Source organism: Ochotona princeps, chromosome 22 (genome assembly GCF_030435755.1).
Source record: "Ochotona princeps isolate mOchPri1 chromosome 22, mOchPri1.hap1, whole genome shotgun sequence".
Lineage (NCBI taxonomy): Eukaryota > Metazoa > Chordata > Mammalia > Lagomorpha > Ochotonidae > Ochotona > Ochotona princeps.
In genome coordinates, this window is record NC_080853.1 from 10,415,539 (window position 1) to 10,555,825 (window position 140,287).

Below are 140,287 nucleotides of genomic sequence, written 5' to 3' on the forward strand. Positions count from 1 at the left end.
GTCAATGGCATGGCCAAGTGGTGGAGTGGGAGTCTTTCATAGTCTTGATATTAAATCTTCATTTTTTTGTTTGTTTTCTAAGCAAGCCGGAGTCCTTGCATTCTAACCTTCAAAAGAATTTCTTAGCCTATTTTTTCCTCCCCAATTTGAGACAGAAAAGTTGACAGTGGCTATAGTTATCCAGTTGCCTCTCTCTTCTAGGTCAGATAAGGTTCTGGTAGTGTAGCTTCCTTTGAGAGCAGAGAACAGAGTGCTCTGGACTTATTCCCAAAGGCCTCCTCTCCCCCTCCTCTTGCCAAGAGTGTACAAGGATTTTCTTTAGGTCCTTACTGTGAGAACTGAAGTGAGATTCCGGGGGTCCTCCCCTCTCCCCAAGAATGGGCCCCGAAATTTTTAAACTCTGAGGATGGTCCACACTCATCCTCCAGTACTTCCCACTTAGGCTGGCCCCTTGCGGGTAGGCTCTGCGTGCCTGAGATGACTGCACCCCTGGTGCTTCTGCCCCTGGTAAACTGTGCTTCCGTGTATCCTCTCTCCCTTTTCCGTGTGCATGTGCATTTTCAGGGCAATGGTTTTCTCCTATGAGGTCGGCTCTAAAAGAATCCAAGAAGGGTTTTTGATTTTTCATTGTCCAGATTTTTTACTTGTCGTGAGGATGGAGGGGTAGCTTCCAAGCAGTTCAGATGTGGGAGCAGAAGCTGGAAGTCACTCTGCAGTGAAATTCCCGCCAACATATTCCAGAATACAAACCCAAGGACCATGCTGTATAGCAAGCTGAACTCTGGGCTTTCAGTCGGTCTCTGACTCGCCGCTGGGCTGCAAGTCCCTTGAGAGCAGAAATGGTTTTGGTGCTTGGTTACCAAATGAATGCAGTTCAGGCAAGAAACCTCTGCCCTTCTAAAACACTGCTAGCTGTGACTGTCAGTCACTAAATTGCTCCCTGTGAGGACGATAGTCTGGTGATACCACAGGAATTTCGGGGGAGGCTTCGAAGTGGCCCACTGCAAGGCAGGCTTCAGTTGATGTACTGCTTTCACTGATGACAAGCCCCAAGGCTGGGAGGCCAGGCTGGCTTTGTCTTTAACTGTGAAAGGCGTGTAATTACTTTGAATCAATCAATCAGTCATCATGATCAATCTATTTTAAAAATTAAATTCCTGGGGCAAATGGTTAGCATAGCAGTTGAAATGCCTTTGTCCCATCTCGGCGAACCTGGGTTAGATTCCTGGTTCTGGCTCCTCAGGGCTCAGGAAGCAGCAGGTGATGTATCAACACACTGGGGTCCTGCCACTCACTAGGGAGACCTGGATGCAGTTCCTGGCTCCGGGCTTCAGCCTAGCCCAGTTCTGCCATTTGCAGGCATTTTAGAAGTAAACCAGTAGAGGGAAGTCTCTCTCTGTGTGTCTGTCCCTCTCCTCAGTCTGTCTCTTGAATACAAAATGACTGAGTTTCATAGATTCTATGTGCCTATTCTCACATTTTAACATCTCTGAAATCATGATGTGTTTTTTACCATCAATGGCATGCATGGTTTGAGTGGTAGCATCCTGTCTCCCACCTACATCCTTAGGAACACATCTTCGAAAATAACATCTTTTAAAATCAAGGAAATATAGTAAATTACCTTTTTTATGAAAGTAACACACAGAGTTTTGGAAGCTGAGCAGTGTTGTTTTCATTATGGAAAAGGACATCTTCTACCCCGTCATCCATTTGATAACCGCTCTCCAGGGGCCATTATTTTCAGCCCATTTAGCTGTTACTTCTGCCGTTTGCATCCATATTTCTAAATAACATGACTAACCAGCTACTTCTTTCTTTTATTCCTTTTCTTTCCTTTTCTTTTCTTTCTTTCTTTTTTTTTTTTTTTAAAGAAAAAAGCTCCTTCTCAGTCTTGAAGTTTTTGCTGACTTCCTACTAGGAGTGGTGGATTTTTCTTTCCCAAAGTTCTTCTTTTGTACACACATATTACATTATTTTTAAAGTGATTACTCTGATTCTAGTGGGGGTTGGTATTTAAAGTGTGTATATGTTATTGCAAGTACTATACTTGTCTCATTGTATTCCTTGGCGACTTTTCCTTTACTGTACCACTTTTTCTGTTCCCTAAGATTGGTGACATTTTTCTTTCTTTTTTACCTCTGAATTACTCCATACTATATTAGTTTCCTATTGCTACTGTCAAAAGTTACTGAAATTGAGTTACTTATAACCCATGTATTATCTTGCAGTTCTATGAAAACTAAGTACTTGGGGCAGACAACTGGTCTGGAATTAAGACACTGCTTGGAATATATGCATTCCATATCAGGGTGCCAGAGTTTGAGTTCCGTTTCTGCTTCCAGTTCCAGCATCATGCTAACACACCCTGGGAGGCAGCAGCAGGTAATGGGTCCAATACTTGGGTCCTTGTGACTTACATGGGAGACCTGAATTGAGTTCTATGCTCTCCTGCCTGTGGCCTGGCCTACCCCTGGCTATTGCAGGCATTTGGAAAATGAAACAAAGAATGGAAGATCTCTCTCTCTCTCTGCCTTTCAAATAAGTAAAAAGTAAATTAAAAATTGGGGAAAAAAATAGAATGAGAACAGAATGAGTCAGCTAGGATCCTTTGCTTAGAGTCTCACAAGGCTCAAAAGAGGGTATCAGCTGAGCTGCATTCCTTTCTGGAACTCCTGGAGCTGAAACTACCTCCAAGCTCATAGAGATTGTTGTGTGAACTCTGTTTCTTTAATTCATTTTAAAAAATTTTTGTCATTATTTATTTGGAAGCTGGAGAGAGTTATACAGAGATAGATGGAGAGATCTCCTACCTGCTGGTTCAGTCCTCCAAATGACCGTAACAACTGAAGCCAAGGGACCAGGAATTAGTCCAGGTCCCCCAGGCGGACGGCGGGACCCAAGTACTCTAGCTGTCACTTGCTACTTCCCGGGGCACACATTAACAGAAAGTTGGAATGGGAAGCAGAGGCAGGATTTGAATCCTGCCACTCCAATATCGGATACAGATGTCCCAAGTAGTGTCTTCACTGCTAAGCCAAACGCCTAATCCAAGCTAATCTCATGGTTTTATTTATTTATTTATTTTTAAAGATTTTATTTTATTTTTTATTGGAAAGTCAGATATACAGAGAGGAGGTATTTGGGTCCCTGCTACTCACATGGGAGATCTAGACTGAGTTCTGGACTCCTGGCTTTGATGTGGCCTGGCCCAGCCCTGGCTTTGCAGGTATTTGGGGAAGTGAACTAGCAGATTTACAAATAAATAAAGAGCAAAGGCAAGAGGGCTGGTGTTTGGATTTAATGACGAGTTAAAATTGCAGGGTAGGAATCTATGACAAGAAAACTCACATGAGATCTTTGATGTCCACCCATCCCATCCAGTATTGGTTTTTCATTTTAATGGGAGAAACTGAGACCCTGACTCACAGAGGTCTGTGGGTGTAATTGGAAACAGAGCCTCTACAGCTGGTGCTAACCTTACCTGAGAAGGGCAGGTTGTGTCAAGGAGCTCAGAATTGTCAAGGACTTGTTGAATTCTGGACATATGGTCACTTTGAGTCTTGTGTAAGTAAAGTCATCAGAATGGTAGGCATTATTAGCATGGTGGGGCTGACGAAAGAAGACATTCTGAATCTGCATTTCAATTTCATGATAGCTGAACCAGAAATAAGTTTCACAGTGTGGTTAGCTCTACCGATTTCTACCTGCAGAGAAAGTGGCAAGACACTGTCACGCTCTGGTACCTCCTCATGTGCTGGAAAGTTCACAGAGCTTTCCGCCTCCAGTCTCCTTCTTCAGAGTGTCAGCTGGGCATGGAGAACCATTAATCTATGGGGTGTTTGTGTGTGTATTTTGAGAATGATATTTTTTGGCATTTAATTTTAAGAAAGCACCTGCTGTATTCATTTAAAATCATGTATTTTTACTATATCGTGATACATAAGTATATTTTCAGTGCAAGAAAATAAAAATATTAAAGGTAAAAGCTGAAGTCCCCTATGATCACCAACCCCCCCCCCCCCGGCCCCCATGCCACTTCTCCTCTACAGAAGTAACTACAGTTTCCTAACAGTGTGTGCTGATTAGTCATGGCAGGTCAAGTTCTGCCACAGTAACAAACATATTCAAAATTGCAGGGTTTTACCATCACAGAAGTGTCTTTCTCAGTCACCCCACAGGATTGTCCTAAGATGGTTTTGGTGGTATTGGGACACAGGTTGAAGGAGCAGCTGGGACATGCTGATCTCAGGACAGAGGGAAAAGAATGATAGAGCCTCTTAAAGCTTTGGCCTGGTAGTCTCCCCTGTCTCTTTCACTCCCATTCCCTTGGGCAAAGCAAGTCACACCGCCACACCTGACTTCAGAGGGGTGGGAATGAAGGGCATAATGAGTGGCATACCTTAATGGAATACATATGCTATAGAAAGAGAGCTGTCTTTCGCAGAATGTATTATGGCTCTCAACCTTACGCTTTTCATGCAAAAAAGTATGCCTTAGACATCTTCCCGTGTTCTAGGAAGAGAAGGAGCCATCTGTACTTTAAGCCATGGCATAGCATGCCATACTACGGGAAGTACTATCGTTTGTTTAGCTGTTTCTCTGTTTGAAGATATATAAATAATTTCCAATTTCTTATTATTGCAGACAAGGATGTAGCAAATATTCTTGTACTTGTCCCCTGTGCGTACGTGTGACTGATTATTATGGGTATATAGGAGTGGGGTAGTTGGTGAGTAACTCCCCACAGGAAGTATGCCAATCCTCTGTAAGGGGAGAGCACTGTTAGTAGAATGTGGAGGCAAGAGTCCTGGGTCCTGGCAGGAGATGAATGCAGCCAAGCAGCCCTCCAGGGGAGGAATAGAGGGAGTAAATGCTGTGAGTCAGTCACTCCTCTCCGTCTCCTATTTGCGTGGCTCTGTGGGTTAGTGGAGCTAGACATCGTCACATGCGTTTGTAGGTACTTCATGTCTCCTCTTCTGTCTGTACATAGGCTTTGCCTCTCTCTCTTCTTTTTTTTTGTTTAGTTGAGAGGCAGATTAACAGAGAGGAGAGACACACAGAGAGGGACCTTCCATCCACTGGTTCATTCCTCAAATGGGTACAACAGCCAGAGCTGAGCCAGTCTGAAGCCAGAAGCCAGGAATCTCCTCCCTAGCTCCCAACTGGGTGCAGGGCCCAAGGACCTGAGCTCTTAGCCATAGGCAGGGAGCTGGATCAAAAGTAGCGCAGCTGGGACCAAACCAGCACCCATATGTGATGCTAGTGCCACAGGCTGTGGAATAGATTACCAAGCCACTACACCAGCCCCATTGCCTCCCTGTTTTCTAAGTGAGTTGTCTTTTTCTTGATGAACTGGTTAGAAATCTTAGGTACATTTTACCTCACAGTGTGTCACTTGTCAGTCTTTGCTTTGCCATAAAAAAAAGCCCTTTAAAATGTTGATGTGATAATTTAATCAATCTTTCATACAATGGCTTTTGTCTTGGGTCTTGTTTAAGGAAAGCCTTGGGCCCAACATGGTGGCCTAGTGGCTAAAGTCCTTGCCTTGAATGTGCCGGTATTCCATATGGGCGCCGGTTCTAATCCCGGCAGCCCCGCTTCCCATCCAGCTCTCTGCTTGTGACTTGGGAAAGCAGTCGAGGATGGCCCAAAGCTTTGGGACCCTGCACCCGTGTGGGAGACCCGGAAGAGGTTCCAGGTTCCTGGCTTCTGATCGATGCAGCACCGGCCATTGCGGTCACTTGGGGAGTGAATCATCAGACGGAAGATTTTCCTCTCTGTATATCTGACTTTGTAATAAAAATGAATCTTAAAAAAAAAAAGGAAAGCCTTCCTACTACCAGATGATCAGCATATTCTCTATTTTTCTGATAGTTTTATGAATTTTAATTTTTGATTTAATCTTATATTTAGTTGTTTCATCCATCTAGGATTTATATTTGGAAATGGCATGCGGTATAACCAGAGTAATTTGTTTTCCCACAGGTATATCCAGTTGACACAGTAGCATTTCTGGAATAATTCATTATTCCCTCATTATTTGAAATAACATTTCAATATATAATAAATCTCCATTAAGTTCAATGCTAGATTCTTACTTGAATGATTTGTTTGTAAAATCAAACTACTGTGTTTCAGCTACTGGCAATATGTTGCATCCTTTGGTATCTGTTAAGGCACGTTGTTCTATTTTTTTTCAATAGTAATCTTTGCTTTACTTGCATAATTATACTCTCCTGTGAATTTTAATCCCAAGCACTTGGACGATCTTTGTTGCCTTCCCAGACACATTAGCAGGATGCTGCACTGGGAGCAGAGCAGCCAGACCTTGAAATGGACTCACATGAGATGCCAGTATCATAGGTGCCATCTTCACTTACCATGCTGTAGCACTGGCTCTAGGTGCAGACATGCTAACCAATGTCTTAATCGCTAGGCTGAACACTCCACCACCACCACATGTGAATTTTAAAATCAGTTTATCAACTCCTATGAAAAATTCTCATGGCATTTTATTAGAATTGCATTGAATTTATGTATCTACATAGGGAGGACTGATTTCTTTGGGGTATTATGTCTTTCCCATCTAAGAAGGTGATATACACTTTCATTTGTCTCAGAGTAGAGGTTTGCCACTTTCCTTATAAAGTTCTGGCACATTTTTCATAGATTAGTCTCTAGGCATATTAGCATTTTTGTTGCTGTTTTAAGCGGTAGATTTTTTTTAAGATTTATTTTTTATTACGAAGGCAGATATACACAGAGGAGGAGAGACAGAGAGGAAGATCTTCCATCCGATGATTCACTCCCCAAGTGAGCCGCAACGGGCCGGTGCACGCCGATCCAATGCCGGGAACCAGGAACCTCTTCCAGGTCTCCCACGCGGGTGCAGGGTCCCAATGCATTGGGCCATCCTCGACTGCTTTCCCAGGCCACAAGCAGGGAGCTGGATGGGAAGTGGAGCTGCCGGGATTGGAACCAGCGCCTGTATGGGATCCCGGGGCTTTCAAGGCGAGGACTTTAGCCGCTAGGCCACGTGCCGGGCCCTTAAGCGGTAGATTTTATCCCATGATTTCTGCAACTTGATTGTTGTATGTATGTCCAAATAGCTAAATTCTCTCATTAGGTCAATTAATGCATGGGCCTTGCTCGTGTTCTCCCTTCCCTCCATGTGCAGACACAGCAAGAAGGTGACCTTGCCTGAGCCAGGCAGAGAGCTCTTGTCAGGACGGGACCATCCTGGCAACCTGCTCTTGGTCTCCATCCTTAAGAGCTATAAGGGAATAAATTCCTGCTGCTTAAGCCCCTTGGATTTTAAAAATACTTTAATAATGCAGATTTAACCCTTTCTTTCCAATTTTGTCTTTTTTTTTTTTGCCTCACCAAGACAGTTTTTAAAAGATTTATTTATTTTTATTGGAAAGGCTGATATACAGAGAGGAGAGACAGAGTGGAAGATCTTCCGTCTGACGGTTCACTCCCCAAGCGGCTGCAACGACTGGAGCTGAGCCGATCCGGAGCCAGGAGCCAGGAGCTCTTCTGGGTTTCCCATGCGGATGCAGGGTCCCAAGGCTTTGGGCTGTCCTTGACTGCTTTCCCAGGCCACAAGCAGGGAGCTGGATGGGAAGTGGGGCCGCCAGGATTAGAACCTGCACCCGTATGGGATCCTGGGCATGCAAGGCGAGGACTTTAACCACTACGCTATTGCGCCGGGCCCTCACTAAGATAATTTTTAAAAAATAGAACAAGGCCTGGGGTGGTAGTCTAATGGCTAAAGTGCTTTTCTTGCATGTGCTGGGATCCCATATGGGTGCCTGTTCATATCCTGGCTGCTCCACCTTGCATCCAGCTTCCTGCTTGTGGCCTGGGAAAGCAGTCGAGGATGGTCCAAAGCCTTGGGATCCTACACCTGTGTGGGAAACCCAGAAGAAGCTACTGGTTCCTGGCTTCAGATCAGCTCAGTTCTGGCCATTGTGGCCACTGGGGGAGTGAACCAGCAAATGGAAGATCTTTCTGTCTCTCCTTCTCTGTAAATTTCACTTTCTAATACAAATGAATAAATCTTTAAAAATAAATAAATAAAAAGCAGAACGAGGGGCCAGCATTTGGCACAGTGCTCAGGATGTTGTTGCTTCCTGCCAGTGCACATCCTGGGAGGCAGGAGGAGTGACCCGTATGACTGGGTTCCTGCCCCCACACGGGAGACCCAGATTTAGTTTTAAACTCTCTGCTTAACCCTAGCCCAATCTCAGTTGGCCACAGGAATTTTGGGAGTGAACCAGTGGATAGAAGATCTCTCTTTGCCTCCCTCTGACCCTCTTTCTCCTCGCCTTCATCTCTCTCCTTCTACTCTTTGTAATCAACATGAATTAAATAAGTAAAAAAGAAAATTAAAAACCAAACAACATTCTCTGGGCTTCCTTGCCGCTAAGGCGGAGGGCCTGTCGCTTTTCACATGGGCTCATTCACGATGAGGGGAGCGATGGCAGGAAGCAGAAGTCTGTTGAACTGTTCACTGCTGGGTGCTGTCTCCATTAGGGTTGAGTTGGTCTGGGAAGAACCAAGGTGGTAGTGGCACTAGCAAGTTAAAAGTTGTTTTACTTGCCCTTTCCTGTAAAAGTTGAACATGGGAAATTTGAAGTTGACTTGATGGTTTGTGCTGTGAAATATTCTGGGACTTAGGTTCCTTTAATCTTGTTTGTACATGCTACACAAACTGCCATTCCGAAGCTCACTGTGTGGCCAGAATAACTGCTACAGTCCCTTCCATTACATCTGCATCCGAGTCCGAAAAGGTGAAAGTATTAAGTGATCTCTTCCATCTCTCAAGGAAGTTTCTAGACTCTGTGATTATCTGTTTTATATCCTATTGGACAGAAGTTGGTTACATGGTCATAACTGGCTATGAGGTTAGGAAGTCTGGCATTTATTCAGGGAGTACCATGTGCTTAGATGCAAGATAGATGACCTGTCCACATGATTCATGTTAGCTAAAGGCCAGGATCGAACAGATATCTTTCTCTGGCAGTTGAGGTAGTCTGACTTTCTGGGAGGAGGGATCCTGCCCTCTGACCTGCATGACCTCTGACTCTCCCTCAAGGATGCTCATGCCTGACCAGTATCCTTGTGGCCACACACTATGTATATTTTAATGTCACCTCTTTGGGGGCTGCATTGGCATTGTAGCTCTGTTTCCTGATGGTTTAGGGACTCTGAACTTTCATGCTTTGTGGAAGAAAATGAAATATGTATTAGAGGATATTTAATCTGCCAGAGATACTGAGAAAAATGCTTGGTCTAATTAGACCATCTTCCACTACTTTTCCAGGCACATGATAGCAGGCTGGATAGGAAGCCGAGCAGCCAGGATTTGAACCAGTGGTCTGGTGTGGGATGCCAGCATCCTGAAGAGAGGCAACTTAACCCACGGCATCCATGTTTCTTCCCTTTCTAGTAGCTCTTTGCCTGCATTTTCACCTGCAAATAGCTTCCTGTTCCACTAAAGCAGAAACGGGCCATGTGGGTAACTTGCTTCCAGAAGGTGGCACCAGCAGATAAGGTCGCAGTCCTATACGGCTCCGTGTTAGTTCACCATCCACAGATGCCATGTCATGCATCATTTTGTTTGATTCTCCCTTGTCAACTGTTTGCCCAATGCTGACTGTCCCCTCATTTATCTTTGCATCCCTTCCTCAGCAATTGCCTTCCGAGCTCTTCCTACAACCAAAGACACCTTAAATTCCTTCTGAAGTGTCATGCTGGCTGAGAGACATGAAAGCGCTGAAGAAATGCTAGACTCTGCCAGAAAGCTGGGCTTGAGAGAGCTGAATTGGCAGTCCCAGCCCCTGCTGGCTTTTGGTTCTGGGTTGGGGTTGGCTCATGCTCTCTAGGAGGCTGCTTTAATTTGAGTGGAAATTGTGAAGTTTGAAAGCCTGGCAGGAACTGGCAGGACCACCTGCAGTCTTTCCCAAGGGGCCACTGATTCCGGAGCAGAGCACCTGGGCCCTGGGCTGCTCAGCATTGCAGAGAAAGGGGAAAAAAGACAGGAGCCGCAAGGGGAACAGAGGAAAGTGTTGAACGTCTCCGGGGCCAAGGGCAGCTCACTTGGATTCAGAGTTCTGGCAGACCCAAGCACAGCAAGCAAACCTGGAAGCCAGGAGTCCAGGCCCGGCTGACAGCCATGTCCATGGTGGAGACAGAGTGCCCCACCCTTCTCACACTCCCTCCCAAACTGCAAGGCAGTGAGCACAGTTTGCAGGGTCTCCAGCAGGGCTCTCTCCATGGTAAGGTCTCTCAGACACCATGCTTAGGTACTCAGAGAGCCACCATCCATGCCTTTTAAAGTGAATATTGTGGGAGTTAATAGCAGGGTTCATGCATAGGTGTTTGTGTCTGTCCGTGTGTTCATGACTTGGAGAGAAGTCTCTACGCAAACATCTCCGTTGTTGTGTTGGGTCATCTTGAACCGCAGGTATGGAGTGAGTTCTGGGATAATGGAGGAGGGACAGAAAGGAGGAAAAGGGGGTAAGGGGAAAAAGACACCCTGTCAGGTGTGCATTTGGCTGGCAGTTCAAACCCTCCACTTGGGACTCCTGTATCCCATTTATCAGAGTGGCTAGATAGCATCCTGGCTCTGCTCCTGATTCCAGCTTCCTGCTGACACACACCCTTGGAAGGCTGCAGGTGACAATGACGCAGGTGGTTGAGTCCCTGCCACCCAGATTGGAGTTCCTGGCACCTGACTTTGACCTGGCCCAACCCTGGCTGTTACCCTGGCTGTTATAGGCATTCAGGGAGTTAAGCTGCAGATAGGAGATTTTTTTTTTAAGATTTATTCATTTTTTTATTGGAAAGTCTGAAACCAGGAGCCAGGAACTTCTTCCTGGTCTCCCACGTGGGTATAGGGTCCCAAGGCTTTGGCCGTCCTCTGCTGCTTCCCCAGGCACAGGCAGGAAGCTGGAAGGGAAGTAGAGCAGCCAGGATACGAACGAGCGCCTATATGAGATCCCAGTGCATGCAAGGCAAGCACTTCAGCCATTTAGGCTACTGCGCCAGGCTCAGATAGGAGATGTTTATCCATTTATTGCTACCTTTCAAATAAAATAAAATAAAATAAAGAATTTAAGAACCATACAAACAGACATTTTTATGATCAAAACCATGTCTATTGTCTCGCCAACTCAGGACTCCACAATGGCGGAGCTGCTTCCTTCAGAGGACAGTACAGATCAGGTGTGCACCTTCCTCTTCAGAAAGCCTGGGCAGAGAGGGGCTGCAGGCCCCCAACAGCGCCGGGTCTGCCACCCCGAGTCCGGAGACAGTGATGAAAGTAGCAGCGATGAAGGCAGCAGAGTGGTCCGACCACAGAAGAAGCGAGTGGTCCACAATCCAATGATACAGAAGACATGCAGCAGTGCTAAGCAGAAGGTGTCCCATGGCCACTTGAGCAGCGACGAGGAGGAGCCAGGAAACGAGCCGGAGACTGTGGGAGTGGTCTACAAGTCCACCCGCTCGGCGAAACCCGTGGGGCCGGAGGACATGGGGGCGACAGCCATGTTCGAGCTCGACACAGAGAAGGAGCGCGACGCACAAGCCATCTTTGAGCGTAGTCAGAGGATCCAGGAGGAGCTGAGGGGCAAGGAAGATGACAAGATCTACCGGGGAATCAATAATTATCAGAAATACATGAAGCCCAAAGATACGTCCCTGGGCAATGCCTCCTCCGGGCTGGTGAGGAAGGGCCCCATCCGGGCCCCCGAGCATCTGCGGGCCACTGTGCGCTGGGATTACCAGCCCGACATCTGCAAGGACTACAAGGAGACTGGCTTCTGCGGCTTCGGGGACAGTTGCAAGTTCCTCCATGACCGTTCAGATTACAAGCACGGGTGGCAGATCGAGCGTGAGCTTGCTGAGGGTCGCTATGGGATCCTTGAGGACGAAAATTACGAAGTGGGAAGCAACGATGAAGAAATTCCATTCAGATGTTTCATCTGTCGACAGACTTTCCAGAACCCAGTCGTCACCAAATGCAGGCATTACTTCTGCGAGAAGTGTGCACTGCAGCATTTCCGCACCACCCGGCGCTGCTACGTCTGCGACAGGCAGACCAATGGCGTCTTCAATCCAGCCAAAGACTTGATTGCCAGGCTGGAAATGCATCGAGGGTCGGCAGCCAGTGCTGCAGCCCACTTTCCAGCAGACCCCGAGGAGGGTTCAACCCCCATTGCTTAGGTTTCCCTCAAACTCAAAAATAAATGGTTGTTCTTTTAGGGGAAAAATATTTATTGCATGTCTGGAGTTACGTGAAAGCCCACATATGATCCACATGGTAGATGTCTACCACATGTTAGTCACTGAGCAGTGACGCGCTTCCAAAGGATTTTACTTCTTTCCTAATAACTTTATATATGTTTGAAGTATTTTTGTAGCGAGCACTCGAACAAGAAAAGTAGAGGAAAATGAAGCCACAGAAACTACTGCAAACCAATGGGAAAAGCAGTAAGAAAAATCTAAGGTATTCGTGTTTAGTTGCATTCAAAGTCTAATGTCTTCATTTCCTGGCTGTGTGACTCAAAAAACCACCTAACCTCTCTGAGCTTCCATGTTCCCTTTAAAAACAGGGATGTTGTGAACAGCTTTTCTTGTTGGCCACCTAGGATTCTTGCCCCCAGCTTCCCTTTGGGAAAGTCACTGTATCTCAACTCACTGCAATTGAATGGGATGACATTAACCCTAGGTACAGGGGTAGACTCACAGCCTAGGGTTAGCCAATCAGGTTATTTCACTGCTATGCCTCACCACATTGATTAACTTAGAAATATGTCCATAACTTCATCTGGGCCAGTAGGAATCAGGTCTAAGATGTTTTCTGGAACTACTAGGAAAGAGAAGCTGCTAGGATTCTGAGGTGGCAGGACTAGAAGCCTGAAGCCACCTCACCTACCAGAGGGCAGTCTGCAGAGCAGCTTGAAAATGCCAGCCCAGGGCAGATGCAGCTGAGTGGCAGAGCCTGCTACATGCTCCTGTCCTGGACTAGTATGGCGTTTTCTGCCTCTTGGATGGGAATTGGACTCCAGGTTGAAGGAATCCAGTGAAGCAGGCAATTCCCTTAAATGGAGGGAGGTGGAGGGGGACCCAGGGGCTACCAAGCACAAGGGAATGCCTTAGTAAAGTGGATGACCATAGTCAAACCACTGAAATCTCAGTAGCCAACTTTCCCCATCTGTAAAATGGACACCTGGGAAAGCAGCAGAGGCTGGCCCAGCTGCTTGGGCCCCCTGTGGGTTACATGGGAGACCTGGAAAGAGTGCAGGCTGCTGGTGTCCACCAGGCCCAGCTTGAGCCAGTGCAGCCAGTTGAGGGAGTGGACTAGTGGACAGAAGAGTCCTCTTCTGTCACTCTGCTTTTCAAATAAATACATTTTGAAATTTCTTGATTTCTAGTTTTTGGCAATGAATACCAAAAAATGTTACAAACACCATGTGGGCTCAAATGGTACAGACCCAAAAAAAGGAAAGCCAGACTGGAGCCTGAGGGTCCAGTGTGTAGTCCCAAGTTGCCTGGGGGAGACAGATGGTTTCTTCGACAGCTTGATACATTTGGAGACAGAAAGATGTGGGGTGATGGACAGAAGAAAGCATGAGGATCTTTGGTGGGGAGCTTTCTAGTCCCTTGGGTGGGCCAAGGAACTGGGATCAGGCATCCCAGGCACAGGAGAAAGGCACAGGGGTCAGGGATTGGGCACTGGGCAGGAGGCACAGCCTGGAATGTGATTTTGCTTTCCCACATCAGTCGGCTCAACAGCTTGGCAATTAAACTTTTCGATTAAACTTTCTGCTGTTAGGGGCCTGGCACGGTAGCCTAGTGGCTAAACTCCTTGCCTTGAATGCTCCGGGACCCATATTGGCATTGGTTCTAACCTTGACTGCCCCGCTTCCCATCCAGCTCCCTGCTTGTGGCCTGGGAAAGCAGTCGAGGACAGTCCAAAGCCTTGGAACCCTGCATCCATGTGGGAGACCCAGAGGAGGCTCCTGGCTTCAGATCAGCTCAGCTCAAGCCCTTGCAGCCACTTGGTGAGTGAATCAGTGGATGGGAGATCTTCCTCTCTGTCTCTCCTCTTCTCCTCTTTTTTTTTTTTTCTTCATGAAAATTTTCTTTGTTGACCTACATTACATTTTACCCTTCTTCCAGGGTTTTAAGAATCTAAAAATGGGGCTTTTAGTTTGATGGACATGATAAAATACTGTAGTATGTTCCTATGAGTCTTCATATTACAGGAGGGAAGCAAGTGATTTTTTTTAAGATTTATTTTTATTGAGCAGTCAGATATACAGAGAGGAGAGACAGAGAGGAAGATCTTCCGTCCATTGATTCACTCCCCAACTGACTGCAATGGTTGAGCTGAGCTGATCCGAAGCCAGGAGCCAGGAGCTTCTTTCAGGTCTCCCATGCGGGTGCTGGGTCCCAAGGCTTTGGGCTGTCCTTGACTGCTTTCCCAGGCCACAAGCAGAGAGCTGGATGGGAAGTGGGGCTGCTGGGATTAGAACTGGCACCCATATGGGATCCTGACACGTATAAGGTGGAGACTTTAGTCTCTAGGCTACCGTGCTGGGCCCTGCAAGAGGGAAGCAAGTGACTTCTAACTCAGAGGAGAAATTCCTTCAAATACCTTCATGTATGTCATCCTCCAGGTCAGCCAGAGTTGATGCATTAGAAAGTGAGTATGAGGAAGATTGGCTGTCTGAGTCAGTTTTGAGATGCCATTAACTGTCATGCCACTCTGGGCGTTGATGTTATCATCCAGTTTCAACACTCCAGGTCAGGTGGAAGCCATTGGTCATCATAAAAGTTCTTCACATCCTCAAGCATCGCACAGTCATTTTTCTGTTCCCAGGAAGAAATCCTGCAATGTTCAGCAGGTGTTTTTCAGTGATGCTCACCTCTGTCACACCTGGAGAAGATTCTAGCATGTGGGTGATGTCCAGGGTCAGTTTCTCTAGATATACAATCTGACTTTCCAATAAAAAAATTAATTAAATATTTTTTTAAAAAGTTCTGCTATTTTTGATAGAAAACCAGTGCCTGCCTCTGTGCTCCTGCCAAACAACTGTGTCCTGTAACAACAACAAAAAGCCCAGCCAAAGATCACATCTCCTTCCCTGCCCACATCCGGGTCCTCTTGCTCCCCCAGGGGAGGAGAGGAAGTCTAGGACCATTGGCCTTTGTCTGAATAGCTTGGACTGGCTAGTACAAAGAGCCATACAGGAGAAAAATGTTTCCTTGCTATCCAAATCACACTTTGCCCTGTGTCCACAGCCAAAAGCAGTCGATGATCGAGAGATCCCATGGGTGACCAGTAGGCCCGGGACTAGAAGCCAGGAGTCTGCATCAGCCTTGGGCTGGCAGATAGCATCCTTGTGTTGCCATGGAGATAAGTGGGCCACATGGCTGGAAGGTTGATGGTTCCTAAGTGGACCTGACGGCTTGGGTGTCATGCTGCCAGGCAGAATGTGCCACACTGGAAGTGCTCAGCCACCATACCTGATTTTACTCCGTCCTCAGGTCCTGAAGCCCAGGGAAATGTAGCAGTGGCAACTTTGAGCAAGTTTGTATGTCTGACCTACATTGTCAGAAAGAAAACGTTAAAACGTCGCACTGAAGTAGTTCATATACATAGTGACCTATTAAACAGGAGAGCTCACCATGAAAAGCAGATCCTTTTTCTCATTTCCTGACTTCAGTCCCACTCCCTTGAGGTCACTGCTTTGAATAATTTTGATTTCTTGGCCAGTACCTTCTTAAATAAGAATGGCAGTGTTGTGGTCTGAATGCTGGTAACCTTCCCCTCCCCAGTTCAGATGTTGAGATCTCAGCCTCCAGGGTGGTAGTATTAGGGGGTGTGATGCCTGGGGACTGATTGTGTCATGAATATGAGCCCTCATCAATGCCCCCAGGTGCCTCTCCCCGCTCCCCACTCCGCCTCCAAAAAAAAAAAAAAAAGAGGCCCAAGGGACAACTACTGTGGCTCAGTAGGTGAAGACATTGCTGCAGTGCCGGCCTGCCTTATGACTATCGGCATCCCATATGGGTACTGGTTTGACTCTCAGCTGTTCCACTTGCAATCCAACTCCCTGCTCTATGACCTGGACAAGCAGAGAAGGATGGCCCGAGTTGTTGGGCTGCTGCAACCATGTGGGAGACCTGGAAGAAACTCCTGTTTACTGGCTTCAGAGTGACCCAGTTACAGCTGTTGCAGCCATTTGGGAAGTAAGGCAGCAAAGGCCTTTGTTTCTTTCCCCCTCTCTATGTAATCTTGCCTTTTAAATAAATAACTAAATATTTTTCAAGGCCCCAAGAAGGACAAGTGTTGTGGCACATGGGGTTAAGGCTCTGCTTGTGACACCAGCACCTTGTACTGTTGAGTGCCAGTTTGAGACCTGGATACTCTGTTTCTAATCCAATTTCCTGCTAATGCATCCTGGGAGGCAGTAGATGGTGGCCCAAGTACTTGGCTCCTTGTCACCCACGAGGGAGATCTGTATGGATTTCCTGGCTCTTGGCCCTGGCCTTGGACAGTACACTGGCAGATCCACAATTCTGCTATATATATATATATACTAAAACCATTGGATGGCATGCAGCAACTGCTTTGTAAGTGCTTTGGAAATAGGATTTTTTTTTCCTCATCAAAAAAGCAATATCTCCTGTAAAGAGAGACATTCGCGGGGCTGGAGTGGCCTGATGACATCTGCCTGCCCTGCAAGACCCCTTCTGGGCTGAATTTCCTTAGACGGCGTTAGACTCAAGCCCAGCCTTTACTCTTGCAGGTGTGGGAGGAGCAAAGTTTGCAGTTGCGTGGGGATCAGACCTCTCACAGACTGCCTTCAGCTCCAGCAGCACCCCGAGGCCCCAGCGTGGCTGTGCAGTCAGCAATGCTTCCCCCATTTTTCATGGGGCAAAATCAATCCCACCAAACAACTCAGTCTTTTTATGACTTAAGTGATCAAATCAAATATCCTTTAACATGTTTTATAACCCAACTGGTTAAGCTGTTATGAGTCTTGTATATTAAAGATTATATTTTCAGTCTGTGCAGTCTCACAGTTACAGCTTTCAGAAAGCCAAATGCCTTCTCATGAAATGTTCTTCAACATGGGGAAAGGACCGGTAACTGTAATAATAAGAAAAAAATATACTTTTCTTTCCTGCTTTTAAGAAATCATGGTAAAACACACATAAACATAAGGTCTGCCATCTTAACCATTTTTTATGTGCAGCTGGTGTAATAAGTACATTAATAGTGTCTTGCTAGCAACATAACCTTCCTGTCAAAGATCTCTCTTCCTCTTATAAAACCTAAACTCTGAATCTATTAAATATGATCTCTCCATTCCTCTCTCCTCCCAGCCTCTGGCAACCATCATCCTGCCTATGATCTGATTACTCTGAGTACCTCATGGCAGTGGAATCCCAAGACATTTCCCTTTTAGTAACTGGCTTCTTCTATTTAGGGTCATTCATCTGTCAGAATTTCCTTCCTTTTTAAGATTGCTTAATATCGGGCCTGGTGTAGTAGCCTAGAGATCAAAGTCTTTGCTTTGAACGCGCTGGAATCCTACATGGGTGCCAGTTCTAATCCTGGTGGCCCCACTTCCCATCCAGCTCCCAGATTGTGACCTGGGAAAGCAGTTGAGGACAGCCCAAAGTCTTGGGACCCTGTACCCATGTGGGAGAACTGAAAGAAGTTCCCCGCTCCTGGCTTTGGATCGGTTCGGCTCAGCTGTTGTGGTCACTTGGGGAGTGAATCAATGGACGGAAGATCTTCCTCTCTGTCTCTCCTCCTCTCTGTGTATCTGACTTTCCAATTTAAAAAATTAAATAAATCTTAAAAAAGATTGCTCCATATCCCTTTGTGTGCATGTGTGTCATATATTTCATACTTTTTATACAGTTTGTACTTTATACTTAAACCTTTGATGGCCACTTGGGTTGCTTTTGCCTTTGGCTATTGTGAATAAACGATGCGGTTAACATGGGTATGCAAATATCTCTTTGAAACTCTGTCTTCAGTTCCTCTGAGTAAATAGGCAGAAGTGGGATTGCTGTATTACAGGGCAATTCTCTTCTTAATTATTTGAGGAAGCCCTGTTCTGTTTCCTCTGGTGGCTACATCAAGTTACACACTCACGAACCAGGCCCAAGGCTGCCAATGTCTTCGCATCATGTACCACCCCTGTTATTTCCAGTTTTGTTTTTTTAATACATTTTATTATTATTGTTATTATTTTATAATACAGTTTCATATTCCCTTATCCCCTCCCCAGTTCACTCCCCCCCCCAGTTCCTCTATATCATTACTAACATATAGTTCTTCATACTCAGTCATATGTCCATCATTGCGGGCCTAGACAATGGCAGAGAGTCCAGAATCCTATTGTCAAGATATAGTAAACAGTTTCATTGTAAGTCCATCTTTGTCTGGAAGCAGAAATGCATACCATACTACATCCTCACATCTGAATGTTAGTCTCCATTTCACAGCTACTGTACATCCCCTTAAATGAAAAGTCATGATTCAAAATCAACAATAGAAAGAAAAGAAGAAATTTACAATGCCATGAAGTTAAATGACATGTTACTAGATATGACAGTCTCCATTATGCAACTACTGTACATCCCCTTAAATGAAACTCGTGATACAAAATCAACAATGAAAAGAAAAATAGAAATTTACAATGCCTGAAGTTAAATGACATGTTACTAGATATGACAGTCTCCATTACACAGCTACTATACATCCCCTTAAATGAAGAGCCACAAAACATAATCAACATCCGGGAGCAAAATAAATTAACAACACCAAAAAGTTAAATAACATGCTATTAAATGACTAATGCGTAGCTGAAGAAATGAAAATCAAGAACCTTCTTGAAGAAAATGATGCCACTGCATGATCTATGAGTCATTGAATGATTTAATCAGAAGGAAGTGTTTTGAAGAGATGAAACTGACAGAAAACAACAAAACCAATGTGATATTGTTTCTGCTGATCTTTGTTGAAGTGAGTCTCCTCCAGACAATAAACAGATGGGTGTGGATTTTTAATCCAGTCTACTACTCTATGACATTTGATTGAGCTTAAGCCGTTTACATTCAGGGTTTAATATGCATGGGTGGTACTTTGGTCCTGTCCTTCTAGGAATGGGTTGTTCATTGGTTTAGTCTTCTGTTGTCATTTTAGTGGGATGTTCTTCCTGTTTGCCTTTGGTTTTGATAGGTGCTATTCTTCTCTGTCAAGAGAACATCTTTGGGCCCGGCGGCGTGTCCTAGCGGCTAAAGTCCTCGCCTTGAAAGCCCCGGGATCCCATATGGGCGCCGGTTCTAATCCCGGCAGCTCCACTTCCCATCCAGCTCCCTGCTTGTGGCCTGGGAAAGCAGTTGAGGACGGCCCAATGCATTGGGACACTGCACCCGCGTGGGAGACCCGGAAGAGGTTCCAGGTTCCCGGCTTCGGATCGGCGCGCATCGGCCCGTTGCGGCTCACTTGGGGAGTGAATCATCGGACGGAAGATCTTCTTCTCTGTCTCTCCTCTGTATATATCTGGCTGTAATAAAATGAATAAATCTTTAAAAAAAAAAAAAAAAAAGAGAACATCTTTAAGTATCATTTGTAGGGCAGGTTTGGAAGAGGCAAATTCCTTTAGCTTTTCTTTACTGTGGAAGAATTTTATTTCATTTTCAAAGACGAAAGAAAGCTTTGCTGGATATGTTATCCTGGACCGAAAATTTTTTTCTTTTAGAATCTGGAATATGTCACTCCATTCTCTTCTTGCCTGTAGAGTTTCCTGTGAGAGATCTCCTGTGAGCTTAATTGGCTTTCCTTTATATGTCAATTGATTTTTTTCACGTGCACAATTAAGGATCTTTTCCTTATATTCAACTGAAGAGAGCTTGAAGATCATGTGTCTTGGTGAAGATCGCTTTTGGTCAAGCCTGTTGGGAGTTCTGTGCCCCTCCTGGATATTGTTTCCCAATTCTTCCTCTAGATTAGGGAAATTTTCCTTTATTATTTCATTAAATACATTTGCAAACTCAGCTTCTCTTTCTGCACCTTCTGGGACTCCCATAACTCTTATATTTGGCCTCTTAATAGTGTCTTTCAATTCTTGAATACTTTTTTTGGCCTGATCCAGCTCTGCTTCCAGCTTTTTGTTTGCTTCCCCCTGATGACAGGAAATACCTTCCAATTCTGAGATTCTTTCTTCTGCTTGCTTCATTCTGTTTTGGAGACTCTCCACTGTACGCTTAATTTGCTCCACTGTGTTCTTGATTTCTGATATACCAGCCTTGATTTGCTTTATTGCTTCCTTAAATTCTTTGAACTCTTGCATGAGCTTCTCATTGTTGATCAGAATCTTTAAAATGAGTCTTATGGATTCTGTGTGCCCCATTTTCTCGATGTCTTCCTCAGTTAACTCTGAGATTGACATAGGGTTTTGCTCCCTTGCAGGGGAGGTTTCGGCAATATTCATTGTGCCTTTATCTCTTCTTTTGCTCTTGATCATTGTACTTCTGGTTAGCAGAGTCTTCTCCTTGGGGTAGGTTTCTGATTTGTGTCACCCACAGGTCTACAATGTGATTTTACTTATTGCAGTTGGTATACACCTTTTTGCTTGCAGCCACTTGTGCTACAACCTCCAGTGAGTTCCAAGTTTGGGTTCTTACATCAGATTTCCACCGTGGTCTCCACAGCCCCAGCTCTTGGCTCACCACTCTCCACCTCCTGTGATACCGTGCTGAGGCTTCACCATTGTCTCTGCAACCTTTCTTCCACTTCCGGTTGGAGCAGGTCCCAGGATTAGAGAGACACCAGGTGTCCTATATAATTAGGTTGTTGGTGGTGCTGATCTTGTCGAAACCTGTTGGACGTTAGGTCTAGGTGCCTTAGGTCTTGGATAGTCATCTAATGAGTGTGAGGTGGTATCGTCTTATGATCTGATTTGTATGTTTAAATGATTAGTGTCTTTTAAAAACGAAGGAATAGATGATGTCTTTGTGAGGCACTGTATCATATGAACACAGCTGAATGTCTCTGCCTGTGAATATTGCTGTAGGTCACCATCGCATCAAGACAGAGAACAGTCCCAGTGCCCCTGGGGCCTTGAGAGACACGTGCAGTTCTAATCCAGCTCTAGCTGTTGACCCACTGGACAAGGTTCCGGCAGCGAGTGCCCTTGTCCTGTGGTCTCCTCGCAGTCACAGAAATAATGATATTCTGCCTAACCTTCTCTCCCTTCTCCTGGCGAGACAGCATGCTCAGAAAAGCATTTAAAATTCCCCCAGACCCACACCTTTCAGATTGCGTCCCCTCTCTTTACAAGTCTTCTAATCGAATTCAGTGGGGACTCACACTTCTAGAACCAGGATTTGATTCTGCACAGGCTTGGGTTCTGATGTCTTCTCTCAGAGGTAGAATTACATTTACTAAGCTCACAGGGGCAGTGATGGAAAATTGGAATGTCAGCGTATTCCTGCACAACAGGAAATATAATTGTCAAGCATTATGGAAAATTCTTACTGACGCAACTTGCATATTTTTCTTAAAGTCAGAGCTAAGGGAAAAGTCAAATTATACAGAGATGCGGTTTGTTGAGCATTTTATCATTTAACCCTACTGACAAAGAGTCTACTATATGTCAGGAATAATGTTGGACACTCCATGAAGAAAAGGGAATAAGAGATAGGCTCAGTGTCACATGTCCTAAAGATCAGGGGTAAGGTGGGCTTGACCACATAATTGGACTTTGAGGTTAAAAAAAAAAAAAAGGCTGCACCAGGCCAGCACTGTGGCATAGCAGATAAAGTCTCTGCCTGCAATGATTAACATCTCAAATGGGCAGTGGTTTGAGTCCTGACTGCTCCACTTCAGATCCAGTTCCCTGCTAATGTGTTTGGAAAAGCTGTGGAAGATGACCCATGTCCCGAGCCCCTGAACCCAGTTGAGAGACCAGGATGAAACTGTGGCACCTAGCTTCTGCCTGGCTCAGCCTTGGCCATTGTAGCCATATGGGATATCAACCAGTAGATAGAAAATTTCTGTCTTTCTTTGTCTCTTTTTCTGTAACTCTGGATTTCAGGTAAAAATAAAATACATTTTTTTAGAACTATACACCTTAGTCTTCACATCGTCTCTGAGCTCACTGGATTAATAGCATGGAAAACCCTTCTAGAAGGAAATAGTAGGGAGGTTGATGCCATGGCGTAGTAGGCTAAGCTTCTGCCTTTGGCGCCAGCATCCCATATGGGCACTAGCTTGAGTCCTGGTTACTCCACTTCCGATCTAGCTTCCTGCTTGTAGCCTGGGAAAGCAGTAGAGGATGACCCCAAAGCCTTGGGCTCCTGTACCCATGTAGGAAACCTGGAGGAGGCTCCTGGCTCCTTGTGGCCATTTAGGGGAAGTGGGGGATGAAACATTGGATAGAATAGTTCTCTGTATCTCCTTCTCTCTGTAGCTTTATATTTCAAATAAAAATAAATTTTTTTAAAGGCAATTTAGTAGGACAAGGGTCAGAAAGTTATGGGTAACGAGCCTAATCCAGCCTGCTACCTGTTTCTATGTAGCTTGCAAGCCACAAAGAGTCTAACCTTCTGAGATCAGCACAATAGTTCTACTGACTAATTCTTGATCTCCAAGCACTGGTATTCCATATGGGCTCCAGTTCATGTCCTGGCTGCTCCACTTCCCGTTCAGTTCCCTGCCTATGGACTGGGAAATTGGCAGAGGATAACCCATTGCCTGCATGAGAGACCTAGAAGAAGCTCCTGCCTGCTGACTTTGAATTGGCTCAGCTCTGGCCATCGCGGTCATTTGGGGAGTGAGCCAGCGGATGGAAGACCTTTCTCTCTGTAAATCTGCCTTTCCAACAAAAATAGATAAGTCCTTAAAAAAATAATCTAACCTTCTGAGATGGTTGCAAAAGCAATCAAAAGAAGGTGAATTGTGACACAGGCTCATGATGCGAATTTCAGTTTCAACATTCATGAAGTTGGGTTGGAACACAGCCACGTGTTCTGACACATGTTCCACATATTGTCTGGAGCAGTTCTCATGCTGCAGTGACACGGTGGAGTAGATGCAATGGAGCGCAGATGGAGTAAAAGCCAAAAATATTTACTATCTGGTCTTTTACCAATTTTTTTTTTTGTCAATCTCTGCTCTAGTACAGCACTATTTGCTAGAGTGCCTGCGAAGATGGAAGTGTTATCTACAGTCTAGCACAGTGGCCAGCCACTACCTGTGTCAGCCTTGAAATACGACTAGTGCAAAGAACTCATTTTTTAGAAGAATAACCAACATGGCCAGAGGTTACCATATCGAATGCTGCTGCTCAGAGGAAGAAAAGGGGTATAGAGGTTAGGAGATGCCAAGCTTGGTGGAGGACAGGGATGTTGGGCTGAAGGCGGAGGGATGACGTTAACATAAGGAAGAGTGAGTTGCTTTCCCTAATCCTGTCTCTCTCCCAGGCTTCCTTCCTAATCCAGAATCCAGAATGCTGTGCCTGAGACAGGCCCCGGGCAGACAGCAACGGCAAGACTTCTAGGTCAAGTAAGACTGGGTAGAATTATGCTCCTAGAAAAATGTGAGCGGACATTGTGTGCTGGAGAATTTTCAAAAATCATACCTAACCTTTAAGTATCCTCAGCTAGCAGTACTGCAAGCTGTAGGATTTCTCTTGTTAAAAAAATATTCATATATTTGAAACAGTAGAGTGGCTGCAAAAGAAGAAGGGAGAAGGGAGATAGGGGGAGATAGCTTCCATTTATTGGTTTACTTCCCAAAGGGCCACACTAGCCAGAGCTGGTGCGAGCTGAAGCCAGGAGCCTGGAACTTCGTCTGGGTCTCCCATGTGGGTGTCCCAAGTACTTAGGCCTTCCTCACTGTACAGCGCCACCAGCATGCTGTCACCAGCTATGCCATAATGTCACCCCCAGAGGATCAGTTCCTAGTGGTGCACCTGTAGTCTGACTTGAAGCTGTTGTCCTGCCAGGCCTGCCTGGTGCTATCCCTACCACAGATCAAAATTCAAATGTTAAAGTACAGTTTCTTTCAAATGTTTATCATTTTCACACCATTATAAGCCCTCCCCCAAAAATCCCAAGTTGGGGGGCATCTGTAAATGGTTTCTTTCATAACCGTTCGCCTGGGTTTTCTCCATTTGTAGCTGTTGTACTGGAAAGATCTCCTTCGGTGCCAGCAGACTGCAAAGTGCTGTCCACAGCACAGAAAGGGCTCGGACGTTTGGAATAAAGCTCCCATTAGAGTACATGTGGATGGAGAATGCTGACCATCACCGTCAACATGGTGTGCCAAACATCCCAGTCCTAAAAGGTAGGTGTTTGCATTTCACAGCTCTCATTAGAATTTTGCAGTAGCTCCTTTGTTATTTCAGTGAGGCATGTAAATGGAGGAAAGAGAATTAGGGGTGCTCAGTCAGTCTTCGACCAACAGTTGGATCAACAGCTTCAGTTTCTTTTCGTAAAAACATTAAGCGCCAAAACGGCAGCAAAAATCACCCCCAAGTCCAGTCCCTATTGGATAAACATCACCTAGACAGCACTGGATGCCCCAGTCCATAAACAGTCACAGACACATATCAAGAGAGGAATAATTATCAATAAAGCAGGATCAAGTGACACATTTTAAAATTTCTCCTGTTACTGATCAATACATCATATATTTATCTTCCTTATCTGTCACAAGATGGAAGCAGGTAGCTATTTTCAGTATCTAGGTAAGCAGAGTGAACCTTGGGACATTAAAACTTTGTCCATGATCATGTGTGACAGTCAGGAAATCCCTTGGCCATCTCCTCCAGGGGTCAAGCCTGGAGTTCAGCAGGAATGAGCAGCCTTCACGCTCTCAGTTGAACTTACTGGGAAGCAAGTAGTTCTATACAGCGGAAGGTCGTGGTGGTTGGGGGGATTCTGGTTCAGGGGTAAGCAACCCATGTGCTAATTCCCAACCGGGACCATCTGGGCGTGTCCCATGTGGAGGCTGGAATCCTTTAGCTTCACCAGCACTTTGCCTTCTTTCCATGCTCATTTCCGCTTTGCGCAACAGACCAGAGCCAGTGCCTCTCCGTAGCTGCAGGTGCAGTGTCTTACCAGCAGGTGCCGCCCTGGACCCCTGTGTGCAACCCCCGCGGAGGTCGGGGCGGCTCCCCAGGGTGATCTCTTCATTTCATCCAGCGCCCAGCAACTGGAGAAAGAGGAGCTCCTTTCAAAGCAAGCTGAGGAAAGGTGGGCTCCCTGAGGTCAGGCACAAGAGCTAATCCGCAGGTTCCCAAGACGGGGTTGGCCCATCAGAAACCACCCATGTGCTTATTGACAGTGTCAACTTCAGCCACACCTTAGAATTTCAGGGAACTTTTGAACCCCCCCCCCCCCCCCAGAAACAAGAAGGCTCCTCACCTAGTCCTTGCAGACACAGGCAGAAATGGCCAGAGCTGACTTGGTCAGAATGCTGGAAAACCATCAGGGGCCTCAGGAAAGAGTACCCTAAAAACACCCTGGTGTGACTGGGAGAAGTCAGTTTAGAGCTGCAGGGAATGCAGACTTTGGAAAATAGTCTGGAGGAGTCACTAACCCAGCAATGCCCGGATCAGCACAGTCTGGCCAAAGGGAGGGTCTGATTTCCACAGGGACCACCTCACACAAAGTCCACTTCAGCGGTGCATATGCAACATGTTGGAAAATGGTCAAACATACAAACAAACAGGATCAGAATAAACAGACAAAACCTGTCCCCAAAGAAGTTTAGATATTGGACTTGAAATGTCTTTCATCGCTGCTACAAAATACCCACAGCTAGATGATGTGCAGAGAAAAGAAAGTTAACTTAGCTCATAGATTTGGAAGCTGAGATCCAAGACTGGGCCACTTGATCTGTTCAGCCTCTGGTGAGGCTCCCCCCGTCCCACCCCCAGGTTAGGCTGTGAGGGGAACAGCACTGCAGCAGGAACTTCTGCAAAAGGCCAAGACACACGTCACAGGAAGCTAGAGCTTCATGTCTGTGTTAGCAACTACAGACATCCTGCAAAGCAGCAAAGGAAGGCAGAGGAGGAGATTCAGAGGGAGGCGTGACTGCAGAAGAGTGATCAGAGTGATCTGACGGGAAAGGGATTTGGTGCCCATTGCAGGCGATCACTGGAAAGAACGGTGTCCTGCAGATCCCTTGGTGTCAAAACCATGCAGGACTTCCTACCCAAAAAACTTGGGGACCAGGCCCAGTGTGGTAGCCTAGCGGCTAAAGTCCTCATTTTGCATGCACCGAGATCCCATATGGGTGCCAGTTCATGTCTGGCAGTCCTGCTTCCCATTCAGCTCCCTCCTTGAGACCTGGGATAGCAATCGAGGATGGCTCAAAGCCTTAGGACCCTGCACCCACATGGGAGACCTGGAAGAAGCTTCTGGCTCCTGGCTTTGGATTGGCTCAGCTCTGGCCATTGTGGCTATTTGGGGAGCGAATCAACGGATGGAAGATCCTCCTCTCTATCTTTCCTCCTCTCTGTGTATCTGACTTTCCAACAAAAATAAAATAAATATTAAACAAAACAAAATAAAACAAAACAAACAATCAAAAAAACTAGGGGACCAAGCATGTTTCCTTGGAGCGGCTGAGCGTGGTGATTTGCTATTGTGGCAACTTAAACAGACACAGCCTGGGGCCTGAAAAAATGGGCAAAATGTTCCTCTCGACCTCCTGGGTTTACCAGGAGAATGACATGGATTCATAGCAGTGCTGCTGCACTGGCGGGAGATAAAATACCTTCCCCTCCCAAAGAGATACACAGCCCAATCCCTAGAGCTTGTGTATGTTGCCTTACGTGGCAACAGGGACTTGACAGAGAGATAGATGAGGAAATAATCCTGGTGGCTCAATATCATTACAAGGTCATTATCAGAGAAAGAAAGAGGTGGAGGCTGGGAAGGGATTCAACAACAAATACAGGCCCAGCGTGATAGCGTAGCGGTTAAAGTCCTCACCTTGAACGTGTCAGGATCCCATATGGGTGCCGGTTCTAATCCCAGTGGCCCCCGCTTCCCGTCCAGCTCCCTGCCTGTGGCCTGGGAATGCAGTCGAGGATGGCCCAAAGCTTTGGGACCCTGCACCCGCGTGGGAGACCCAGAAGAAGCTCCTGGCTGCCGGCTTCAGATTGGCTCAGCTCTGGCCGTTGCAGGAATGAACCAGCAGACAGAAGATCTATCTCTCTGTATATCTGACTTTTCAATAAAAATAAATGAATAAATCTTATAAAAATGTTTTTTTGAAAAAGAATCTTACATCCATTCTTTTTGATGAGTGTGCCCAGCTAGAAAGTAGCCCTACTGCATTTTCTCTTGCAGCTAGAGGTGGTTCCCTGACCCAGCTCTGAGTAAGGGAATGGAAACAGAAATCTGGACAAGATAGTGGGCATCTCTTGTCTTCCTCATGCAAGAGGAGGCAGGAGCTCAGGAAGAACAGGCCATTTTCTCTTTGTGTTTGCTGTCATTCCTTCCTGGAATGTAGGTGAGGTTTCTGGAAGCAGGGCAGCTATCTTGTGACTGAAGACAAAAGCTAAGGAAGCTGCTAAGGGTGGCAAAATCTCAGGCCTTAAGAATTTCTTTGAGACTTGCTACCAGCCTGGGCTGCTTCGCTCTAGACTTCCTGTTTATGTTGTCTGATTTCCATTACACACAACTCAGTATAATCCTGACTGATAAGTTCTCTAAGCACATTTTTTTTTTTTTTTTTTGGGGTCTGGTAGTGCTGGCATGTGGTCCTAACAAGCACCTGTGGCAACCTAAAAATAGACCTTGGAGTGGGGATCAGCTGTGGCTTTGATGCTGAACTTGCTGAGCCATCACTTGTTCCACGCATGCTCTGAACAAGAACACCTCACTTACAGCCCTCCTTGGCCAGCAGGAGCTCCAACGTCTCCGTGTGCTCTCGGAGATACTTGAAGGTAGTTCCGGCTCCTTTCCGCTTCTGCTGACGGTGCAGCTCTGCTAGCAATGCCAGAGCAGGAGGGGGAGCTTCTACCAGGAAGCCAGGGTTTCAAAGAAGGGACCAGAAACAGGGGGTTTTGGCAAAGTCTGGCTCAAGGCAGGGGGCTGCCCTTGCCCTGGCTTCCCAGAGGGAGAGTGTTTTGCCCTCTACTTGTTGCTAGCAGGTTGCCCAGGGCTATGCGTGGGCCTGCTATTGGGTTGTCTGCAACAGAAGCCAACTCTGTACACCTAGGGGAAAAACCCTTATTGACTGGAATAATATAAAATGACTGTTATAGAACCACAGACAAAACCAGCCAAAAAGAAGCCATAGCCCCAGGTGGACTGGGAGCAGAACAAGCCTTGGAATGACACGGAGAGGGTCCTGAGGCAGGATGCCTCGACTGGCTTGCTTTTCCTTCCTTCCTTCCTTCCTTCTTTCCTTCTTTCCTTCTTTCCTTCTTTCCTTCCCTCCCTCCCTCCCTCCCTCCCTCCCTCCTTCCAGATTTATTCATTTTTATTGGAAATACAGAGGGAAGGAGAGACAGAGAGAAAGATCTTCCATCCTCTGGTTCACTTCCTAAGTGGCTGCAACAGCTGGAGCTGAGCTGATTTGCAGTCAGGAGCCAGGAACCTCCCCCGGGTCTTCCATGTGGGTGCAGGGCCCCAAGGCCTCGGGCCATTCTCCACTGCCTTGGAAGGAAGAAACAGGTGCACACTGGGCAGGTGTACACTCTTCCCCGGACACAGTCCACTGACTGGCTTATGCATCCACAGTCCTGCGTCTGTACACTCTTGAGCAAGGCCCTTAGCTGTAAACAGCATTCCCCTGGGTGCACAGTGGACTTATTCCGTTGCTGTCAGGACTTCTGGCACATGCCAGCGCATTGAACTCTACTCACAGGTTTGACGGTTTGGAGGCGGAGAATCAGCAAGCCCTTAGCCTCACAGTGCACCATGACATTGTTTTCAAATACACACAGAGCAGGACTCTCCCGGCAGAATGGATGTATTTTGATTCTCTCCATCATATTCTCATCACCTTGGCAAGGTGAAATTTTAAGTCCTTCTGCTCTGAAGACATACAAGGCATTGCTGAGACAAACCTTGAAGAAATAGGGATTTGGGCCTCATGGCCTTTAGTCACTTCAAGAATTGTCGGCACATCTGGCATCCTCTTTGTCCTCCCCCCTCCTCCCATCACCACCACCGCCACAGTGCAACCAAGCCCCATGCTGGTCATGCGGCACTGCATCTCACACTCCAAGCATCTTCATCTGTGTCAGCTGCACTGTAATGGGAATTGGCAGCACCATTGCCATTACATGCTAAGTGATGCCAGGGGCCCTGCCCACGTACCCCTTGCTAGGCTGGCACACCCACCCCTGGCTACTGTGAGGGTCAGCCACTCAAGGCACAACTGGCCGCCTCTCCTGAGAATTCCCCTGTGCTGGTGGAATTCCCTCACCAGGAAGTGCCAGTCCTCTCCAAAGGGAGCCTGTGTCCCCCTCACTCCTGCTCCTTTGCTCAGTCCAGGACAACCGCATGCTCCAGAACTCTCTGGGCTCAAGGCTGAGGCTACACTCCAGCTGAACCCACCTCTTTCCCCGACTTTCTTTTCTGCCTGTGTCTCTTTTCCCCTGCTGGGTTTTTGTTTTGGTTTGTTTTGTTTTTACTGAGAAAACCCTCAAAAGAGTCATATGGACAAAAATCCCACTTCAGATCTTATTCCCAGTGACTGTGTCCTCCATCATCCCTGCTCTCATAGGCACAGCCTTAAGTGTTTGCCCCGCCCACATTCCCTTGTATGTGCCCAGGCTAGACAGCTGCCGCTCATAGGGGCCAACTCTGCCACTTTCCTGATTGCAGCCAGTGCTGCCTGACGGTGGCTTGAAATCAGTCATGGATGGAATATTTACACCACAGAAATTGGCAAAAAAAATTTTTTTTGTTTTTTTCAGCAATCTACTTTTTAAATATTCACCAGCTCATCATAGGGCATATTCTAATCAATTGATTTCAGCTCTAGAGGCTTAGTCACAGGCTCCAGTGGTGAGATCTGGTGAGATCTGGTGGCTTAGACTAGCAGGTGTCCACAAGGAGTTGGGAAGGAAAGTTAAATACTGATAATAATTGTTGCTACCATCTATTGGCTGCTAAGTTAATTTTGTGCTATGCTAAGTACCTTGCATAATAATCTCTTCCATAATTTCTTTCGAAAAACATTTCTGGGCAGTGGTTTATGTCCCAGCTGTTCCACTTCCCAATAACTCCCTGCTAAAGGTTGTGGAGTAGCAGCAAAAGATGGCCCAAGTGCTTGAGTCTGTGCTGCCCACATGGGAGACCCAGATGAAGCTCCTGTATCCTCTGGTCCAGCCCTGGCCATATGTCATCTGGGGAGTAAACCAGTGGATGGAAGATCCCTCCCACCCCTCCTCTCTCTGTAACTCTGACTTTGAAAATAGATCACTAAATGATATATATATACACACACATAAATATACATATACATATATATTTGCATATTTAACTGGAAAGGTAGATATACAGAGAGAAGGAGAGACAGAAAGATCTGCCCACTGGTTCACTCCCCAAGTGGCCGCAATGGCTGGAGATGAGCTGACTCAAAGCCAGGAGCCAGGACCTTCTTCCAGATCTTTCATGCAGGTGAAAGGGCTTCAAGGACCATCCTCAACTGCTTTCCCAGGCCACAAGCCAGGGAGATGCATGAGAACTGGAGCAGCTGAACATGAATCAGCACCCAGACGGGATCCTGGTGGATGCAAGGTGCGGATTTAGCCACTATGTTCATCACTAGAAAGGTAAAGAGAGAGTAGGAGAGAGAGAATCTTCCACCTTTTAGTTTACTCCCCAAATGCCCGCAACAACCAGTGCTGGGCTAGGCTTAAGCCAGGAGACAGGAACTTCATCCAGGTACCCACAGGGGCTGCAAGGGCCCAAGTATTTGGGCCATCATTTGCTGCCTCCCTTCTCTAGCAGGAAGCTGGATAGAATGAAAAGCAGCCTGGATGGGGACCAGCATTATGGGTTGTGGACCTCCCCAGGGGGCAGCCTGACCTGCTGCACCACAATGCCCTCCCTTTCTCAGTGATCTGATTGTCTACACTGATCCAGATGGGAGGAGCTTAGGGAGGTCAAGATCCTGCCCAAGGTCACGTAGGAAGCCTTCATGAGGAGAGGCTCATGCTAGTGTATTAGTCAGCTTCTCGTTGCTTTAACTCAGATACCCGAGAGGAGCTGTTTTGAAAAGAGAAGGTATGTATTTCAGCTACGGTTTGAGGGTACAGGATTGGAGGTCCCACAACCCGGTGTCTGGGTGAGGATGCTCAGTGGCAGGTGCTGCGGCAGATCACGTCACGAGACAGGAAGCAGAAGAAGCACAACCAGGCAGAACATGAACTCACACAATGAGAAGCTCCCTCCCAGTACACACCACCCCCGTGACCTGAAGACCTCCCAGGACTCCCAACTCCCAGGTGCCCTCTTTAGGGCAAATTTCCACCCCTAACCAATCAACCCTTAACATGGAGACCAAAGTTGAACTAGCTGGATCAATTTGGGGGCTACAAATCCTACTCAACCTATGCTACTTGGGCTTTCAACCCCAGAGGCCATGTTTGTAATCAAAAACAGACCACAGCCACAGTGAACCTAGCCAAGTGAAGAAGAAACCAAACTTTTTTTTTTTAAAGATTTATTTTTATTACAAAGTCAGATATACAGAGAGGAGGAGAGACAGAGAGGAAGATCTTCCGTCCATTGATTCACTCCCCAAGTGAGCCGCAAAGGCCGGTGCGCGCCGATCCGAAGCCGGGAACCAGGAACCTCTTCCAGGTCTCCCATGCGGGTGCAGTGTCCCAATGCATTGGGCGGTCCTCGACTGCTTTCCCAGGCCACAAGCAGGGAGCTGGATGGGAAGTGGAGCTGCTGGGATCAGAACCGGCGCCCATATGGGATCCTGGGGCGTTCAAGGCGAAGACTTTAGCCGCTAGGCCACACCGCTGGGCCCAGAAACCAAACTTAACTTGAACTAACCTCAAGGAAAAGTTTTCTTTAGCTGAATCCCTCCCTTAGGAGAAGTAAAACAGGAGCTGGCCTTCAGGATAAGTGGAAGAAGGAATCCCAAACCAAGCAGCTCTGTCTCTCATCCTGCACCCCAGCCTCCTGCCAGGAAAGGGTTTCAGGGAATCTGTCCCACCACTCAGAGCCTCACCTCACCTGAATGCAAAGGACAGCTGTCCAAAGCAGCTAGGGGGGAGGGTGGTGGTGGTGGTGGTGGTGAATGGGTCTCTGGCCTGGGACTCACAGCAGGTGGCGCCCTAATCCAGGAGGAGGAAACAGGGAGATTAGAAAGAATATGAAAATCCCTTATCCAGCGAGGTAGCTGAAGCACCTCCTCTTTCTCTGTAATTAGAATCTTTGCACCTGGATGCAGTCTTGCCCCAGGAGCAGGTGGTGTGATGTAGGGAAGGGAAGCTGTATAGGTTGATGTCACAGAGATCTAGATTCAAACGGCAGCCTTCCTGTGTCTATCAGGCACACTCCCCGAGAAGGGGATAACTGGTAGCTGACCCTGGGTAGTCTCTTCTCTTCCCTGGGTCTCAGTTTCCCCGGAAAGCAGAGGTAATCATTATAACCCGACTGTCAGAGTTAAGCCCATGACATGATGGAGGTGGATTACCTCATGCATGGAGGGCACGTGGTCAACATTAGCATCCATACACTCTTCTGTTCCAGCAAACCCATCTCCTCTGTGATGCTATTTCTGACCAGGCTAGTGAGGCAGCCTTCACTCTTACTGAGGTCTGTAGGCTAAAGGGAAATAGATTATATTAAAAATATCTGCTAACAGTTGCATAAATCTTGAAGTCTCCTCCGTCTTTTTCTGCACTGTGACCAGCCGCAGAGCAATTAAACATTGATGCTGTAGCTATACTTATCAGCTCGTCCTTCTTCTAGCCAAGCCCTGAACATCATCAATTCTCGGGTTCAAATAAAAAATTTAATCCTCACATTTGAGGACTTCTTCAGCTTGTGAAGTAGTTCCAGATTCACCTTTTCCACACGTTCATTATAAATAATGAAAGCAGCATGGAAAAGTACAAAGCATAGAGTTAAAAAGCCAAATGACCAAGGTTAACATTGCCAGTGATAGTCGTGTGGTCATTGCATACCCTCCAGCATAGCGTGACTAGACAAGAACGTCCCTTCCTGGGGAGGATTCTTCCCCCAAACCTATAACCTCAGCCACCTCCAGATAGGCCAACACCAAGGGTGTTCTCTAAAACTACAACCCTGAAAGTGTTAAGGCTATGGAAGACAAGGTAGTGGGAAACCGTTGGGCCAGAGGACACGAAGATGCCGTGGTGTCTATAGGATGGGTGACATATCCTAGTCTGGAAACATATAGAAAGTGGATAGCAGTGTAAAAGCCAGAAAACTGGAACGAAGTGTGTAGCGAAGAGTGTCAGACCAAGTTTATTTCTTTGTTTTTGTAAATGTCCTATGATTAGGTAAGATGGTGACATTTCAGGGAGTTGGGCAAAGGGAAAACAGAATTTTCTATCCTGTCTGTGCAACTCTTCTGTAAACTCTTCTGTAAAATTAAGAGTTCAAAAACAGAAAAAAGCAAGAAATCCTGAAATAAGCATAATTCAAATAATAGGAACATCATTTCAGACATCTTTCAATATCTGTATACAGAGTTAGGAATAATCATAATTCTTCTTAAGTTTTGAAGGCCATTTCAATTATGTAACTTTGGTTTAATGAGAAACAATTTTTAAATTCTTCCACTAAAGTATTTATTAGCTCTGGAAGGACAAGTGCTTGGTACAGTGGTCACAAGGCCGCATCCCGTGTCAGAGTTCCCTGTTCAAGTCCCAGCTCCACTCCTCACTCCAGCTTCCCGCTGAATGCACCCTGGGGGCAGCAGGGGATGCCTTCCATGCTTGGAGCCCTGGCTGCCCACGAAGGAGAGGTGTTCCCAGCTCCCCACTTCATTATTGATCCTGTTTGGTTTCTCTCTCTTTCTTTCGCCATCCCTTAAAATTAAAACAAAAAAAAAATCTCTCTGGAAAATACTAGGAGTCAGTAGCCCTCACCTTCTGACCTCCTATTTCAGTTTTAGGTGTGGCCCACCTGCAGTGAGACATCAGCCTCGCTACTCTTTCTCTCCATCCTTTCTCCCTAAACTTCCTATTTGGGGATTGGTGCAATGGTTCAATTGGCTAATCCTTCCCCTTCAAGCACCAGAATCCTAGATGCGTGATCAGTTTGTGTCCTGGCTGTTCCACTTTCCATCCAGCTCCCTGCTTGTGCTCTGGGAAAGTAGTGGAGGACGGCCCAAAGCCTTGGGACCCTGCACCCAAGTGGGAGATCTGGAAGAAACTCCTGGCTCCTGGCTTCGGATTGGCTCAGCTCCGGCTATTGTGGCCATTTGGAGAGTGAACCAGTGGATGAAGGATCTTCCTCTCTGTCTCTCCTTCTGTCTGTAGATCTGCCTTTTCTATAAAAAATAAATTAATCTAAAACAAAAAAGGCTCAAAGCTTCCTGTTTGGTGGTAGTCACATTGTAACTTTTACGTTATTGGGTGAATCAGTTAAAAATTGCATTTACCTATGAGTAACAGAAAGCCTGTGCAGCCAGTGAGTTTAATAAGTAACAAAGCAGGAGGCAGCTGCTGTCACTGCTTCAATACCTCAAGAATGGCAGGATTAGGGGTCTCTGTAATCCTTCTTGGATTTTCCTAGTAATTGCAAAACAGCTGCTGAAGCTCCTATCATCATATTCTTAGTCCATTCAGGAGGGAGAAAATTGCTGTATCAGGAAAGGAAGTTTTTTCACAAATTTTTATGTCTCATTGGCCACACTGTTACATATTACCCCATGCTACAGCTGACTAGCAAAGGTGATTTCTTTTTTTACACTAATTGGCCTCAATGAAATTGGTATTTCTTAATAGGGAAGATAAAAGAACTAGTTACATTTCCTCATTTTATATTTAAACACAGTATTTGCTAGTAGTCTCATATACCAAACATCTTTATTCCTGAATTTTTGTTCTTTATATATATATATTTATATATATAAAATAGATAAAACTACTGTGTTGAGCCCAAATTTTTACTCTTTTATTTTATTATTTATTATTTTTATTATATATATATGATTTATTTATTTTTGTTGGAACATCAGATATACAGAGAAAAGGAGAGGCAGAGAGGAAGATCTTCCATTTACTGATTCACTCCCCCAGTGGCCGCAACGGCTGGAGCTGAGCCAATCTGAAGCCAGGAGCCAGGAACCTCTTCCAGGTCTCCCACGCGGGTGCAGGGTCCCAAGGCTCTGGGTCGTCCTTAACTGCTTTTCCAGGCCACAAGCAGGGAGCTGGATGGGAAGTGGAGCAGCCAGGACATGAACCAGCATGCCCATATGGGATCCTGGCAGACGTGGGTCAAGGACTTTAGCTACTAAGCTACTGTGTTGAGCCCACATTTTTACTCTTTTTAAAATTTTATTATTTATTTTATATTATTATTTTCATTGCAAAGTCAGATATACAGAGAGCAGGAGAGACAGAGAGAAATATCTTCTGTCCGATGATTCACTCCCCAAGTGACCACAATGGCCGGTGCTGCTCCGATCTGAAACAAGGAACCTCTTCCAGGTCCCCCACATGGGTGCAGGGCCCTAAAGATTTGGGTCGTCCTTGACTGCTTTCCCAGGCCACAAGCAGGGAGCTGGATGGGAAGTAGAGCCGCCGGGATTAGAACTGGTGCCCATATGGGATCCTGGCGCATTCAAGGCGAGGACTTTAGCTGCCAGGCTATTGCACCGGGCCCAGGAAAAATTTAATTAGCCATCATCAGTGCTAACAGTTTTTTGCATTCTTCTTCCAAGACTTTTTCTATGCATTTATGCACCTCGTAGTTAACTGTAACTTCCAAAAAGCCACAGAAGGCATACAAACGTTAGCCTTGCGGCTGGAGTAAATTTACAGCCATATACACTGGACAGCCACAGCCCTGCCAGGATAGGGGACATCCCCAACTCCCCCCAAGTAGCTTCCTCATCAGCAGCCCCCTTCCCCTCCAACCTTGAGTACCATAGGCTGAATTTTGAGTTTCATAAAAATAGCCCTGATGGGTTTTTAATTTTAAGTGGATATGGCCGTCTTCCATGCTTTTCCACCTCATGCTCTCCCCATGCCACTAGTTCTTTCACAGCTTATTTCATGTGAATGTGTTGTATTGTGACTTATTTAATTAACTCAGTTCTTGCACACCAAACTTAGTTTTGAGTGTTCGTTATTTTAAAGAAGTAGTAGGGTGGGCATCTTTTTTCACACAGAGCTTTCCAGAAGGATAGGATAACAGGGTGGTTCAGGGCCTGGGTTTTGGTGTTGAAGTGTTCGAGGTGTGAACTGGAGCCTGCTGCTCCCCAGCTGCCTGAACTTAAGCAACTCACCGCCCTTTTGGGAGTCTGTCTCTCCCCCTAGAAATGGGCCCTCTCCCACCTTGTACGCTGCTCTGCAGGCCATGTGGAACGTGTCAGGTGCTCAGCACAGTGCGGGGTGCAGTTGCAGCACATGTGGACCTGTTGGTTTCCATCCTCATCTTCATTTCTAATTATTTCCTCAGGAAAAATTCCTCGAAGTAGGAAAGGGCGCTCGTCTTTAAGTCCTTTCAATACAATCTGCTCGATTGCCCTCCAGCAGAGCCTTGCCAACTTGCAGTTCTACCAGCTGCATCTGAGAGCATCTGTGAGTGTCGTGAAAGAAGGGAAGGCAGGCAGTGGGAGGGAAGGAGGGAGGGAGGGAGGGAGAGAGGGAGGAGAGGAGGAAGGGAGGTGAGTTGTTTTGGTTTCTGGTGAGGTCGAACATTTTCTTTTCTTCACCCTGGCCATTTGCTTTTCTGCATTTGGAAATTTGCCTGGTCAGGTCTTCTGCCATTTTTTTTCTTTTTCTGTTGGGATGAGGGATGATATTTCTATAACTGGGCCACTGCTCACTACAAGAAGTCCTGCTCCTCCTGCTCGGCCCACAGGGCCTGTGGCAGGGCTTTGGCCTGCCCCACGTTCCCAAGTTACCACCTTGGCAGTCTACCCAATTTCCTTGTCCCTTTAGCTTAGGGCTCCCACTTCTTTCTTGCCAGCTTTGTTTTCTGTCTATCCCTCCTCTACCCACCCCCCAGATCTCGCCAGCCTGAGATACACAGGTGCTCAAGGCAACCAATAGATCAGCATCTCTCTCTCTCTCTCTCTCTCTCTCTCTCTCTTTCTCTCTCTTTATTTTCAAATAATCTTTGCCTGGGGGCTGGTTTGGCTCAATGGGTTAAGCCACTACTTGCAATGCTAGCAAGTCCTGGCTACTCTGCTCTCAACCCAGCTCCCTGCAAAAGCACAGGATGGGAAAGTAGCAGAGGATGGCCCAAGCACTTAGGTCCCCGCCGAGACAAAGGAGGACCCAGATGGAGTTCCTGGCTCCCAGTTCAGCTTGGCCTAGCCCTGCTGTAGCCACTGGAGAGTTAGGCAGCGGATGGAAGATTTCTCCCCCTCTCTGTCTCAGTATTTGTTAAGAAAAGAAGATGATGATGCAAAAAGGAATAGTTGAGGAGGGAGACGCCATGTGGTTGTGCTCAGCATCACCTGTTGCAGGTGGTTTGCTGCTGCGCCCAAGCTTGCACCGCTGACTGAATGAGATGAGGGGCGCAGAGCTGAAGCACTCACCTTCCCTAGCAGGCAGTTCATCCTCATTCTCACCTTCTCTTCACCACCCCCACCCCAGGGTGGCATTGATACCAGAAAACAGCATCCAGTGGGGACGGAAGAGATACCACAGATCCAGGTATGTGAATATTTTGGGGTGTGACACAGGTGGCAGCAGAAATCAGTAGAGAATTGAATTTTGTCATAGTGTTGGGGAAAATATGGGGAAAAACAAAATTAGATCTATGTCACACTAAAAGAACACAAACTCAGTGACTTAAAAATTGGAAAAAGTTGGGGGCCTGGTGCAGTGGCCTAGTGGCTAAAGTCCTTGTCTTGCATGCCTGGGATCCCATATGGGTACCGGTTTTAATCCCAGTGGCCCCACTTCCCATCCAGCTCCCTGCTTGTGGCCTGGGAAAGCAGTTGAGGATGGCCCAAAATCTTGGGACCCTGCACCTGTATAGGAGACCTGGAAGAAGCTCCAGGCTCCTGGCTTCGGATTGACTCAGCTTCAGCCATTGCGGCCACTGGAGGAGTGAGTGAATCATTGGATGGAAGATCTTCCTCTCTGTCTCTCCTCCTCTCTGTATAGCTGACTTTGCACTAAAAATAAATAAATCTTAAAAAAAAAAGCACCCTCTCAACTCAGCCCTTCCACTCCAGGGGAAGTGATCATGGGTCTACAAGAACATTTCTCTACACTTGAACCTGAACAAGAAGCTGCCCAACAAAGGGGACATGGACTTGGGGCGATATATATATATTGCTATGAGAAAGTGTGGATGTGGAAGCTTATGTGAGAAAGTATGAAAAAGGCCCCAAGATCACTGACTGTTGATGGTCCAATGGCCTGTATGATACATGGTGGAAGGGAAAAAAGGGAAGAAAACATCAGGCTTAAAGAAGGCTGTGATTTAAAGGTGGCGTGACAAAGGACGTTTTCCATTTTTTCCCTTTGAATTTGCTTTTCTTTTTTTTTCTTCCCTAAATGTTCTAGAACATGCAAAAATTATTTTTGTAATGAAATTAATTTATTTTGATGTGCAGACTGGGCAGACTGTCGAAGCGATTTGTCAAATGGAAGGAACTAGGTTGGGGAGAGAGTACCAGGAACAAGATCACCAGGGTGGGACTCTGGAAGGGCAGAAGCAGGGAGGGTGAAAAGCCAGGTCCAGGGGGCACAGGGTACTGTTACGGAGAGTCTGCCGCTTGGGCCATGGCCAGGAGGGAGCCCTTTCAAGTGTAGAGTCTTGTACCCTTACTAGTCCAGGACAGGAGTCCTGCCTCCTGCAGGCAGCTTGCCAGGCATCACACCCTTCCCTGGCCAGGACCCCAGTATCTCTAGGCCTTTGCATCTTATTGTGTACCTGCTCCGTGGGCCCAGCAGTGAAGATCCTTTAGCAGGGGGAATATTCTCCTCTGGGTCTTTCATGTGGGCGCATGTGAGTCCCCTCCGAAGCTGCCAATGCAAGTGGAAAATTTCCTCCTCAGTCCAGGATGGATTCATATGCAGCGGTATGCAAAGAGAAGCAGACACACACACACACACACACACACACACACACACACACACACACACACAGAGGAAGAAATCTTGCACTGATCCTCAACAAAGCCAGCACCACCCAGTTACGCACAGACTCTGACACCCTAACAGACAAGGCAGACGCAGGAATATAGCACCACAGGGGACACACGCGCTCTCTTCAGCAGAGCCAGGCTAGGATCAGGACATAGGAGCCATGTGTCAGACATGGGACAGGCACTTTTCACGCTTTCTATGTCTCTCTCTCTCGTCCTCGTTCTCTCTCTCTCTCTCACACACACACACGGCACTATAACTAAAGATTAGAATGCATATACTTGAAACCATACTGTGCATACTTAACACAAGGGTGCACACTTGGCAAGGACATGCTCAGAGACAAGGTCATTGCCACAGACAAGGACACAGATATGCAGAAATGCCTATGTGGTCAGAGATATCACACACACACACACACACACACACACAGCAGGGCAGGTAGAACACTGGCATCACTGACAAGATCAACCTGTGTCTCCCTGGCAAAGCGGCACTGGGTCCTTGTATGGCTTCCCTCCAAGCTTCTGCTTAACTGAGAGACGCATGCCAAGGGCGTTCTGGCCACACGGGGCCATGTTCTCTTCATGCTCAGAAGCTCCGCAGTGTTGTTGTCCCTCCTTTCCTTCCCCATCTGCAGTCTGTCAAGCCTGTCCCCCAACCCTGCTCAAGTGAGCTGTGAAAACTTTCCCAGGGTCAGCCCCTCCTCAGCCTGGGCCTGCTTTGGCTCCCCAGAGGGTCTGGACCGCAGCCTTCCATCTGGCCTCCGGGCCCAGGATCTGCAGTCCCCAGCCTGGTCCTCTTCACCTTCCTTCCCATAGGATGTCCCATGGACATCTTCCTCGGCTGCAGGAACAGAAGAACAGCCAAGGGCTTTTTGTCCTTTGTGTTCTGTGCAGAGAAAGGGCAGCCTGAATTCACTCCCCTCCCCACCATGGCAGCCCCAGGATTATTTCAGAATGCAAACAAGACCTCTCTGTTTACTGATCTAGCCTTAGGGCCACGGACAGGGGGGCAGGCCCACAATGTGTGCTATTTTTCACTTCAATATTCCTTCCCCAGGGAAACCTTCCTCCATCTCTCAGAGCTAGTTGGGGTTGCCACCCACCTACCTATTTGGAAGTGAGTACACATACACAACATGTATTATGAAGAACATAGACATGTATTTCTTACGATAGTTGTCAGAATTGTAATTGAACTTATTATAGTGACACTATTAGATAACAACTAAATAATGATCGGCATAATTATTTGCTTAATGTTGTCAAGTTATTAATTCCATGTAGACCTGTAGAGAGCAAGTGAAGTAGAGTTTCATTTATCTGTGGATTATTAGAGCTGAGAACAATGACGAACCCACAGTAGGCTCTCAGAACTTTGATTTAGTGAAGGTTGCTGTTAAATGCCTACTATGTGCAAGTAATTTTCACTGTGACTTTCAAAATGAGTGTTATTTATTCTTGTTTTGGGCCTAGCCTTGTAGTATAGTGGGTAAAGTTCCTGATTTTGATGCCAGCATCCCACATGGACTGTGGCTTGAGTCCTGGGTACGCCACTTCCAATCTGGCTCTTTGCTAATGCACCTGGGAAAACAGCAGAGAATGATCCAAGTGCTTGGGCCCTTGTACCCACATGGGAGACCCAGATGAAGCTCCTGGCTCCTGGCTTTAGGCCTGGTCCAACCCTTACCTCTGGAACCATTTGGGAAAAGAACCAGCAGACAGAAAACATCTCTCTGTTCCCCTCTTTCTTTATCTAACTCTGCCTTTCAAATAAATAAAATAAATATATTTTTAAAATTACCCTCCTTTTTGGTAGGGTCATTACCCAAGGTTAGACAGCTAAAGGACTTGCATTTAAACCCAAGGCAGGTGATACTTGTTCAGCTCCAGCCCACTAAGCTGCCTGGCCCTTGGTATTTGCTATCTCACCAAACTGGAAGTTGGTCTCTAGTTTCCCATGCCCTCTTTTTTTCTCAGTTCACACTCAGCACCATCTCTCTCCTCAACAGTAAGCTACGTCCTGCTGAATTTGTTCCTGGAGGCATTATTCACACTCAAGTGGGCTGACTATGGGCATCTCCCATGGGGAAGCCACAGAGGGAATGAAAACTTCCAGATCCCAGGCCCAAAACCAACTGCTGGAATTCTAGGCCTGAGCTAGCCTAGGAAACAGAAATCACATGGGAAGCCCCCCTGCCTAGCTTACTGGCCAGAAGCCCACTGTTTCCTCAACTGATTTCTCACCTCCGTACCACCTGCCACAGCTGGACAATGCCAGCCCCCACTCACCCACTCATGCCACTGTGCACCTGCCAGGCGAGCGGGACTCTGTCCAGGCAGCAGATGTGTCACTTGGGGCACTCCATTACCCTTCCTGGTCTGTTTCTTTCTCTCCAGATGGGGCGGGGGCTGTGGAGGGCTGACTGGTCTTCCAGAGTTCTGCTAACTTTAAGAGCTCCAGCTCTGAGAGATGATGCCGGCCCACCCTTCAGTGGCACGCTGTACACTTAGCATGTCTGGTGGCTGTTCTCAGAACTCCACATCTGTGGGTTCACTGGATGGTGATTCCCGCACAGTGATGCCTTGCCCCTGTTTCATCATGTAAGAAACAGCCAAAGAGGTTACTTCACTTGCCCAAAGTCATGAGTCTGTGGTGGCAATAAGACAGTATCTCAAAACTTGGTGGTATGACCCAACAGTCATTTATTCTGGTTGTCAGCAAGTTGCGAGGTGGCACAGCTAAGCTGCTCTTATTCTTGTCTCTCATGCAGCTGCCAGCAGGTGTCAGCGGGAGCTGCCTCAGGGCCAGACCGAGCTAGGCACCCAGGAGGGCTCAGTTAGATGTCTACCAGACTGACGCTGGCCGGCTCAGCTGGGAGGTCAGAAGGGCCTCCTTGCTGCCTCTCCAGCGTCATCACCTCCGGGTGGCGAGGCTGCGTAAGTGAAGGCGTTTTCTCCTGGACAGTGTATATGAACTGGGCCAGGGAAAGCTGCAGGATGTGTTTGACCTGGCTGCAGACATTACATGCATGCCTCTGCTTATAAGTCAGTCACCCTTCCAGGGGAGGGGGATGTGGGTCCCACCTCTCAAGGAGATGACAAAGAATGGGCACATGTGTTGAAAGTCACCATAGCTGCCCAGCAGAGAAGTGCCAAAGCTGGACTTGGAGCCTCCAAAGGATGTCCACCCTACCACTCCATCCAAGCCTGCTGGGGTGCATCCCTGCACCTGGGTGAGGGTCTGCCAGGAAGGGTGTCAGAATGTGTTCTTCCCAGGGGGCAGGGGGAAGGGAGGGTAAGCTGGGTCCAGGCGGCTCTGTCCTGGGGTCATACTCAGTGTGTCCCATTTCACAGGCAGTGCTCAGTGGTCAAAGGGACAAAGCTGGTGAGTGTCACTGCATGCCAGTCTGAGATGGCATGTGCCCCAGATGTCTGGCGCTCAGAGGGATCTGTGGGCCAGGGTGAATGTAGTTGAGTGTGCATGTCAGGGTGTGCTTCCTGGGCTTTAGGGGACCTGAGGGTCTCCTTGTGGTGAGGCCAAGTGCTTGCCACTCTGATATCCGCAGGTCTCTGGGTGCGAGAGAGCCTGAAGGTGTCTGTCCACCGGTCTGTGCGAGTCTGTGGGGGTTATGCGTCTGACGTCTGTGCCTGAGGCTGAAGGTGTCTGCAGCGCATCCTGCAAAGTGAACGCACCCGTGTGGGCACACGTGCTTATCTGTGGGTCCCTGCGCCTCCGCTCCCCGGCAGCCCGCTCTTAGTGTGTCCCCTCCTTGCGGCTGTCTCCGGGTGAGGCCTGTCTGCACCGGTGACTAACTCCGACATCGGGGGTGAGTGGGGCGAGTCCAAGGGCTGAGTGTGGGGGACCCAGGACCTCGGTGCAAACAGCCTCCCAGGCGCCCAGCGCAGCGGCCCGGGCCGGCCGAGGACGCCAAGAAAGGGACACAGCGCGCAACCCCACCCCGCGGCCCCGGGCTCCCACGCCCCGCCGCGGAGCCCCCTCCCCCGGGCGGCGCCGATTGGCTGTAGCGCGCGGCTCCGAGCCCGCCCCGCGCGGCCGGCGGGGGGGTAGGGGGAGCCGAGGGCCAGAGCGCGCTGCGCCGCCGCCACTGCCGCCGCCGCCGCCACCGGGAGCACCGCACACCTCGGCTCCGCGCGCCGCCAGCTCCCGGCCTGTGTGCGGACCGCCCGCTGGCCCCGCCGCGCTCGCCAGCCCCGCCGCGGAGCCCCGGCCCGCTCTCGGGCCGCCGCCACCACGCCGCGCGCCGTACTCCGCGTCAAGAATGGGGCGGCCAAGCTGCCCAAGCCGCCCGCCGCCGCGGCTGCGGCCGAGGCGCCCGGCGCCAGCGCCGGCATGGAGCGCTCACAGAGCCGCCTCAGCCTGTCCGCCTCCTTCGAGGCGCTCGCCATCTACTTCCCGTGCATGAACTCCTTCGATGACGAGGACGCGGGTAAGCGCGCGGCGTGGCCCCCGACACCGGGGCCGTGTCGGGACCGGCTATCAGGGCACCCTCCGAGGTGGCCGATTTCTTCTCCCCACCCCCCAAGCCCGCTCAGGGAGGGGTCCCCAGGGGCTGCTTTCCCACCCTGGCATCCAGAGTCTCCAGGATGCGCCGTCTTCCACCTTTTCCCTGGGGGCCCCTGGATCATTTGCATTCACCCCTTTCCCGCAGGTGGGCCCTTCGGGTCACCTGGCTCCGGCTCTCCCCACTCACCTGCACCTATTGAGTGTCCCCTGCCTCCAGGTCCCGGCCTGTGTGCGGACCGTGCGTCCTGGATCCGATCCGCCACCATCCCTGGGTGTCCTGTGTGTGCCGGCTCTTCCAACCCTGGGCTCTGGCCGCCTCACCCCTGGGGTTCCGATGCGCCCCCTGCCATCGGAGGTGGCGCGCAGTCTCTACCTCTACAGCTTTGTCTCGGCTGCATCCGAGGCTCCCTGCCTAAGACCCTTGCCGTGGGTGAAGTGGGGGCCCCACGGCCTTGAGCGCCTCCAGGTGTTTCTCTTCTCCTTCCCAGTACGGACCCTAGATTGTCAGCGGACTAGGGCGGGCAGCGAGGAGCTGGCCAGGTGGCAGCCCTTTCCTGTCTTCCTGGAGGGAGGTTTTAGGGCGGCGCCAACAACACACTCTCGCACGCTGCTGCTGCTGCTGCTGCCCGCCCACCAGTGTATGCCCCTGACCTCAGGTGCTCCTGTCCCTGTAGTAACCCTCTGGGTGGGCTGAGCCCTGCCTCCATCCGGCGACACCAGCCTTCAGCTCCCAGGCCTGTGACACAACCTCAGCCAGAACTGGGAGATACCCCCAAAGATGGCTGTTTGGGACTGTGGGGTCCTACAGAAGGAACACGAGTGTTCAAGATTGGGTTCTGGGGGTGGGGATTGGGCAGCGAATCTGCCAACAGGTGGGGTGGCCAGAGGGGTTGGGGAGAGCGCCACCAAGACTGCTGAGTCCGGATGCAGATTTGTGTCAGTCTACAGTGTGTACTGGGGATCTGCGACTTTGGGTAAGTGGCACCAGCCCTGAGCCTTGATACCCTCATCTGTGAAATGGGGACAGCAATGACTTGAACACAGCTCTGTGTGGTACTGTGAACTGTAAATGGAAGGGGACCCAAGTGGAGAGGAGTAGGGGTGCTGGGGAACGGGCAATGCCCTCAAGGCTCTGGTAAAAATGGGGACTGTCTCTGCTTAAAAAAACAAAAGCATCCATGCACCATGCAATGTTAGAGGACTCATCCCTGTGTGCAAGGGCCCGGTCTGGCTGGCCTGGCCTCGTGGGGTCTATTGTAGGGTGAAGCCACGGGTGACGGAGGCTCCTGTCTTAAGCTGAGGCTGGAGGCAGGTGAGGAAAGGAGGGAGGGTTCCCCAGAAGTTTGCTGGCCTGTGAATAAAATGGTAAAAGGTAGATGTGCCACCTGCGGAGTTGGCACCACCCTGCAGCTCCCTCCAGGAAGGCAGTCACTGGCGTGTTCCCCGCTGTCTGTGCTTCCCTCCCCCTCCCAAAAGGCTGCCAACAACTAGGGGTCAGGAGCCCCCAGCCTGTGGAGGAAGGGAAGGAAAAACAAATGAGGGATGCCCAAGGCCTTGGCCACTCTGGTGGGCCTGGGCTGCCCTTGGCTGGGAGTTGGGTGGAGATGGTTAGTGTGGAACCATTTTACAGAATCACCATCTTGCAGACAGAAAGCAGGTGGGGTACAGTGGCTTCACGTTCCCGAAGAGAGAGGCTATAAGGTTGTTTTGGGCAAGGCAAGGTGGGAAGGACTGCACCCTCTGGAGCCAAGCTTGGAGGTAGCAGGGGGTGGGGTAGAGTGAGGTGTAAGATCTTGGCTGCCCTGGGAGCTGGCTCCCACCTGTCCCCTGTCCGTCCCCTGATGGCCCTCCCAAAGCTTGGCAGCCAGGCTGGGCAGGAGCATGGATGATAAGCACAGTTTGGTTTTCCTCTGAATTCATGCTGCATGTCGTGGGTCCCAAGCCATGACCATTATTTCAGGTTGCAGGGAACTCAGGCCAGAGCGGAGAACTTCCTACAGTATTCGAGAGGCTGTCAAGGGTTGGTTGATAGTTTTCCCCAATGGATTTTTTCATTTCCCCACATTTCACCTGGAGGAGGCCTACAGGTCGGCTCATCCAAGCTCATTTTGCCCCCAGCTGGCTGAGGATGTGTGTGGGACTATGAGTGTGAGTGACTGCCACCTCAGCATGAGGTGTGCGTGCATGTACGTAACCCAAGGTCATTCGGTGAGGCAGGCATAGAGCCGAGACGGAAATCAGGTTTCTGGTTCTCTTTCCAGTAACCAGCATCCCTCCTTCTGGGAAAGGGCTGAAAAGCAACAGGCAGCAGCCAGACCTCTCTGTGAAGATGGCGGTGCCCCGGCAAGGAGGCCACCCACAGCTCCTGGCAGCCACCCGTTTGTGTTGGGCTTCTCATGCTTGAGGGATCCTTAGAGTTTGGGAAGGGAAGGGACAAAGTCAAGTTCATTTCAAGAAGACTCATGAGTACCTGGTGAAAGTTGGAAGCCAGGAAGGTTGTCTGGGAGCTGTATTTCTCTTGTGCTTTTCAAAGTCATCGGTTGTCTCAGAGACAAGATTTTTTGGGCTTGCTTCTTTCAGGGCAGCAGCATATTGGACTCATTTCTGAAAGCGGCTGTGGTAGTCTCCGATGCTGGACAGGAGCGCTGCCGGCATAGGCCTTGCCCGGCCCCGTCTCTGGCCCTACAGTACCTGTCTGTTACCCATGGTGCTTCACAGCAGTGCCTCCCGCTGACAGGCCTCTGGCCCCCCTGGGAATTTTCTCCTTGCTGCTGCTTGCAGCCCATGTTGGATGCACCATGCCACACTCCAGCTTCTCTTGAGAAGGAATGTGGGGGGACAGTTTTTCATCAACCCTGATGAGGGCAGACCCGGTCCTGCTGATGACCTGGGAGCTTTGGTCTCTGGGCTGGGTGAATGATGCTGCACCCTCGCAGCCCCGTCTTGCCAGCCTCTGGCCCAGGATGCTGTTTACTGGGGCTTCTTAAAGCTTCTCTCAGGGCACATCATCCCTCTCACACTCACACACTGCTTACAAGGTCGCTTTGCACAGGCACACTGTGCCCTTCCAGAGGCTTGCACTGGGTCAGCGGGGGTCGCTGCCGGAGGGCTTTGTGTCTTCGTGGTTTACAGTTGGGGAGGTTGAAAGTGGGGAGATGTTCAACAGGAGACCCCCGTTTTCCCATCTGGAAAAGGGAACAAAGAAGCACCCAGGACATGTGAGGTCAGCATTTGGAAAAGGGTTGGCTTGTGGCAGACAGAGTTCTGGGCGCTTGAAGTGTGGTATCTTAGTTGGCTCCTCAGAGCAGCCCTAGAGGAGGAGCAGCTCCTGTTCACATGTCCATTTTCAGGTGTGGACATCAAGGCTGGCCAGAGGAATTTGTTCAAGGTCACTCAACTCTAGCTGCCAAATTAGATAATCATGCTGTCTGTGCTGTGCAAGGGGCTTAGCATAGGACCTGGCTTGAGGTTGGCCCTCAATACACCTTGTTCTCTACCTTATTACGGAGAAGTAAGAGATGTAACTGAGCACGATTGTGGATTTGCGGAGGGGAGAAATCAGATTCCCAAGGCGTTTGCTGTTGTGATTCTAGTAGCCCACTTTCATTGCGTTGTGGTTATCAAGGGGCAGCTAGGTTGAGGAGGAGGCTTTAAAGACCTTGTGGGACAGATGAGGGTGGGGGTGGGTGCAGGCTGCCCATTGCTCTGCTCTTCCTGACCTGCTCCTTCGTGCCACATCTACAGTCCCAGCTAAGCACTGTGCCCTGGGACAGAGCCGAGAGAGGGTTAGCTGGGGGGCATCTCTGGTGTCCAGCAGTTCCAAAGATGGGTGTTGCACTGAGGTCTGGGATTGAGGATGGCGTCTCTATGCCTAACCAAGTGGTTTTCAGCGTCCAGTTCTCCCCCACCCGCCCAGGAGAAGGGCGGAGAAGCTGGAGCAGCCAGCTCCGATTTGCCCATAGGATGGATGCTCCATCCAGTGCAGGGAGGAAGTTGCCATGGCAACACCAGCCAGCTACCGGTCCCTCTCCTAGCGGTTTGGGCCACATCTCTGGGCTGGAAAGCCCTCCATGGCACCGCCTTCTTCCGCCTAGACTAAATCCGCTGGTGGGGGGGCAAGGTGGGTTGGACCGACAAGCTAGTACCATGGTCATCGCACCCTGCCCGCCCCCACCTTGGATACAGGGGAGATGGAGGGGGCTGTCTGAGTTACTTCTGTTCAGAGATCTTCCGCATCCTGCCAGACATATCCCTGGGGCGGGAGGGGGGGAGGGAGGAAGGGAATTAGAGTTGCAGTTCCTGTCCAAACCCCCACGCACCTGGAGTGACCGCCATGGAATTCTCTCCCGCAGCCCCTTCCCAGTTGACTCCATTTGCCAGAGTTTTCTTTCCCCAGACCAAGTGCTAACTTTTGTCCTTGAAATATGACCTGAGCTTTTCCTGGGAAATGAGCTGCTCTGCCCTGCCCCCCACCTCCTCCTCTGGATGATGAGGAGTTCTAGGATGGGGCTGGACTGGCTGGGGGAGGGGGAGGATGCCATGGGGGCAGGTGCCAGGTCCACCCGTCCAAGGCCTCTTCCTGTCCTTGTTCTCACCCCTCCCTGCCCCTACCCTTTAGTGTTGCACTCCTTTACTGTCTGTGGCAGTGAGGCAGAACTTTCTAGACATGTAGAGAATCAAATCAGTTATTCCCATCAGTTAAGGGATGGAGAGGGACAGTGTAGACCCAAGCCATTCACTTTAAATTATTCTGAGAGAAATAGCTCAGGAAAGTCAGGTGGCTAAGAATTCGCCCCTTGCTCCATTAGACATGTCCTGGGCCTTGGTAGGGGGCTGTTTGGTGCTATGCGGACAGTACGCTGGTCCTTCTGTGTCCTCTCCTGGCCCCAAGCTTGCCAGCTCTTGGCTCTCGCTGCCCTGGTTTGCAGCTGCCAGAGGCCCACCTGGGTCTGTCTGGCAAGAAGCAGGGAGAAAGGACCCATCCACTTCATTTGCCTTGGAGGAGCAGGCTCTGCCTCCCACCCACCCACCCCCTAGCCCCACACACCTGCAGGCTGAATGGGGGAGGGCCGGGAGTACACGGCGCCTTTGGTCTCAGCCAACCTCCCTGCCTGTCCCCAGGCCTTTCTTCCATCTCGACAACGGTCACTTGGAGAATGTGCCCAGATGTGCAGCAGCATCTCCTCTGTTTCAGTTCACCTCTGTCTGCCATGCTCACATCTGGCTGTACGTCAGTTCCACGGTCTAAACAGGCTTACATTGGACTCCATGCTGGCCTTGTTGCCTCCAACAAATCCTTTCAGCTTCTGAGCCTCACCTGGAAAGTAGGGGCTCATCTGAGGTTTGGTGAGGTTACAAAAATAAAGTAAAATGACTGGGAGGCTTGCTGGGCCATGCTCTTGCTTGATCTCAGTGCATCCTGTAACATCTTGAAGGAGTAGCTGTTAGTGTAGATGTACCTATTGCACAGATATGGAAAGTCAGGTGACTCAGAGTAGCTTTTTCTTTTAACATTTATTTATTTTTATTTGAAAGGGAGAGTGAGAGAAAATTTCCATATACTGGTTCATTCCTCAAATACCTGCAGGAGCTTCTTCTGGGTCTCCGATATGGGTGCAGGGGCTCAAACAGTTGGACCATCTTCTGTTGCTTTCTCAGGCCATTTTTAGGAAGCTGGATCAAAAGTGGAGCAGCTGAGACTTGAACCAGTGGAATGACAGTGTCTCAAGCGGAGGCTTAATCTACCCTACCATGGCTCTGGCCCCTGGAGTAGTTTAATGACTTTCCCAGGTTGCATGGTAGAGTCTAACCTGGGAGTGTGACAAGAGGCCGCGTTCTGCCCCTGGGCATGAAATGAAATCCTGGGTGGGAAAGGGCTTTGCCTCTTCTAAGAGCTGTGTTTGTGCTGTCACAACAGCAGGTGACAAAGGCTGGGGTGCAGGAGCCTGTTCTGATTCCTGTGTGCCCCACCAGAGTTCACACCCCCATTGCCATCCGCCTCAACCCTTGAGTTCCAGGACGGTCCATCTCTTACCCAGCCGGCAGCTGCTGTGGCTGCCTGGCCTCCTTGAAGAATCCAGTTGTCTTTCCTGGCCCTGGGGACCCAGCTATCACCTGCTTCTCCAGGCCGATGTAGGCCAGTGCTGGATTATATTTAACGCTGTGCTATTTCCACTTGACAGCTCCAGGGCGCCATCCCCCTTCCCGTCTTCTTCCTCCCCCCTCCCCTTCTGATTCACTCGGAAACTGAAGAGGCTGATGTCAGCGCCTTATTCTTAGCCCCCGTAATTGTAACTGCATTTAGCAGTGCGCACTTCATTAACAGTTGCTGTGACGGGGGAGTGCGAGGACTGCGCGGCGGGGCAGGGACGCAGGTGGAGGTGGCAAGAGTGCAGCTGCTGCTGGGCCCCCTGGCCAGCTGCCTTCCCTGCATGGACCAACTGGGCAGCTTCCAGGTGCCGGATTTTCAGAGCTGGCCATCGTGGAAGTACCTTGGACAGCTCTCAGTCACTTCCACCCCAGCAAAAGCGGAGATTTAGAGAGGCTAAGTGGCTTGCCAGGCTCAGTGACAAAGGTTCAGCACTCTGGCCTTTGAGTCTAGGTTTCCTTCTCTGGCATGTTCTTATCCAGCTATTATCTCATGTGCTGCTCGAGGCTACCCAGTGTCCTAGGCACTAGGGTTCTACTGGGGGACAACTCAGATGAAGCTTCTGCTTTTGTGGAGTTAGGATCTGAGCTGGGGGAGCCAGACAAGTCACTGAGGGTGAGAAACGGCTTCAGCCTGTGTTCAGCTGTGGAGGCAGACAGCGCCAAGGACGGCAGTCTGGGAAGGCTCACTGAGGAGGTGACATCAGAGTTAGACCCTGAGGTCAGTGTAAGTTCAGGCTTTAGGGAAGAGAAAGCAGACAACTTTGGTGAGAGATGTGGACGAGGGGAGGTGAGGTCAGAGAAATAAGCAGGGTCAGATCAGCTCAGTCTCGAGGAGCATCTGCTGGGGAAACTGAGGCCCAGAGAAGGAGAAGACAAAGCCTCCAGCTGGCAGAGCCAGAGTGAGGCCGACACTGAAGTCCCCAGAGGAGTCCCCAGCATTCTGGTTGCTCAGGCACAGGTGGCCTTAGCTTTAGATATGTAAAGTGGTTTCCTTTTACTAACAGAGTTCTTTTATTTCATTTTAATTTTTTAGATTAATATATTTTTATTGGAAAGGCAGATATATAGAGAGAAGTAGAAATAGAAAGATCTTCAGTCTGCTGGTTCACTCCCCAAGCGACTACAATGGCTGGAGCTGAGCTGATCTGAAGCTAGAAGCCAGGAGCTTCTTCTGGGTCTCCCACACTGGTGCAGGTTTCCAAAGCTTTATATCATTCTCCATTGCTTTCCCAGGCCACAAGCAGGGAGCTGGATGGGAAGTGGGACTGCCAGATTAAAATCAGCATTCATATGGATCCTGGTGTGTGCAAGGTGAGGACTTTAGGCACTAGGCTATTGCACCAGCCCCTTTCTTTCTTTTTTTTTTTTTAAGATACGTTTATTTATTTGAAAGGCAGTTACACACACACACACACACACACACACACACACACACACTACACACACACACACACACACGCAGAGCTTTTATCCACTGGTTCACTCCCCAAATGGCCACAATGGCCAGGGCTAGACCAGGCCAAAGCCAAGAGCCAGGAGCCAGGAGCCAGGAGCCAGGAGCCAGGAAATCCATCTGGGTGTCTCATTCACTTGAGCCATTACCCATGGCCTTCCCAGGTACATTTGTGGGGAGATGGATTGGAAGTGGAACAGCCGGGACTTGAACTTGGATCTGAATGGAACAGGTGGTAGCGTCATGTTCTGCACCATGATGCCAGCCCAAAAGATTGAGAGCTTCGTGCTTGGTGGGTAGTGAATTCTTGGTTGGCAGAAACACTCCTCACGTCTTCGCTGCTGGGACTTGGGGTGCCAAATTCAATGCCAGGTGAGTCTGCAGACACTCCTGTTTCCCTTGTGTGGTTCCTCAGTGCAGTGAATCGCAAACGCTGGCTGCTTTGTACTTGTCTAACCTGGAGGGCCCCAAATCACTTTGGAAATCAACCATGTAGATGACAAGTGAATCAATGTGAGTCACTCATCAGGACAGGGTGTCCGTTCATGAGGTGCTGGAGTTGGGCATCTCTGGGAATTCTGAGAGTGCAGGCCTAGCACCTCTCAGCAGAGGGAACAAGCCGCAGCCCTTTCCCCGCCTTGGGTAGAGACAGGGTCACGTGCTAAAATCAGGACAAGCCTCTTCTGGGAAGAAGGAAGTGAAAGGATCAAGTGTGGAACAGGTGAGTGCTGGGGGTGCCCCACAGGGCAGTTCACTTGGGTGTTTCTGAGAGGGGGACCACTGTCCTGCGGAAGGCACCTCACCAGAGATGTTTCATGCTGTAGCATCTGCGCATTATATATATACTTCTGATCCAGCTCCCCGCTAATGTGCCTGGGAAAGCAGTGGAAGATGGCCAAGTCTTTGGGCCCCTGCAACCCACAGGAGAAACGCAGATGGAGTTCCAGGTTCTTGGTTTTGGCCATTTGGGAGAACCAGCACATGGAAAGTGTCTCTCTGTCTCTAACAATCTGTAAGTAAGTCGCTGGAGGTTCTAATCGAGGTCTGCTTGTTGTTTTGGAGGCTGGATGTCTAAACAGTGCAGGATAGGTTGTGTCCAGGGTCCTGACCCCTGCTGCATCCCATCGTGTGGGAGCTGGTGTGTACCTCCTGAACTCTGTGGTCTTTCCTTCTCCCTATGAAGCCACCAGGATTTGACCACGGGGTCCTTGTGTGATAGACTTAATCTAATTGACTCTCCCAAGGCCCCATCTTTCAAAACCAAAGTCGGAGCGAGTTTTCTCCCTCTTATTGTCACTGTGACTCTGGGGGTTAAACTCCTCTGCAAGTCTGAGGGGACAAGTGGTGTTCAGCACATCATCCACGTGTGCTTGGTCTAAGCCAACCAGGCACTGTAGGCCATCCACAGTAGCACCAGCCTCCCTCCCACCTCAACAAGCCAGTTCCACCCCACAAACCAAAAGAAATTTTTGAGTCACCAGTATTTTCTGGTTTTCTTGTTAGCCAGATTCTTGACTAACACGTGTGCCTAGCATGAGTGCCAGGCCCCACAGGGGCTCCAGAGAAATCAGGTTGCACTCCTATGGTGTGTAGAATTGTGGGGCAAGTGATAAAATTCCACAACCAGATGGCCTTGGTATGTTTCTGCTCCTCTCCTTTGGGACCATGAACAAGTTGCCTCTCTGAGCTTGTTTACTCATCTGTAAAATGGGCCTATCCTAGCCCCTCCTTTCCCCCAAAGGCAGGGGAAGAGGGAGTGCATACCCATGTGTGCAATGGGTTGCTACCGAACCTGGTATGCAGTCTAAGGGTGTTCATCAGAGTATTAGCTGCCAGGGTGTTAGCACCTTGAAGCTGGCAGGCTCTCTGAGTCATTCGGTCTGGCTGTATTGAGGCCCAGAGAGGGATTTTGATTTGCTGAGAACCCCCTAGCAGGTCTGTGTGGCAAAGGTAGGAATAACCCTGGTGATACTGCCAGGTTCCCAGCTCAGGGCCTTTCCTCTTCCTTGGGGCCTTGTTGGCACTGGGGGCGCCCTCAGGTCTTCACCCTGAATCTCCAGCACTTGGTGTCCTTGGTAAGTGTCACCTGGGGTCACCCTGGGCGTGGATGTGAGGATGTGTCACTTGTCAAGGGCTCTGATGGAAATAATCCCCTAGTCAATGTCCCTAGAGATCAGGTGCTCCTGGGGGCCTCCCAGGCCTGGACAGGCCGCCTGCCACTGCTGCCCAGCTGCTGATGGGCACACTGCATCCCAGCTTCAGGACCCGACCCTGGCAACCTGGCATCAAGAGAAACGAATGTGGTGGGTGTCTCCAGCCAGGGAGAATTTCACCTGCATTTGTGTCAGCTGGAGAAGACCATGGTACAGCTGGCTTGTCCTTCTTGGAGGATCCTTCACAACAATTACAGAGGGCTGGAACTAAAAGAGAAGCTGATTCAAAAACCACCATTCAAAAACTGTTAATGTTCTTTTGTAGTGTTTCCAAAACACTGCTTTCCTTAACTTGTTGAAGCTGCTTCCTAGTCATGAGGTCTTGGCCTGGGACATGGATTTCTGGGCGAGCACAGAAATTTCTGCAACACTGTTAGGTAAGACCTGCCAGGGTGACCGGGACACAGTACAGATGCAATTTGGCCTCCACCTCTCTCTGAGGGGTCTTGAGAACAGGTGAGGTCACCTGTGCTCGCTCCTTTGTCAGGGTGTCTGCTGGTTTGTGGGAGGACATAATTTTAGGAGCAGGGAAGTTCCCATAAGCTAATGACAGTTCTATTATAACAAGGTTGCTGGAAGCTGGCACCAAAGGACACCCATAGTGACTATGGATGGATGGCCTGCTTAATTAAAGGGATCTGGTGGAACCTGTCCTGTGGGAAAGTGGGTAAAAACTTCCACGTATGATGCCAACATCCCAAATGAACACTGGTTCCTGTCCTGGCTGCTCCACTTCTGATCCAGCTGACCACTGTTAATTGTTCTGGGAAAAGCAGAGGAAGATGGTCCAAGTACTCTGGCCCCTGCCATCCATGTGGAAGACCTGGAAGGAGTTCCAGGCTCTTGGCTTTGGCCTTGTCTAGCCCTGATCCTTGTGGCCATTTGGGGAGTGGACCAGGAGTAAGATAGCAGATGGAAGATTCTTTCTCCCTCTTTCTGTCTCTTTCTCTCTCCATCCCTGTCTTCTCCTCCTTCCACTCTATAACTCTGATTTTCAAATAAATAAGTGAATCTTTTTAAGAAGTGTAGGGGGTGTCTGGCTAGGGCACCTATCCACCTATTGTCTGGAATCCTCTGGCTGCACGGTGCCCAGCTCTGCAATGAATAGTGTCTAGCCCTTGTTGTAGGTCATTTTCTCCATTTACCCACATGTGGGCATGCCCACCAGGCAGGGTGCAGGCACTGGGTCTTAGGATGGATTCTGAGGTCCTGCAGCTGGTGAGGCTGGTGCCAGGCCTCAACCCCAGAGCTTCCCAGCATGCTGCAGTGCAGTCACTGGTCGCATGAATATATATGTGTACCTGGCGCGGCTCTGTGGGCTTCCTTCCAGTCCCTTTGAAGGGTGTCTGCTTTGTGCCTTGTAGCCAGAAGCTCCTCTGTGTCTAACAAAGCACTTTCATCTGTTTGATCTCACCTGATCCTCATGGAGCCTCGGAGTCCTGTGACTGGAGTGGTGACCAGGGACCTTGACAGGCCGCTCAAGGGGAAGCCATGTGTCATGGGATGAACCCTAGATTTGTCCTAAGAAAACCAGATTCCAGCTCTTGTGCCTGCCACCTATGACCTTGGAAAACCCTTCTCTTTGGACCTCAGTGTCTTCACCAGATGAAGAAGTCCATGGCCATAACCAACAGGCAACCAGCAGATGTCTTCTGGATGCTGCACCTGCTGAGGCTTTGGTCAGGCTCTTATCCAAGGGTGGGTAAGGGCTCCAGGATTTAATCTCCCCCACCCCACCCCTGGCTTTTGATGATCCCAGATCAGGGCTCATCTGACAAGTAGGCACAGTGGTGTGCTCCTGCCTGTCCTAGTTGGGATTTCCCCAGAAGTAGACTCCGCAAGGACTCAAGGACAAATATCAGAACCGCACAATGTTGCTGGTTTCATTAAGTTAGAGCAGTTGAACAGCCATTGTCCGTGGTTCGTATAGTTCACAGAGATGGTGGAATAAGCTCCAGGAGGGGAAGGAGGATGGAAGGCAGAGCGGGAAGCTAGAAAGTAGGGTATCTGACAGGCAGCTGACCCTACAGAAGAGCCCTGGAGCATTGTCTCATTGGGGACTTCCGGGTGGGGGTGTGTGTGCGGAGAACAAGCTGGGCAGGCTTCTGCGCTGGGCCAGACAGTAGATATTTTAGTCTTTGCAGACCATACGGTTCCTGTTGCAGCATCTTCATCATGCAGTTGTAGTGAGAAAGCAGTTACAGGCAGGGTGTAAATGAATGGGTGAGGCCGTGTTCTAATAAAACTTTATTTACAAGAACTGGCAGCAGGAGGAGGACTACAGGTTGTAGAACCCTGGGGTAAAAGACACACCTGTGTTATCTCACCTCCCCTAGAGGGAGGGGACTGGGGTATGCATGCACCATCTCCTGGCAGTCATTGGTGGGGGTGCTGCTGGTGTAGGAGGGGAGAGTCGTTTGGTGTCTGCCATTTCCAATCTGCCACAGGTGGTGACCATCAGGTGAAGGAACACAGATGCTGGCAAGGAGAGGTTCACCCAGCGCAGGAGCCACCAGAGGGGAACAACAGAAGGGTATTCATGCAAGCTCTTGGGGCGTGGCTGGTTGGGCTGCATGGAGCGTGTGCTGGAGAAGAGGTGGCGAGACCTGACTGAACATTACAACCCAGCCTTCTCAGGCACCTGTTTCTCCCAGGCAACAGCTGTTTTTTCCGCACTTGTCTTCTTGTGTTCTCTGCTTCCTGCCTCTCCTTGTGCCACTCTCTAGTTTGGGATATCTTACCTTTCCTTCTCTTCCAATGCCGCTTCCTCCGAGAAGCACAGTGTTTCCTCCCAAGTGGCACTGACCATTGCTCCTGGGTGTTCCCATGATGCTTTGCTTTTCTTCTTGCACAGGGTGGCTTCTGTCAACTTCGCTGTCCCACTGATCAGGGGCTGTGTGCCCTGTTGTGCGTCCCACCCAGGGGTGCTGTGTGGAAGACAGAGTTGAATCTGCAGTTCCCCTTCCTTTCCTCCACCCTTCCTGCAGTGGCTGCTGACCTCCAGGCCCTGTGCTGTCTGCCCAGTCAAGCCCAGTCTTTGCCCTGGTGGAGTTTACAGTCCAGAAGGGCGAAGGTTGGACACTAGACACCCCGAAGGAACAATTGATAATTTGATCAAGTTTGATCACGAGTCTGTGTGCTATGCCGGACAAGGGCAGAGTGCCAGGAAGAGCCTCAGGCAGCAGAATGGCCATGGGGTCGGGGCGGACGCTAAGCTGAGACAGGGGCACGTGGGGTTGGCCAGAGGCTGGGCAGGGGCATAGGGTGAGGCAGAGCTCAGGGCTGTATGCTGGCTTCCATCTGTGTGATTAGACCTCACTTGCTCGTTTACTCTGTCTTTCCTTCTCCCTCTCACACACACATGTGGAAACATTAACTACAGTTGTTTCTGCATGACAGAATGATGGATCACTCTTATTTTCTATTGTTTTCTTTGCATTTTCCACATTTCCTTCTGTCCACACGGGGTCAGAAGTGAGGATTTCAGGTCCTGGAGCCCACTGGTCATTGTGTAGCTGCCACCACCATGTTCTCTGCCCAGTGGTGTTTCCGTGTCTCTGGGGAAGGGACTACCATGGGACCCTTCACCTCCATGAACTCAACTGAGTCTTACAGCCTCTCGGGGAGGTCGATGCTGTCACTCTCCCCAGTTTATAGCTGATGCGAATAGGACACAGAGGGGGTAAGGAAATTTCCCACAAGCACACAGTAAGAATTCCTGTCCAGTTCTGTAGTCCAAGCTTAACTGCTTGTCTGCGCTGCCTACCTCACCTGGCAGTTCAAACAAGTGGGCCAAGTCCTTAGCACAGGACCTGGGGTGTGTTCGGACTCAGTAAACATTAGCTCTTGTGCAAAGGCCCTGAGGCAAGAAAGGGACCTGGGCACGTGGAAGCCCCAGGAAAGGAGTGTGGGGCTAGTGAGATCACAGGGCTGGGTCATCCTTGATTTTTTTTTTAATTAGAAAATTAGATCAAATTAATAGAGAAGAAGAGACAAAGATCTTCTATCTGCTGTTCACTCCTCAAAGTGGCCACAATGGCTGGAGCTGAGCTGATTCAAAGCTAGGAGCCAGGAGTCTCTTCTTGGTCTCTCACACTGGCACCCAGGCCCAAGGCTTCCAGGCCATGAGCAGGGAGCTGGATGGGAATTAGAGCAGCCCGGACATTAAACAGTACCCATATGGGATCTTGGCATGTGCAAGGTAAGTATTTAGCCATTGAGCCATCACGCTGTGCCCTCTCTCTGGTTTTTTTTTTAAGTTTATGTTATTTTTATTTTAATGAATTACAGAGAGAAAGAGAAAGAGAGAGAAAAGAGATTTTTTTTTTAATCCACTGGTTTATTCCACAAAAGGCTGCTATGGCTGCAGCTGAGCCCATCAGAAGCCAGAAGTCTTTTCTGGGTTTCCCACGTGGGTGCAGGGTCCCAAGGATGTGAGCCATCCTCCATTGCTTTCCCAGGTCATAAGCAGAGAGCAGGACTGGAAGTAAAGCAGCCAGGACACAAATTAGCACCTGTATGGGATGTAGGCATTGCAGATGGAAGCTTAGGCTACTATGCCATGGTGCCGTCCCACGCTCTTTAAATTTATTTATTATTATTTATTTATTTATTTATTTATTTATTTGAAAGGTAGAGTTACAGAGAGGGAGAGAGAGAAAGCGGGAGGTCTTCTGTCTGCTGCTTTGCTCTTCAGATGACAACCACAGCTGGGGATGGGCCATGCTCACGCCAGAGCCAGGAGCTTTGTCCAAAACTCCCGAATGGCTGTAGGGCCCCAAGCACTTGAACCATCCTATGCTGATTATCCAGGCACATTCACAGGGAGCTGGATTGGTAGTAAAGCAGCCGAGACTTGAGTTGGTGCCCATATGGGATGCCAGCATCAGAGGCAGCATCTTTACCAGCTATGCCACAACACTGGCTCCTCCTCCTTGATCTGCTAAGCCAGGGAGCTGGGACTTAACCTTAAGGACAGTTTAAGGGCCTACAGGGTTTTCAACAGGGATATTGCAGTCTCAGATACGGTATCTGCAAATCCTGGTCCCCTCGGGCTGTTGGCAAGAGGGATGGAGCCAGGGGGTCCAGGGGTGGCTTCCCTAGGTACAGTGGCTCTTGCCAGAGTCTGCCATCCTGATGGAAAGTCCTCAGCCATGGTGGTGCCATGCTTGGCATCCAAGTTGGCTTTGGGGCCAGCAGGCAAGGGACGGAAGTTAAGAGTGTGTCACCAGGCTGGCCTGGTAGCGCCAGGAGGCTGGGAAGGGCTGGTTTGCAGGCAGGAACAAATTACTCTCCTGGAGACGAGGCCGGCCCGGTCCTGCCGTGTTGCATTATTAAATTTGTAATCTTCATTCTAATACTTTCCAGCAGTGAATAAGAACCAAATCTAAAATGCCGGCTTTACATTTCTGGAATGAAGCTCTTTGTCAAGAACTCTTGAAACCCATAATTTCTCTCCAGAGGTGAATGTCTAAATCTTAAGAAAAAAAATTAAAATTAAAAAAATCAAGAAAAAAAATCACTCAGTAGTTAAAGTTTGGGCTTAAAAGGTTGTAGACCCCTTACACCATGGTTGGGAGTCAGGAGCAAGGAGAGAGATTTCCTGTCCTGGGGAGGGTGTGGAGTTGGCCCTCGATCTCCAGGTGCCCTAGGCTGGCTGCTCAGAGCGTCTGCGCCCCTAACTCTGGACCTTGCAAGGGAGAGAAATGAGAGACGCTTCCTATCACCTCATCCCAGCACATGGTAGATCTGTTGATTTGTGAAGAGGTTTGATAGAAACTGGGTTGTGATGTCCCCCAATAACTCACTACATTGGAATCTTGTGGGTTTTCTTGTGACCTGCTTAGTGTGTGGTTGACATGGCCTGGTTTCTGCCTCCCCTCTTTGGACAGGAAGTTCCTGCTGCTATTGGCCCTGTGCAGCCAGGTCATGCCCTTCAACCCAGCTCCAGACTCTTCCTACTGGGCCCAGCTCCTGGGAATGGGGCCTCATGGATTTCCTGTCCCAGTGTTCCCAAGTTAGCTTCCTGGGCTGTCTGGGCCCCTTTGATGGGTTCGCCCTCCTGGGGATGACTTTCTGCCACTAGTGCCTGGATAGATGATTTCAGATCTGCTGCTTGTGGGGTGGCCCAGCACACAATGTACCATGATATGGTGAGTGAGGAGAAGGGGTGGGCGGTGGCTGAGGGCCAGGTCCCACCACACTCCCCAGTCGGCCATGGAATGTGGAGAGCTCTAGGTTTGCCTTGGCCTGACCTTTGGTCATGACCAAAGTCCATTTGTCAGACTAGGAGCATAAGGGCATATTTTATTTAATAATCTGACTTGTGACTCTTATAGAGTTAGCATAAGTGTGACAGCAGTCCCAGGCCCCATGATGGCAGTGGAGGGGGGGTGGGAGCAGGGAGGAAGGGGAATGGCAACTAATGCCAGTTCAAGGACTGAGGCAAGAGAGCCATATTGTACTGGGAGATGACCCTTCTGATGGTCCATGTCCTTGGCTCTGGACAGGCACGTGGCATGGGTGGTACCTTTTGCTTTGATGGTAAAATCAGCACCGTCCCCCTTCTTTGGTGTCTGCAGGTGCATGGCCTGGCCCTGTATACCTCTATGCAGGCAGCTGCATGTATAATTTCACAGAGAACCATGCGTGAGGCCTGGAGGGAGAATGCGGCCACTCTGGGACCCCAAGCTAATCATGAAGCAATTTTACATGTTAAATGGTCAGTCTCATCATGTTTCATTAGTGTCAGGTACTCTGCGCACCTAACCTGGATTGCACTGTTGACGTGACAGACTATGAGGTGGATATCACATGGGTCAGAGCCATTGCATGGAGGAAGAAACTGAGGCTCAGTTAGGATTGTCTTTGTCCAGAAGCCTTCAGACCTGCCAGGCATTGAGTCTTAGCCTCCCCAGCCAGGCTCGGCACTGCCTTTGTGAGTTTTAAGAGCACTGTGTATGAGATCGGAGGGTTTTTAGAATATTAGGTGCAGGAGGTGTGGAACTTCGTGGTTCTGATGCTACGTTTATCCCAGAGGAAGGGCAGGCAAAGCAAGGGAGCAGGTGGACTCCCCTGAGCCTTGAGTGTGTGTGTTGGAGGGAGTAGGGGGTGGAGAGTGGGAGCTGTTTATCAGATGGGGTGGGGAAGTGCCCTAGGCTGCTGAGGGTCTGTGTTCAGCATGGAGTACCCCTGTGTGTTTATGTCAATAGTGGAAAAATAGATGCAAAAGTTTGGAAGTGAGCATGGTCCAGGAAAGGGGGTGAGTGGGCTGGGAAAGGCCTGAGCAAATGGGGCCTCTGTGGGAAAGGGAGGCCTGAGAACCTCTTCCCAGCCCCCCTTGCTTCTCAGGTTAGATGACTAAGACCAGCAGAGCAGGAGCGAGTTTTGCCTCTGTGCTCTGGTGGGTGGACTTGAAAGTCAGGCCTGACCCAGGCCCTTCCCAGGGCTCCCTCAACATCCTGAGTGGGAGAGTCACTGTGTGTCATTTTAGTTTTCTGAGGCACTCGTGTGGAGAAGGAGTTTAGCCTAGTGGCTAGGGCACTGATGATGATGTGCCTGTGTTCATGTGTCTGGGTTCAGAGCCCTGCTATGGCTCCTGACTCCAGCTTTCTGCAAATAGGGACCCTGGGAGGCTGCGATGGTGGCTTAAAAAATGGGCTTCCTGTCACTCAAGTGGGAAACCTGGATTAAGTTTCTGGTTCACTCTGGCCTTGCTCAACTCCCAGCCTTTGTAAGCAACTGGGCAATAGACCAGTAAATGGGTTCTCTCTGTCTCTGTGTATCTCAAACAAGTAAACATAGTTTCTAAGTGACTTACTCCTAGCTGCTATTTCCCAAGCACATGGGTGTACTGGCTGCCAGGCTAAAGTGCTGGTACAACCTTCAGAGCAAACCTGTGACACAGATCCAGCCACTCGCACTGTTACGAGGAGGCAGGTCACTCCTCCAAGACCCCACGACCAGCAAATGGCGGAGCTGGTGCTCTGCGTGGCTGCCTTCCCCCTGCTCCGTCTGTGCTGTGTGTAGCCAGAGTGGAATTTGGGGGAAGATACAGAGAAAGTACACTCAACTGAAACAGAGATACTATAGCTCTGACATTCAGGAGTCAGCCGTTTAACCCCTAGGGCTCTTTCTCCCTAGGGAGTAGATATGCGTGCCCGTGTGTGTGCACACGTGTGTATGTGCAGGGACACATGTTTTAGCTGCAGCAGGATCATTGCTTACCTTGTAAACTGAAACCATCATTTAGAAATGACCTTAAAAAGACCTTCCTGGTCTAGCCTTCGCAGGGACTCTGGGAATTGTGGGCTTAGGTCTGCAGCTATGTGTGACCTGCCTCTGCCAGACTTGGCCAAGCCAGCCCAGGCACCGGCACTGGGGAGACGTCCCACCCAGGCCCCTCCCAGCGGTGCTTCATCTTTGTCCCTCTTTTCTGCTTCATTACTATAAAAACAGAAGTTAATAAATTTTTAAACTGATAGACCTCCCCAGGATTTTTTTTTTGCCCCCATACCTGGCCCCACATTGAAATGCAAGAAGCAGAAGGCTTGTGAGCTATAAATAGCCCAGGCCTCTTCCAAGCAGTGGTGGGGAGGAGTTGTAGGTTTTGTCTCCTCCCAACCTGCTGACCTGGATTACTTCTTTCCTGCTGTGCCTAAATTCCTATGGTCCCCAGGGCCATGTCTGTCCATCCTTGCTGGAGCCAAGCAATTGTTCAGTGAGCACCTGCCCTGGGCTGGGCCCTGGGTGCTGACATTGCAGGCTTGGGGGAAGAAGCTGGAGTGGGGGTGGGAGCCAAGTATGGACTCATTTTGCGAATGAGGCTCCCACCTGTTGAGAAAGCCCAAAGAAGGCTCTTGAACTCGGGGAAGGCTTCTTGGAGGAGGAGATCCTAGAGTTGAAGAAGGGAGAGAAGAGAAAGGAACCCAGGTTAGAAATGGCCTGAGAGAGGGAGGCTGCAGGACCCTGATGTCACACCTGGCACCATGCCTGGCCCGAGCAAGCCTTGGTTATAATTAAACCGCCTACAGGTTTGATGAGAGTGCTTTGGGTGCTTTGGTGGTTCCCAGGCCTCCTCTCGGGTGAGGAGGGTGCTCAGCTTGTCACTGGTCTGCAGGTCAGTGTCTGATGTGCTCAGACTTCTACCTTGAGCCAGGATCCTGAGCCTCAGCCCAGGAGGTCTGTGACTGCCCACGTGCCTCAGGTGATTCCGCTGTGCCTCCATACTTGGGTCTTGTGGTGCTGATTCCAGGTCCCTCCTGGGTGTGTGTGGGGGGATTTGTCTGGATCCCCAGCCCAGTTCCCAGGGCAATGGGAACTCAGTTTCTGCAGGTACCTCTCTAGTGACCAGGAAGAGCGGCTCACGGCCACCTGCAGCCCTGCTTTCCGGTGCCCGGCACAGGGAGGGCCCCACTGACCCCCATCGGTCCAGGCCACTGAGGTCCACAGAACACTGCACTTCATTTGATTAGCAAGCAGGTGCATGTGTCATGAAGTCAGGCAGATCAGGGTTGAGCCCCTCCTCCCATTTTTGTATTGCCCTATTAGCCACTCTTAAATAAATGGCCGAGCCTCTCTGTGGCTCAGTGTCCTTACCTGTTAACAGAGGTGGTAACTGTGTGTACCCCTGAGGTCCCTAGAAGGATTCCTTGAGTTAGGCTGGTGCCGTGGGAAGGTCCTCACTCACTTCGTGGTAACTTGCTATAGTTGTTATCACTGCCATAGAAGTTTTCAATCGGCGTTTAATGTGTGCCCAGGCGTGCTGCAGATGATGGGGTACATCAGGAGGTAATGTCATTATCAGTGTTATTAGAGGAAGATCCCAGCCTCCCCCATGTTCCCTGCCAGTTGGTTAGACCAAAAAGGAGTGGAATGCCTGTCTTCCCCCACCTCCCGTTTTTTTCCTCTCTCACCTTCAGCTGACTTTTGCAGCACCTGCTAGGTGAAGGGAGTAAGGGAGAGAGGCAGAGGATTTTAGAGTCAAGGGACTTCTTCAGCCGTCTGCACCAAGTGATTGAGGGATGAGTTTGTGACTCTTGTATCCTTATTGCACAGAAACCTCTCCGTAATGTTACTGAGCACCCTGCAGGCCTGAGGGTGTCCCCAGGGAGCCGGCTCTCCAGGGCCTGGCTTTTAGCCTGAGCTTAGTCTGAGTGGCCAGAGCTGCCCTGGCTACTGCAGATGAAGCCCTCTGTCCAGTCCAAGCCTCTGCCTGGGCCCCCAGCTTGGCTTCTGCAAGGCCAGACGCTGCTGGAATCACTGGGTCCATTGGCCGGGTATGGAATGTCTCCTTTTGCTGCCTTCCCGTCCAGGGAGAGTAGGGAGGAGTTGGAGCATCATGTGTGTCTCCCAGAGGAGTTGGTCATCAGGCTGTTAGTTCGCTCTCTATTAGATGGTCAAGGAATTGCATACTTTAACAAGGAAGCAAGAGAGGCCCTGTGACCGGCATAAGCTCATTTTCATTACTGGTAAAGTGTGTTCCAAGCCACTGGCTTGTGCTTCCTTCTGCAGCACAAATACCAAGCCACTGGCTCTTGTGTCCCATCACCCCCACCTCACCTGGTACAAGATATCAACTTAAACTTCCCCACTACACACCTTTTTCTTGCACAGCCTTGGCTGTCTGATTCTCATTTTTTCTTGATGCTTCACTCCATTTGTTGGGCCCTGAAGTGGAAAAGCCCTAGACTGAAAGACAAGAGATCAAGTTCTGGGCCAGTGTTGTCTGCTAGGAGCATCTACAGGGATGGAGACGTTTGTGGCTGCACGGTTCAAAACCATGGCCACCAGCACCTGTGGCACTCAGCTTGAACTGTGGCTCTCGGGGTCAGGGACCCAATTGTTACCTTTTAAAAAGTGATCACATAGAGCAAGTGATGCTCCTGCTGAGCAGCATGGCTCAAAATTCAGCTGTGAAGGCCCTGAGCAGGTTTCTCCTTCTCCCAGGGAAGATGAAAAGACAGTGAGAGAAGCAGAGGAGAAGCTGTTGGCAACGAAGGATGAGGTCTAGGATCATCTGGATCAGCTGTGAAGATCCAGCTCTGCCACGTGCCTGCTGTGTGTCCTTGAACCGGTTGCTTAACCCCTCTGTGCCTGCGAAGGGAGCGTGATGACAGGGACTGCCGAGGGTTTAACAGAAGCTTAGTGAGATAGAACTCTGCAAAGGCCTCATCTCCAGGAGTCTCTGAACAAATTGCAGGCTTTGTAGCTGCAACCACAGGCATCCATGCTTCCTTCCTCTCTCTCTGGAAAACCCTGGCGATTCTTGTTTTGACTATCCATGTTCATAAGATGCTTCTTTTCAGGGCTGAAGTTTATAACCTTGAACCCCAGGAGATTATGTACAAGTTGTGTTCTTATGCTTCTGCTTGTTTTGTTTTGTCTTGGAAAAGCCACAGTTCAACCCCTGCCACTCCCAAGGGAAAAATGGCTCTCAACAGATTCTCAAAGGAGTCCAAGAGGCTTAAAAAGTCTGGGAGAGAAGAAGCTGGCACCCAGTCCACATAGAGCAGCATTGTGAGGGACAGAATCAGAAGTGGGCCTGTCCCAGCCCTTCCAGTGGCCTTATCTGGAATAACTTGGGACCGGTTTCACAGTTTGCTGTGACAAGTCGCTAACCAAGTCTGTATTCGCTGTGCAGCATAGCACCTGGTGAGCGGGGCTAGTGAGAGCTGGCTGTTTTTATCATCCTTGTCAGCATCATTGTTACCATGGTTTCCATCCACTGTATGCCAGGCTTGGGTGCAGGGTGTGTCTGGCTTCCAGACCCCGCCCTCCCCGACCTGCACATTGTCTGGACCCTTGGCAACTGCCACATCCCCTTGTTTGTTTTGTTCCAGCCGCTCTGGATGCCTGGCTGTTCATTCAACATGAAGGCATCAGTTGGCACAGGGCCTTTCTGCTGTTGCTTCCCCAGACTCCCAGCCACGTGGCTAATGTCTTTTTACCCACGTAACGTAATGAGGTCTCCCTGACCACCTGTTTACATCCCACCCTGCCTTCTGGCACCCCCTGTATCTCCCCTTATTTGTTTCCGTGAGCGTTGCCTCTGGAATGGAGCTGTAGGAGGGTGGTCTGCACTTCCTGCTTCTGCTTCTTGTCCAGTGCCTCAAATAGCGCTGGACACGAGAAGGTGCTCAAAAATGCTTTCTAAATGTGGGCATGGTTGCACGAGTGAGCCTCACCTAGCCTGAGGTAGCTCCCATAGGGTTCTTCAACTCCAAAGATGCTGCCTATGTAATAGCTGCCATAAAAAAAAAAAAAAAAATACTCCCCAAGCACTGCTCTGTGCTAGGCTAGGTCTGAGGTCCTAGGGATAGAAAGATGAGTAAGAATATCTTCTCAAGGCGCTGTCAGGCCTATGTGGCGACCAGGGTGCCATCCTCTTCCACACACTGGTGCTGGGCTGCCATCCTGTTGGCTGGCTGGCCTCCACCTGGCCCTGACCAGGGTGAAGTGGGATGGGAGCCCATGGGAGAGTCGCTCAGGAGGTGGGGAACTTTGGTTACTTGGCAGCCAGCCTCGCACCTCCCTTGGCCAAGCATGAAGCAACTTGCGAGTGAGGGGAGGGCAGTGGCTTCCTCCCCCTCGGGAAGCAGGGTGGCCCTTCTACATTTCAGCTTCCGCCCAAGCCTCTGTCCTTGGAGTTAAAAATAGCCAAGGATGGGAGTGCAAGGACATGCTGTCCTCCTCTGCCACCGAGCAGGGGGTTCTGCTCCCTCCTGTCCATGGGGGCTGCTGGGCAGCAGCTAGAATTCCCCCTTCCCGTGCCCTTAAGGACAAGCACTGACTTCTCTTTCCCCGACCTGGCAGGACTGTAAGTGAGCCATAGAATGTCACAACTGGAAGGTCTCTCTGGAATCGACTGATGTCTGGCAGAATGCCTGTGATCCTCCCCCTCTCCCCAGGCCTGGGACCTTGGCAGACATCAGTCAATCAAGCCCCTTTCCCCCCTGCCCCCCACTCCGTGCCTGGGACCATGGCAGGCATCACCAATCAATCATGACACCCTTTTCTGCCAAGCACAGACACAGTCTAAGAATTCTCAACACAGAATATTTCGGGCAACAGCTACCAGAGTTGGCAAAAAAGAGAAAACCTATTTATCATCCCCAATCTGTCCAGTCCTTCATGGTGGGAAAACTGAAGCTCAGAGAGGGGCGGAAACTGGGGTGGTGTCACACAGAAAATTGATAATGGAGCTGGGTGTAGAGCCAGGAGCCCCAACTCCTCTACCCCCTGCTCTGGCCCCTCTCACGGCCTTCTCTTTGCCACCAGAACTAAGCTTTTTGTGTGTGTCACAAGGATGGATTTTAACCCCTAGACTGCAGGCACAGATATTTTCAGCAACATATACTGGTTATGTGTGCAAGTAGGCCCTCTACAGAAAGAAAGCAGCTTTCATCAAGTCTCAAGACACTGCCTGCAGGACCGCAAAGGAAGACAAAGAAATCTGACAAGAGAGGGGGAGGACCAGGCTGAGGGCTTGCCCCTCAAGTGTGTGGCGCACTCCAGCAGCAGCAGCAGCAGGCAGTGTCTCAGGTCCCCCCCCCCCCACTTCCTGGGACCCAAAGAAGTGGAACCTGCTTGCAAGTTTGTTTCCAAAGTACTGGCTGGAGTGACTAGGCCTGCGGTTTCTGTGTGGAGCCCCCTTGCTGAGTGCCAGGCCACTTCACGAGTCTGCTACAGAGAAGGGGTCCATGTCCCTCTCCCCCACCTGCACACCCCTTGGGAAAGTGCAAAGAAACCAGGGCTGAGGTAGGGCCCAGCTGCCCTGCAAGTTTGCTCAGGCCAGCCCAGGAAGGTATGTGTGGCAACAGAAGATAAAGGGAGGCTTGCTCTGCAGGATGTGGCAGAGGCTGCCTGCCTTCAGCAGGTGTGTGGGAGACTCTTGCTGGGAAGACTTGCTGGGCATGGGGTGGCCGCCTTCCTGCAGAGTGATGTAGAGAGGGGCTGGATTTAAGAAGCCATGGAGGAGCTGAGCTGAGCTGAGCTACAGGGACCATGCTGCTTGCAGCTGCCTGGGGGGTTCGAACATCTCAGCCAAGGTGAGCTTGCTTTGATGAGAGCTGGGACCAGCTGGATCCAGCTGGTCTGGCAGGCTCTGGAGGAAGCTTGACATATGTCAGTGAAGGAGCCTGAGGCAGAGAAAGGCTGACCCTGGTGGGGCTGGGAGGAAGGTGTTTCATTGCCCCCGGTCTCCTCCTGTGATCCGCATCCTCACTGCCCGTTTGCCCACTGGTTGTTTTCATTTGGGGGCCTCAGTGGATGGCAGTGCCTGAGTGTGTTCTGAAGATGATGTGTCCAGGGTCCAGACTGCACAGCCGGTCCAGCCTTGGCAACATGCCTCATGTGGTGGCCTCTTACTCAGCTGGAGCCCTCTGCTGCCCCTGGTGGGAACTGTCCCTCCTCACATTCCACTCCCAGAGTCCTTATAGAGTAGAGGAAAGATCCAGGCCCAGGTGGTGACAGTAGTGGGCAATGGAAATGTGGATGGATAGATAGAAGGACAAATGGATGGATGGACAGACAGCAGTGGAAGTATGGATAGATGGATAACGATGTAGATATTCTGTGCAAACTGTGCAGTTCACAGAGTAATGTGATCATCTGCACAGTCACTGAACAATTTTTGTTACCCTCAAAAACAAACAAACAAACAAACAAACAAACAAAAACCCTGTACCCATTAGTCATCACTTCTCATTCCCTCTCACTCTGGTCCCTGACAATCACTCATCCACTTTCTGTCTGTGGATTTGTCTGCTTTGGATGTATGGAATATGCGGTTCTATATGACTAGCTTCTTTAGCTTCGCATGATGTCAAGGTTTGTATATGTTGTATCATGGGTCAGCATGTCACTCCTTTTGGTAATAGAATAGTATCACACTGCATTCATGTGCCACAGTTTGTTTATCCATCCCTCTGCAAGTGGCCATTCGGGTTGTTTTCCCCCTTCGACCACTGTGATTAATACTGTTGTGAGCATTTGTGTCCGGCTCTGTTTGCATCCTGTCCCTCCACCACTTACTTGCTGGGGGACTTTGGGCAAACATTCCTTATCAGTTTTGGCCAGTTTTGTTATGAGGGGTTCTCTTTCTGCTCTTTGGTAGATTTTTAGAAGCTGAAATAAAGCAAGGTGCAGCAGGTGGAGAAGCTCTTTGGTGGCACCATCATTCCCGTTTCCCTCCACTGGAAGAACAGCATGTCCTAGGCAGGGCTTACTGCTGTCTCCTGAGTCCCAGCAGAACTCATGGGATAAGAGACAGCTAACTCATGAAGGATGTTTAATGGAAGCAAGAAATAAGCCTTTGTTCTGAAAGCCATGGAGACTTGAGGGCCGTTTATTATCATGGCACAACCTAAGGAGGATTGCCTATTGCATCTAATTCTTCCACAGTTTGCAAGGTGGGTTCTGCTACTACATCTAGCTCATAAGGAAAGTCCAGATAGGTTCACTAACTTTGCTTAGTTTGCTCAATACAGGGATGCTTTGAGTCCAAACCCACTATTCTAGTTCTAGAACCTCTGTGTGTGTGTGTGTGTGTGTGTGTGTGTGTGTGTGTGTGTGTGTGTGTGTGTGTTTTAACAAAATATTTATTTTTATTTGAAAGGCATATTTTGCAGAGAGAGGAGGAGAGGCCTGGTTCCAAATGACTGCAACTGCCAGAGCTGAACAGATCTGAAGCTGGGAGTCAGGAGGTTCTTCCCTATCTCCCACATGGGGCCAGGGGCCCAAGGACTTGGCCCATCCTCTGTTGCTTTCTCAGGCCATATGGAGAGAGCTGAATAGGAAGTGGAGCAGCTGGGACATGAAATCAGCACCCGTATGAGATGCTGGCCCTAGCAGGTGGAGGACTAGCATGCTCTGCCTGCCCACTAGAGTGTGTGCTCTTGAGAAGACAGAAGTACATGGGCCAGTGTAACCCAGTGTAGATAGAACTACTTGTGTGTATGTGACATCACACTGGTAGCATAGGTTTGGGGTAAATCCTGGAAGTGTTGAATTCTGTGCAGGTACTGAAGCTTCCAAGTGCCAGGTGGAGATCTCCATTCAGCTTCTTCTAGCACTCACTCAGTTTGTTCCAAATGCTGGTTGGAAGTGGCTTCCAGGGGAAAAGCCTGAGGACTGTCCGTGTCCTCCTTCCAGTGGCTACTGAAGTGCTTTCTCTAGGAAGCCTCTTCTACTCCCAACCCCATTAACTGGAGCAGAGCAAATGACCCTTCCACTACCCCTGCCCCAAATGCATTTACTCTGCACCCAGAACTTGGCACCCTCAGTTTGCATTTTGGCTTTAAAGTTTCATCTTTCTACATGTCTTCCATTTGTTAACAGAGTGTTCAGTTGTTCCAGAACTTGCATGTGCAGTGGAATATTTTTCATTTATTTGCAGTCAAGGATAATTCAACACTGAAGCAATCCTCCTTACCAACAGATCCTACTTCTGTCTCCAGTGCTGCCTTCATTACCCCTGTCCTCAGATCTCCTGATATTCTGTGCATCTCTCTGCCCTTACTATGCTGTAATTATGACATCTTGTGTTATAATTGCCCCTTTACTTGTCTGTTTCTTCTGGAAGACTGAAAACCTCTTTCTACAAGGTCTGGTTCAGTTCATCTGTGTTCAGAGTTCTCCAGCCCAGACTGTGCCAGGGAATAGATCATTAGTAGAGAGCCTGTTGAATGAATGATAATTACTCACTTGTCTCGTCTTCTCTCTGTTATCTTAAGGTAGCTCCTTGAGGACAACGACTGTGTCTTATTCAAATTCAAGGAAAGGGTGACATTGGAAATGAAACCAAGTATATAGTTGACTGGATGAGAATAACACAGAACTCTTTAGAGTGACAAAGCATTTTCCCATTGCTTATTCAGGTGGCCCTTCATAATCTTCCCGCTGCACTTCCCAAATCCTTACCATGTGCCTTTCATCTCCCTTGCTTTCCACCATTTCATCTCTGGTCTTCCTGTCTCCCCTTCTTGTCCTCTCAAATCCTCCTGGAAAGTGTGTCTGAGGCCTTTGTGTCTCCCTCCCAGCATCGATCATTCTACAAAAATAGCACTTTGGATAACAGCTTTGCCACCATGGATAGGTTAATTAACCTTCAAGCTTCGGCTTTCTTTTTTGTAAGTGTAGATGATGCTTATCTTCACTGAAGGTGTGAGGATTAAATGAAGTGATGGATGGGAACCATTTCTCCTAGGCTGTGGTTGGACTCAGTGGGAGTACAGTCTTGGTGGGAGATGGTGATTCTTCGAGGGCGGCAAGCCCCTAGGATGGAAATGTGGCTTAAAAACCAACTCTGGAGGTGGGTGCCTCACACTTCTCCCCTCCTTATGAGCTCCAACCCTGCTCTAGGCAGGCCGGGCCTCTGAACCTGATCAGCACCACACACAGTTACTGCAGCCACCAGTTGTGGCTTCTGCCCTTACTGGTATTTAAAAGGCCTTCAGTTGCGAGTCATAAATTTATTTTATGTCCCATTAAGACAGCTAAAACTTGTCAGAATTTAACTCTGACGTGAAACGAGTTGTCATTTGTGTCTTCATACCAGCAGTGTTGGTAAGCGCTCTTTAGAGAATCGATGAAATGATGACAGTTTATCCAGGCGATGCTGATGAATGTTTGACTGTTGGCCCTTACAGAGATTAACAGTAATAGCTAGCATTAGAGAATGCCAGCCATGCTCCAGGCCTTCTACGCTCCTTCCTCTCCTGTCCTGGCGGCTCTCTGCTCTCTGTATACTCACTTAGCAAATACTACATTTGGGGAATAGAAATGTGAGCCAGATAGACAGTAAAAAGCAAGTGTTTTCCCCATCTTCCTTTCCCAAATTTTCCACATCTGCTCCCTCCTGACTTTTATAGAACCACCTACTATAAGCATTCTTTAGTGTCTGGCTTCTTTCACTCAGCATTATCTTTGTGAGGTTCACCTACCTTGATTTTTTTTCACTGTGGCTCATTCATTCTCATGGCTTTATATTAGTACATTGTGTGACTCTGTCGAAGCAGTTTGCATCCATTCTGTTGTTCCGAGCATGTGGGTAGTCTTCAGTAGTCTTCAGTGCGGGAATATTGTCAGACCTGTTCTTCTCTGTGTCTTTTGGTGATGATTTGCACACTGTTCTCCTGAGCCCATCCCTAGGAGTGAAATTGCTGGGTCATAAGATACACATTTGAAATGCTTTTTACATGGGCTGAAACATAGTGTGGACTTCGCAGGTTAGCACATTAGATCATCCGTTAGCAGAAGGCAGTGTCCTAAGGAATGAGGTAGGTGTCTGGGATTTAAGATGTACATATTCCATACTGGAGTACCTGTGTTCATTCCCAGCTCTGGCTGTTGATTCCAGTCTTCTGCCAGCACTGGCCCTGGGCAACAGTGCTGATGGCTCCATTGACTGGGTTCCTGCCACCTAGTAACACCTGAATTACAATTCCAGCTCCTGGCTTCAACCTTGGCCCAGCCCTGACGCACTGCAGGCATTCAGTGACTGTGGGTGCGAGCTCTGTCTCTCTACTTGTCAAATAAACAAAAATTTTAAAAATAATTTTTATAATGTATGAAATAGACCAAACTAGCCCATGCTATTAGAAGCCAGGATAATACTATTGTTGCTGGGGAAGTGAGTTGGGATGGGCATAAGGGGCTGTGGGTGTTGGCAATGTTCTGTTTTATGATCTGCGTGCTGGATCTACAGATGAGTGCCCTCTGGCCATCAAGCTGTACAGGTGCAGCTGTGCACTTGCTGTGTGAATGAACCAACAAGTCATTGCTTTAAAAATCCCCTTATCCAGAATGGGAGAGGACGCTGAGACTTTCTTATGCAGAATGATGGCTAAGAAATTTGAGGACTGGTTAGCCATGTGTAACATTTGGGATTATTTTGTATAAGCAGAATGTAGAACACACTAGGGGGGAGACAGGCAAGACTGAAAATCTAAGTTGGGACCGGGTGAGGGAGGCAGCTGGTGTCAAGACCTTCAGAATTTGTTCTGTAAGCATTGGGTGCCCAGCAGGTGCTTAATCAATTAGAGAGACGATGTGCTCTGAGTTTAGGTCAAGAAAGCTGTACAGGCAGAGCATGGAGAACTGGCAAAAGAGAATGCTGTGGTGGGGGAGCATAGAGAGGGAAACTAAGGCACAGGGCAGCTATGTAGCAGGACAAGGGTGGGGTTCACATCCTAGGCAGTGGGTGCCTCTGGAAGATGCTTTGGAAATATTGACAGGTGCCTGACTGTCAACTGTGAGAAGGAACAGAGAAATGATTACCAGGAGACCTATTCTTTTTAAATTGAAGTTATGTTTTTGTTTTCAATTTATTAGAAAGGCAGAGACACAGACAGAAAGGGAGATCTTCCATTCACTAGTTCATTCCCCCAAATGCTAGGGCTGGGCCACACTGAAGCCAGGATCTGGGAACTTAATCCAGGTCTCCTCTGTAAATGCAAGGACCAAAGTATTCAAACCATGGCCCACTGCTTCCCAAGATGCTAGCAGGAAGTGAAGCTAGGACTAAACCCAAGCACTTTGCTGTGGGATGTTGGCATTCCAAGTGGCTTCTTAACCACTGAACCAAATGCCCACATCTCTTTTATTGTAAGGGAAGGCAGGTTTGCTGGACTGGAGGGGAAGAATGGGGACATTGGATGCCTTTGCCGAAGTCATCAGGGTTTGTGCTTGTGCTGTCTGTCCTTAGAGTAACATCAGCACCCAAAGCCATGTTCCTGGGACCCTAGGGTGTGTTTCTGCACAGCCAGCTCTGTGTAACACCTTGCCAGGTGTTACCTTGGATGTTTATCACCGAGCTTTTTTTCTTGTTATAACAGGTTGGAGCAATAATAGTTGCATCTCAGAGCTGTGGTGGGTATCAGTTATGTGTGTAATATTGCGTGGGACAGGATAAGTGTTACTTGTGTCACCTGTTATACTTTGTCGACAGCTTCATCTTACTATCTGATTCCTTGTGAACACTGGCTTTTGGGAGAAGGTACATTAAGCACATTCATGTTCAGGTGTAAATGTACAAGGGAGATTTACATGTTGCCTTGGCAGGAAGAATTGTGTTTTTTTTCGAGAGGACATATCTTTAAATCAGTTCAATCACACACTTTTGTTGGGGAAAAGCAGTGTGGGTGCTGTCCGGGGTGCTGAAAGAAAGTAAATGAGGAGTGAGCTACACCGTGGTTAGAAGTTGATAACTGTTGCAAGGTGCAGTGGGAGGGCGTCCCTAATGGAATGAAGGTGAAGGGCCCATGGGGCTTAAGGTGGTACATTGAGGAATTCTTGATGAGAGGTGGCAGCTTGTCTGCAGTAGAGCTTAGTAGATTTAATCCAGTGGATTTGGAGGCAGAAGGCTCAGGGTTTGACTTTTACTTCTGCCATTAGTAGCTATGTGTGCTCTTGGGAAAGTTACTGGACCTTATTTTTTTTCTTTTTAAAGTTTGTTTAATTATTTGAAAGATCTTGAAATGGAGGGAAAGATAGAAAAAGATCTTCCATCCACCGATTCATTCCTCAAATGCCTGTAACAACCGGAACTGGGCTTGCTAAAACCAGGAGCTGGGAACTCCATTCTCCCTCATGGGTAGCAGGGGCCTAAGCACTTGGTCCATCACCTGCTGCTTTCCAAGGTGTTTTAGCAGGAAGCTGCGTCACATATGAGATGGGATGTTGGCATTGCAAGCAGCAGCTTAACTGGCTGTACCATGGCACTGCCATCTCACGGTTCACTGTGGCAGTTAAGTGAGATGAAGCCTATGTAAAATGCTCGGCACAGCACCTGGCATTATTCACATTAATAAAAGCCACTTAATTCATTGAGTTCTGTGATCCCCAATCCACCTAGGATGTCCTGAGTTTTCATTGCAAGGATATTACCGTGTTACCTCATGGGTATATTTAATACTCAGAAGAGCCTTAACAGATGGGTGCTATATCCACATGGATGGAGAAATTGAGGCAGAGTGTGCCTGATAAACTCTGCAGCATATTAGAGCTGAAGTCTGTGAGGGGAAGTTGGAATTTCATTAGCAGAGAGGAGGAAAGTAGGAAGGTGAAAGAAAGGAAACCAGGCTGAGGCTGTGCCAGGCTGAGGCTGTGCCAGGCTGGGGTGGAGTGGGGGCTGAGACAGAGGTGAGTCTTGGATGCCTGAGTGTAGAGATTGGACTTCATTTGGCAGGCAGTGGGGAGCAATTCTGTGAAATTAAGTAAGATCAAGGCGTGATTGAAGCTGTGACTTATTTATGAATTTGTACTTCACTTTCATTCACATTGTAGAATTAATGTATTTAACTACAAAAAAATTCAGATGACATAGGAGGACACAAAAGGGAAATAAAATCTCCCTAATGTGCTGGTTGAAATGTAAATTGGTACAGCTACCTCAGAGATGCGTTTGGGAGCCTCTGCCGAGGCTGGACACTGCTGATCCCGTGAGCCGGCAGTTCCACTCTAGGTGTATACACCTAGTCATTGCAGCAGCCTAAAGCCTGATCGCCTTCAGCTGGAGGAAAGAGACTTCAAAAACTCATCACCAGTGCAGTTGACAGCTAGATTACGGTATGTTCATACAGTCGAATGCCATGTAGCAGTGTTAGTAAACAACTCACAGCTATTCCCAATACGAGGGTGGGAGAGGGGAGAATCTCAAGTCATTCACATAGTATTAAGTAAAAAAAAAAAGCAAGGCTGAAAAAAGAAAGACAGGCTCTTGACATGAAGCTGGTGAAAGAGATAGCTGGTGTTAGAGGTAGCACAGGGCTATCCTTGTGAGCAACCCAGTGACGGGAAGACAGGTTCCGGGGATCGCTGTGGCTTCTTGCACTGTCCTGTTTCTTTACCCAGGTACTAGAAGCATGGCTGTGCTTAGTGAAATAATCCATCAAACTGTACCCTTAAGCTTTGTGCCTTCTTCCATGTGTATCTTCTAATCAGATTTAAAGTGACAAAAAAAACCCTGTCCCCCACACCTCCTCTAGCCATCTTTCTCCCTACGGTTGTTCATCATTAGCAGTTTGGTTCATATCCTTCCAGATTTTTCTGTGCACATGCATAAATATAAAAGATAAAGCTATATTTATGTGAATGCTATGTATAGCTTTACAGAAATGGCATCACATTTTACATACTGCCTTGCAACATGCTCTTCTAACTTAGCAGTGAGCCGAGGGAATCTTTCCATGCCACTGCAGGAGGAGGCGAAGGTGCGTTCTCCACAGCTGCACTGTGTTCTATTGTGGGGAATGTGTTATTTAGTTAAGTGGTCCCCTGTTAGTGCTATGAACAGGACTGTAGAGAACCCCTTCTTGCATATCATTGTGTACTTTTGTGACCATTTGTGTAGAATGAGTTAGTAAAAGCGGAATATATTGGCCTGCTGTGGTAATTTAATCGGTTAATGGCTTGTGTGGTAAGTTGGAAGAGGTGAGACCAGTTACACGGCTGTTAAGAGAGCTGAAGCCCAAAGTAGTTCTTGCGGTTGGCTGTGACCATGGATGAGAGGATATGAGATAAGCAACATTAAGTGTTTCTAAGACCTGCCATCTAATAAGAGAGAGGAAAATGTAGGTAAGATCTTTGAAAATATGGCTGGGAAGTTTGTGATGAGAATCAGAAGCAGCTGTCGAGCTGATGATGGATTTTGTCTGGGACCATGTAGAATTCAAGAAGTCTGCTTCTTATGTGAGTGGCAACATCCAGAGTGCAGGTGCCAGTCTTGCTGTGGTCAGAGTTAAGGTCTGTAGACCCAGGTGTAGGATTAATTTGTAGGATTGGGCCTGAGGTTATGTGAGGGAAGGAATCACCAAGGAGAATGGAGAGCAAGAAGAGAAAGTTAAGAGTATGAGAGAGAGAGAGAGAGAGAGAGAGAGAGAGAGAGAGAGAGAGAGAGAGAGAGATTGCAGGTGAGCCCAGGGACCACCAAGGCAGTGTTCAGAGAGACAGTAGACCCAAGAGGATTTGCTATCACAGACCTCCAAGTAGGAGGGATTTGAAGTAACTCCAGCTCAAAGAGTGAATTCATCAGTAGCCCAAGTAAGTCTCCCTCCCTGTTGGCCCCCAAATGAGTTTTGTCATTCCATCTTGCACTTGCTTTTCCAAGCACTTAACACTGTTGTGACTAATCGCTCTGATCATCTGTGTAGTGTCGGCCTACCCCTCTGAACCATGAGCACACAGAGGCAGGACCATGCCACTCCCACTCCCCATCTTCCCTCACGCGATGGCCTTGGTACCCTCAGGTCATGGCTGCTTCCGGGCAAGGCTTCTGCTGTCCACATTCTTCCTCTGCTCCTCTTCCCCATCCCTGCCCCGACACTACGGGGAAAAAGAAGGGACTTAGGGCTCTACAGGAGCAACTAGAAGTGGCACAGTTTGAATTTTGGGGTGCAGCAAATATGAGTAGGTCATCCCCCGGCCAAAAAAAAAAAAAAAAAAGATTGTCCCAACTTGATTGGTTGTAATTAGAATGGCCACTCTTGGGTACAGTCCCCAAGAACGCTGTAGGAGGGGCCTCTCACCTGACCCAGCCCCATGCTTAGAAAGGACAATGCCCCACCTGTGTCCTTCACAGCACAGCTCTGGCACCCCTGACACGGTGGGAATGGTGCTTCCTAGGAGATGCTGGAACCCCACCTGTGCAAGGACTCTTGACTTTGGATTTCTTGGGGTGCCAATCTTGGTCAGATTTTCCCAAAGCAGACCCTGGGATGGGGGCGAGAAAGGAAAAGAAGAAAGCAAGGATACCTGGGAAGGTGGTGTGTTAGGAGGAGCATCATGCATAAGGGTATCAGCAAGGCATTTAGGGAGGGCAGATTTAGAGCACATTGGAAGGTCTTTCTTTGCAGTGGTTGTCACTGTGGGCCAGGTACTGTGTTCAGCATGCTCTCAGGAGCTGCATGGGAAGATGCCGTCTGTCTTGCCAAAGGTCTAGCAGTTATCTTGCCAAAAGTCTAGCAGTTAGTGGTCACAGTCAGAAGGGACTGTACCTGGGCAATCCAGTTGTACAGCTAGGCTCACCCTGCGTGTGGGATTGGGGCTGCTGGGCGCGGCTGGAGGTGCAGGATGCCACGCAGGTGTGAAGTCCTTCCAGCTTCCTCCGCAGGCCCTGGGGACCGAGTTGTTTGTCAGGCTTTGCTCCTCACTCTTCCAGGAAATATGTGTCAGCCCTGTGGGTGGAGATGCCAGTGTGGGGCTCCAGCATGGGGCTGTGCAGGAGGTCATGTGCCTGCAGCCTGCTCCCTGATAGGATGGGGATCTGTATCCCATGTATATGTGGGGAGGGAGGGGCATTTGTCCCTGTGTGTGGAATTGCACCTGTGTGCGCACATGAGTGTGTGGAAGGCCAGCTTTCTGAGCCAGAGAAGCTGTGTTTGTGAACAGGTATGTGTTTTCCAGGTCTTATTCTGCTTCTTTCCCTGCTATGCACAGAGATCATAGAAGCCGTAGCAAGACGGGGTGCAGCTGCAGACACAAAATAGGGAAGGAACACATGCAGAATGGAGTGGAGGCAGACAGGACACACATGCACATGCAGAGTGGCAATCCTTGAGTAAGGGGCATTTGGTTCTTGCATGCACACAGATATGTGCACCTCATTAGCTTGAGAAACAGAGTGACAGGTGTGAGAGACCCCTGAGATGCACGCATGTGGACACCCAGGTGTGATACATGTTACCACACTGTATCTTTGCACATGCTTCTCTGTCAGTGTATGTGTATATTTCTAAATGTGTGGGCAACTACATGCCTGTATTATACCAGCACAGGGGGTCCACAGAGGCAGGTGGACATCCACACAGAGAAGCATAGAGTACAGTCTCACATGTGTGTGCACCTGACCCTTGATTCAGGGAGCACCATGGCATTGCCCCCTGTGGAGAGAGGGGAAGGAGATGTCATAACCTTTCTTGGGCTCATGCACATAGTCCCAGCTCCCAGCTACTTGCTGGAGTGCACCTGGTAGAAGTGGGTTGGGGCGAGGGGGTGGGCTTGAACAAGGATGATCACCTAAGTGGGTCATCTGATGACACTGAGGCAGCCCCTGAGATACACTGGGCCATCCTATATTTTGAGGGGGTCAAGGGCAAGATTCCATCCTGACATGAGCCCATGATTCCATGGGGTAGGATGTGTAAGGCTTGACTTACCATGTCATGGAGCCCCAAGCTGGTAAGTCCCTTGAGTTCTCTGTACCTCTTATTGGCACTGAGTGGGAAGGACCATGGCACCCCTTCCTGGGTGAGACTGTTTTGGAGCAGATGTTGGTCCATTGCACATATGAGGGGCCTCTCCCTGTGCTGGCGCTGATGCTTCAGCAATGAGCCAAGTCCTGTGTCCTCGTAGAGTTGTCATACCTTCTGCACAGAGTGAGCCGGCCCACAGGCCAATGGTGCATTCCTTCAGGTGGTCAATGCTAGGAAGAAAACAGGAGCAGGGTGGCAGGGTGGAGGAGCAGGAAGGGAGCAAGGCCACGAGTGGACAGGAAGGCCTTGGGTAGGATGGAGTGACCAAGACTGGGGGATGATGCTACTTCATTCGGGGACCCAGGGGTGGTCAGGAACTGTCCTGGATATGATGACGTCCAGTTGCAGTATGGAAGCCCCACAGCGGACATTTGGTGGTGTGTTAAGATGTTTTTGGGCTGCCACAACTGCCCTGAGAGATGGGACCAGTGTCCAGTGGCTGAAAGTCAGGGGCATGGTGAGACAGTGTGCGCTGCCCAGGCCAGTCCCCAGGAGGCGAGTGGACCAGCCAGCATGCCCACCATGCTGAAGCTGAGCGGCTCTGACCTAAACCGAGGCAAAGCCCTTGATGGAGAGTCTGCTGGGTAGCGTAGTAGGTGCTTGATGAGTAGTGATGGAAAAACAGGAGGAAGATTCGGAGGAGAGTGTGGGGGATCAATGAATTCCAGAAGAGGGAGGTGGGGCACACTTGTGTATGAATCAAGCAGTTAGCAAAACTTGGGCAGTGTGGTTTGTCTGCTGGGTGAGGCTGGTAGGCCTGCCCTGAGGGGCGCTCAGGTACCCAGCAGTTTGCTATGGGAAGCTGGGTGAGCTGGGCAGGGAACCGGGCCTGAACCACCATCTGCCTTTGCTATGCTAATCAGGTGACTTGTCTATTGTCTCTGCCCCTCTTCTTCCCCTCCTCTCCACCTCCACATCTCCCCTGCTCGCCCAACCCTGAAGGGGACAGCCGGAGGCTGAAGGGAGCCATCCAGAGGAGCACAGAGACAGGCCTGGCTGTGGAGATGCCCAGCCGGACACTGCGCCAGGCCAGCCACGAGTCCATCGAGGACAGCATGAACAGCTACGGCTCGGAGGGCAAGTAAGTACGGAGTCCGCATCTGCCCATCAGCCTCCTTGTTCTCGGTGGAGGGATGGAGGAGCCAAGCCACCACCCTGCCTCCTGGGTCAGCTCAGGCCAGTGGGGGCATTGGCTCAGGCCGCCCCCGTAACCCTCCACTCCCTGGGAACAAAACTCCAATTGGAACACAGGCCCTGATGTTGGAGGACCTGGACTGGAATCTCCGGGAGGATTAACTCCAAATAGTCCAGATCATTCTGGGTTAATGCTTACAAAGGCCACAGGACAGAGTGTGGGCTCAAGGGTTGTGAACCAGTGTCGATGACTACACAAAGGAAGTGCCCAGGCTGTCTGGGCACAGTCACTATTGTGTCTTTCTCTGCTTCAATTCGTCCTGCCAGCTGGTTTTCAGGTACACAGACACACACAGCTTGACTGAGGCATCGTGTGGTCAGCCAACCCTACAGCCCAAGTGCTGCCCGACTCACCCCCACCTTCCCAGCATCTCCCTGGTCGCACAGCCGCATCACAGGGCGGCCTGGTACAAAATGCACATTCCTGGGCCCCACAGCTAAGCTGGCACACTCATACATCTTCATGCGCACAACTGCACAAATGCTCCTCTCCTACCATCAGCAGTGCTCAGATCCACCTAAAATTCACCTAGAGGTCCCTTGCAACAAAACTTAGATCTAAAGCAACTTCCTTGTGGTCCAGAGAAGTTAAAGAACGGCCCCTGAGTCACACAGAATAGCCTGGGGTGAGGTCCAGGAGTCCTGACTGCCAGCCAAGGTTTGGTCCACAACCGCACGTTACTTCGTGGTCCCAGAAATCCTCAAGGGTAGGAGGTCACAACTCTTGTTGTGCACACAAGGAGGCCAAGCCTTGGAAAGTTAAGTACCACACTGCCCAGTACAGTAACCTCTAGAACACATGTGGCTATTGAAATGGACTAAATTGACATACTCCATGCACTAGCTACATTTCAGGTACTCGGTGAAATGGGGCTCGTGGCAGCCACACTGGATAGCACAGAAAATAGAACCCTTCTATCTTTGCAGAAGATTTCTTGGCCAGCACTGGCTAAGAGGGTTGTCCAGGAACAGCTGCCCAGCCCGTGCATGCTGGGTCTGGGGCTCCACTTCCTCCCTTTGCTCTCCTCACTTCTGGCCTTGCCCCTCAGCTGGGCGCTCCTGCTGGCTGCAAGCTTGTCCACCCCCAGCCCCTCCTAAACTGAGCATCTCTGGGCTCCTGAATGGCCTGGCTTGGCAGATGCTGTGGTTCCGCCCAACTCCTACTGAGGCTCTCCGGTGGGTGAGAAGAGGACAGGCGGAAGGGAGAGGAGGAGGAGGAGCAGGAGGATGAGGAAGACGTGGAAGGAAGCCAGTGTTTTCTTTCTTTCTCTTTCTTTTCTTGAAAGTTGTTTACTTATTTGAAAGGCAGAATGACAGTGAAGGGGATTCTTTGCACTGATTTGCTCTCAGATGTCCAAAACAGGGCTAGGTCAAGCCAAATCCAGGAGCCAGCAGTGCCATCCGTGTCTTCCCTGTGGGTATCTGGAGACCAAGTACTCAGGCCGTGTTCTGCTGCCTTCTCAGGCATATTAGTAGGGAGCTGGATCTCAAGCAGAAGAGCCGGGACTTGAGCCAGTGCTCATGTGAGGACCCAGTGTCACAGGCAACGGCTTGCCTGCTACTTCACAGCGGTGTTTCTAGTGTGGCTTTGGGGAAGTTCACTAACACTCTGAGCCCAGTGTTTCCATCTGCAGAAAGGAATGGTAATCACTTATAATGCTGTTGATGATGTTGAATGGATGAGCAGACCTAACCCACAAAATCTGAAATGCTCCAGAATCTGACATGTTTTGAGGGTCAGCTAGCGGAAAATCTCACACCTGACCTCATGTGACAGGTTGCAGGCAAAATGCAAGCACAACAGAAAATACTGTGTAAATCTATCCCCAGGGGGCAGGCATTGTGGCGTAACAGGTAAAACCACGCCCTGGTGTCCCATATGGCAACAATTTAAATCCCAGTTACCCCACTTCCAATCCAGTTCCCTATTAATGGCCTGGGAAACAGCAGAAGGTGACCTAAGTGTTTGGCCCGCTACACCCATATAGGAGACCTAGAAGAAGCTCCTGGCTCCTAACTTCAGACCAGCCCAGCTCTGTACATTGTGGCTGTCTGAAGAAGCAAACCAGTGGATGGAAGATCCCTCTGTTTCTCTATGTCTCTCCATTGTTACCTGTGACACTGGGTTCTCACAGGAGCGCTGGCTCAAGTCCCGGCTTGTGCACTTGAGATCCAGCTCCCTGCTAACATGCCTGAGAAGGCAGCAGGACACAGCCTGAGTACTTGGTCCGCAGCTACCCACAGGGGAGACATGGATGGTGCTACTCACTCTGCGTTTCAAACAAATATTTAAAACGTGCTATCCTCAGGCTATGCATATGTGGTGTCTTTGAAACATAATTGAAGTTCATGTCTTGTCTTGGGTCCCATCCCCAGGATGCATTTTTGTTGTGTGTGTTTTAAGGTTTATTTACTTTTTATTGGAAAGGTAGATTTGCGGAGAGGGAAAGATCTTCCATCCACTGCTTTACTCCCCAAGTGGCTGCAAGGTTGAAGCTGAGACAGTCTGAAGCCAGAAGCCAGGAGCTTCTTCCAGCTCTCCCACATGGGTGCAGAGTCCCAAAGACTTGGGCCATCTTCCACTGCTTTCCCAGGGAGCTGGAAGGGAAGTGGAGCAAGTGGGACATGAACTGGTGCCCATATGGAATGTGGCACTTGGAAGTGGAGGATTAGCCAGTTGAGCTAACTCACCAGCCCCCAGGATGCATCTTTGTGGATGGGTATAAATTTCATAATCCGGAGCTCTTCAAGATCAGAAACATTTCCACTCCCAGGTCTTTCAGATGAGAGACATCCATTCTGTAGATGGAAGGGTTGTTAAAACTGTGTCATTTACCGTCATTATCTTATCTGTTGTGACTTAAGCCACTGTTGGTCAAGTAATTTGTTTCTTGTAATCACTGCCAGTTGACAGTGCCTATCCCGTATCTAGAAAGTGCTTAGCAAGGAAGATACACTGGCTGTGATGATTGTGATTATGGATGTCTTGGGGCGAGTGTTTCAAACCAGACTGAAGAAGGATCATGGGGCTTGGAGGATGCCTTGGCTCGTGGCGTTGCAGGGGGAGCAGAGGAAGCTTCTCTGCTGGGCAGGGCCGAGTTGGTGGAACCAGCCAAGCACAGCCACTAGTCCAGCACCTGCATAGGGAGCAGACCGGAAGGCACAAGTTATAGGGACATTGAGCTGTGGTCAGCCTCCTCCTGGCTCTGCAGGTATTTTGGGTACTCAATGCACCCAGATGTTACATTGAAAATGGGAAAGGGTATGGTTGTCTTCCTGTCTCCAACTCCAGGCTTACTGGGAGCCAATGTAGTCTGAACAGCTCTGGCAAGGCTGCAGCACTTGGTACTGCTGGGTCTGTCTGACCACTAACTGGCTCACGGGGCACGTGCCCTCTCCTGCACGTGTTCCCAGGGGTGCACCCCATGAGTGTTCACTTCAGGAAGTGTGAATAAGCACTCACAGTGGATGGGGCACCCTGGAGGCCCTGCCCTTTGTGAGCTTCCACTTCAGGGCACTTGGCCAAACCACTTGCAGCGTGGTGAGAGCTGCAGAGGACACTGGAGATGCCTGGGTGCAGACAGAGTGCATGGGGGTTAGGACAGTGTGTCAGCAAGGATGCCTACTGGTTACAGAATACCCGCATGGGAGACCTAGCTCCTGGCCTTGGCCTGGTGCAGCCCTGACTGTTGTCAGCATTAGGGCAGTAAAGCACTAGATGGTAGACTGATTCCAGTAGCTTTCTGCCTGCCTCCCAATGACTTTCAAGTAAATAAAGATAAAATAAATCATTGTGTAAATCAACTGTTGCCCTCCAGCTTTACTCCAAATGGGTACCACTCATCTCCCTTGCTGAGACCCCTGCCAGCCTCCACTGTAGCCGAAGCTCCAGTGACTGTCCCCCGGCACTCACTTCCTCTGACCTCTCCTGGCCACTGGTCCCCTCTCAGTCCACAGCCAGGTGCCCCTGATCCATCTCACTCCATCTCACATCTAGGTCTTTGCACCCATTTCCCCCTTCCCCCCTGCCACCCCACAGCTGACACTCCTTTCTAGCCCTCCGTCCTCCTTCCCCTCTGACTCACTCCTCCTCCAGATCTCCGCTAAGAACTGGCGTGTAAGCTTTAGCTCATATGCCAGTTCCAGCTAATTGATAGTGGTTCCCTACAGTGTTGTGTGGAGAAGGATCCTGGAGCCAAGTCCAGGCTTGGCAGGGGTGCTGAAGTTGATTAGCAATGCCTGCCCTGGCGTGGGCAGGAGAAGTGGAACAGTGCGAGTCTGCTGTACCTCTGCCAGATCACCGGCTTCTGTAGCCCCCTGGGCCTCCCCCACCCTGGCACCCTCTGCTCTCTGGTAATTGTCCCACTTGTGCCTATTGGTCCCAGTGGACACTGAGTTCAGGGCCTGCCCAGCTGGTCCACAGCAGGTGCCTCTGCACAGCTAAACAGGGGTGAGCTGAAACAGGTGCACATTCCACTCCTTCCTGCCCCTCGCCAGACCTCTGCATCCCAAGTCCATGGCCTCAGCATCCTCTGTTGCCACCCTTCTGCTCCTCTCTGTCCTGTGTTGTCCTGAGCTGTCTGATTCATCAGTATCTGGCTCCCTGGGTGTCTGGGTCACAGTGCCCCTGGCTCGTGGGAGCAGTGGGTGAGCACCCCAGAGTCAGGGTCACCTGGCTGCCGGGCTGTTTCCCCAGGCAACCAGGAGTCAGGGGTTGGTGGGTAGTCAGAACCTCTTATTAGCCCCCCCCCACTATGTAGCAGAGTCATCATGGGTAGCATGGCCAGGGCCTGGGAGAAGGGGCTTGTCTTGTGTTTGTTGAGCATTTGGCTAAGCTGGACTGTGTCCCCAGGGGTTCATCTCATTCAGTACTTAGAGCAGCACTGGGTCTTATCTTATTATTCCAAATCCCTGCTGTGCTAACAAGGAAACTGAAGCCCGAGGAATTCAGTCCACAACCAGTGAGTGGTGGAAACAGGATTCGAATCCAGGCCTGTCCAACTCCAGAGCTGGCTCTGCAGGTCTCTGTGCTGGCTCTGGGCAAGGCTTGGGTCCCAGCTTCAAGCCACACAGAGACAATAGGATGCAGTGGTTGAGGAGCTCAACTCTGGAGCCAGACTCCTGAGCTTCAAATTTCAGATCTGATCCTTCCAAGCAGAGTGATCTTGATCTGATTATCCAAGAATCTACCCTGGCTTCCCGTTCCAAGCAATGGGTACAACAGATATTCATGATGAGTTAGCGTTGGTAACTTGGTCCTTTCGGTGCTTGGTTGCTTAGTGAATCCTGGGGCGCCCTGCACAGGAGCCACACAAGGGGACTGGGGTTGGCAGTGTCCCTGTAGAGTGATACAGCGTGGGCTAGCATGTAGTCAACTCAGTTGCGATGCTTGTCTGGGACAGGAGGGTTTGTTCCAGCAGGACTGAAACATTAGGGGACAGTTTGGACATCCATGAGTCTGCGTTTCGTGAGTCAGGCATGGTTTCATCCACGAGAAATGCCAGGCACCTGCAGGAAACCATGCTGCTTAGAAATACCTGCTGTCTCAGACACAGTGGCACCTCAGTTCTCTGTGTGTGAGCCACGCCTGTCCCCACCGGGTGACAGCAGCTCATTGCTGCCTCCCTCTGGCCAAACTTCACATTGCTTTCAAGGGCAAGTGTCCTATATGATAGTATTTCTGCATTTCTGATAATTTAATATGTATGAAACTACCACCATTTATACTATGTTCCTGTCTTTTTACCTTGATTTTTTAGACTTGTTTATTTTTATCGGAAAGGCAGCTTCACAGAGAGAAAGAGAGACCGAAAGTTCTTCCGTCTGCTGGTTTACTCCCCAAGTAGCCGCAATGGCCAGAGCTAAGCCAATATAAATCTAGGATCCAGGAGCTTCTTCTGGGTCTTCCACATGGGTGCAGGGTCCCAAGGCTTTGGATGATCTTCTACTGCTTTCCCAGGCCACAAAGCAGGGAGCTGAATGGGAAATGAAATAGCTGTGGACAGCCATATGGGATCCTGGCGCTTATAAGGCGATAATTCAGCCACTAAGCCATCATGCCGGGCCCTTTTTACCTCGATTCTAAAAAATTGACAGGCAGAGTAAGAGAAAGAGAGAGAAAGGCTGTCCACCTGCTGGTTCACTCCCCAAATGCCCACAGTGACCAGGCAGGGCCAGGCTGAAGCCAGAAGCCGGGAACTCCATCTGGGTCTCCCACATGAGTGGCCATCTTCCAGTGCTTTCCCACGGGTATTAGCGGGAGGTAGATTGGAAGTGTAGCAGCCAGGACTTGAACCAGAGCATATATGGGATGCTAGTTTGTTGTGAGCTGCAGCGTAACTCACAATGCCACGCTGTCAGCCCCAGCTCTGGTGTTGTTTGCAGAATTATGTACTACACAGTAATTCAGAGGGCTTTTTTTTTTTTTAACCTGACAGCAGCATTGCTGCTATTGTAGGCTCCACCAAGTGGAGAGGCAAGGCAAGGTAGACAGATGGCTGGACATAGTGGGGGCAGGCACTGAGTGGACAGACTGAGTGTTCAGGAGCTCACCCGGAGCCACCCCATGGCCCTGCAGCCTCGTCATTTGTAACGCCTCCGAGATGGGCCATCCATCTGGAAAAGAGAATGGCGGCAAGCCCCTGAGTAACCCAGTTAATTCTTTAATCACCGAGAACCTGGCAAACCAGGGGCCCAACCGAGTGCAAAGGTTAATAATAATGATAATAATAATAACTGAGTTCTAGTTCCACAAATAAAACTAGCAGGATCCGAGTTGCAGGAAATTTCATTTCACCACTAACATCAGGTGAAAGGCCAGCTCGCACAGTAACCCTAAGTGCTCTGCCTCTGCCTGCATGGCACCTGTCTCTGGAGGAACTGGCTGCTACACTCAGGCAACCTGGGCTTGCTCTCAGGAACCTGGATGCTGTACTTCCTAACTGGTGTGGCATCAAAACCCAAAACTGCCCTGAAAAGCCCAAGGAGAAGAGGGGGTCCCTCCACGGCACTCAGTGGGACGCCGCACATCGCAGCCCTTACTCCTTTGGCACATGTGAGAGCTCTTCAGAGAGCGTGTGGATTTCAGATTCTCACCCCAATCGGCATCTCTTGTTTTTGCATGAAGGTGTTGAGGCCCATTTGCTGCCTGTGTGCTTGTGCACCTGACCACTGGCACCCATGGCCTCCTCTGCAGCGGTTCCACAAGGCGATCATGGCCATTCCCATTGTTTACAAGAGGAAACCACAGCGGCCATGGGGAATGTTGAACAGCTATCCGGGGTCCATTTAAGTCCAGTCTGAACCACTGCCTGTCAGTTTGAGACTTACTGTAGGGATTGGCAGAGAACATTTGTGGAGTTCCTGTTGTATTCAAAGAGGGGTGTAAGCAGTAGTGTGCATGTGCGCTTAATTCAGCACTAAGTGCCTCCCCCACACTTTCACTTTTTTTTTTGAGAGGCAGAGATCACTGCCCTCTCCTGGTTCACTCCCCAGTGCCTACTGTGGCCAGTCTTCCACTTGAATGGCAGGAACCTAGTTACTTGATTTATCATGGTTGCCTCCCAGGGTCTGCATGGGCAGGAAGGTGGATGCAGAAACCTCAAGAGCTGGGTATTGAACCCAGGCACTGTCGAGCACCTGCCACCAAGCAAGCTGTTTTTACACTCCTTGGCTGAGGCAGCCATGAGCAGAGACCTCTGGTACTGCACAGGCAGGCACTGGCCAGCTAAATGACTGCCTGCTGTCCCCAGGTGGTCACGTGTGCATAAGAACATGGAAGCACAGGGCCAGGAGCTCCTGGCCCCAGGTCACACAGGTCACACAGCAAGCAGTGTAGACCTGGCAGTGCTCCTGTAGGCTCTACCTGCTTGCCTGCTCCGGTGAAGACCCCAGGGTGGAAGCTATAGGACCGCTGGCCAGCAGGGGCTGGTCGGCCCTTTCTCCTCCTTCCTCCTGCCCTGTGGAGCATGTGCTTATTAGCTCGTTCAGGGTTTCTGGGGCGTCAGCCTCGTTCCTTGGCAGCTGGTGAGGCACCCTGGGATGGGAAACCAGGCAGCCGCCCAGATATTATAAACAATTACTGCTAATTACCAGGCCTGCCAGTTCCCCATTGTCTGCTCACAATCCTACCAGGAACGCAGGAGCAGACAATGACGAGGTTGGAGGAAACGTTCAATTTCCAGTTTCAGAAGGCCTGGCACTGCCAGGGAGGCTGGGCTAACTGCCTTGCCTGGGAGCCCAGGAGACCCAACACTTCTCTGATATTAGGAGCTCACACCCTTCCAGATGGCCGGAAGGTGAAATGGAAAACAGACCCAGGGGCCTAGAGGCAAGGCCACATCACCACCTCAGGCCAGTTCAGCCTGAGTCTACTGTTAGAGGGCCTGGAGCCGTGGCCTAGTGGCTAAAGTCCTCACCTTGAACATGGCAGGATCCCATATGGGTGCCGGTTCTAATCTTGGCAGCCCTGTTTCCCATCCATCTCCCTGCTTGTGACCTGGGAAAGCAGTCGAGGATGGCCCAGAACCTTGGGACCCTGCACCTATGTGGGAGACCCAGAAGAGGCTCCTGGCTCTTGGCTTTGGATTGGCACAGCTGCAGCTGTTGCGGCCGCTTGGGGAGTGAATCATCGGATGGAAGATCTTCCTCTCTCTTTCCTCCTCTCCGTATAAATCTTTAAAAAGAAAGTCTGTGGTTGGAGTTGACGCATCATGAGCTAAACTATCACCTGTGACGCTGGCATCACATATGGCCGGTTTGAGTCTCAGCTGCTGCACTTCCTGTCCAGCTCCCAGCTAATGTGCCTAAGAAGGCAGTGGAAGATGGCCCAAGTGTTTGGGCCCTGCCACTCATAGGGGAGACCTGGATGAGTTCTGGGCTCGAAGATTTGGCCTGACCTAGTCTTGGTATTGCAGCCATTTGAGAAATAAACCAGTGTATGGAATATCTCTGTTTTTGTCTCTTTCTCTCTCTATAGTTCTGCTTCTCAAATGAATGAATTAAAGAGTATGCTTTTGCAAGAATGAGGGGCACACATTTCCATTCCCAGACATTTAGGTGCTTCTCTTTGCTCCGTGCTGTCTCTGTACAAGAAACTAATTCTTAAAGTGACAGACTCCCTGGATGCGGATTACTGCTCTGCTTCTGTCTTGCTTTGACTTCTTCTAGAAGCAGACCCTCACTGCAAGATTCAAGTGGAAACCAAGTGTCAGGCAGTCCCAGGAGGCACCAGTGTGGGAGCAGCAGTGAAGGAGAAGGGGAGGGTGGGAAGCCAGTCCAGGGCACCTCAGGCCTGGTAAGCTGTGGGAGAAGAGGTGTTGGGGAGTTTGGGTAACATGTAGCCTTGGGAACATCGGTTGTCTCCCCCCATTTCTTCTTGCAGCCTCAACTATGGGGGAGTTTGCCTAGCATCAGATGCCCAGTTCAGCGACTTCCTGGGTAGCATGGGACCTGCGCAATTTGTGGGCCGCCAGACCCTGGCCACCACACCCATGGGTAAGTGCCCCTAGACCTTGTCCAGACGGCTGGGATGGGGGTTCCACAGAAGTCGGCCCGTCTTTACTTCTACCTGCTGACTGTGTCCTCAGCACTGAGCCTAGAGCCTGGCACATGCTGCCCAGCCCCAGCGGAGCCCTTGCTCTTGGTGGTGGTGTTTCTGCCTGGCTTCGGGCTGGGTGGCAGAGCATCTCATCCCTAAGTAGCAAAGAGGTACCGAGTCCTTGCTTGAGCGCTCTCCCAGTCTCCTCTCTCGGGGCTCTCCCAGGGGACGTGGAGATCGGCTTGCAGGAGCGGAATGGTCAGCTGGAAGTGGACATCATCCAGGCCAGGGGATTGACAGCCAAGCCAGGCTCCAAGACACTGCCAGGTGAGGGCGCTGGCCTCCCCCACTGAAGGGGAAGGTGAGGGTGGGGGAGCCCTCCCAAGGGGCAACCATGGTCCAGAAGAAAGAAAATTGGATCCAATTTGGGGGAACCCCTGTCTCAACCCAGGTGAGATTTTCTGTTGACCTCATTGTCCATGCCACTGGACTGGGCTTCTTCAAGGCAGGGACCATGTATCCTGTTGACTGTTACACCCTAATGCTTAGTAGGGTGCTCAGCACACAGTGGGTACTCAGCAAGTGTTTGTGCAGGAAGGGGGTCAGCACATGGATGAATGAGGCAGGGCAGGTGTTTACCAGCCAGGGGCTGGGAGAGGAGACCGTGAGTGCAGAGCAAATCAAGGAGGAGGAAGGACTACCCAGGGAGGTAGAGCAGGCTCCACCCAACTCTGGCCCCAGTTACCCCCGTGCACCTACTTGCCCTTGCTGCTCCACCCCAGCCCCCTAGGGGGCACTCCAGTCCCCAGCAGTGGGTGGGCAGTCTCCCTGTATTACATCCTTTGCACACTGTTTAAGGAACCAGACTAACCCTGTGTGCCTGCTGGCCTCTGCCCCCAGCGGCCTACATCAAGGCCTACCTGCTCGAGAATGGTGTCTGCATTGCCAAGAAGAAGACCAAAGTTGCTCGCAAGTCGCTGGACCCCCTGTACAACCAGGTGCTACTGTTTCCTGAGAGTCCCCAGGGCAAAGTCCTGCAGGTGAGGGCCGCTGGTGCACGTGTGTATGTGGGTGTGTGCACACAGCACCAAGGTGAAAAGGGGGTGTCGATGGACTGGCTGGGGGCTAGAGGGCCTCCCTTGGAGGAGACAGAGCCCTGTGGCAGATCTGAGCTCAGAAGTCACTGTGTTAGTCCAAGGGAACATGTCCCTTTCTGAGCCTCAGCATCTTCATCTGTGAAATGGGGATGTTAACCGATGTACCTGCTAATATCGCCATGGTAGTGGACTGTGCTGTGTACCTGAAAAAGACTTGAAAGTTTGGCCCTTTATTAAATTCACCACCACCACCACCATCACATCATTGTCATTATCATTTACATCTAAACGTCAAAAATACAGAGATGACAGCCTGGGGACCCTGGAGAAGGATTTGGCTCCAGCCATTGGGAAGACCCTTGTGATCTCTCAGGCCTTGAGCTAGGAGCAGCTACGCATTAGGAGCCCTGAGCCTACTGTCAGCAGTGCCCTTTGGACACTTGTGTCTTGTACCTCAATCTTAGCACCCAGTTTAGGGCGCAGTCAGGGTGGCACAAATTGCTACACAGGGGAGACTTTTGCTAAACTGGGAAGCCCCGGTCCCATTTAGGGCTAAATTTTTCAACCTATGGGTAGACACCCTCCAGTGAATTGTGAAATTGGCTCAGTGGGGCATCTCAGCGGTGTTTACAGATGGGATGGAACAGGAAGGAAGGCACTGCTCTGAGTCTAGTAAGTTCTGCTTGGTAGGCAGGGCACCTGCTTCCAGGGTGAGTTCTTGGTGTGCATTGTGTGGTGGCGGCAGCATCTGTTACCATCCAGATGTTCACAGAAGCCATGTTGGTCTCAGAGTGTTCCAATACCATATAAAACAACCAGGAGACCATTTCAGGGCTACACTAGGGCTCGTGGGCCCCAAAGTTTGTGTGTTCTGGCCCAAACTCAGAAATCCTCAGGGTGTACCCCTGTAGGGGATGTTCAGTAGGTGGGAGACAGAGAGCAGGTGGGATCCTTATACCAGGTGCTGGGATCTGCATGCCAGAAAAGACTGGCCCGCCTCAGGCAAATGGTTTACTGTTTCCAGGCCTCAGTTTATACATCAGTGGAATTGGTTCCCTTCTTGTAGGGCTGTTAGACAAAGTTGACAGTTCCTGACATACAGGCAACAATAACGCTGGCCCCAGGGCTCTGGTGTTACCTATGTGCCAAAAAGAGGTGCAAGCCCTGAGCTTGGATCTCCACCTGCAGGGTGAACTGAGCTGGGATCATTGAATGTGCAGACAGGGACCCTGGGGCCTCATTTGGATGACTTTCCTAGGTCGTAGTGAGAAAGCTAAGAGCCAAACCTGCACCTGTCTGGCACCAGAGGCTCTGCTTTACCGACTAGTTGAGCCAGCCCCCTTCCAACAGGGGGACAGAGGCAGAAGCCAAGCTACAGAGTCGTGAAAGTCCTGCAGCCGCGAGACTTCCCTGCCAGCAGCTCCTGAGTGTGTCGGCCAAGATGTGAGGAAGGCACGGCAGGAGAAGGCAGAAGCCAGGCCTCGTGGTGCCACTGTCCTCCCCTGGGAGTGTCAAGGAGGAGCACGCCGCCTGGTGGAGAAGCAGCAACTTGAGATTAGGGCCAGCTTCCAGAGACAGGGTCTCTATAGGCTGGAACACAGCGGCCAAGACTGGGGTGGGAAGCAGGTGATCTTGGCAGCCGGTGCAGGACAGTGGGGGCTAGAACAGCCATCAGGTTTGAGCGATTTGGAGGAATGAGAATGCACAGGCCTCTGGAAGTGTCGGGCTGGGGCTGACCCCAAGTTCTGCCTCCAGGCTTGGGAGTGGCCCTTGCAGGATTCCCACCGAGGTGTCTCTTGCCCCACAGGTGATCGTGTGGGGCAACTACGGGCGAATGGAGCGGAAGCAGTTCATGGGAGTGGCCCGCGTGCTGCTAGAGGAGCTGGACTTGACCACCCTGGCAGTGGGCTGGTACAAGCTCTTCCCCACCTCCTCCATGGTGGACCCAGCTACAGGCCCCCTGCTCCGGCAGGCGTCTCAGCTGTCCCTCGAGAGCACCGTGGGGCCCTGCGGAGAGCGATCTTAATGCCAGGGGATGGGGAGGGGCTTCCCAAGATGGCCCGGAGACCACCCGGCCCCCACTTGGGGCCCTAGAGCCCCAGGGGCACATTGAAGAGAGGAGGACAGGGTTCTCCCCCCAACAGTGGGGAAGCAGAACAGGGAGACCTGCCCCGCCTCGGGACCCTCCCCAGCTCCCCAGCTCCTCCCCACCTCCCCCAGACTTCTCCTCTCCCTGTGGGATTGGCTGCACTTTTGACTGGGCCTGTTCTTGACCTGGTGGTGGACGTGGCTGCAGTGGGAAGAAGGGAAAGACCGAGAGGGCAAAGCAGTTGCTCTCCTGCCCCAGCCCTGTCTGGCCTCGCCCCCTCTTTGCCTCCTTGGAAGCTCGCTGTCCGGAGCCAAGTCCAGAACCCAGCCGGCCATCTCCATGGTGCCAATTACCAGCAAGTGTCTTTCCTGCGGCACCGGGTTCAGGCAGCTACTCCTGCCCCAGAGTGACGGGGCAGCTTTGCAAGGATCCGGAGCCAGCTCCTGGGGGGCCCAGGACCCCCCCAACTTGAAGAGGAGTGCAGGCCTCCCTCTGCCTGTCTGCCTGTGGAAGGCGCTTTGCTGCAGCCCGTCCGAGTCCACGCGTGCGTCCCCTCCTGTCTGCCCCTTTGCTGGTGGCTCCAGGAATCGGACAGAAGTGCCCAGGGTCTGGCATAAACCCCTCCAGGGTGCCTTGCTCCCTGGGATTGCAACATGTTAGGAAGAACCAAGTCGGCTGTGTCCTGGTGGAGACTGACAAAGTAGACTGTCCTTGAATTTCCAGAACCCTGAGCCCAGAGAGCACCCCCTCCCCGTATCTGCATTGTGAGGGACAGGTGAGGGTGGCTGAGGAAAGCTGGGGGGTAGGCCTGGCAGTGCCATGGTAAGGGTTGCTTCTGTCAGAAATCATGTCCGTGTTGGATGAGGTCATCTTGTCTACCCCTGTACCTCCAGGCCTGGAGGTGTAGGGAGGGAATAGTGCCCTCCCTATTTTAGTCTTTTTAAAACAAACAATTCTGCCCGGCCTCAGTCACCTTGGCTCACAGACAGGTGGTCGTAGGAAAGGATGAGAAGAAGGAGAGCTGCGTGTAGGAATTGGGGAAGGGGGTCCCCTTCTCCAGCAGGCTCCACGCAGCTGTCTGCCTGGCCCTGTCCTCCCTGGGGCCTGCGGGAGCCCTGTTGCATGCGAGGGGGGGATGCAGACTGGCCCATCTTCCTAGAAGCACATTTCTGCCGTCTCCCCTGGGGGCCCCAGCAGCCTCCGCCCCCCTGTACCTAGTCCCTGCTGTGTAGGGTGTAGTTCAGGTTAGCTGGGTAGAGGCAGTGGCTCAAGGCCTGTTCTTAGCTCACACGTAGTTCCTAGAGTCCCAGGAGACCTAAGTACATTCCAGGGGACCATCTACTGGGCACCCGCCTGGCCAGATCCAGCAGGCAGCCTGGCTCCCCACGACTGGCCCTTCCCTCCTCCCTTCCTCTCCCCTCCCTGCCCCACATTCCTGTAGGGTGATACCTGGAGCTGCCCATTGTATCACACGTTTGGATTTAGTACCCTTGGTACCAATTTTCTTTATGAGACCCTCCTAAGGGTTGCCAGGCTTCAGCCGGGGGAACTTGTATTCTGGGGGTTAGGGGAGCTGTGGGCCCCCAACCTGTTCCCTGTCCCACCTGCACGTGCTCCCCCACTCCCGCCTGGCGAAGCCCTCGGTGTTGTCAGGTTCCAGTCAGGTCCATGAACTCCATGGGACTTCCTGCGCTGAGGCAGATGGGAAGAGCCACACCTCTGTGCCCAAGGGGGCTTTGGCACTCCCTGGGACTGTGCTAGGGGCAGGGCTTGCAGGAACCAGCCCTCTCTTCTGCAGCCCATGGGCTTTCTCTGCTGTCTGTTACTTACCAGTTGGAGTATTTTGAGCCTGGAGAGCACCTGCTTCCTCCTGCCAGCAGCTGTGGCGGATTAAGGGTCGCTTTTCAGAACAAGGGGTGGGTGGAGTGTGGCTGTTCACAAGGGTTGGGCAGAGGCTCGGCACTAACTTGCCCTGCCCTGCCCACCCCACCCTGCTTCAAGCCTGTGACGCCCCTCGGGTGTCTGCACAGCCTTAGAAAGAGGATGTGCTCTGAAGCAATAACACCCTGGGGGAGGTCACCCAGGCCCCCTCACTGATTTCTTGTTTGTTCTGTGACATCTCCCTTACCTCCTGGCGAGGTGGGGTGGGGACTGGAGCCCTGTTTTCTTGTCTCCTTGTTGTGAGCACGTGGCGCTCTGTAGGGATTGTAACATTGGGTGGGGGAGCCCCTGTGCATCCCCCACCCAGGGGTGAAGCAGGGAGAGGGGCAGTGGCTATTGTCCATAGCTTTGGAGTCCCTGCGAGCCCCTCCTGGCTGGCTGCCATCTGTCTGGTCTTGCTGGCCCAAACTCTACTATTTGGAGAGGAGCAGAAAGGGAGGGCGGGCGGAGGGGGCAGTTACCAGTGGCCGGGGTCTCAGAGGGATGCTTTTGTCACTCTGTGGAGCCATCTCGACTTCCTTCTCCGGAAGCCTCCTCTCCCGCTGGAGGGGAGGGGCCTTCAGGGGCACGAATCCTTTCCATTTTTTTCCATCTGTCTGAGGAGACAGATTGGGCAATTGGGAGAGCCACCCCTTGGGGTCCCTGTGTGCACTGTGGCACCACCAGCCTGTGCCCCCTCCTCCCAGTAGAGGCTGGGCGAGAGCCAGGGAGGGCTGGGGCGGGAGCCCTTGACGCTTGCCTCCCCCATTGTCTTTCTCTGGAGCCATCTAAGGCCCTCCCTCAGAATGGGCAGGACACACCGCAGCCCATCCGAGAAGTTAGACCCCTGGAGCGGAACTGACTTGCCTGAGACCCACTTCTCTTCACCTCCCCCCACCGCAACAGAAGAGCAAAGGAGAGGAATGAGGAGCTCCCACTGAGGCGGGGGGGGGGGGGCGGCAGTATTTCCTGCCCCCGCACAGGAGACCCCTGCCTGGACTGCTAGTGCCACACTTGGTGTTTCTGATCTACATAGCCAGGCTTGCTGGTTCCATCCCCAGACCAGTGACTCTTCTGGGTTGTGGGAGTAGGGGGCGGTCCGAGCTCTCCAGAGCCCTGACCTTGCTGACTGAGCCCGTGCAGGATTTGATCATGGTCAGGTGTCTGGGTGGGGCTCCCCACCTTCCTCCAGCCACCATAACCCCTTCAGCACCAACCACAAGAAGAGTTTTGTTTGTTTTAATTTTGACACCAGTCCCTGGTCTGGACTGGAAGGAGCAGGGACCCTGGGACTCCTCATCTTAGGGAACCCCTCCCAAACTTGGGGACAGAAGAGGCCTGGCCATTGGTTGTGCTCTCCAACTTTCTGCTGAGGACTTTGCCGCCAGTGTGCCCTTTTTTCAGAGCCCCTGCCAGCAGGTGGAAGCTTGTATTGTTCTGCCCCATTTTACAAAGCAGGGCAGCTGAGGTCTTGGATGGAAAAGTGTTCTCCAAAGTTACCACCTCTGTGAGTGAGTGGCTGAACCAGGGCGAGGGGCTAGAACTTACAGCGCCCCCCACACCACCAATATTCAGAGCTTGCTCTTCTGTACCTGCAGACCATGCAGGCAGCTTGGGTGGTGCCCTGGACATGGGAGGGTGGTCACCATCCAGCTCCATGAACCAGGAGCTCCTCGGTGCATATGGGGCTCAGAGATGGCAGAGACCTGGACATGGGAGGGTGGTCACCATCCAGCTCCATGAACCAGGAGCTCCTGGGTGCATATGGGGCTCAGAGATGGCAGAGTCCCCTCCCCTGGGAGGCACAGCTGTTGCATTGGCAAGGCCACCTGCATTTCTTTATTGAGTTGCAGCACTGTGCCAAGCCCGGGGTCTGAGTCCCCTCCCAATTCCCATCTTTGGTGACTCCCAAGGCCTCCAAGAGGAGCCAGTGTCTGCAGAAAGCACACGAGTGTGGGCAGGAAGTGTAATCATCCAGGAGCTCACCTGGCTCAGATGATGTGAGAAAGGCTGGTACCCCCCTTAGCCAGAGCTGCTGGGAGGGCAGAATAGATTTGTACCCAGGGCCATGGACATCACCTCGGAAGCCCTTTGACTCCACACCCGCCTGCCAGGGGAGGGTGTGGCAGGAAGGCTGGGCACCTCTCCAGCACCCACCTTCCCTCCACAGTTTCAGCAGGTGCCATGGCCTTGAGGGAGGAGGAGTTTTTGGCACCCCTGGTTTGCAGTGGGTCATGTTGCATTGTGTTCATGACCACGTAGCTCATGTTGAAAATTAAAGTTTTTGGCTTTTCTAACCTGGCTGGATCTTCTGTGGTTCCAAGACATCTCTACCTAGAGAGGGCTGTGTGCAGGCCAGGATGGCCTGTGGGGCGGGGCCTGTCCAGAGAGACCCAGGGCTGCAACAGAGCTCTGGATGAAGCTGGTTGGCTAAGAGGGAAACTGAGGCCCAAGCAAGCATGAGAGTCCCCAAGGCCCCATTGCTGCTGAGGGCAAAGAGTTCATCCCCCACAGTGTCCAGGTGGCTTTAATGACATGGCTATCGGCAAAGTCCCCTCATTCCTGAAGCCAGCCTGGCCAAAGGTAAAACAGCCTCAGCTTTGTCAGGCGGAGGTGTCATTCATACCACACCTGGGCCAGCTCTGCCCTCCATGCTGGGTCAGGAAAAGGTGAGGTGATGGGCCTCATGGTGCCAAGCCCCACCCACTAGTCCTTGCTGCCTCGCCCACTTGTCCTTGTGCCCTGTAGTCCATCTCCTGCCCTGATGTTGGGAGGCTCCCTTGCTCGGGCAGCACGGAACAGCAGGGTGAGCACCTTATCACAGAACAAAGTGGTCACTGCTTCTACGCCATTGCCCAGCCTGTTCCCAGCCTCCCAACAAGTGCTGACGGGGCCATGCTTTCTACAACTTGGACCCCAAGGAGCCTGCACCCACATGGTGACTGTAGAGTCTGGCTTGCGCATATCATGTGACTTTAATGTGTCTTTGGAGAGAAGTCGTGCTGCTGGTACTATGGCCTGTCTGAATTGTGGCAAGGGCCACCAATGGCTAAAGCCAGACCCTTGTGTTCCAGGTGTGAGCCCAGCCAGCCTGGGTCAGGCTGTCAGATGGACTTTCGCCTGGCCCAAGACCTCTCTGCCCGGCTGCCACGCACAGCCCCAGGGCTCATGGGGGGAGAGAAGCCCATATTGTCACAGGCCCATGTCTCTAGCCTGTGGATGCTGCGGAAGACAGGGGTGGCGCAGTGGTGGTGTCGGCTCCTGCTCGCCCCCAAATGGAGTGGACAGGTGCAGCGTGCAGTGCTCTCAGATGCATCAGTGCTGGCAGCCAGAAAACGAAGGACCACAAGGTTGAGGAAGGCGCCAATGACCGTGAGCCCCAGGAGGATGTAGAGGAAGCTGAAGGCCACATAGGGTGGCTTCTTCTGCAACGCCTCGTCGCTCTGCAGCGCCACAAAGTCGCCAAAGCCTATGGTTGTGAGCGTGATGAAGCAGTAGTAGTAGGCATGGAAGAAGGTCCAGCCCTCAAAATGGGCGAAGGCGGCAGCCCCGAGGGCCAGGGTGGCAACACAAACCAGCAGCCCAGCGGCCACCATGTTCTCAGTGGAGACGCGCGCTCCCCGCAGGCCCAGGCCCCGCTTGGCCGCCAGCAGGAGATGCTGCACCAGCGCGTTCAGCCGCTCCCCCAGGCTCTGGAAGGTGACAAGTGTCAGTGGGATGCCAAGGAGTGCATAGAACATGCAGAAGACCTTGCCGGGATCCGTACCTGGTGCTGCGTGGCCATACCCTGGGGGGGTGGGGAGCAGAGGGGACCTGGTGAACTCCAATAGCATTCTTGTCATGCCAGAGCCCTGCAGCCTGCCAGCTAATACCAACTCCAACTGGATGGCTCCTTGTCCCTGCCCCCCACCTTGCACCTGCTCCAGACTGAACAGCCCCAGGTGTATCTCACCTCGGGGGGCGGGAGGGGATAGGCCATCTGCACTAAACTTAAATATCAGGATTTTTTTTTAATCAAAAAGGCATGTGTCCCAGAGGTATTATGCCAAATGGAAGTAGCCAAACTCGAAATATGTCACAGATGCACTCAGTGAAATGTCGGGGATGGTGTCAGTCTTGCCACGGGAAGAAGGGTTAGCTATGAAAGGGCTGGCGGCTGGCAAGCGCTGTTTCTCAGTGTCTGGGATCATGCCAGTGTTTGGCAGAGATGGAGCTGAATGGTGACAGGTGTGACCAGAATCTTACTAAATCCTCCCCCTGACTGTATGAGATGATCTCATTGGCTCCATTTCCCAGATCAAGACACACCAGGCCCAGTAGGACACTGCTGCTGGAAGGTCACAGGTCCTAATCCTGAACCATTGCTACCAGGTGCCTCTTTTCCACCCAGGCACAGCCCCTGCTCCTGGGCCAGGGGACGTGGCGCTCCGCAAAGCTTCGGGCAGCACAGAGGGTGACGGTGCCCCCAGTGGCCGGAAAAGGACACTTAGGCTTGCCCTCCAGACAAGGTTCTGCAGATGGGACAGCCCGTCTGAGAAAGCAGACCAGGCCCATGTGGGGGGCCTCCAAGAGTGGGCTTGGAGGGAGAGGAGGCAGAAGAAATGAAGGACTCCCCCTCCTCTCCGCTGGCCAGCACAGCGGCTGGGAAGGTCTGAGGCCGAGCCCAGAAGGAATATCAAGGGTGCCCAGGTAGGCAGGAGGCGGCGGCGGCTGGGCAGAAGCCACCTAATGAACAACTCTTATTCCGCCTCTCCTGGCAGCCGTCCCGCAAGACAGGAAGAATCGGGGTACGTTAGGAAAACAGGGCTCAGAACTCATTCGCTAAGCCCACAACTCGCCTTCATCTGGTGACAGCAGCCCCAAGAAACTTTCTAAAGGCTTTAACTAGCTTCCGGCTAGTGACTGCAGCGCGAATGAGGAGGCTGGGTGGCTGTTCTTTCCCCATTCCCTTGCACCTGCAAGACGGCAGCCTTGGGAACAACAGGCTGACCAGAGGCTTCCCCAGGGTGAGGCCCCGGGTTGTGGTCATCAGCCCTTCCTCACCTGGCGTTAAGGGGGCCTCAAGACCGCCCAGGGTCTGTTCTGTTATCGGTCTTGTTTGGTTCTCCGTGACTAATCTCCCTGACCGGCATCCCGACCCCACTCCCGAGGCAGGGCCTGTGAGCGGCTTTACTGCACACCGGAGAACCTTGAGTTCAGAGAGGGTCGGCAGAGTCACACCTGGAGCGTGACGTAACCCCACCCCCAGCGCAACCCACTTGCCTGCCCCGCCCTGTCTGCGTGCACCTTCGGCCCGGCACCACGGGGAGAGAACCGGGAGGCTGGCGACCCGTCCAAAGTCACTCCGCTGTTAGGGACAGGCAGGGTGGGATTGACAGTCCCGGGTGGCTCACCGATGGTGGTGATGACGGTGATGGCGAAGTAGAAGGAGCCCGCGAACTTCCACTGGCGGCCGGCACGGTGCGGCTCGGCCCGCAGCGCCAGGCGCTCCAGCTCGCGGTAGTCTTCAGTGGAGAAACGGTACTTCCTGCGGAACTCGCCGCGTTTTTGGGCCAGCAGCTTCTGGCGGCCCCTCTCCGCCTCGGACTCCAGCGCGTCGAAGACTGCGGCGCCCACCAGCAGGTAGGAAAGGATGCACACGACGAGCGCCGCCGCGCGCACGCTCTGCTTGCCCATGGCGGAGCCGCGGGACCCGTGCGCTCCATGCACCCAGACGCCGGCGCCGGAGCCCAAGGCCGCCCGGTCCGCTCTGCCTGGGCCAGCGCCGGCCTTACGCGCCCGGAGGAGAGCAGGGGGGCGGTGCCGGGAGGGCTCTCGGAGGCGGAGTTAGGGCGCTGGGAGCCCCGAAAAGGCAGGAGGTCTTCGCTGCAGCTTTTCCCGCCGGCGTCCCCGGAGCTGATGCGTCTGCCAGTGCTGATAACTAGATTCCCATCTGGTCCTGTGGCTAGTCATTGGCAGATTTGTGCCGTGGTCCTCTATCCAGGGGCATAGCAGGCAGCAGAGACGGCCAGTCATTGACCACACACGCACAAGGGACACAGAGCTAGGCGCGTCGCTTTGGAGAGAGGGTGGGCGCCACCAGTTTGGAAGCTTCTGAGCAAGGGAGCTGAGGAGAGAATTCAGTGCTGTGGCTGCGTGAAAGCTGAAGGGAGTTTGGCGCGGCTGAAGGGAGTTTGGAGGCTGCTAGGAACAGTCGGGAGATTCGCAGGCTGGAGCCCAGAGTGTGGGGCAGGGTGGGGTGGGGTGGGGTGGGGGAGCAGGACAGGCAGCTCCCAGGCGAAGTCTTCACAGGATCTTATTGGGGTTATCTGAAAGTCGTGGAATGCACTGAGCAAGCAAGCTCGGCACACACAAAGACATCAATTATCTGCTTCATTTAAAAAACAAATTGGCTTGTGAAAACGGGAAATTTGTTCAAGTGGCGCCTGCTGAGCGTGGCCGGGGCTGGGAGCGTGGTCGGGGCTGGGAGCGTGGTAACGCAGCTGGAGAAGCTTAGGCGGATGTCCACGTGCCCAAGCTCAGCCAACGGACTGTGGGCAGCGGTGAAGCCCCCCTGCACTCCCTCCACCTGCAGGTGATCACCGAGACCTGGAGTTTTTGGAAGAAGGCAGAGCTCCCAGGCGGAGCACGTGGTGCGGCTGTGCAAGGGAACCACGCATTCCGAGCTTCTGTATGTGAAGCACCCGAGAGTTAGGAATCCATCTGATTCGCAGGAAGGGGCCGGACAGTAGGACATGCTAATGGTCCAGGAGAGGGCTCAGGGGTAGCCCCTGGGGCTTTGGTCTGATCAGCTGGGTATTTGGGAGCCCTTGTCAGAGTCCTCGGCGTTCTGCAAGCTCTCATCTCTCAGGTGCAGCCTAGGCTTGTGCTGTTGGTCTCTCCTCCAAGCCAGAGTGCTCCAGATTCTCCCCGACAGGCCCTTGGCCTTTGCTCCTTACATCAGCTCTCGCTTTGCTCCCAACGGCCCTCTCTTCAGCCCTTTCCGCTGGCAGCCGGAATCCCGTGCTTGCCCCAGGCCAGACCCAGCTGAAGCACTTTACCCGTTTAATCATCACAGCTTCTATCTGTGCTAGCCAGAGCTGGCCAGTGCCACGTTTCCTCCGCCTCTGTGCGCGTCTCCCTTCTTGACTTTATCTTCTCCAGCTGGTGTCGCTCCTCTGGGCCTCTGGGATTCTCCCATCTTGCATTTCTCCTGCTGCTGTGTAATTCTCCAGTTCCATATGTGTGGTTCTGCCCCCCAGCAGGCCAGAATCCCATCTTGGTCACCCCTCTGTCCTCAGTGACCAGGCTGGCTCCAAGCATATACTTGATGGCTGGGAACAAGTGAGTAGCTGTGGCATGTGACATTGAAGTGCATGGACTTGGGGGGAGGGGGTCATAGTCCACATTGCTTACCCCTGTGTGAACTTGAAATACCTCAGTTTCTCCATCAGTTAAAATGGGGCTAAGCATTCCTCTCTCCTGGTGTTATAGTGGGCAGGAAAGTGTCCTCTGAAGTTGATCAAACCCTATTCCTCAGAAATACTGGGTTTCAAAGCCAAGGAGGCCCAAGGTCACAAATAGAGTTTAGCTGGCTAATTAGCTGACTTCAAGATGAGAGATTGTCCTAGGCGGGCCTCCTGTGAATGTAAGGGTCCTTCTATTGGAAGAGACTTGGCCTTGCACTACTGGTGCTGAGGTGGGGAAGGGACTCCAGGGCCAGGAAAATGGAATCCACAAAAGGCAGGGAGCCAGTTCCCTGCCTGGAGCCTCCTGAAGGCAACTGAGTCCTGCCAGCCGCTGCAGCTATCCCAGGGAGACCTGCATAGACACCCCCCCCCCCCCAGGCCACAGACCTGGAAGGTGACATGTGTGGGTTAGGTTGCTTAGTTTGTGAAGTTTCCTAGCAGGCAGCTGACCCGGTGGCTGTGAGGACAGAGTGAACCAGGACACAAGAGACCCCAAGGACTTGCCTGGAAGTGTCAGCCACGGGCACATGTGTGGATGCCCAAGCCTGAGGGCATCCCAGACCCTACACCCTCCCTGACTTGGTTCCCTGGAAGAATCAGGGCCCAGGGCTAGGGGATGGGGATCTAGCCCCTTCTTTACCCCAGATTAGAGCTTGGTGGCCCAGAGGCAGGGTATTGTCACAGTGAGGCATGATTGCCACCTCAGCCGCCACAGCCAGCTCAGCACCTCCACCACCTCAGCTGCCTCAGCCTCATTTTTACTGATGCCACCAGCAGATTGTTGTTCTGCTGTTTGCTTAGTCAAGGAGTGGGAACCTGGACTGGAGCCCAAGAGTGGAGCTCCAAGGACCTTCTCAGCAGAGAAGGGCATGAGATGGTCAGCAGGGTCAGTGGGGTTGGGAGAGCAGCCTGCTGTTAGGGGAGGGGCAGGACCCCACTCAGGTAGGGCTTGCGAGGGCCTGGTCACGCGCACAGCGGGGTCTGCAAGATCTGAGTTCAAATACCAGGTCCTCCACTTTCTTTTAAGATTTTTTTTCTTTTAATTTGAAAAGCAGAGTTGCAGAAAGAAGGAAAGCAAGAAAGACACACAGATCTTCCATTTGCTGGTTCACTCCCCAAAAGACCGCAAGAATAGAGCTGGGCCAGATTGAAGCCAAGCTCCAGGAGTTTCCTCTGAGTTTCCCATTTGTCTGCAGGGACCCAAGGAATTGGACCATCCTCTGTTACCCTCCCACCCCATTAGCAGAGCTGGATTGGAAGAGGTACAACCAAGATTTGAACCAGTATCCATATGGGATGCTGGTGCCAAGGCCAGTGGTTAGCTTGCTGTACCACACTCCTCTTTCTGACTGGATGTCTGTGGACTGGACACTTTTGAGTTCTCATCTGAGAAATGGGTGACAGTGAGGCTCACCTCACAGGTCCTTAAGCTGTGATGTATCATTGCCAGCTGCCCCATGGCTTTCGCCTTCCTGTCAGCCTGTGGAGGCTAAAGAATTCTTTATGCCAGAAACAAAGCCAAGGCCAAAACTCCCAAGCTATGCTGGGCTCAGGGGGCCATCACAGATGTCCAACATAGAGCCTGCACGTCATGTTACCAGAACCATAATGGCAGGGGTGGCACTTGACCATGGCTGTGTTTCTATGGCCAAGTTGCAACCCAGCCAGGCTGTCTGGCTGCTGAGGCCATGACCCTGGCTGGGCAAGGTATTGTTGGCTTTGTGTTCCTCCGCCTCTTTGGCCATCACTATGTGTATCTGAGGGTCCTGTGACCGGCAGCTGAGTGGGGCTTTATCAGGTGTGCCTGCTGCACTGGAAATTGTCAGGGTCATGGGGGGAGCTGTCTGGCACTGCCAGGCGGGTGACTCTGCCCTGAGCTTGGCGTTTTGGGTTCAGCAGCTCTATTTTAAGGCAGAGGAGGTTAGAATCTGTGGATGTGTGTTCTCAGCTTGAAGAACCGTCAGCTGAGCTTACCAAAAACAGCAACATCCTGAGGCGCTCCCCCTCCTTCTGCCCCTCCTGCCTCCTTGGGGGCCTGGTGATTTTCCTCTGCCCCACAATGCCAGAGTCACACCTGGAACTCCCCCATCGGGGCCGCGGATTTTCTTCTTCCAGAACTCCAGGGTTGCCAGCTTTGAAGTAATGCCAGTGTCCAGCAGGACCCTGGGTGCCCTTCAGAGAACTGCAGACCCCCTTGGGAGTCTAGGACCTTCTGAAAACGCAGTGGGTCAGGCAGGTCTGGGTGCCATTACCATGTCGACAAAAAGAAACTGAAGCTCAGAATGGGAGAAAGCAAGAGATAAGAGGCCGAGAGACAGCAAGAGAGAACTGTGAAGACTGCAAGTGGCAGAGCAGCCCCCAGGAACACCTGGGAGGAGAGGGCACGTGGTATGTGGCACTGTGGCCGGGACACCACTTGGGGTGCCCACGTGGCAGTGCCTGGACTGGAGTCCCAGCTCCACTCCCTAGTCTGGGTTCCTGCTGATACACACCCTGAAAGGCAGTGGGTGACAACTCATGTTGGGTCCCTACCACCCATGTTGGAGGTGGGAACTGAATTACTTGCTCCTGGTTTGGTCCTGGCCCAACCATGGCTGTTGCAGGCATCTGGAGGAGTCAGCCAGCAGATAGGAGTTAATGCTGTGTCTCTGCCTTTTAAATTAATAATGAAAAATATAAGAGTTTTACGAGGAGCTAGACCCAGCTGTATCATGGGGAAATGACTTTGCTCAGCACCTCGTCCCTGCCTGCCAGCGCAAAGGGGTCCTCTGTCCAGCACTGTGCCAGCACAGTGAGTGCCCCCTCCACCCCAGCGAGTTCTCCATTTTTTAAAAAATTTATTTATTTTTATTGGAAAGGCAGATCTATAGAGAGATGGAGAGGCAGAAAGATCCTCCATCTGCTGGTTCACTCCCCAAGTGCCCATAATGTCTAGAGCTGAGCCAATCCAAAGCCAGGAGCTAGGAGATTCTTTTGGGTCCCCCACATGGGTGCAGGGTCCCAAGGCTTTGAGCCACCCTATACGGCTTTCCTAGGATGCAAGCAGGGAGCTGGATGGGAAACGGGGAGCACTGGGACATGAACTAGTGTCCATATGGGATCCTGGTGTGTACCAGATGAGGATCTAGCCGTTCACCATCGTGCTGAGCCCTCCTCTTCTCCTTTCCGCACTGCACAGTCCCAGACTGCTGGCACCTTGAGGGGCTGATTTTTTATAGTGAGACTCTAGCTTGGTAATTGTCCAGAAGGCCCGATGGTGCTGAGCCTTTACCCCAGGAAGATCTCTCCAGCCTCTTCTTGAAAGAATTGGATCATTTGTACAAAGCCGGGGGTGGAAGCGAGGAGCCTCTGGAGGGGGCAGCTGTGGCCTTTGCAAAGCCTGATTAGCGTTAGGGGAACTGGGCTGCCAGGAGTTAAAAGTTGCCTCTTTCTTATTTACAGAATAACATTGGTAGGATTGGGGGAATCTCCTGGAATGTTCTGAGCACTGGAATACAAACTGTGGGGTTTGGAGGACACAGGGAGATGGGACCCAGTGTTCCCATGCAAATAAGGATGTGATCTGAGCAAGCGTTTGAGCGCAGAACTCGCCTCTGCGTGCTGCAGTCCTGACGTGTGTCATCTTCCTCCTCGAGGCCAGTCTGGGTGAATGGAGCTGTGATAGCCATTGTTCTCATCATTTAAAAATCTGATTGGAGCACAGCAGCCCATTAAACTGTTCCCACTATTTTTGTGTTAATTTGGGAATCTTCTTAATGAGACTTTTTTAAAAGAATCATTTCTCCTTCCCCATTTCCACCCTGAGTTTGTCTTCTGTTTGCTTGATCTGCACTGGGAGGGGAGGGGTCACTCGCAGGGTCCCAGTAAAGGGACCCGGGCACAAAGCAGGCCTTGGGGTGATGCTCCCACAGAAGAGGAAAGCAGGACATGGGAGGGGGTGGCCATTAGGTTGTTCAGAGTTGGTACTGCCCGCAGCACATCTGCTGAAATCCTGCTCTTCATGGTAGTACTTCCTGTCCATGGGGAACCGCCAGGTGCTGGTGCAGAAACCAGCAGGCTCAGCTGCTGCAGGCAGAAACCTGACCTTCTTGCACGTTGGCATCAAGAGGTGCCTGGGATGCATTCACTGCAGTGGTGTATCAGACTAATCATCCGCCTGCCTTGCCAGCATCCCATATGGGTGTGAGTGCATGCCCCGACTGCTCCACAGCCCTCTCAGCTCCCTGGAAAACAGCAGAGGATGGCCCAAGGCGTTGGCATCCTACACCCACATGGAGGACCTGGGAGAACCAATGGATGGAAGATCTCTAAGTCTCTCCTTCTTTGCCTTTCAAATAAAAAAGTAAATATAGATTCAGAAAAGAGAGAGGCAGGCAGGTGCCTGGATCAAAAGGAGTAGGGCTGGCTCTTTAGAAGATGCTGCTGGGTGGGACAGGCGAAGCCAGATGTTAAAGAGAAGGAAGGTAGGCACTGGCTGTGAGGTCAGCACGGGGCTGTCCATGCGCTCTGGTACTGCTGGCCATGGGTGGGTGCTTACAGAAACCTTAGTTAGAATTAAGCTTCATTTGGAATTTCAGTTCCTTTAGTGTGCTGAATGCATAGCACTTGCTCAGTAGCACATGTGGCCTTTGGCAACTGCTTGGACAGCCCAGGACAGGATACCACCCTCCTTGCAGAAGATGGCATAGTGGCAGTCCTAAAGGAGAGGGGCGAGAATGCAGACTTCTCAACAAGGTTGGTTGGTTCTGAATCTTGGCTCCAACTTGCTGTTCCCTGGGCCTCCATTTATGAGGATAGGGGGAATCCTGACAAAGCTTGCACAGCCAGCTCAGCTGGGACCAGGGATGGGTCACTTAATTGGAGAGACAGGAGACTGAAGGCGAGGGTCCCTTCAGCCTTGGCTTCTGCTGAAAGCATGCCGGTTCGCTCACTCGCCAGTCTCTACTTGGGTTCTGGCCTGCTCCTCTGGGCTTTGACTGTTGTCTGCCTTCTTTCTCCTAAGCTTGTTTTGTTTAAGGTGGAACCAGGGAGCAGGTGCTTAGCCCAGTGTTGAAGATGCCAGACTGGAGGCCCACATCACCCATTGGAGTGCCTGGTTTGGTGGCCAGCTCTGGTTCCTGGCTCTGGCTTCCCACTAGGGCAGAGATGAGCCCATGTCATTGGGTTCCTCCCATGTGGGAGACCTGAACTGAATTCCTTCCTGGCTCCCAGCTATTGCCTGGCACAGCCAGTATTTAACTCTTGAACCAGCAGGTGGGAATGTACCCTGCCTGCCTTTCTTTCTTTCTTTCTTTCTTTTTTTTAAGATTTATTCATTTTATTACAGCCAGATATACACAGAGGAGAAGAGACAGAGAGGAAGATCTTCCGTCTGATGATTCACTCCCCAAGTGAGCCGCAACGGGCCGATGCGCGCCGATCCGAAGCCGGGAACCTGGAACCTCTTGCAGGTCTCCCACGCGGGTGCAGTGTCCCAATGCATTGGGCCGTCCTCGACTGCTTTCCCAGGCCACAAGCAGGGAGCTGGATGGGAAGTGGAGCTGCCGGGATTAGAACCGGCGCCCATATGGGATCCCGGGGCTTTCAAGGCGAGGACTTTAGCTGCTAGGCCATGCCGCCGGGCCCCCCTGCCTGCCTTTCAAATAGAGTTTTTTGTTTGTTTTTTCTTGAGGCTGGAGCAAGGACGTGCCAATGGGACTGCAGAATTCGCTCCACACTCACTGCTTTTTGTTTAGAACTTTTGCACTTGTTTCTTCCAAACCTGATACAACTTAAAAAAAAAAAAAGCAATTAATTGTAGAAGTTTCATAAAATAGACCTCCTCTTTTTGGTACTCCTATTTCGTGGGGTTGTGGAATAGTGACTTCAGGAACAACATGACAGTAACTAAAGCGGCTGGCACAAAACGATTTGGGTACAAGCCCAGCTGAGTCTTGGCACCTCAAGGGGCACACCCTTCTGCCACAGCCAGTCAGGCAGCAAGAATGCCAGAGAGAGGCCCAAGCAGCTGGCAGCATTCACTAGCTGTGTGGGAGGAAGCAGTGCTGCAGACAGAACGGGGAGCACTAGCCAGTCAGCGAGTTTCTTCACGGTGCTGACTCAGAAGACACCTTTCCCAGCCAGGTACTCCATTTACCAGCCTCCTTTGCAGTGAGGAATGACCATGTGACTGGTTTTCTCCAATGGAATTGGAACAGAAATGAGTGTGTCACTTCTAGCCATGCCTGTAAGAAGCAGGTGCGCTTCTTCACCCGGTGTGTAACTAAGATGTACAAGACCCCGAATCCTTGGGGAGAGGTTTACATGTGAGTCACCCAGCTCACCGCAGGAGGGAAAGCAGCCATCCCAACTGGGGATATTGCAGAAGACAGAGGTTACCAGTATGGTTAGCCACTGAATCGTGGGAGTTACATGTTAGAGCAGCTAGCATCCTCTGCTCAATGCACTTCTCCTAGAGGGCTATGAGAAGGATTGCATTAGATCACACGCATGCCACACCGTTTTGAAAACCATCACTGATGACTTTAAAGCCAGTGTTGTACAGGTACGGACAGGGGCAGCACTTTCAGTGGGGGAAGGGCAAAGGCACCAACAAGTGGCCCCAGGCCGCTTCTGCAAGACACTTCACTCCCAAGGACTGCACAAGACCCCTGCTCTTGCTGCTGTCGCCCAAGGGGCTGTATTTCAGCCTAGAAACCTGCAGGGACACAAGCCTTCAGACCCCAGCAGTGATGCTAGATCTAGTTTTCCTAACAAGGATTGTGGGTTTGAGAAGTCCCCTGGGATCTCCCAGCAGGAACTGGAGCCCTGGAGCCCAGAGAACAATCACCTTGTTTTGTAACACGAGCTGGTGTGAGAGGGACCATCTTTCCACGTGGTCAGCTAGGTAGAGATCCTGGCCTTTACTGTAGCTCGGCCGGACCCTAAGCCAGGATCCCTTGTCCTGTACCCCACAGAGCCCCAGAGGATCTGTGTCTGGAACTCAGGGACCCATGAACTTGGAAGATAACTGCCTCTTTATTTACACCAACTTCCTACCAGTTATGAACACGGACAGTCACAAATGTACTGATACCTACATGTTGCCCATACAAGTCACATTTTCATAGCTTGTTGGCACAGTTGCAGACATCTTGAAATGCTCAAGCAAAACAGGGCAAGGAAGACCACCTGCGCGTGCAGGGATAGGAATTGAGCTCAGGCAACAGGGACGCTCAAGGTCTCAGGGCAGAAACAGAGTCAGTGCTGGTCTCCAGGTCTCAGTCCCTGTTCCACACGAGGATCTCAAACCCCAGCTGTATCTCTGATCCTGAGCTGGAGCCTGGGATACAAAATTGAGAAATCCACTTGGGCTTTTAGTGGGGAAAAGTAAGACTTATCCTTCCCCATGTAATTGTATTTCCCAAAACTCTAGTTCAAGAGATAGGAACCCAAGTTAAACTGATTTAATTAAGGGATTTGCTGGTACATTATGAAGAGTTTAGGGATGTGTGGCTTCAGGCATGGCTGGATCCAGCAGCTAAAACTGTGTTACCTGCAATTATTTTCTTCTATTCTCTCAATTCTGTGTAGCTTTGTCTTTAAGTGAGTCTCTTCTTATGGTGACCAAGATAGCCTTCCACAGCCTAGGCAGATCCTCCACCAGTTTGACAACTTGAGTGAAATGTTGACCCTTTTTTTTGAGGTATTCCAGAAGCAGTCCAGTGGCTGACTCTCATTGGCCTGAACAGGGTGTGTCCCCTCTCCCTGTTACCTGGCAGTCCCAGGTTTGGGTGAGAACGAGCACCCTCCCAGCTCCGGGGCTGGGACGCCAGGGCCCTGGTGGTTCTCTGTGGAATTGCTCCAGGGCATTTGTGAATGAGGGCGTGAGAACAAGTGTGTGTCTTGAGGCTCTAGGTGGGGGTGGCGTGATGAGCGAATCCTTGCTGAGATGCACACAATGATTTGCACAACAAAGAATTGGGAGAAACCATTCTCAGCTTACCTCCCTGGCCACAGTGATGGCCACAGGAAAGCTGGGCCTACAGCTTTCAGCACCTGTTAGAACTGGAGCTGGGAATTCAGAAATGCTCGGTCCCGCCTTCCTTCTGGTGTTTAGGGTGTGAAAAAGTGATCCTGGGATGGCTACGGCCACTTGGCAGCCCCCGCTCCCCAGAAGCCAGCCCGAAACGGTTGCTGATGCATAGATGAGGACAGAGTTGCCACAGCAGCAGACAGCCCTGATCAAACCGCACCTGAAGTCCACCTACTGCTGGCCCCATCAGTACTGGGAGCCAGTCAATCCCTTCCTGCCTGAGTGATGTGAGATTGAGAGCTTTGCTGGCGTCAACGCTGATGTCCCCATTTGAATTCAGAGATTGGAGATAGAAGAGCCGGAAGCTTCGCTGGGACCCTGTGAGCTGGGGCGGGACCACGTGGTGAATCCCAGGAGGCTGGGGAAGGTTTTGCCTGGCTGAATATTTATTATCTGCCTGATCTTCCAAAAGCCAGCGCCCACCTTCTTGCTGGCAAGAGGGCCTCCTGCCAGCCTAGGTCTGCTCCCCAGGTGGCCTCTGTCTTTGAGCTGCTAAAGGATCACAGGAAACACCTGTGTTCAGCCTGCCCACCCTGCCCACTCGCCTTAGGCCAGTCCTTTTCCAGGCCAGGAAACAGGAGCAACATCCTCCCGGCACGCAGTGTCAGGCTGTTCGTGCCTGAAACGGCCACGAGGGGGCAGCGGCACACCGCAGTGCCCAAGGCTCCCAATCATCCGCTTTCCCACACAACCTGGTGACTTCAGACAGGTTTGTATGAGGTTAAAACACAACGTGCTGGTTCCATCCCCTGCAGCTTCTGTTTGTCTGGGATGAGGAACAACAGCACATTGATTTTCAAAAAAGATTTATTTATTTTTATTTAAAAGTCAGATACACAGAGAGGAGACAGTAAGATCTTCCATCCACTGAATCACTCCCCAAGTGGCTTCAATGGCTAGAGCTGAGCCGATCTGGAGCCAGGGGCCAGGAGATTCTTCCAGGTTTCCCACGCGGGTGCAGGGTTCCAAGACTTTGGGCCGTCCTCGACTGCCCTCCCCAGCCACAGGCAGGGAGCTGGATGGGAAGCAGGGCTGCCAGGATTAGAAATGGCATCCATATGGGATCCCAGTGCATGCAAGGTGAGGATTTTGGGCAGTAGACTACCACACCTGGAGAATATGGCAGCCCATTTGATACCATAGCAGAGGGAGGAGAAATGGAGTAAATTGGACAATTACCCCAGCAAACAATGACAGCAAAAATTGGTGTGGATGGAGACTTGAGGTTGACTATATCAGCCAGTGGACATTGGGAGGGTTACCTCACCCTTGGACTGGCGAAATTGACGGCATTTCAAAACTATCCAAACCACTTGGTCAGAACCCTTGGAACCCTGGGTTGATATTGGGTGATGGTTCCCCATCCCTGAGTACTGGGACATTTGTGAGGCTGGGTGTGGCTTCCCCCAAAGACAAGAAGAAATAGAGAATTTGGAAACAATAAAAATAATAAAATCCAAATCCCACAAGCTCTCTGATTATGCCGGCTTTGAACCCGATGGCTTTTTCTGCATTTCCTTTCTGTGGCCAGCAGGTGGCTGCAGCTCTCTTGGCCTGGGCTCCCACAGTGGAGGCTCCCTGAAGAAGTGAGGCTGAGGCTGAGGCTAGGGGCCAGGACCAGGCACTTTCTTGTGAGGGGTTGGTGACAGTGGAGGATGGGGGAACCCTGGACGTGGTCCTTTCCCCTGCTCTATGTCTTGGGGAGTTTCCCCTCTCCGGTCTCCTTGTCCCCCGCCTCCCAGTTTTGGAAGATTTGACTAAGGGGAGCACAGCTGGAAGCTGGGGGACAGAAGCAAATGGAAGCCACGGGCTTTGCCCACTTCTGACTACAGCGGTCTGGCTGGGCTTCCAGCCTGGACTGGCCTCCCTGAGCCACCTGCTGCCCTTGACCTTCTGGGCTCACAGACTGCACAGTCAGAGAGCTTATTCCCCATGCTAACTGCCTTCTTTCTGGCATCTTTCTCTTGGTTGATTTGTATTTCTTTGAAAGCTAATGAGACAGAAACGGATGGAGATCTCTGATCCAGGGGTTCACTCCCGAGCTGCCCCCACAGCAGCCAAGGCTGGGTCGGGCTGAGGCCAGGATCCCAGAGCTCCATCTGGGTCTCCCATGCAGGTGGTAGGAACCCCAAGTGCTTGAGTTGTCACTCAGGACTCACACTGGCAGAAAGCCGGAACTGGGGGGAGCAAGCCAACACAGGAATCACAGACACTCGAATGAGATATGGGCTTGTCCAAGCACCTGCCCCAAATCCCTGCTCTTTTATTATGCTGGACCTAAAGCAGCCGCTTCTTCTACGTGGTTCTATTTAGATGAAGTTCTGGGACAGACAAAACTCAGCCGTGGTGATAGGAATCAGAACGGCGGCTGCCTGCAGGGGAGGCGGGAGAGCTCTGAGGTCACGGAAACCTGTCACAGTGTGATACAGGAGGTTTGTGGGCGTTTGTAAAGACTCATGAGTCTCAGACTTACACCTCCATAAAATTAATTTTAAAAGAAGTCCCTGTTTAAATACCAAAAGTATTTTCTATCTACTTCGCGGCAACACACTTATTTTTTAACATGCACAGGTGGACCATGCAAGATGATGTAAAATTTATGTGTTTGTGCGTGTGTGTGGTGGTGGGGTTCTTCCCCTTTGTGTTTCTTTAGACAATGAAGCAGGAGACACCAGCCAGAACTTGGCACTTGGCTTGGTTTATTTCAGGCTGGTCCCAGTCCCCCAGGGGGTGCCTTGTGGTGCCTTCTCCCTGCCCTGAGTCCTGTCTGCGGGAGGCAGCTTTCTCAGGCAGCACAAGCTGGCCACGCAGCATTGCGCATGGGTCTCTGAGGGTGACTTTGCGAAACTCCAGGAAGGGAAGCAGGTGCTGCAGGAGACCCTAAGTCCCATTCACCCCGCAGTGGTTCACCCCAATATACACCCCCACCAGCCAGCCAGCCCCATGCAGAGGCCTGGTCGTTAAGTTATCAGCCGCCCCATGTCTGCCCAGTGGGGAAGCTGGTTAAGGCAATCTGTCAGCTGAGAATGACCCAGAAGCCGCATGAGACCTTGGCCAGTCTTTCTGACTGAGTTAGGGGAAGGCAGCCTTGGGGCCACACTCCTTGCTGTGTCGCAGCGTCCTGATGGAACAGATGGCTTGAGACTGCTCTTGGCCTCCTGGCCCCGCATGGCAGACCCTCAGTGGACTGCTGCTGCCAGGGCCACCTGCTGGGGACAGTGAACACCTTGTCTCCTCTCCCAGCTGGCTCTAGAAAGCACTGCCCTGTGGGCTGCGGCCCCTGGTTGGAGGGCAGGGTCGCAGCAGGCAGAGGCGGTGTTGAGTCTCCAGTCGGCAGAAGCGATTCTGGTTGGACACCCGGCTGGCCACGCCCAGCCCACAGGTGGTCGAGCAGGGGCCCCAGGCTGTGCTCCATTCTGGGCATGCGACACCAGGAGGCTGGGGAGCTGCAAGGCCAGAAAGTTGGGGTCCTGGGGCTGGAGAGAGAAAACCGGGTCAGCTCTGTGAGGGCAGGGTGTCACAGCCCGATCCCTCTGCCTTCCAGCGGCCACAACAGTCCTGGTCAAGTTGTTTAACCTCCCTGGACCTCAGTTGTTTCTTCTGTACATTTCCTCAGGGTCCGGTGTTGGCATTGTGTTAATAATGGACACAAGCGCCACACACAGAGCCTAGAGCCTGCGAGGCCTCATCGTTCACTACCAGCAGGTGGCGCCCCACCTCTTGTGTTAAAAATTCCCAAACCACAGCCTGGAACACCTATCTAGCTCTTCCTCCTGCCCCTCGGTATCCTGGTGGCGGGCAAACCCATCGCCGCTCCGTCCCTATGCACAAGGTATCATACTTGTGTGGAAGTTGCACACACACACACTTCCGGATTCTTTCCATCAGCTCCGGACTCCTTGTCATACCAAAATACAAAGTGAACTGTGGAACTTGCTGTTACACTGTGCCTTTTAGAAAAAACAGTCTGCATGCTTTTCAGTATTTCCACTATTAAGGGGGATTGAGTCCTTGAGGGCAGAACCAGGGAGTGGATGGCCGTGTGAGCACGTGTTCACGAGTGCCCTCTTAAGCGCGTGCCACACACACAGGTGTCACATCCTTTGTAGGTACCACAGTACCCCCCGGGCATGCTCCTATCTGCCAGGCGTCTGTATCAGACTTCATCGCAGGTGTCTCCCTGGCCACCTGCCATGTAACCCTGCATCCTAGGCTCTGCTTGATGTGTTAGTGCTCACACCCTCCGCAGCTGGGTGCTCAGAGCATCCCCACCTGACAGTGGAGGAACTGAGTCAGAGAAGTTAAGCAACTTGGTGCATGGCAAGGCCACCTGCATGGACTTGACCCACTACACTCCCCTGCCTTCGCGTGGCTGTATCATTACAGAACCAATCTCTTCTTTCCGGTTGGCCCCCCTACTTGTTTAAACCACATTCACAGATAACGAATGTATCTTAAAACACACACACACACACACACACACACGGCCTCTCCACCCACGCCAGGTGTGATGGGATCTCCCCTAGCCAGGCTCCTCTGCCCACATCTGGGAGACATGCCCACATGCCTCGGGGTTCAGTGCTGGGTCCGTTGGAACAGCCCTTGGACTGAGCTATCTTGTTAACGGGCATGGCTGCATCTTAACCAGAGATCAGGATGGCGTGAGACACCTGCTGTTGTCAGCTGTGAGATTTTGGATGAAGCCTCTTGACCCTCCCCCTCCTGGCGCTGCCACGGAGGTTTGATTTTAGTAATTTGGGATTTGACGTTAGGTATCGGAATTGTTGCTGCTCTCAGCTTCTGAGGCTTGGAGACTCCCCCATCTCACTTGCGTCCTTAGCCATAGCTACTACCAGCCCCCTGCCACCTGGCCCCTCGCTCGGCAGCCTGCAGCCCCCCACCCCGCAGCCAGTCCTGCCCTTGACTTAAGCCAAGCCCACACTCACCTTGCGCTTGGAGGGGCTGGGTCCTCAGCCCACCTCCCTGGTTGCACACCCACTCAGGGCAGCACTTGCCAGGTACCTCCACCCGCACGGGGTGGGGACAGTCCCAGCTGGGCAGCCGGACGTCCTCGCTGCACAGTGGCACGCAGGTGAGGCCGCCATCTTCACAGCGACACAGGACCCTGCAGTGTGGCTGGAAGGTGTCCCCATCCCGGTACAGGCGGCCACCCATTTCACAGCTCCCGGCCTCCTCTCCGACTGCAGGGGGAGACCAGACCCCGTTGGTGATCCTTCCCCCAACTTGCCATGCCCCATCGCAGAGCTGGCCCAGGCCAAGCCCTTACAGCATCTGAGCCATACCCAGGGCACCAGCACAGCAGCATGCATCACCCACCCTGTGGCCAGCCTGCACTGGCACACCCCTGCTCCTGGTAGAGAGCCCAGCCCTGCTCTTTGTCAGCTGTGAACTTTAGCCCAATGAGTTCCCTTGCCTCAGTTTCCTCATCTGCAAAATGGGCATATGTGCAAGGGTGCTTATTGCATCAGGTGGTATAGATGGGATGAAAGGGCAGGAGTGATGGGACCTCCCCTAGCCAAGCCCTAGCTCCTCTGCTCTGCTCATAAACACAGCGAGGATCTACTGGGAGAAGGAAAAATGTCCGGTATGAAGGAGTGGTACATGGATTTCAAAGTTATTGCATGAAAAAAGTTCCCATGTGTTGCTCAGCTACTGCACCATGTGCACTGGCACCTGGTAACCTGCTGTGACTCACTGGCCACCTGCTGCCTTGCAGACATCCCTGCCAGGTCAGTACTTGACTGGTTGCCCATAGGACTGTGGGTGAGTGAGTGACAACTTCCGAGTGGCCACGGTGAGAGTGGCCATCTGCACCCCAGGCCCCTGGGACCATATGTCTTGCCAGCTGGTGATCTTTGTGTCATCTCCCTCTGGCCGCCCTGACAAGAATAGAGGGATGGAACATTTTTTCCTTTTAACCTTCAGCTACTTGGAAGCGACGTGCCCTTAGGCAGGCAATTTAACCTTGGCCAGCGCCAGTTTTCTCATTGGCAAGGTGGGGCAATGCCTTGGTGTAGGGGGTAAGCTGAACTGTATCTAAAGGGAGATAACTTCTACTAGCAAGGAACAGCCAATGCTAAGGTCCTGGGATGGCCATGGCCTAAGCTTGTTTTTAAGAAACATCAAGGAGGCCAGTGTAGCCAGAGAAGTGTCGTCTGGGAGACCAAGACCCCAACCTTGAACTTGCTGAGGCTTTGCACACAAATCTGTCCCTCAGAGGGCTGTAGTGGAATGAGTGAAGGTAAGGGAGGTTTGTGGCTGTTCACACCCTCCAGAGCCCCAAGAAAGTCACTGTGAAGTCAGCTGGATCCCTGTGGGGATCACCAGCCCCTAAATCCAGCTTGAATCATTAAACATTCACCATGTTGCCACACTGGGGCTTGGCAGGTGCAGGAGGGACCAGGGACCAAACACATCATTGGCTGGCAGGTGTTTGTAGTCCGACTTGCGATAAACTAAGATGAGCCCCTCACAGCCCCAACAACAGCCGTAGCTGCTCTGTGCCAGCCCTGCACAGATGCCCAGTGGGTCCTTGGCAGGGGGCCAAAGGTGCTGGAGCCAGGCTTGCCCCAGGTTTAGACCCCACTTGCCAGTCTGAGCTGGGGTGGGGAGCGGGCAGAGAAGGGGAGTTGTTTAACTCCATGTGCTTCCTTTGGCCACTGGTACCCTAGGGGTGACACTGAAACCTCCTTTGCGGGTTAGAGGATTCACTGATTCAATGCACTGATACTGGGGAAGCCTTCGGTGTGTGGCACATAGGAACTACGTGCGATGTGGAAGCCGCCAGTGCATCTACACTCGTGGCCAGGCTATCTGACTTCTCACGCTGCTGTCTTTAGACACCTTTGGGCTACAACAGCCCCTGCAAATGTCCCCGTCTCCTTGCATGCACCTGAGCGAGAACTCCCACAGCCAGGCTTTCTGTCCACAGCTCACTGGCTGCTGTCCATGATGTTGTTTGCCAAGGGTCCTGCTGTAGTTGGAGTCCTTGCCAATGATGCGTGGGTCTCTCTCTCATTTCTATGGTGATAAAAAACTGTCTACGTGACTGATTTGTTTATGAAAGTCTGTTTTCCTCTTTTGGTTTCTTTACCAGTGACTCTCCCCTGGGGATCTCTAGCAATGTCTGAGGGCAGAGCTGTCACGGCTGGTGACAGAGAGGGCTGCTGGTGACTTCCAGCCCAGGGGTTGGGATTCGGGGGTGCTACTCCTGTCCCACCATGGGGACAGCCCTGACTGTCCCTGCATGAACAAGGTTGTAAAGCTCTGCTCAGAGTATCAGGATGCCAAAGCCTAAAGGACATTGAGAGAGGTCTCACGGGCAAACCGCCAAGCCAGGCTTCAGACTAGAGCCCAGAGCCTCCCACTCAGGCAGGTGGCAGAGTGGAATGCTACTTAGACATGCTAGAACAAGGCCGCACTGTGCAACATGGAGCCTTGTGCTAATATCCTCAAACCTCAGTTTCCCCACTTGGAAAATGGTTCTGCAGCTACTGACCACATTGTGGGAAGGACTGCTTGGCTCGTGCCATGTGCTTGGCACTGTGCCTAACACTGATTTTGGCCTAAATCAGTGGTTGTACTTTCTTTCCCTCCAAAGTGTTGTCAGGGTCCTGAAGAGATGAGAATGTCTGGTTTGGAGAATCTGGAAGGGCTTCTCAGGGTGAGGTGTTTGACAGCTGGCTTTGATTTGGCCAGGCGTGGGGTTAGGCCATGCAAGCGATGGGCCTGGGGTGCTGTGGGCCACCATGTCTGTATGAAAGAGGCAGTGGACCTGAAGGGAGGGTGAGAGGAGGCAGAGTGAGCAGGGCTGAGTTCTGGGTCAGGACCCGTGGCGTGGACGGCCGTCACACACTCTCCCTCAGTCCCGCAAACCTGCTTACAGAGGCACACAGCCCCCCGGCCACCAGGGCCAGTTCCAGGCTGGCAAACCAGGCCCTGGTTGGGGTCACAGACGTGGAGGTGGTCACAGGGCTCCCCCAGCCGCCGCGCACACACTCGGCAGCAGCCACAGCCGTCTGGTACCAGGGGCACTCCCGGTGGGCATCTGGGTGGTGGCCAGGGGCAGGTGCACGGTGTCTGACACAGCTGGGTCGACACCTGGAAAAACAGAAACCTTACTCAGTGTGGGCTTTCAGGGTGGACCATGAGACCTTTACAGGGAGCCACCCCTCTGCTGGGCAGGGAGGTGTGGGGTCTTGGCCTCTGAGTCACCCTGTGGCTTGCCCTAACAGGCAGTGTGGCATTGAGCTGCTGAGTCAGGACTCCAGGCCTGAGTTCTGGTCCCACTCCTTGCCTTATCCTCAGTCTTACACTTTGCAGAATGGGACAACAGTGGGACCTAACCCAGAGACCATTTTTGAGTCAGATGCAAGCCCCTGAGCAAGTGGCCTGGCATGCAGCAAATACCCCTGCCTGCTGCACTGGTAAATATTACCACTCAGTGGAGGGCTTAGCTCCTGCATGCTGGCAGCTCCCAGAAGGGTGAAAACAGCAAACCCTGGATGACGGCGGCAGATTCCCAGCCCGAGGCCACTCCCCTGTGGAGGCAAACAGTTCCGTGGCCACAGTTTCGGTCTTTAAAACAATGCATATGTGTTGCCCAGCCCTGGTGCTCAGAAAGTCATCCAGGAGACTCGCTACCACTCAGCTCCCTGAGGCCCTCTCTGGCACTCACCAATTTAGACATCACAAAGGCAGGACCCCCTGAACTCTGACAAGGAGAGAGAGAGAGAGATTGAGAGATTGAGAGATTGAGAGAGAGAGATTGAGAGATTGAGAGATTGAGATTAGCAACAGCCAGGGCTAGGCCATGCCGAAGCCAGAAGCCCAGCACTCAGTCTAGATCTCCTGCACCCAGCCCCTTGAGCCATCACCTGCTGTCTTCTGGGATGTGAGTTAGCTGAGTGCTAGTCAGGATCCCGAGCCAAGCTAGGACTTGAACTAGAAACATCGATCGGGAAGGCAGGTGTCCAGTTGATGTCCTACGTGCCTCCAGCATGGCACCAACCCGTGACCCATCTGTCCCTACTGGGCCAGGACAAGGAAATATCTGAAGGTAGGGAACAAGTGTTAGCATCACTTAGTATAGTCCTAGTGGTCCCAATTCTAGGACCCATCTTTCCCAGGTGTTAAAGGTGGGAAAAGGGTGGAATAAGACGATTTATCTAGGGCAGGGCAGACGTGAAGTTCAGGAAGATGAAAGAACAAGATCATTTCTCGTGTGAGGCCAAAATGGACAAGGACCCTTTTGTCTCACCACAGCTCCCACCACCTGCCCGGCTTCTGCAAGCGCGCTTCCTGTTGCCTGCTGTTCCGACCATGACCAGCAGGGGTCGTGCCACAACCTGGCTGAGCAGCGCATGGGGAGGTAGCTTGGGACGAGGATTCTGATGCGTCACCTTAACAAGCCCGGGTGACCCATACAGAGCTCATGTGAGATGACACCGGCTGGACTTTGGGGGCTCTCGTGGTCTCTGGCCAGAACTGCCACTCAGCACTTCCCACCTGGAAGCAAGCCTTCCCTGGACACCCTGGGAGCTCCTCTGCCAGACGGTTTGGCAGGTCCTGGCATCCAGGAGGAGCTGAGGATGACATATTCCATGACAGCTGACAGTCACCATGTGCACACCATGTCTGGGTACCTCCGTGCACAGTCTCATCGGATTCTGCCATGTGGGGCTGCACCCCTGTGCCCATTGCATGCATGAGGATTTGAGGCCCAAAGCAGTAAACAGCCTGGAAAAGTTGGACCTGGGATCAAATCCAAGTTCGTGTGAATTCACAACCCCTACCCTACATCACTGTATCCTACCCGCCTAGTCTCTCAGGGGCTCTGATGCCAGCTTGGCTGCTGCCTCAGTTTCCCCACTAACTCAGGAGTGGTAGTGATGCATCAGGGAGGGTGTTTGGGCACAGCCAAGGAAGGAGGTACCCTCTCTGTCTCTACTCCCTTCCTGGCCCTCCAGTCCATATATTCAAGTTGTCCCCTGTGCCTTCCATCTCCCAGGAACCTTGCAGGGTTGTGTGGCAGGGGCGAAGTCTACTGGGTAAGAGATGTAACTTCGATCCCTGACTGCGCGGTGATGCTGAACACATGGCCCAGATGCCTGGGATACAGACTTGGCATACACTGGCCCCTCGGTCAGGTGCTGTAGGAAACACCTGCCCATGAGAGATGATGGGGATTAATTCAGGTCACATCAGCTACATGTTCTGCCCCTTCTGCCTCCTGCCTCGTCCCCATGGTCTGCTAGACAGACTTGGAATTCCCAGGGCATGGTGGCGGCTTTGCCCAACCACAGTGACTGAGTCCCTGGGTACCTTTGCAGGAAGCTTCCCTGGCTTCCTAGAGCTCACAGCAGCGGGAGGCTGGGGTGTCTTTTTTCTCTCATGGAGCCTCCAGCTCCATAAGCCACCACCCTGGCACCACATCCTCGCTGTTCCCCTGGAAAAAGCAGCCTCAGACTGGCAGGTTGCAGGGGCCACAGCCTCCCCTCACATGGCTTCCTAGGTCCAGGGCAAGGGTGGGGCATGGGAGTGGGGAAAAATCCTGCAGGGAGATCTTGGCTCCTGGGAGTTGGGGGAGACACCCTCACCACACCCTCACCACACACACCTCCAGGCTGGTTCCAGCCTGCCCTTCCAGCTTTGCTGTGTGGCTGTGGGCAAATGGCTTACAGTCTCTGAGCCTTGCCTGGTCAAAAACTGGGGCTAATGACTTCTTCTGGGGTAGTCTTGTTAGGCAAGGTCAATGTTACACAGTCCTTTGGTAACTGTCCGGGCACTTGCCAGGGGATTAAGCCTTCCCTCCCATCCCTCCCCCCATCTGTGCCCCACCCCCACCAGGTTCCACAGGTTCCTGTCTGAGGGACCCACAGCATTAATGCCCTCCTCAGTCCCCACTCCAGTCCTGGCTCAGCCCTATCTCCAATGCCCCGCCCCCACCATTTGGAATGAGGCTGCCCACTGTGCCATGCAGGGCTGGCCATTAAACTTCCCTATTGAAATACATCGTGTTCCAGGGTCCTGGGCACAGCCTCTTCAGTAAGTTACCCCCATCTCTGCAAAGCCTTCAGCAGCGTTACATCCATCCAGCTGCAGACTCGGCGAAGGCTCAGAGAGGACAGGGGCTAGCCTGAGGTCACACAGCAGAGCTGGCAGGAGGCAGCTGGCTGGGAGCCAGGGAGGGGCGCCTGGCTCTGACACAGGGGCTGGGCTGCAGCCACTGGGACCCTGTAGGGGTTCTCCCAGTGGGGGCGGGGGAGGGACTTTTCCACCCTTCTTCCCACCGCACTGAAGGGGCTGGGGGCATCTTAGGACCGCCTTACCTGTGAGAGCAGGCTGAGCAAGGAGAAGGCCAGCAGGTGGGGCTGGGATGTGCCCCGCATGTCACCGAGTCCCCGCGGAGCCAGCTCTGAGCCTGGGAAGCAGAACCTGCAAGTGTTTATGTTCTGGCAGCTATGAGGTCACTCCCAGGCTTGCTCACTCGTGCTCGCTCATTCTCCCGTGCTTGCTCGCTCGCTCACTCTCTCTCACACACTCACACTGGCTTTTGCATTCCTTACTCCTCTCCTCTTTCTTGGGGTCCCATTGATCTGACGGTGACACTGTGCAGACCACCAAGGACAGCCAGTGTATGTATGTGTGCGTGCAGCCCGGACCAGTGCCAGACCAGGGGCCTGGGACAGGCTTTCAGGGGCCTCTCTAGCTCCTCCCAGCACAAGAGGGCCTTAGCATGGGGCAGCTGCCATAGCTGCTGCCACCCGGCCTCAAACCTCTGCCCACCTCCACCCCCGCAGGGCTACAGCAACCGGAAACAGCCAGCAAACACCCGCTTTGTGAGCTGACCCAAGGCTTCCCAAGCCCCCGGCCCAGACTCTGGGCAGCCCTCCACCAGGCTTGCGGTTTCTGGCAGGGAGCATGGCAGCCACCCAGCAGTGGGTGTGACCCAGAGCAGCTCTTCCCTGGGCAGCCTGCATACTCTTGGCAGCAGGCACCTGCCTGCCTGCTTGTGGCCTATTCACTGATATCCTCCAGGGCACAAGCCACAGTGAGATGGACCTACTGTGCACTGGCACCTAATGAGCACTGCGGGAGGATCTGGTCAAATCAAGTTCATTGTCTTGATCCAGCCCTCACCAATGCCTTCTCCTTGAGCATGAGCTGGAAACACAACCTTGGGGCTTGACTCACAGTGGGAGACCACAGGGGAAAACCTGGTGGGCTTCCTGGGAATAGCAAGGAGAGCCCCCTGATTCAAACCAAGGGTGGGGGTGGCTTCCTGAGGCAGGGTCGTTGCAGGGAGATGAGAACGCAGAGTGCAAGGGAGGTGAGGTGTTCTCACAGGAGCTGTGGGCAATGGTGCGGGATTCAGTGTGGGATCCTCACAAAATCACACCAGCCGGGCTGTGAGGCCATCTCGAATCACGAACTCTGGCCAGGTTTCCCACATTGGTTGCAGGAACCCAAGTCCCCCAGGGGCATCAGCAGGAGGCTGGGCTGGCAGTGTGACGCAGCCAGGCCTTGAACTAGGCATTCTGGGATGCAAGATCCCAGGACAGCTCCACCGGCTAAATCATGAATGTCCATCCCAATTGGCATGTTTGATCCTTCCAGTACAGGCCACAAGTTTTTGAAAAGGGAGGCTCAGCTAGGTTAAGTAATTGTCTAAGGTCACACAGCTACACCCAGAAAAGTCCTTGCTGCACACTGGGGCTGCACGGGCAGCCTGAGGGCCATCCCCGTGCTAGGGCGCTGACCAGGTCAGCAGCTAGAAGCAAACTCTCACTCCAGGAGGCGTCCCCTTTCCCTCCCCAAACTGTGCACTCTGTCCCACAGGTACCCGCAGTTCTGACCTCCATCTGGGGGAGGGGACAGCGTTCTCCCACTCCACTCCTTGGGCTGAGCAGGAAGAGGCTGCAGCCAGCTCTGCTTCTAAGACAGGAAATCCATCTTTCTCCATGACTGAGGATGGAAGCGAGCAGGTAGCGGAGGTCCTGGGTGCCTAGTGGACAGTGCCAGCTGCTTATGGCTACTCTGGTTGCCACACTGCCTGCCTCGTTGGCCTCCCGGGGACCTAAGCATCCAGGAAACCCTGTGGGCTGTAGCCTGGAGCCCAGTTCACCCCAGTTCACCCCAGGATTAGGCACAGCCTCGCTCTGCCTGGCTGGAAGGAGAACCAAACTCAGATGCTCCTGATCAGGGGCAGGGGTTGTGCACGGCGGGATACGCCCCTCTTGGGAATCCCGCATCCCATGTCAGGGTGTCTGTGTGTTGGTCTCACTGACTCTTCTTCCCACCCAGCCTCCTGCTAAACACACATGGGGCGGCAGATGACGGCGCAAGCACTTGAGCCCCTGCCATTCATGTGGGAAGCCTGGATGGCGTTCCTGGTTCCCAGCTTCAATCTGGCCTGACCCCGGCTCTTGCAGCTATCTATGGAGTGAATCAATCCCCTCTCTCTCTCTCTCTGCCTTTCAAGTAAATAAATAAACATGTTCCAGCTTACACTTCTAATTTTTTCCTTATAACTTCAGCCTGGCTCTCCAGAACTATTTTTCAGTTTAATTGTCACAAACTATTATACCCACACATGTGCACTAGAGGGGCAGAAAGATGAGCGAGAATTCTCACCACTGCTACATTCCCCAAATGCCTATGGCAGCCACCTGGGGGTCGGAACCAGAAGTCAGGTGGCAGGGGCCCAAGCATTAGTGCCATCCCCTGCTGCTTCCCAGGGTATGCAGAAGCAGGAAGCTGGAATTGGGAGCTCATGCTTAGAATGGACCCCAGGCACTTGTGTAGGAAATGCTGGCATCTTAACTGGCATGGCAGCCACTCTGCTGAGTACCCACCCTCCGCACTGCGTATTCAGCAACAGCACTCCTGGCTCACATGTGTGTCTTTTCCCCAACCTTTCTACTAAGGTTATTTTCTGTAGGTCTCTGGGAACAACCTCCTATCAAATTAAGGAGCTTGTCCTTGCTGCTGGCTTCCCAGGCATGTGTTGAAGCTGCACATCCTAAGGAGTGTACCATGAGCTTTTCCTTGCCCTGCTGGACGGGAGTACTGATCGGTGTCTTTGGATCCGGGGCTCCCAAGACAGCCCCAAGGGCTGTTCTGATGTTGAAGTTCTTCTGGGAGAAGTGCGTTCTGACAATGATGCCATCACTGGAGTATTGCTCAATTCAATCAGTGAATTATCTAGTGTTCTTCTGTGTCCATGAGTCAAATGGGCCTGGGATCTTCCTGGGTTGTTTGTCTTATCTGGCTTTCATGATACAAGCAATGCTCACCAAATAGGCTGGATTGGGCTCTTTTTATAGTTAAAGCAACTTGTGTACAACAAAATGAACTGTTTTGTGGAAGTTCATCAGAACTTGCCCAGAAGAGCATTTCAGGCCTAGGGGATGCAGGGGTGAGGCGAGTGATGACCAATTTAGATGCTGGAGTCCTGGTCACCTGCTTAGATCTCAGCTGTTTCTTGGACCACACTTCTGGCATTTTATACCATTGTCCCGAAGTTGTTAAATATAAAAGTATAGGGGCAAACACGGTAGCATAGCAAGCTAATCTTGCACCTGTGACACTGGCATTCCATATGGGCACAGGTTCAAGTCCAGGCTGTTCCATTTCCCATCCAGCTCCCGGCTTATGGCCTGGGAAAGCAGGGAAGGATGACTCAAGTCCCTGGGACCCTGCACCCACTTGGGAGACCTGGAGGAAGCTCCTGGCTCTCAGCTTCAGACTGGCCCAACTCTCGCCAGAGTGACCATTTGGGGAATGAACAAGTGGATGGAAGATCTCTCTTTTTCTCTAGTTCTGATTTTCAAGTAAAATAAGTAAAATTTTTAAATATATCTCTAAGTGTAAAGCTATCAGAAAAGTTTTAAAATCTCTTTTACTCTCCAAATCAGTGTTCTCCTCATTTTGCTTTGTGTTTCATTGCACTTGTTTGTCATGATTAACTTTCCCAGGAGTGCATTAAATGTACTTCCTCCTGGAAATGGCTGTTGGTTCTGTCCATCTTCCGCGACCATCCCTTGCCCTCTAGTTCATGGATTTATTCCTGGAAACTTTCCTGCGACAAGCAAGCAAACCTTGTCTTGGCCCTTAGGACACAAATTTGTTTGCTGTCATTCTCCATTGATTTCACCTACATAAAGGGAGGCCCATAGCTGGCACGGGACAGATGGCCACGGCTTGTGTGGGTCTGGGTTCCTGTCCCCTAAGCACCACCCACCTGTGACTTGCACCTCTAAACGGTCCTGCCCATGCCCCTGCTGCTGCTGCTAGAATGATAGGAGCAGAGGAAAAATGGCTTTCTGGCCTCGCTGGCCACCAACATCCAGCCTTCCTCTGCCCCAAGGGCTGCTTCTCTCTGGCCTCTTCCTGCCACAGCTGCTCTAGCTTGGACAGGAGGTCAGTCAGCTCCTGGCCTTGAAGCCCCAGGTGCATGGCATGGCTCCCTCTGGGACTGCCGTGGGACTTGAACAGCCTAACCTTGGCCCCCAGCTGGTGAGGTTGAGCGTGCAGGGTCTGACAGAGTTCACTCCCACCCCCCAACCAAGAGAGGCAGAGGTGGAGCTTGTAGCTCGTGGCACCCACATGGGACTGCCTGTCCCCAGTATATGCTACCCTGAGAGCTGGGGTTTCTGGCCATGATGTGGACTTGCTTGCTGGGGGCGTGGGGGTTGTGCTGAGTGTGCAGTTGGTGAGGCACATGAGAGATGCCTGCTGGGGAGCTGGGGGAAGTCACAGCAGGACACAGGAAGAGCCTCAGAAGTGTCCCAAGGGGGGTTAGTAATGGGCCTGGCAGGCTGGGGGTGGGGCCCTGAGCATGGTCCGTTTGGTGCTGGCTGCAGACTGGCTGCATGTGTGAGTAAGTGAATCAGAAGGTTTGAGCTGTAGCCCCAACTCCGTTGCTGTGCATCCTTGGGCTAGTGCCTGGGCCTTCCTGGTCTCAGTTCCTTATTTTTAAAATGTGATAGAGACGAATTCTGTATTTTGTGTGTTTTTAAAAATTTATTTATTTATTTATTTAGAAAGAGTTACAGAGGGAGGGAGAGACACAGATCTTCCACCTGCTGTTTTACTCCTCAGATGGCGGCAACAGCCAGTGCTGGGCCAGGCCAAAGCCGGTAGCCAGAAACTTCAACTGAGTATGTTAATGTGAGTAGCAGAGGCCCAAGTACTTGGGCTAATTTCCCACTGCTTTTCTCAGGCCCCTGGCATGGAGCTGGATTAGAAGTGGAGTAGCTAGAACATGAACCAGGGCCCAAGCGGGATGCCAGCACTGCAGTTGGTGGCATTATCCACCGTACCATAATGCCAGCCCCGAACTCCCTATTTTCTAGGGTCTCTGAAGGAAGCAGTTCTGACCTGGTGGGTGAACCTTACTAATGTGCTAGAGCCCCAGAATGTCCTAAACTCTCTGACATCTAATTAATAACCGAGTTCAGGGGTCCCACAAGCTGGAAATACTGGGTTGGAAGGGGTGGTGGGGGTGGTTTTGCTCATGACCAAGGGTGGGGAGGAAGTATATAACAAGTCCTGCTCCATCATTCAGGAGACCCAAGGACCTCTCTCCCTCAGTCTGGGTCCCTGCAAGTCCGTCTGATCCGTCTACCCATCCGGCCATGTTTGTCCCTTCTTTCATCTCCTTTTAAAAACTGCATGTATTTTCCTGTTCTATGAAAGGCATAGAGGCAGCTAGGAAGCTTTCATCTCCTGGTTCACATCCCCAGTGGCCACAGCAGCCACAGCAGCCAGGGCTGGGCCAGGCCAAGGCCAGGAGCCCAGAACTCCAACCACATCCCACACGTATGTAGCAGGGACCATGCACTGAAGCCATCACCTGCTGCCTTCATGGTGTGCACTGGCAGGAAGCTGGCTCAGAAGGGAGGAGATGGAGCACGAACCAGGGGCTCTGATGTGGCCTGTGGATCCCAAACAGCATCTTAACCACCTGCCCCCGTGCGCCTTTTCATCCATCCATCCATCCTTTTATCTATTCTTCTAGTATCCATTTATGCAGCCATTCAATCAACACTGAATATAGTGGGTCATGTCCTACTATTAGAGAACAGGGGGCTGGCTTTCTGGCATAGCAGGCTGAGCCTCTGCCTGCAACACTAGCATTTTGTATGGGCACTGGTTCACATCCCAGCTGCTCTACTTCCAATCCAGCTCTTTGCTAGTGGCCTAGGAAAGCAGAAGATGGCCCAAGTAGATCCTTGTTCTTACATGAGAGGCCCAGAAGAAGCTTCTGGCTCCTGGTTTCAGATCCGCCTCGCTCTGCCTGTTGAGACCTTTAAGGGAGTAAACCAATGGATGGGAGATCTCTCCCTTTTTCTTTGTAACTCTGCCTTTCAAATTAAATAAATCATTTTTTAAAAAATAGAGAGTGGAAAAATAGGCCCTGTCCATCCTGAGCTCACAGATCAGTGGGGGAGGAGGTAGGAACATTATGAGAAGTGCCAGGTTCCGGGACCAAGGAGGTGGGACCCCCACTAGGTCTGGCAGGTGAGGGAGGGGGTGACGAGAGTATGCACTCACAGGTGGGACAGCCACAGAAGGCCAGGAAGGGGCAGGCTGGGCAGTGGTCTCTTCTCAGGGGTGGACAGCAAGCTGGGTGGCTGGGGTCTGGTGGACAGGAGTGGGCAGAAATGCAGAGGTCCCAAGTGGGGCCTGAGGACACTGTGACTCTGGTGGGAGTAGGGAGCAGGGCCTTGGGCAGCCTGGGGGCTGCAGGAGAGCTGGAAAGGTACCGGATCAGGTGTCAAACTCGGCTCCTTGTGTCCTCCTCCCCTATGGAACTTCAGGTCACTACCTTGCCTCTTGGGGCCTCAGTGTCCATCAGAGATGGGACCAGCGGCCCTCTAAGCCTTCTGGGATTTTTCTAGCCCTGGAGTCACATGTGGTTGGCTAAACGGGAAGCCCATGTGAACATCTGGCGTGCCTGAACACGGAGTTAATTGTTGCCAGGCCCCGTGTGTGTGAGGGATGGGGGGAGGGTGTTGGTCAGGGGGACTTGGTCAGAAGCCGCCCCCGGGGGCTCCCAGTCATGGGACAACAGGATGTGCTGCGGGTGAGTCACAGAGAGGCCCCAGCCCCAGCAGGGGGTGGGATGGGGGCGTTGCTGAGCCCAGTCCCTGCTTCTGGCCACCTCACAGGCCAAAGACTGACATGAAACCAGACCCAAGAAAGAAGCAAACAGCAGAGGCCCTTGGCTGGAGCCATCCCCAAATACCAGCCGAGGAGTCCTCTGCAGGTCCAGGAGTCTCCAGGGTGGATGCAGAGGCTCCAAGGCAGAAGGAATGCACCCAGGTCGAGGTTGGATTCATGCACTCCTCTCTGACTCCAGCAGTGCCACTGCCCTGCCCTGTCCTGTGGGGTGGAGGACAATGCGCAGGCCCCCTGCACTGTCCCTGTCCCTCGGATGAGGCCATGTGTCTGGTCCCAACAGCACCCCTCAGCTAGGACGCCTTGCCATTTGTCGGTGATGTCCCAGGGGACATAGGCAGACACTCCCATTCCCTCTCCCACCAGCAGAGCCAGGACTGGCATCCAGGCACCTGACCCCAGGAGTTCTTGTCATTCCTCATGTTGATTGTCACTTGAGAGTGGCCCGAGGGCATCTGGAGGTCCTGCTTACCCCAGCTGGTTCAGAGTCAGAGGAGGGACTAGGTCATAGACCCGGATCTGTCATCTTCATGCTGTGTGGCCTGGGACCAGTCATTTCACCTCTCCGGGGCTCAGCTTGGGCTGGGGTCCAGGGACCCCAGGGATGGTGATGTGCTCTGTGTTCCTTCAGCATTCAGCTGTGCCCAGGACCCTCAGCAAGAAGGGGTGGCCATGGCTGTTGAGAGTCCCCTTCTGGTTCAGGCTGCAGAAGCTACTCCTGACCCCCACGCTTGTGGCAAGGGCCCAGGAGCAGGATCCAGCTACACCCTGTCTCCCTGGCCTGTCCCTGCTGGAGATCCAGAACGTTAGAAGCCACTTGCCCTAAATCCACACCCTGGGCCAGGCAGGCACACGGGCTGGAGGGGGATGCTGGAGCAACTTCCAGCACCTGCAGAGGAAGGGGCTGTTGTCTCCAAAGGGCCCAGGATCCCTCCCCCAGCAACCACAGCAGCCCCCGGGGGAAAACACTGGGTTCCTGGAAGCGCAGCCAGGCTGAGGGGGTGGAAGTGGCCAAGGGTGTTGGAGGAGATCGCCCAGGGTCAGCCAAACCTCAGCCCTTCTTGGCCAGCAGCCCGCGGGTGACCACGTGGGCTTGGCTCGCTGTGGTGTTTACGGAAACACAGCCCCTGAGGTTGGCCCAGCTGCTTGGGGGCTGGGACCCCTGGGGCACCCCAGGCTCAAAGTGCCAGCTTGGCAGGCAGCTGGGGCCCCAAGTGCCCCCACAGCCTGCCTGGGAAGAGGACAGAAACCTGACGGGTGGTGTAGGTAGGCCTCCTAGGGCAGCTGCCTGGACTGTGAGTGGGACCATCAGGCTTGTTCTGGACACCCCTGGGAAAGCACCCCCATTGCTGGGGAGGCACGGAGCCTTGGGCTCCAGAGGTAGAAAGCCTGGGTTTAAATTCCAGCTATGTCCCTGGCTGGCTAGATAAGGGAACTTCAGAATACGTGTGTGTACAAGGTGGCATGTGAACATGCATGTATTTTCTGGCCAAAACATAATTTGAAACCCATGCATAACAGGGAGGCTTTGTGAAAAGGGCAAGTATGCACAGACACTGTCCTTTCATGTTTCTTGCCATTCGTTGTATCTCATTTCCTTCCCCAAGCTGTGACAGGCAGCAAGGTGCCCAGTGTATGCGTCTGAGGTGGCACTCATTGCCCCAGGCCTGAGCAGGTACAGACTCCTGAGGGAACCTCTCCTTAACTTTTCCATTTTAAAGATTTATTTTTTTTTTACTTGAAAGAATAAGAGACGGAGAGAAACAGAGAGAGAGATCTTCCATCTGCTGGTTCGCTCCTAAGTAGTTATAATGGCCAGAGCTGGGCTGACCTGAAGCTTGGAGCTAGGAGCCTCTTCCAGGTCTCCCACATGGGTGTAGGGGCCCAAGGCCTTGGGCCGTCCTCTGCTGCTTTCCCAAGCACATTAGCAGGGAGCTGGATCAGAAACCGAGCAGCTGGGACTCAAGCTGGTGCCCATATGAGACACCGGTCCCACAAGCAGAGGATTAGCTAACTAAGCCACCGCCCCCATCCCCAGAACCTCTTCTTAAGTGCTGTGCCCTTAGGTAGCTTATATGTTTTACCCTAGTTCCAGCCCCTACAGGATCATTGGCCCCATTTGTTGGATGTGAAAACTGAAGCTTCCTCCTGGGAGACACAGGAAGTAACTTTCTTTGATTTTGGACCCCAAGGAGCCGCCTGTTGTCCTAGGGCTGCTAGGACCCCCCCATGCAGGTCACTGACCTAGCAACTGGGGGAACTGCCTAGGGTCCCCCTCCTCTGGCTGCCAGGCCTGGGGACAGGGGCCTGTAGTGTCCTCTGTCCCCTCTCCCTCCCCACTATTCAGGAGGTTAAGGCCACTCCACGTTGACTGACACATGCCTTCCCTGAGTGAGCAGGTGCACTGCCTGGGTGGGGAGCAGCTGCCGCCAAGGGGAACAGAACGGTCACTTAGTCTTGGGCTCCCAGGCTTTTAATATGCAACGTTGCTGGGTTGGGATCTGAGACAATGGGACCCTTGCAACCACAGATGGCCAAACCTGCATGGCCTTTGAATCCAGGATCACAAGCCAGGCAGGAATCGCCATGCTCACCAGGTACCTTCTCCCATTTCTGAACACCCTGCCAACTTATGTTTCCCAGCCTGCTTTGTGGTGAGATCTAAGACCCTGTGACTGACTTCTGGCCAAGGGCATGTGAACAAGACATGATGATGGCCTGTGGGAAGCCACTGAGCAACGGGCGTGACGGAGCTCAGTGGAAATGTACACCCTCCCTAAAGCCAGCCAGGGCATTCGGAATGCTGGTGCTGGACCTGCACCTGTGACTTCATGGAGGCTCAGCTGATGGAGGTGGGAACTACTGCCCCACGGTCTCGCCAGCATCAGGACTGTGGAATGCAATGGCCAAGGGCCCTTAGGCCAGAGACTTCACCTACCCCCAAGGCCATTTACTAACCCCCACCCCATCACCACCAGGCCCCATTCTGCCTACTGCAGACCCCTCCAAGGCAGAGCTCTGGGTCTGGGGAGGCTATGAGGACTGTAGTTCAAGGCTGATTCGGATGCTCCCCTGGCTATGTGACTCTGCCCAAGGGCATCCCCTTCCCTGAGCCTGCGAACCAAGGCGCTTTCGACCCCTGTGACCCTGACATTGTTGTCTCCTTTCTGGCAATTCAGGCACTGACCCAAGGGCGCAGGGTCAGGCTGCTGCTCTGTGGAATCTGGGCTGTGCTGCCCAGAACGCCCCTGCTGGTGCCTGGAATTCCACCAGGGGTGATGGGAGGGGGTGGTGACTCAGGCCTCTGGGAAGCTACTGGCCTTGTCCCAGCGAGTCACCAAAGTAACCAGCCCTGCTGGCCTTGCCATGCCGGGAGCACTCGTGCTGGGCCTCACCAGGCTCCTGCAGGCAGTGCCCTGGAGCAAGGGAGGATGGGAGGAAAGCAGCTTGTTCGAAGCTGCACAGCCAGCCAGTGGCCGAGCCCAGGGTCCCCCTGGGATCACGAGGCTGCCCCTGACATGTGCCCGCCCAACACTTATGCAAAACAGCTAAGCCACAGAAGACCCCTAGGGGCCTGCAGGCACAGGGGCTGATGGGTTCTTTGTGTTCCATCACCACACTGGGATAACACAGCCTTAAAACAGGAGGAGGTCGGGCACTGGTACTATGGTTCAATGGGCTAATCCTCTACCTGCAAGAGGTGGTGTGCCATCTGTGCCTCAGTTTATGTCCCACTGCTCCACTTTCCATCCAGCTCCCTGCCTACAACCTGGGAAAGCAGCAGAGGATGGCCCAAGTCCTTGGGACCCTGCACCTGCATGGGAGACCCCAAGGAGGCTCCTGGCTCTTGGCTTCAGATCAGCTCAACTCCGGCTGATCCACTGGGGAATGAACCAGTGGATGAAAGATCTTTCTCTTTATTTTTCCTTCTCTTTGTAAATTTGCCTTTCTAATTAAAACAAGAACAAAACCAAAAAACTGGACAGAGTCACCACAGTGACACCCCTGTCACAGAGGCACCAACAGTGTGTTGGTCCACCCCCACGCACAAGGCCTCAGTGTGGCGCTGTCCACTTCCCAGGGACAGGGCTGGGGGAGCAACTGGGTGTCTGTGGAACGGAAAGAGGCTGGCAGATGTGCAGGGTGCAAAGGTCCTGCGGCTGGACAAGGTGACGGTGGCACAATCGCTGGAAGGTGCCCAGTGCCCCCCAAGCACACATTTCCAGATGGGAAGATGATGAGTTTCCAGGTTGGCCACCTCCATGGGGAGTATGGCCTGTCATAACCATTTCCAACACCGCTACCTCGATTCGTCCTAGTTTGGAGAAGTCAGGATGGGTGAGGCTGTGCTTGGGAACCTCAACATTCAACTTCCGGGGGGAGGCACTTAACTGCTGCCCCGGCTGACACCCCCCCATCTCACCCACAGCCTGCTCTGTCTACGTCCAGCCCAGGATAAGACCCTGGAGTCAGACACACTCAGCCAGGACCAGCAGTGGGTGCTGTGGGTCAGCCAGTTGACCTCTCTGAGTCGGTTTACTTGTCTAGGAAATGGGCACAACAGGAGAATGTAGCTCAAGGAGGGGACATTAAGAGGTGTGGAACTGCAGCCGCAGGTGTAGTGGAGGCAGGGGCAGAGGTGGCAGCCACGCAGGAGTGGGTGGGCTCCTGCCTCGTGCCAGCCAATCGCACAGCTGCAGCCATCTCAGGAGAGACCCTTGCCACCCTGCTGCCGTCCCGCCCAGCTCGCGTCAGGGCTGGGGAATGGCGGGACAAGAGCCAGATGCTGCAGAGACAGCCATCACACGCCTGCAATATTTGTCTCCCTTTTCTCCCCAGGAATCTGTTTTCAATCTCATGCTCTTTCTTTTTTCCCCCTTTGCAAAGGCCACTTGCCAAGAAGCAAGCATGTAACTGTGCGTCACCCTCAGCCCCGCCAGCCCAGGCATCCCTGGGGGACGTCTGGAACTTGGTTCCAGCCTTCACACCTTAGCAGACCCTAGACTGTCTGGCCCCCACCCCTGACCCTGCCCAGCCTGTGCCAACACTGGGCCCGCCCTGGCAGCACAGCCTCTGCAGTCTCACTAGGTCTTACATTCCAGCCTAATTATTCAAGCACTTGGAGGGTAGAGGCGGCATCATCCGGTTCTCTGCCAAGCCTGAGACTTTTCGTGACTTCATAAAGTGTTTTGAACAATATCACATCAGTGGGAGATTATGATCATTACAGTCGCATCCATTTTCCAGATGAGTAAGCAGAGGTCATGTGGCATGGTGTCGGGGACTCCCTGGTTCCTTAAGCAGCCTTGGGCCACCCTGCCAGGCTGAGCCCACAGCAGGCCTGGGCAGAGTGGGCCTTGGCATGGAGGCTGGCACAGACTGGGCAAGCACTCGGCTGGACACACAGCATCCTCTGCTGGTGGGGCCAGGCCTTTGGGGAGCCAGAGTCCCAGGGTTCCCCCAGTCCTGCCTGTGCTCCTGCTCCTTTGCTCTGTGACTTGGTCCCGGCTCCCCAGCTAGGGGCTGGCTTGGGGATCTTTGGTCAGTAGAACATGAAGGATTCTCCAGTGAACGTCCTGAGTCTTGTAGCCACTCTTCCCTCCACATCCTCTTTCTCACAGACAGTTCTGGGGCCATTTTAGAAGTCACAACATCCGGTTCGATGTGTTTGAACATTCTCAGTTCACCCAGCTCTGGCCAGCTGCGGAGAAGTGGTGGGGGCGACTCCCTCCGCTCCCTACCTCTCCCCTGCAGGGGCCCAGGACAGAGAGGGGAGAGGGAGGGTCCGCCTTCAGCTACCACCCTCCTAGCTGGCTGCCTGTTCTCATCACCCAACAGACACTTAAAACTGTCCTTTCTCTCCTGCAGTATTGCTGGGGGCTCCATGGGGATGGCCCTCGTGCAGGCCACCCTTGACTGTAGGGGCCCCCCTGCTCTGGCTTGCAACGTCTGCACCAGGCTCCCAAGAGGAGCCTTTCCTCTCTGGGCTTGGGGGAACCCACCTGCCAACACCAGCTTGTTGGTGCTATCTTTCCTCTACCTCTCTGGAAAGTCCTGCAACACAGGGCCCATCGTGGACCCCTGCCAGCTTCCCCCACCCACATCCACCTCCCACCACCTGAAAGGCGGGAGCGCCCCCTGCAGGCCAGTGCCTGAGAGCAGGTGTTCTCCCTGCAAAAGCCCTGGCCCAGCCCGGGTATCAGGTATCTTCCATCCTTTTGCCATGATCAAGACTCTAATAGGTCATCTTGTGCACACTTTATTGTGTCTGTTGTTGAGATTCGAATAGTGGGATTGCTGACTCAAAGTGTGTTTGGGCACTGCCTCCAGCAGTCCAACGCCCTGTCCTAACCCAGCTGAAGTCTGCAGCACTTTGGCTTGACGTATCTTCACAGCATGATCTCACACCTGAAGCCAGGGCCCAGCTGGTGGAACACCACCAAGAGTGGCCCCGACTTGACTTTGACCGTGGCGGCTGAGTTCTGCCCTTGCAGAAGTGGATTCGTCCAACACAGCTGCTGTGTGTGCATCTGCCGTTGTGAACTTGGTCCACACTGCTCTGTGTCGTTGTTCATTCTCATCCCAGCACAGTGCTCTGGTGTCTGAATATGCCACCGTCTACTTGCGCCTCCTGCCGTTGCTGGGTGTTTGGGTAGTTCCTGGTTTGAGGGTATTTCAAGTAGTGCGACTGTTCTAGTGCCACCTGCTAAAATGATGTGCACCAAAGAGTGGACCCATGGACTTGAACCGATCTTTGTGTTTTTCCCTGAACTTTGACATACCCTTGCATTTCCATAATGTTAAACTATCCAATACTCACATAAAAAAAAAAAAGGTAAAAAGAGGGTCAAGCACTGCAGCCTACCAGGCTAAACCTCTGCCTGCAGCACCAGCATCCCATAAGGGCACCAGTTCGAATCCTGGCTGCTCCTCTTCCAATCCAGCTCCCTGATAATGCACCAGTAGATGGAAGATCTCTGTCTCTCCTCTCTCTGTAAACTCATCTTTCAATTAAAAATGTTTTTAAAATCTTTTTTAAAAAAAGCAAAAAGAAACAGGTAGAAGACATTGTAAGAATTATCCAGTTCATTCTACCACAAACAGTATCATTTCAGCATCATCAGTATAAAAGGAGGCTGTACCGACATTGTTTTACCACACTTCATGTGACAAAATCAAATTAAGTATTTGGCACTCCCAAGCACATCTGAGGTAGGAGCAGCACTCAGCCACTGGTGAACACCTCCCACCCTGGCCTGGTGAGATGGAGCCCAGCCCAGCCCAAGCCCCTCAGGGCTGCCACGAACATCCTTCATCTTGGCCAGACTGCATTCCATGGGATTGAGATGCAGTTGAATCAGCGGCGGACGAAGAGTCCCCTCGCCAGACTGTGCTGGGGGATGTCGGGAATGTAGGACCCAGGCTTAAGGGTCTCATCAGCTTGCAAGCTGAGCACCTGCACGCATTAAAGAGCCTGGGACTTGCTTTTCTGTGCCGTGTGTGTCCCCCTGTGGGCAGAGTGGGGGCTGCTTTAACCCTCCCTGTACTGCTCCCCTGCCTTGCAGCCTGGGCCGCACCACAGCCTGGGGCTCAGTCAATGGCTGCCTCCCCAGGGGGGCGGGGCCAGCTGGGAGAGTCCTGCAGGCCAGAGCCTGAGGACAGGGCTTGTCTTTGAGGTTACACTGCCCCCTGCTGGCGAACCAGGTGAAGCAGCCGAGCAGCAGGAAGCCTGGGTTAGGGCTTTTCCAGTTCCTACTGGATGGCCCTGGGGGAGAAGTATGGCCTGTCCTGGCTCTCACTCCCCAGTCCACTCACTCCCAGAGTTGCTACAAGGACACTCACGTGATGAGGTGCGAAGGGGCTTGACCAAGAAGGCCCTGCAGCGGAACAGATGCAGGGTACCTGGCAGATGGGGAGTGCAGTGGGGGTGGCCATTCAGACAGTTCCTGCTGGCTCTTGTGCAGCCGCCACTGTCTAGCCCAGTGCCAGACCTCAGTTCTCTCTTCTGAAATGGCCACCTCGTTTTCCAGCAAGTGGCTCCAACGTGCTGCAGTGCTGGGACCCTCACGGGTCTGACCCCATCCTTAGCTGGGCCAGGGGTCTGCCTCTCCCCCCCACCCCACCCTGCATCAAGCTAGGAGCCCCCTAGACTGTTGAGCAAATCCTCAACTTCCACTGGGGTGTCTGAACTCTCCCCTGCAGGGTGCCTGTAGACACCCCGGCTTCTCCCTGAGGATCTGGGGGAGGCCCCCAGCACCCCAGAGCACCAGCTGTCACACTCAGACCCTTCTTTGGCTTGCAGGAAACCTTCTGCAGCTCCTCACTGCTGGCAAGGGAGCCCAGAACCTGGCCCCATTGTTCAAGGTCACTGCTGCTCTAAGCTTGGTCTGTTCATCTGTCTGTGAAGGGGACCCTGAGACCGCAAGAGAAGCTCTCTCTAAAATCCTTCCCTCCCTTCACATTTGAATCACACGATACTTCACTCGTGCCTGGATCCGTCATTCATTCATCCGACGCACTTTATCAAGCAAAACGTTGATTTAACATGTGTGTCACTACTTTGTCAAGAGTTAGGCACTGGCGTGGGAAGACACAGGGTCAGCGTCAGCTACAGTTGGAATGCCTTAGCTTTGCAACTCTGCATCAAACACAGCCTGTGAACGCAACGCAGGCACCTCCAGGCTGGGCGAGGGAGCAGGGGAGAGGCACCCATGGAACCATCCCAAAGAGTCCCCTATCCGGTGGGGAACCTGTGTCTGTCCAACCCCACAGCGACACCTGCTGGTGTCTGAAGCTGTTCTTGGAGGTGGTCTCTTCCTCCTCCGAACTCCAAGGATTTGACCTCTGGTTCTGCCGCCCACCAGCTGTGTGACCTTGGGAAGGGCTTCCCCACATCTGCGAATGTTCTGTGAAGAGCTGGAGGGAGCTGGGATCCTGTCGACCAGCCGCAGCTGCTGTCGGCGAGAGCCCAAGGTTTGCTCTCCTGTCCACTAGAGGGCACCAACACCCCAAACCAGACCTACCGGTTCTGCGCAGCCCGGGACCTGCCTCCTGGGCTGCAGGGATAGCGGGAAGGGCCTCCCAGACCAGCCAAGAACGTAGTTAGATGTCCTGGCTGCCTGTAGAGGGGGTCGACTGCCGCAGACCCAGGAGGGATCCCCAAACTCCAAGCTCCCAATGATGGAAAGGCACCCCCATCTCCATTCCCAAAGCCCCTATGTCTTATCCAGGCTTCTACTCACCATCCAGGACAATATGGACAAAAGAGCTGTGGTACTTGCAACCAGCATCTGACATTTCTCTTTGTGTGACCTTGGGCAGGTGCCTTGACCTCTCTGAGTTGCCCTTTTCCTTTCCTGTACAACAGGAACAGCTTCCAAAGAAACACCGCTATGCATGGGGGCCAGCTGTGCCTACCTGTGGTGCTGCCGGTCAGCTATAGTGTAATGAAATGTTTCCTCTGATGGCAACTGTCAGGAATGTATTCATTGCAACACTTCACCGCATGCCCCTCTGAGGGCAGCCCCAGGCTGAGCTTATGAGATGGACAGAAATGAAGCTAGTGGCGTGTTAGAGTTGGGGCGCTCTGCGGCATCCCCTGCCTCAGCACTGCTCTGCTCCAAGATTTCTGTGCTATTGTTAGATTGACTTCGCAGGGGCAGGAAGGGAAGGAGGATCCCTCCCTGACGTCTGTGGCCTCCATGCAAGGCCAGGGACGCAGATCTGTGCTTTATCATCGCATTTGCAGTCCTGGCGTGTGATGGATGGATGGATGGACCAACAGCAGTGAAGTCAGCCCTGGCCCCCAGCCTCCTGTGGAAGGCTGCACAGCTCCTTCTCATAGATGCTAGTGTGCTGGTCAGAGGATGTTTTGGGCAAAGTTTACAAATCACATCAAGGTGTGAAGGTGGTGATGTGACTTGCTCATTGTCATCCAGCTGGCAGGATGCAGGGCTGGAGCTGGGGGGCTTTGGGTCCTAAGGAAATGGTGTCTACTCACTGCCTGACCCTCCCCATCCAGCATCATGAGAAATAGCGTCATTATAGCTTCAGATGCAGACAGCCTGTCCCTAACCAGGGACCTGCTCCCTCCATATTGGGCTAACTGCTTCCAGCCCAAGCTTTGCTTAGCCATGTGGGGACTTGCTGGGTGGGTCTCTAGGGCAAGGCCATCACTGCCCATTGATCCATAGCTACTTCCCCATGTCCCTCCCAGTCCTGTGTGTACCTGCTGGCAGAGTGCAGGGCAAGGTCCTGCCTGATCTCAGGCAGATACGCATCTAAAACTGTGGGCTGTGTGCACCCGGAGAGATGCATGTGTGTGGATATGTCCCCCTCACCCTCATGCTTGGCAGCACACACGTGTGTCTGGGAATGCGGTCTCACGTGCCCTCATAGACGCAGCTATGGATCTGTAACATGCATTCACTCTACACGGACATGGGTAGCGTGCGAGCACAGACCGCTTCCTGCTCTTGCTTCTCCTGTCTGTAGACTGGGGACACAAACAGTGCGGTAAATGCCATAGCATCAGCTCCTAGCAACCTCTTGGGAGCCTGGTGCAGAGTTTGCAAGCTAAGACCTTGCCACTCCCAGGGGATACCTTGCTTCAGATCCAGGCTCCTAGCTTCCGTTTGGCTCAATGCGGGCTGTTGTAGCATCTCTGGAGGAAACCAGTGAATAGGAAGATGGACTGTCTCTCTGTCTCTGCCTTGCAAATAAAATACACAAGCAAAATATGTAAATCAGTTGAGGACAGTCCAAAGCCTTGGGACCTTGCACCCGCACGGGAGACCTGGAAGAGGCTCCAAGCTCCTGGCTTCAGACCAGATCAGCTCCGGCCATTGTGGCTGCTTGGGGAGTGAATCATCGGATAGATCTTCCTCTCTGTCCTCCTCTCTGTATATCTGCCATTCCAATAAAAATAAATAAATCTTTTTTTTAGAAAAACATTTAGACATATTAACAAACCAGCACATTTTAGCAATGATGATTGAACTGTTGGTTCATCCTGCTTTTATTGCCCTGCCACATTTCATGTGGGATCATCCCTCTTTATAATTGTTAGAGATAATCAAGAAAGCAGGAGGGACCCCAGGCCTCCGAAACAGGGAGAGAATTCATTCGCATGGAAGAGCCGTGTTAGGCAATGTTGCATGGTAGTAAGGGCATCTTTCTCCATCTATCGAGTCTTCCTTCCTTCCTATCATTTTGGGGGTGTGTGATTGTGTGTGTTGTATTTTTAGATTATTTATTTGTATTGGAAAGGCAGATCAGATTTTATGGAGAGAAGGAGAGACAGAAGAAGAGCTTCCAGCACTGGTTCACTCCCCAAGCAGCCACAGTGGCCAGAGCTGAGCTGATGTGAAACCAGGAGCTCCCGTGCGGGTGCAGAGTCCCAAGGCTTTGGGCCACTCTCTACTGCTTTCCCAGGCCACAAGCAGGGAGCTGGATGGGAAATAAAGTACCTGAGACATGAACCAGTACCTGTATGGGATGTTGGTGCTTACAAGGGGAGGATTTAGCCACTGAGCCATTGCGCCGGGCCCATGGAGCTCAATCTTGATTTTCCACATGGGTGGCAGGGGCCCAACTCCTTGAGCCATCCCTTGCTCCCCCCGCCCAGGAAGCTGCAAACAGAAGTAGAGCCCAGTGCTCCAATATAGGATATGGCTGTCCCAGACTTTCCTGCTGCACCAAGCACCCACCCCATCCCCAGGTTCTGGGTGAAGAACTCCTGTTGTCTCCTTGGCAGGTGCACTAGGCTAACTGTATGGACG

General features: G+C 51.7%; 4 protein-coding genes across 6 annotated transcripts in view; 2 read left to right on the top strand and 2 right to left on the bottom strand.

Annotated features, from left to right (window-relative positions):
• Positions 1-12,283, top strand: part of LOC101518301 (E3 ubiquitin-protein ligase RNF113A-like) — a 16,536-nt gene extending 4,253 nt beyond the window's left edge. Inside the window, exons 2-3 of one of the 2 annotated variants that reach the window (XM_058679757.1) lie at positions 2,232-2,385; positions 11,188-12,283. In XM_058679757.1, the coding sequence (XP_058535740.1) occupies positions 2,236-2,385; positions 11,188-12,234 (1,197 nt within the window). In that variant the 5' untranslated portion in view covers positions 2,232-2,235 and the 3' untranslated portion in view covers positions 12,235-12,283. The remainder of the gene's footprint in view (positions 1-2,231; positions 2,386-11,187) is intronic. The other variant, XM_004586063.4, reaches the window with a different exon arrangement.
• A 31,161-nt stretch (positions 12,284-43,444) lies between these two features.
• Positions 43,445-93,837, top strand: RIMS4 (regulating synaptic membrane exocytosis 4). The gene is made up of 6 exons (XM_058679539.1): positions 43,445-43,797; positions 79,883-80,021; positions 89,517-89,629; positions 89,898-89,999; positions 90,573-90,712; positions 92,577-93,837. Exons 1-6 carry the CDS (start codon positions 43,701-43,703, stop codon positions 92,793-92,795), a joined length of 810 nt encoding a protein of 269 aa, XP_058535522.1. The 5' UTR covers positions 43,445-43,700; the 3' UTR covers positions 92,796-93,837.
• Positions 93,838-97,882: 4,045 nt separating this feature from the next.
• Positions 97,883-107,359, bottom strand: KCNK15 (potassium two pore domain channel subfamily K member 15). The gene is made up of 3 exons (XM_004586062.2): positions 107,329-107,359; positions 100,172-100,462; positions 97,883-98,565 (listed from the first exon to the last, which is right to left on the bottom strand). The coding sequence occupies exons 2-3, from the start codon at positions 100,452-100,454 to the stop codon at positions 97,883-97,885; spliced, it is 966 nt and encodes a 321-aa protein (XP_004586119.2). The 5' UTR covers positions 100,455-100,462; positions 107,329-107,359.
• A 5,882-nt stretch (positions 107,360-113,241) lies between these two features.
• Positions 113,242-122,130, bottom strand: CCN5 (cellular communication network factor 5). Of its 2 annotated transcripts, XM_058679845.1 has the most exons (5): positions 122,109-122,130; positions 121,652-121,743; positions 118,205-118,421; positions 115,247-115,501; positions 113,242-113,776 (listed from the first exon to the last, which is right to left on the bottom strand). In XM_058679845.1, exons 2-5 carry the CDS (start codon positions 121,709-121,711, stop codon positions 113,550-113,552), a joined length of 759 nt encoding a protein of 252 aa, XP_058535828.1. In that variant the 5' UTR covers positions 121,712-121,743; positions 122,109-122,130; the 3' UTR covers positions 113,242-113,549. The 2 variants fall into 2 exon arrangements, with proteins under 2 accessions (XP_058535828.1, XP_058535827.1); XM_058679844.1 differs by lacking the exon at positions 122,109-122,130 and having other exon boundaries at positions 121,652-121,819.
• Positions 122,131-140,287: the final 18,157 nt, after the last annotated feature.

Excerpts from the sequence above, each read along its gene's own strand:
- RIMS4 (XM_058679539.1), top strand. The coding sequence starts at position 43,701 with ATGGAGCGCTCACAGAGCCGCCTCAGCCTGTCCGCCTCCTTCGAGGCG. Across the intron at positions 43,798-79,882 it reads CTTCGATGACGAGGACGCGG|GGGACAGCCGGAGGCTGAAG; the intron begins GTAAGCGCGCGG and ends CCAACCCTGAAG. Across the intron at positions 89,630-89,897 it reads CCTGGCCACCACACCCATGG|GGGACGTGGAGATCGGCTTG; the intron begins GTAAGTGCCCCT and ends GGGCTCTCCCAG.
- KCNK15 (XM_004586062.2), bottom strand. The coding sequence starts at position 100,454 with ATGGGCAAGCAGAGCGTGCGCGCGGCGGCGCTCGTCGTGTGCATCCTT. Across the intron at positions 98,566-100,171 it reads CACCGTCATCACCACCATCG|GGTATGGCCACGCAGCACCA; the intron begins GTGAGCCACCCG and ends CCACCCCCCCAG.
- CCN5 (XM_058679845.1), bottom strand. The coding sequence starts at position 121,711 with ATGCGGGGCACATCCCAGCCCCACCTGCTGGCCTTCTCCTTGCTCAGC. Across the intron at positions 118,422-121,651 it reads TGCTCAGCCTGCTCTCACAG|GTGTCGACCCAGCTGTGTCA; the intron begins GTAAGGCGGTCC and ends CTGTTTTTCCAG. Across the intron at positions 113,777-115,246 it reads CCAGCCCCTCCAAGCGCAAG|CCCCAGGACCCCAACTTTCT; the intron begins GTGAGTGTGGGC and ends TTCTCTCTCCAG.